Source organism: Pseudorca crassidens, chromosome 2, assembly GCF_039906515.1.
Source record: "Pseudorca crassidens isolate mPseCra1 chromosome 2, mPseCra1.hap1, whole genome shotgun sequence".
NCBI classification, from domain to species: domain Eukaryota; kingdom Metazoa; phylum Chordata; class Mammalia; order Artiodactyla; family Delphinidae; genus Pseudorca; species Pseudorca crassidens.
Window position 1 is genome coordinate 1,232,473 of NC_090297.1, and position 134,044 is coordinate 1,366,516.

General features: G+C 65.4%; 5 protein-coding genes and 1 long non-coding RNA gene across 16 annotated transcripts; 4 read left to right on the top strand and 2 right to left on the bottom strand.

Moving 5' to 3' along the window:
• Positions 1-3,941: 3,941 nt before the first annotated feature.
• On the top strand, positions 3,942-7,129 carry LOC137214128 (uncharacterized). Of its 3 annotated transcripts, none has more exons than XR_010938758.1 (3): positions 3,942-5,904; positions 6,106-6,311; positions 6,546-7,129. It is a non-coding gene; the product is annotated as an uncharacterized lncRNA (long non-coding RNA). The 3 variants fall into 3 exon arrangements; XR_010938752.1 differs by having other exon boundaries at positions 3,945-5,904; positions 6,689-7,127; XR_010938764.1 differs by having other exon boundaries at positions 3,946-5,904; positions 6,704-7,126.
• A 3,931-nt stretch (positions 7,130-11,060) lies between these two features.
• On the top strand, positions 11,061-76,434 carry PLCH2 (phospholipase C eta 2). The gene is made up of 23 exons (XM_067729971.1): positions 11,061-11,204; positions 12,548-12,804; positions 54,124-54,270; positions 56,048-56,290; positions 56,502-56,632; positions 60,260-60,430; positions 61,883-61,976; positions 62,130-62,333; positions 62,614-62,734; positions 64,299-64,470; positions 64,852-64,961; positions 65,500-65,691; positions 65,737-66,151; positions 69,204-69,286; positions 69,655-69,752; positions 69,839-70,021; positions 70,408-70,515; positions 71,177-71,301; positions 71,381-71,465; positions 71,788-71,934; positions 72,349-72,428; positions 74,562-76,106; positions 76,297-76,434. Exons 1-22 carry the CDS (start codon positions 11,086-11,088, stop codon positions 75,669-75,671), a joined length of 4,395 nt encoding a protein of 1,464 aa, XP_067586072.1. The 5' UTR covers positions 11,061-11,085; the 3' UTR covers positions 75,672-76,106; positions 76,297-76,434.
• Positions 75,848-80,562, top strand: LOC137220217 (1-phosphatidylinositol 4,5-bisphosphate phosphodiesterase eta-2-like). The gene is given in 7 exon segments (XM_067729972.1): positions 75,848-75,947; positions 76,297-77,131; positions 77,133-77,330; positions 77,686-77,870; positions 78,155-78,267; positions 78,911-78,978; positions 80,400-80,562. Coding segments are annotated over 7 exon segments (1,662 nt in total).
• A 292-nt stretch (positions 80,563-80,854) lies between these two features.
• On the bottom strand, positions 80,855-96,807 carry PANK4 (pantothenate kinase 4 (inactive)). Of its 4 annotated transcripts, none has more exons than XM_067717741.1 (19): positions 96,663-96,807; positions 92,988-93,070; positions 92,480-92,694; positions 91,860-92,043; positions 91,414-91,506; positions 90,891-91,044; positions 90,626-90,807; positions 89,901-89,982; positions 89,116-89,216; positions 86,679-86,834; positions 85,657-85,769; positions 85,290-85,377; positions 84,242-84,393; positions 83,374-83,429; positions 83,170-83,219; positions 82,689-82,793; positions 82,229-82,329; positions 82,073-82,141; positions 80,855-81,386 (listed from the first exon to the last, which is right to left on the bottom strand). In XM_067717741.1, the coding sequence occupies exons 1-19, from the start codon at positions 96,784-96,786 to the stop codon at positions 81,173-81,175; spliced, it is 2,322 nt and encodes a 773-aa protein (XP_067573842.1). In that variant the 5' UTR covers positions 96,787-96,807; the 3' UTR covers positions 80,855-81,172. The 4 variants fall into 4 exon arrangements, 3 of the variants coding, with proteins under 3 accessions (XP_067573842.1, XP_067573840.1, XP_067573841.1); XM_067717739.1 differs by having other exon boundaries at positions 92,480-92,910; XM_067717740.1 differs by lacking the exon at positions 83,170-83,219 and having other exon boundaries at positions 82,689-82,759; positions 92,480-92,910.
• Positions 96,808-98,791: 1,984 nt separating this feature from the next.
• HES5 (hes family bHLH transcription factor 5) lies at positions 98,792-100,291 on the bottom strand. 3 transcript variants are annotated; one of them, XM_067717758.1, is made up of 3 exons: positions 100,126-100,291; positions 99,885-100,050; positions 98,792-99,767 (listed from the first exon to the last, which is right to left on the bottom strand). In XM_067717758.1, the coding sequence occupies exons 1-3, from the start codon at positions 100,177-100,179 to the stop codon at positions 99,490-99,492; spliced, it is 498 nt and encodes a 165-aa protein (XP_067573859.1). In that variant the 5' UTR covers positions 100,180-100,291; the 3' UTR covers positions 98,792-99,489. The 3 variants fall into 3 exon arrangements, with proteins under 3 accessions (XP_067573859.1, XP_067573856.1, XP_067573857.1); XM_067717755.1 differs by having other exon boundaries at positions 98,792-100,050; XM_067717756.1 differs by having other exon boundaries at positions 99,885-100,291.
• Positions 100,292-129,624: 29,333 nt separating this feature from the next.
• On the top strand, positions 129,625-133,263 carry PRXL2B (peroxiredoxin like 2B). 4 transcript variants are annotated; one of them, XM_067717759.1, is made up of 7 exons: positions 129,625-129,778; positions 130,013-130,217; positions 131,402-131,453; positions 131,962-132,025; positions 132,109-132,184; positions 132,478-132,596; positions 133,093-133,263. In XM_067717759.1, exons 1-7 carry the CDS (start codon positions 129,716-129,718, stop codon positions 133,114-133,116), a joined length of 603 nt encoding a protein of 200 aa, XP_067573860.1. In that variant the 5' UTR covers positions 129,625-129,715; the 3' UTR covers positions 133,117-133,263. The 4 variants fall into 4 exon arrangements, with proteins under 4 accessions (XP_067573860.1, XP_067573861.1, XP_067573862.1 ...); XM_067717760.1 differs by having other exon boundaries at positions 132,478-132,572; XM_067717761.1 differs by lacking the exon at positions 131,962-132,025.
• Positions 133,264-134,044: the final 781 nt, after the last annotated feature.

The following is a 134,044-nucleotide window of genomic DNA, read 5'->3' on the forward strand; positions in this document are numbered from 1 at the left end:
CCGGGGGAGGGGCCTGGGGGGAGAGCAGTGGGAGGAGGCAGTGGGGGTGCCCTGAGGGCTCTGGGTCTGGAGCAGGTCATGGCATCTGTATGTGTGCCCCAGTGGAGGGGGTGCAGGGATACCCCAGACAGACCAGAGGGCCCTGTCCTGTGGGCACTAAGGGGAGCTGTGGGCCCAGCAGGAGAGAAAGAAGGCAAGTGGGCTGAGGGGGCGGGGGAGCCACGGGGCCCCCCTGACTTCGGCCCGGAGGGCGTGTGTTGAGACAGGCTGTAGCCCTTGGCCTCACTTCTCCCATACCTGGGCGTCAGCTGTGGGCACGTGCACAGGCTGGCACAGCTCAGCGACACAGAACCAGGCCTTGGGGACAGGCTCAGAGCTCGTTGGGCCTCCACCAGGGGCAGGCAGGCACCTTTTAGAGGGAAGGGGCAGGACCTGCGTGGTCCCGCAGTGCCTCCTGCTACCGAAGCCCCCGTGTCGCTTTGGAGCGGTGCCCCTGTCTGTGTACGCAGTTTCCTAGTCGCAGAGGCCACCTGTTGCTTTGGTTTGCAGCCAGGGGTGCGCCCTCGGGCGGGGGCCAGGTGGAGACCCTGAGGCCTCACAAGTTCCTGCCTAACTAACAGGCTGGCCCCTGAGACCCCCTGGCCTATGGGCTTGCACAGATGGACGCAGTGTCCACCGGCACCGAGTCAGATCTGGAAGAGGTCTTGTCCCCTTCCTCAGGGTCACCGGCTGGCTCCTTAGGGAAGCCTGAGGGGTGGGGCCTGCCCAGGGCACCTCCCCCACTGGCTGGTCCCGGCTCCCTGCCCAGAACTGCACCTTCCCAGTCTTGTAACCAGCACAGCCGTACTGGGCAGGGCAAGGCCAGAAACAGTGTTACCGAGCGTCTGTCCTTGGGGATGTGCGGCCTGGGGTCCAGCTGGGTTCAGATCTCCCCGGTGTCCTCACTTGCCTCGGGGCTGGTTGTTTGGGGTTGCCGCTGGTGCCCCAGGGCCCCTACTGTGACTTGAGTTTGGGGTCAGAGCCCAGAATGGCCAGCAGATGGTGCCGTGGGCCCATCTGCTCCACCACGTTAGCGGGTAGAATTATGGATTGGGGAGTGAATTTCACCCCAAAGAGTGAATCTGGATCAGAACCAAGGGAGAACAGAGTGATGACTCGCCGGGTGCAGAGATGGCCACACGGCCAGGGGGGGGAGACGAGGTGGTTTCAGAGGGAAGGCGGGTGGGAGGGACAGACAGGAGTCTCTGCCTCATCAGAAGTCAGCTCTCCGGGTCCCCTGGCAGCCAGGCAAGCCCGAGCCCTGTGCGCTGCCCGCTGTGTTCTCGGGCTCTGGGATTCCAGATGGGCTGGAGGGACGAGGGCTCTTACTGGAGGCCTCACCGTGTGACTTCTGTCCTGGCTCCTGGGACAGGAAGGGGAAGAGCCGTGTGGACTTCGGGGAAGCGGCCACCCGCGCCGGGCAGAGGTATCTGACCGGGGTCCAGCCCCAGCGTGGGGCCCTGATGGCCACTGCTGTGTACAAACCGAGCGTGCTGAGCCAGGAAGCTGCTGTGACCTCGGCCGTGTGACCTCACCCACTGGGACCTCTCACACGCACTGTCTGACCTCCGGGCCTCAGTTTTCTGGTCTCCGGAATGGAGATGCCGATATTAAGCGTATACTCTGCGCGCATCAGCAGACGCAGGCTGAGTCTAAGCTCGTACCGCTCGCCACACAACAGGCCGATAATAGAGAGGTGAGTTGTTGGGACAAGGCGTAATGACTTTATCTGGAAAGCCAGCAGACCGAGAAGATGGTGGGCCCGTGCTCCAAAGAACCACTGTGCCTGAGTTAGAATTCAGGTTCCTTTTGTACTAAAAGGGGAGGGAGTAAAGTCAAACATTTCCTGGTTCCCGTCAGCCCGGAGGCGGTGTGTGAATTTCTTCCTCCCTGCAGTCATTCACACGTGGGCCTGGTCAGGATGTTTCCTGTGAGCTAAACAAAGGTATTTTAGCTTAATGCTCACTACCTGGGAAGCAGGGTTCACAGAGATGGGCCATTATGCAGAATTTACACTTACAGGCAACATCCCTGTAGTGATTAACTTATAGTAGAATACAAATGTTCTTCCCGATTACATCACCACCAAATTCATTCACTTCCTCCCATTGTCAGATTGGTCCCTCCTCCGGGACGTTCATTGAGCCTGGCCTGGAGGGTGGGCATGGCCCTGTTGCTCCCCTCACTCTCCCAGCTCCCCCACTCATCTCCCACCCTCCCACAGCCCCACCCAGCTGACTGGTGGGCAAGCCAGTGGCCAGCTGGTCTGTGTCCCTTTCCTGGGAGGCCGGCTTCACCCAACACGGGCTTCTTGCTTGGGTGGCTGCTGTGCCGTCGAGCCTGGCTCAGGAACACCTGTTGGAAGAAGGAAGGAGGGGCAAGGAGGGCCAGCTCGAGGCCCCTGATTCTAGCCAAGGCAGTCTCACTGTGTGACCCCTCCCGCCCAATCCCAGGGCTCAGGGTCATCCGAGGCCGGCCGGACACCGGGCTGGGTGCACCCCTGCCCTGGGACTGTGGGGTGGGGTACTCCCAGGCAGAGCCTTCGCTGGACCCCTGTGTATCCCCATCCTATAAGGAGGAGCGGGTGTTTCTCGCTGTTGGAGAATGGCAGAGGGGTCACCGAGGCTGAGATGCCCACCCAGTGGTGGGGGTGGAGAGACACGGGTTGCTGGGCACCAGCCTTGCTGCGGGCCTGCGTCCATGACTGGGCAGGCGCCTTCGGGGTGTGGAGCAGAGGTGGGTGCTGCTGCCCTCTGTGGGGCATAGGGGGTGGGCAGCTGCAGTTCCAGCCCCAGGCCTGGGGCCGGACTAGCCTGTTTCTCCCCTTCCCTGCAGCCAGCGCCTGGGGGGTGGAGGGACTGGGGAAGAGCCTGCTGCTCCCCACTGACCTTTAGGGCGCAGCACTCCTTCGGGACAAACCTGGAGAACAGGCTCCTCCAGCTGGCAGTGGTGGCTGGCTGGGAGGTCTGGGAACACACCTCACCCCAGCAGGCAGCTGTGGAGCTGGCCCTGAGGTGCGTGGGGCGGGGGTGCAGTGGGCACAGGGTGGGCTCGGGCTGCCTGGGGTGGGAGGGGTCGTGGGCATAGGTGGGCGGCCCCCCAGAACCGAGCTGGGACTCCCACCAGCCCCTTGGGCAGAGGCCTCACCCAGTGCAGGGGTGGGAAGGCCCTGCTGCGGGACCCAGAGCAGTGCCCTGCCAGGGGCTTGTTAGGTGGGGCAGGACAGGGGCTGCCTGGGGCTTGGGCTGGTCTTGGAAGTAATGTCAAGCAATTTCAGGACACAGGGGCTGGCCAGGGACTCTGCCGGTGGCCAGGACCTGTTGTCCCTGTGCTGGCCTGGGACAGGCAGGCACGATTCCTGGCCCAGCGGTGTGCTGGGACTCCGGGGCGGTGGGCCACTGTCGGCGCTTCAAGGGGGCGGGACAGGAATCTGGAGCCTGAGGGGCCAAGGAGGGAAGGGCCACCATCCATGTGGCAGAGCTAAGAGTCAGAGCTCGGAGAGGCCCTGCCTGGTCCACAGCAGGTGCAGGGTGAATCCTAGGTCTGTCTGGTCCCACGTCTGGATCCCAGCGTCTTTGCCTGATGCCAGGGTGGGTGGGGGTGGCGTGAGTGCAATCATCATCTGGGGCTGAGCTGGTTGGTAACTAAGGCCTGGACACTAAGGGCCCAAGGAAGAGGTGATCTGGGAGGACTTCCTGGAGGAGGAGGCTTTGCACTGACAGGAGAGGGAGGGCTCCGTCCAGACCAGAGGCCATCCTCCCCGCCTCCCCTGGGGCTGGAGGGAGGGGGGCGAAGCCAGGACCCTGTGGGGTGGGGCACCCAGAAGAGTGAGGATTTATGGGCACCAGGCAAAGCCAGGGCGGCCTGAGAGAGGCCGCTGGCTGTGCAGGGGTGTTGAGAGTGGCTGGCGCAGGTCACCCACACGCTCGCCTCACTCCAGCCCAAGGAAGGGCATCCATTCGGGGCTCCGCATGTGGACGAGCACAGGGAGGTCAGGCCTGCTTGAGGGCTCTTCGTGGAGGGGGCTGTGCTGGACGCTCCCTGGAGACGCCCTCCCCCCATGTCACTGTCCCCATGCCGGCATCCTCCTAATGGGGGTGGCCACGGGGGCTGCCACCTCTGTGCTGGTCCTCACCTGCCAAATGGAGGATAGAGAGTCTTACATCCTGGGCCGGGGAGCCCCCGGGACCCACGCGTGTGTGGCGTGGACGGCGTGGGCCAGCCCGAGGCTCGCTGTGGCTCCTCTCACGGGTGGGCCCCGGGGGCTGAGCTGCTCGGGGTTTGCTAGGAGGTGGCGTGGGGGCCATGGGTGGTAGGACCTCAGAGGTTTGCAAGCATCTCAGCAGCAGCAGTGCTTGGTCTGTGGACTCGGGTGACGGTGACGAGAGTCCCCGAGGGCGTCTCCTGTCTGGCTCCCTTGTCTGTTCCCAGCGGGCGCCTGGCGTGCGGCAGCGCTCAGGGTGTCTGTGTGGACCGAGCTCCGAGGCCAGAGCGAGTGGACAGGCCACAGTGCTCGCCGGGAACCCGAGGCCACGGCCTGCCTTGCCGGCGCCCTGCCGGCCAGGGCTGGAAGGAACCACCGTGCGCTGGCTTCCACCTCTGCGTCCACGTGGTTCTGACTTTGGTTTTGGGGGGTTTGTCCTGATTTACAACTGGTAGCTGCCAACGGCCAGTGGCTCTCACGGCCCCTCTGCCACCTCGGGGTGTTTACTTTCAAAGAAGAAGAGCCGATGCTATTGAAAGCCCACAGCCTCCTCACTTCAGACGTGAGAGTCGGGAAGCAACCAGGGCCTGGGGGCTGCAAGCATGCGGCACGGGGGCTCCCCGAGGCAGAAGCGCAGGAGCCTGGCTCGTGTGGCCCAGCGTGGCTTGGCGTGACCCAGCGTGTGGCACGGCGTGGCCCGGCGTGGCCTGGGGCTTCTCCCGCAAGGCGCTGTGTGGAGACAGTGGCTCCCGGTCTGTTGGAGGCCAGGGGTCGGGGTCCCCAGCAGGAGGCTCCGGATCCCCCGCCCGCCCCCTGCCCCGTCCCCAGAGGCCAGAGCTGAGTGGGGGCCCCAGGGCGCATCTTTAGTTTTCTCCCCCTGGGTGTGGCAGCTCTGGCCGGTACCCTCACCGGGTGCCAAGTATGACCTCAGCATCCCCTGTGCTCCTCCTTCATCCAAACACCAGTCCCCCTCCCCGCCCCCCGCCACCGCTGCCCCTCCAGACACAAAACTTCTCAGAGGGGATGCTCCCTGTGGGTCCCCCTCCACTCTCCCCACCATGGGATCCGCTCCTGTTGGGGGTCCCAGCAGCCCCCGTGCCAGGCCCCCAGGGGGGGTCCTCGCCTTCCTCCGAGAAGGCATCTGCAGCGGCCACCCCAGCTCGGGGCTGTTCCGGGGGTCTGTCCTCTCTGCCCGGCCATGAGTTTCCCGCTGAATTTCAAGAGACAACAGACGTCCAGGGGAAAACGGAGGGGCGAGCAGGTACCGGCCTCTGCATGAGAGCGGTGGACACGGCTGGAGGCCGGCAGAGGGAGGGGCTGATGCCCACCCGGCAGTGGGGCGTGGGGTCACAGCTGGCCTCCCCTGGGGGCGTGAGGACGGTGGGGGAGGAACGGGGTCGGGGGCCTGGCCGTGGAGATGGCAGAGCCGGGAGGAGCCCAGAAATGCTTCCCTCAGCTCCCTTGGGGGAGGGAGGGGGCTTCTGTCTGAGGAAGCTGGACTGGGACTGGGGACTCCAAGCCAGCCCTGGGCCCCAGGGGCCAGACGGGCCCTTCCGGCTGCAGGGCCTTTGCACTTGCTGCCCCTTCTGCCTGAGGCGCCCCCCCCGCAGATGGCTCTCCTCTAAGCCCCTTCGGACCCTCCCCGACACTGGACCTCTGTGGTGAGCGAGACCTTCCTCCCTGCCAGTCTGGGTACTACTGTGGGGTGAGGGTGGGTGCAGGGCCCCTCCAGCTGCCCCTGGGGCTCTGGTCAGGAGCTCTGTGTCCTTGGGTTAAGGACGCAGGGACGCAGGGACATGCCCTGTGCCTCCCTCCTCCTGGCCGCCTACCCCAAGCCTTGACTTACCTCTTGCACTCAACAGACACCACCCCGCCCAAAGACTCAGGATTCCATTCGGGGCCACGGGGAGCTGGCTTCTGATGGAGGTGGTCCAGGCAGGACCTCTGCTGTCCCTTTTGGGGCCCTTCCTCTGGCCCCGGGGGGCAGTTTGACCCATTTAGCACCCTCCCACACTGTGACGTGGAGACTGACCTCGCCACACTTTGCAGATTCTCGCGGAGCACGGAGGTTGGCAGTGATGCTCTCATGGAGAGGGTGGGGCTGAGGCAGGACAGAGGGGCTGGAGCTGCCGGGAGGATCGGGGAGGGGCTCCCAGGGCCCATCTCTGTTCATGGGGTGGACCCCAGTGATTGCAGCCCGGCTCCTGTGGGGTGTGCTCCTGGCGCAGGGGTGGGGAAAGCGCCCCCAAGGGCAAGGGTCCCAGAGCGTGAAGACACGGAAGGGTCTGTGCCCACCTGCCAGGCTGGCTCCTGCCGTCTCCTGTTGGGGAAGGGCTCTCTGCACCTGCTCTATGGGCCAGGAAACCAGAGCTCAGGGAGAATTTCTTGGCTACGAAGAGGCAGGCTTCAAACCGAGCTCTGACCTGGAGACGCCCACTTCTACAGCAATCTCTTCTGCAGGCCTCGGGCACAGAGGGCTCTGGGGACCCTCCTCTTCTCATCCCGGCCCTGCTCGTGACCGACTGTGCGTGGTTGACTGATCGTGTTCACCCCATCCCGCCCCCTCTTGGGATGCGCTCTGATGGGTGCTCAGTGCGCACCTTTTGTTTTAGTTACTTTTCAGAATGCATACTGTGTTTTGTTGCACTTACCGTAAAAGTTTTTTAATACAATTTTAAAGGTTGTACTCCATTTACAGTCATTACAAGATACTGACTCTACTCCCCGTGTTGTGCACTATATCCTTGTAGTCAATCTTACCCCCAATAGTTTGTACCTCCCAATCCCCCATCCCCACATTACCTCTCCCCCCACTGGTAACCGCCAGTTTGTTCTCTATATCTGTGTGTCTGCTTCTTTTTTCTTATATTCACCAGTTTGTTGTATTTTGTTAGATTCCACATACAAGTGATATCATAGAGTATTTGTCTTTCTCTCTCTGACTTACTTCACTCAGTATGACAATCTCTATGTCCGTCCATGTTGCTGCAAATGGCATTACTTCATTCTTTGTTATGGCTGAGTAATTTTTATCTGTTCATCTGTTATGGACATGATGGACACTCAGGTTGCTTCCACATTTTGTGTTGCAATTATTTTTGATCTATATCAATGTTAGCGGTGCAAAGGTTTTGGTCTCTGGACCCCTTTCCACTCTGAACAATTGTTGGGGACCCCGAAGAGCTTTGTGTCCAGTGGAGAGAGAGCTGGCGAGAGCCGGCTGTGAGATCTCCAGTAATTCTGGGAGCTGGTTGTTAAACATAGCCATTATTAAAATCAAATTTTATGTAAACCATATAAGTTATATAAAAGCACAGGCAATCAACACTCAGAACTTAGCACTTCCTAATTATTCACATCTTACTATATTATCCATGTTCTTGTCTAGATAGGGTTTGCGTCTGTTCCATCTGAGGACTGGAAATCCCAGGGGATGGAATGTCGCCCATTTCTTCCCAACTCCACGCTCAGTAATCTCACGGGCATAGCTTGCAATTGGCTGCGGTGGGTGTGCTTCCACCACGGGCATCAGCAAACACCATCCTCAGGGCTTTCCTCCCCCGAGAGGTGGTTGGTCAGTCTCGCCCAGCACACCCCTGGTTATGATCACCTGACAGGTAGATCATATGATCTACCTGACAGGTAGACAGGTAGATCACCACAGTAGAACGTAAAAGTGATCATTAAAAAAAAGTTACGGATGAGGCCTTACTAAAAATAACAATCAACTAACAATCAACTAATTACACATTAAGAGAAATAACAGTTTATAACTGGTTTTTTCCAAACAAAAAATTCAGTGAGAAGAGTGACATTTTTTTACATTGTTGCAAATCTCTGTCGTGTTTGGGTAGAGAACACGGCGTTCCATCTGTCCCAGCGCGTTGTGGTGAAGACTACGGGGAAATGTGCCGACTCAGGTAACGGTGCTCCGCCAAAGCTGAACCAACGAGGGCTTCTTGAAGGGAGCTGAGATGTGAGAGTTGCATCCCTAGCAACGCCATCAGGGGCTCTGTTACACTAACACCCACTGGTCTGGTTTTCGCTTGGACAGGATCTTCACCTGTGAGTGATTTTGGATTATCCTGTCTCGGTCATCTGGGAAATACTGGTGTGCTGAGTTCGGTGGATTTTCCAAATGTTGACACGTTTCCTTAGAGCACATGAACACCACCGCTCTCATGAGAAAAAGCCTTCACTGCTCGGAAGCTGTCAGACTCACAGTGGTGGATTCAAGTTCTTCCAAATGCCGACGTTCCCTTAAGCTGTGGCTTTGACCGTTGGAGACAGATCCGGTCATTTTATTTATTTTCTTTTGAAGTGGCGTGCTTACTTCACTTGTTTTTGAGGAAACTTCTGCCGGATGTCTGCACACCCATACGGCATAGCCAGTTTGCCAGCTGTTCTTTCGGGTAAAAAATGGTGTCTGTGGGCTGTGTCCGCGACCAGTTCGGGGGCGGCAGCTCTGTGTGTCCTCGGGAGCCCTTCCCCGCGGTCTCGAACACGATACTAGAAAGATTCGAACCCAGAGGTGGGGTTTAATCAAATTTGTCACTCTTACTGCTCTGTCGAGGGCGGGCTCGGGGACACGGCGTTTTCTTTGTTCAATCCTGAGCGCGCAGTGACGCAGGAGGTGATGCGGCTGTGGTCCCTCCGCCTTGATCTGTGCAGAGTGTTACCCACTGTTGTGCAAACGTCAGCACGGGGAAGGAGAGTGGAATCATGAAAATAGTTCAGAACTCGTGGACCCCCAAAGCTTTTGGGGACCCCTGGGGTTCCATGGGCCATACCTCGGGAAGCAGTGCTCTGTGGTGTGGTCTTGGTCGTCTGCCCCCTTCTGATCTCTGCTTTCTTTGCTCGGCACTGTGCTCTCAAGACGCGTCTCTCTCCCGCGAGACACTCTTTCTTCCTCCTTCTAGTGCTGTGTTGTTCCAAGTGTGTGTCCCCAACCCTGGGGCCTCCAGCTCCCCGACCTGACAGGGCCGCCCTGGATATCCGCCCCCCCCAATCCCTTGGGGCCTGGAGCAGAGCGGCTGGGTCCCAGGCTGCATACATGTGCCCTGGCTGAGTGATCCCTGCTCTCACCCAGGACTTGCCCTCAACCAAAGCCCTTCCCTCCTGTCCCCGGGCAAGGGTCCTGCTCCACGAAGCCCCCGGACCCAGACGTGTGGCTGCGTCACCCAGTCACTCCCGCCCGGCCTCGCGGTCAGGGCTGCTGCCATGTGCGGCCTGGCGGGCCCTGGGTGACAGCCTCTGTGCTGAGCTCTGGCTGGCTTGACCCACTCGAGGGGGGAGGCCGGGCTTGTCGGGGTCCAGCCTCCATCCTCTGCGTCCTCATCTGCTAGGTCCAGGGTGTGGCACCTGGACCTCCTAGGGGAGGCTCTGGCAGCAGGTGGCTCCTGGTAGAGGGTCCAGCTCCAGACTCGCAGGCCACGGGGGAGCCCTGACCTGTTGCCCCGTCATCAGGGCTCCTCCACCTTGGACCCCACTCTCAGCCTGGAGGCTGTGCTGGGGTGGCAGGGATGCGGGAATAAGCAGGCTCTGTGTGGTAGGGGGCTTCGGGGGAGGCTTTGGGCAGTGAGGGTCCCACCTGGGGAGGAGACTCCGCAGGCAGCTTTGGGGGAGCGGGGAGGGGGATGGGCAAGGCTGGGGTGGGGGCCCTGGGCAGCAGACGGGCCAGCCTTTTGATTCCGTGCTGTGTCAGCCCTCGGGGGCCTCGGGCCAGGTGTCCAGCCCGGGGTGGACACCAGGGGGCACCTGGGCAGAGGATCTAGAGAGGCTGGATGTTAGAGGCCAGGCCCGGTGCAGCCACACCCGCTGGGCTGGGGTTGGGGGGCTGGGATTCTTCTCATGCCAGCGCTGCCAGTGGAGGATGTGGCAGCCCCACGTCCAGGGCGCTGACACAGAAGGCGGGAGGCAACAGGGAGAGGGTGGCCGGAGGGGGGCTCGCGGTGGCCCCGTGGCACTCTCACTGCGAGCCCGCTGCTCTGTGGAACATGGTGAGGGGGCACCGCAGGGTTGGGCTGGAAGCTGTAGCCAGTGTCCAGGCCGGGAGGCCGGGCCTGAGGGACACCTAGGCCCCCGCAGCGGGCGACGGCAGGGCGGGTGGGCGCTGTGGACTCACCAGGAACTGCTCGATGGCAGCCACTCCATCCCGGGGCCTCGAGGCTGGGCACTGGCCATTCTATGGAGGCAGGCCTGCCCGTCTGGCTGTGGGCGGAGCCCCCTGGGCGCTGGGCTCGGCTGGGCCACCCTCCGGCCTATCCGGGCCTGTGCCGAGGGCCCTGATTAAACGGTCGGCCTCTGAGGGGCAGGAGTCCCGTGAACCTTTCGGCCCTGTCCCCCGCCGACCCGGCCTGGCTCTGAGTGATGTCACCGTGACTGCTCACCCGTGGGCAGTAGCCAGTTCCCGGGCCTGACACTGGCATCTGGGCCAGGGTCTGAGCAGAGGCTGGAGGCCTGAGAGGGGCGGTGCCCCTCCTTAGCCCGGGGGTCAGCCTGTGAGAGGAGGAGGGGCCGAGCTGGGGACGGCCGGGCAGCCCCTCTGACCCTCAGCCCCTCCCCACGGGGCCAGCGTGGCTGGAAGTGAGGAGTGCCGTCAGGGGCCCCGGCGTGGCTGGGGGGGGGGCCGGGCGGCGCGGGGCTCACGGGCGCCGGTGCTGCCGGGGCCTCAGCTCGCCAACCGCTGCCCTCATGGCCCTCCGTGGCCTCGCCTCTGCTCCTGGTGGGCGCTGTGGCCTACTTAGGCCCGACTGTGCCAGCCCAGCCCGAGCCCCGCGCCCGGCCCCGCTCTGGCAAACATGTCCGGGCACAGCTCCTGGGCTCCCGCTGCTGCAGGAAGCATGCGGCCTGCTTGGAAGCCTGGCAGTAGCTGGCTCAGCGGCCAGAGCTGGCGCCGGCCTCTTGGGCTGTGTAACCAAGGGGCCGTGGTGGTCCAGCCACCTCGGGGGAGCCACCGCAGGTGAGCCCGGGAACCGGGCGGCGGCCAGGGGGCGCCCAGGAGGGGAGTGGGCCTGTGGAGGGCTGTGCGGGCCCAGCCGGGCTTGGGTGGGCAAGCGGGGGATGCGTGGCATTGCCTCTGTGCCCGTGGGACGTGCAGGACCCCAGGGAACTCCTGGGGGAGCAGGGAGGGGGATGGGCAAGGCTGGGACGGGGCCCCGGCTGTCGGGCCCTGGTGGGTAGCCGGTTCCGCGTCTGCTGCTGGTCTTGGGGGGCTGGGCCAGGTGGAGGGCTTGGAGGCTGAAGCCTGCCAGGGTGGAGGAAGGGCAGACCGCCACGGCGCCCTCCTTCCCGGGTGGCTGGAGAAGGGCCACGAGGTAGGGCGGCTCTGAGGGGCCCTTGGGGAGGGGTGTTGCCCCCACCCCCGCGGTTTTTCCCACCTGGGCAGAGTGTGGCTCCGGTGTCCCGACGTGCACCCGAGGGCCGGGCCGCAGAAGCTCCATCCTGGGCACGTCAGACGTGCTCCAGAGCCCAGCGGCCAAGGCCCCCCATGCTGGGCCCAGGGAGGAGGCCCAGAGGAGGGAGTGGGCACAGAGGAAGTCTCTGGAAGGAGCTGGCCTGGGGGAGCGAGGAGGGCGTTGGTGGGGGAGGAGCTGCAAAGGTGCAGCAGGGGGTCCTGCGCAGAGGCCAGGGTGGGACTGAGCCTCTGTGGAGGCCACGTGGAGGCCGGATGGGGCCTGGGCCCACTGGGGGGTGGTGGGAGCCCAGCCAGACAGCCCCGGGGCCGATGGCTGCCTGGGAGGCCAGCGTGGCCTCCACCCACTGCCCAGACCGAGTGGTGGCTGGAAGGGCCTGAGACTGCAGACCTGGGGGTGACAGTGCACTGGGACCTGAGGGCTGGAGAAAGGGCTGAGGGACCCACCTGAGCCTTGGGCTCCTCCTGTGGTCCGTGGGGCCCCAGGGTGGCCCAGGGCTGGCCAGTGCATCCAGCACCGTCACAGCAGAGGGGGGCTGCCGTTCTCTGCAAAGTGACTCCTGTGTTGCCTTTGAAATTTATCAAGCTATGGAACCAGTCCCGGCACAGAGAAACAGTCAACACTTCGGTGATGCAGCCATTGATAAGCTCCCCCGCCCTCTGGCTGCACCGGCTCCTCCCCCCAAGCCTCAGGGTCCCGGGTGGGGTCGCCCTCCTGCCAGACTCCCTGCCAGGCTGCCCGGCACCCCACCTTGAAGGGCTGCTTGTCGGGGGACGGGGTGGATAGTGGAGCTGGGCTGCAGTACAGCCTCCTCTTGCACTCCGGCCCAGCACTAACCTGGATGCTGGACAGGCCTCACTCACCAGCCCCGCTGCCCCTGCCTCTCTAGGAGTGATGAGCGGAGACCCAGCCTCCATCCCGGCAGGGGACGCTGGGGCCCTCGGGGCAGAGGGACCTCAGAGCAGCCTCTCCCTGCCTCCCTCGGATGGCCGGCCCCAGCTGGTAATGCAGGCCAGTCCCACCTCTCACCTGCCGCCCCAGTGCCGAGAGCCCTCGGTCCCTCCACGATGGTGCCCTCGCCCGAGGACCCAGGCCCCGATCTGGAGTGCAGACGGCCTTTCCTGAGAACGAACATTCTGCCTGTGGGTGAGTGAGGCCGCCGGGTAGGCGGCAATGCCCTTCTGGGCTCAGTTCCCCAGCGGGCGTGACGTCCTGGTCCCACCTGGGGTACAGGGGGCCCCGCCTGCTCCTCCAGGATGGGGGGCCGCCACGGCCTGCCAGGAGTGGGAGTCTCCCGGCACAAGGGGAGAGGCACAAGCAGACTTATTGGGAAGGCAGCTTGGAGGCTGCCAGCTCCCCCTGCGGCTCCGCCCGGCCTGGTCAGACCTGTGCGAGCCCTGTGCTGGCTCGGGGCCTCAGCCGGTCTCCAGGCCTCGGTGTCCTGTGGCCTGTTGGCGGGGACACTTGTGGCCTCTGGAAACGGGCTGTGTGGGTTGGGGAGCCCGCTCTCTCTCTGTCAACTTTAAAAACCATGGGACTATGGTATCCAGACTGGAAAGCGCACAGACCTCAGGGGTGCAGCTGGGTGAGGTCACGCGCTCCACTCTCCAGATCGGGGAGGGGGACGTCCCGCCTGCCCTGGGGCTGCGCCCCCGCCCCCAGCAGCCCCCGGCTCACCGTGCTTCTCACGTCCAACACCCAACGTTTGTTTGCTGCATCTCGACTCCCAACTTCTGGAATCACACAGGTGCGCAGGTGGGCCTGGCCAGGTGCGAGAGGCCCTGCCTGAGGGGAGGGGAGGTGCCTGGCGGTGCCCTGGTCCTCCCCGGGCAGCCCAGGCTCCACGTCCAGCCAGAGAGACCATGCCCACACCGCGTGGCAGACTTCCATACCAGGCTGGGCCTGGGCCTGCGGGAGGTGGGGGGCTTATCCCCTCCCCGCCCAGGGCACCTGGCTACTCTCTGCCCCGAGAGTCTAGCGTGTTGGGCTGAGTTGGAGTTGAGGCCGCCGCAGTGTGTGCCTACCCCGTACCAGCCCTGGGCCTGCCAGCCCTGACTCAGAAGCTGCAGGACGAGGGGGGAGCTCAGTGCACCTGGGAGAGGGGATGGGTTGAGCCGGGGGGCAGCCCAGCACATTGGTGGGCACAGACCTGTCTCTGGCATCTCGGCAGTGTTTCCTTCTCAGGTGTGTGGTTGGGCCGGGTGCCTGGGGATGGTCAGAAGGGGTCTGGGATCTCGCCCACCTGGAGTGGGAGACCCCGGGGGGTGCGAATTTCTGGCTGGTTTGCTGGGCCCTCTGCTGAGCGGCAGGTCCACCTCTGGCTGGGGGGCGGGGCGGGGCGGGCAGGGGGTTCCTTGTGGCACCTCCTTGGCGGACACAGCCGCTCGTGGGACCCTGACTCAGCTCTTCTGGGACGGTCCCGGGTGAGGGTCTGCATGGTGGCCAGCCAGCACCAGGCTTGTGGGCATGATGACAGGTCTGCACCTCAGTGGGGTGTGTGTGTGCATGTGTGTGCGTGTGTGTGTGTGTGTGCGCGCGCGCGCACGTGCTCACGCACAGGAGGCCTGCTCTTCCTGGGCGGCCGAGGCCCCAGGAATGCGCGGTGATGGCGAGAGCGTGTGCACGCCTGTGGGCATTCGTGCTCCCGCCCCCGTGGGCCCCGAGCCGCAGGGACTTGCTCCTCCTACATTCCCCAAACGCACCGGGACGGGGCAGGTCTCTTCTGCCTGGGTGGTGGGGGGGGTGTCTGTTCAGAGGCGCTTAGTCCCCTGCCTGGGTTCGGGGCCCTGCTTTTCAGCTCAGTCTGGAATGGACGCCAGAGGAAGGGATAGTTGGAACAGGGGAGCGTCGGGGAAGGGAGGCTACTGGGCCGCTCCTCTGGGGAGCGGGACGGATGGAGCCTGTAGTTCTGGGCGTGCGGAGGGGCTATGATGTCGAGGAAAGGAGGCTCCACCCTCAAACTACCGACCCCTTCCCCTGCTGCCCCCCCTCCCCGAGCTCCCTGTCCCCCCCATGCCTGGCTTGCTGATGCTGACGTCAGGCTAGGTCCTCTCCTGGGTGCGGGGCTGAGGGCAGGGCTGGGGCTGCCTGATCTGGCCCTGGAGTCCTTCCAGAAGGCTCCTGAGGCAGCCCCTGTGAGCAAGGGCGGTGTCCCAGCCACGAGGGCAGGGGAGGCCCTTGGGCCGGTGTGTGCTGGAGGCCGCCTGGGGACAGTTGGTCTCCTTGTGGCCAGGAGGCTGCTCCTTGCGTTGGACTGAAGCATGTCCGGGCTCCTCTGCGCCTCAGTGCCTGCCCTCGCTGAAGCCAGCTCTGTCCCCAAGCGGCAGACCGGGCGGGGAGTGGGGGGGCCGCGGGTCAGAGCGGTGCCCAAGAGGCGTGGGCCCGGGGGCCGCTCTGGAGCCCTGGCTACATGGGCTCTGGGGCCGGGTGCAGGTGGCACCAGTGACGTTACTTGGGGCCACTTGCGTCCACGGCGCCCACGATGGGGGCAAGCCCTGCTCCAGCCTAGGCAGTGAGTGTGGCTGGTGTTCCCGTGGCGCTGTGGCTCTCATCTCGGCCTTGGGCCCTTGGCCCAGAGCAGAGCGTGTGCACTCTGGAGAGAAGCCAGCTCCCGCTGGGCCTGGGTGGGTGGACAGTGTGGGGACTGGGTGGACAGTGTGGGGTCCAGGTGCACGGCTGGGGCAGCAGGACGGCCACACCCCCACTGTGCCGTCTTCTCACCCCGTTCTCCTGCGTCCCTGGTAACCGGGTTCATTTAGAGCTACTTAATCCCATTCAACAGGCCGAAGGATGGGAGAATGCAAATGAGCTGCCCTGAGGCTATGGATTTGGGGGTGACGTGGGAGGTGCCCGGGGCCTGGGTCTGGCCCCTCACCACACTGGGTCTTACAGCGCTGGGGCGCTGGACCGTGTGTCTGAGTCTGACTGAGTCCTTATTGGCCTGAGGCTGGAGCAGCTGGGCGGCTGTAGCCTCTGGGCCGTGAGGCTAGGGGAGGGGACTCGTGTAAGTCCCCACGGCAGGAGTGCCAGCTCTGGGGCCTTCACAGTGTGTTCGGATCCGCTGCTTTCCCTGGGGCTTCAGTCGGCTCTATGTTGGCCTTGCCTGTATTTCTTTCTTCCTGGCTGTGGAAGCAGGACTTGCTCCGAGGAGATGCTTTGGAAAGTACAGAACACAGCACCTTCCTTGAGCCCTTGTGTGCGTGGGTTTCTAACTGCTCCAGGTTACCAGCTGCGTCTCTCTGTCCCCGCCCCCACTCCCTCCACAAGCCCACAAGCCTGGCCCTGGGGGCTTAGACCTGCTCGGCCCCCCTCTAACCTTGGCGTCTTCTTCTGGAGCCTGCATTTTAATGGCCTCCTCACTGGTGGCCGCGGCCCTTGGGCACTGCCGAGCATCCAGGAGCATCAGCAGCGCCGGCTGCCGTGAACCACGTGGTGGGGAAGACGTGTGCTCGCGCCGTGCTCTGTGCCTCTGGCTGTGTCCTGGGAAGCGTGGCAGCCTTGGCATTTGATGTTCACCGAAGCTCTCTGAAGCTCCCGCCTTCATCTTCCTGGGCAGCCTTGGTGTCTGGGGCACTCGAGCCGGCCGCCCCCGCTGCTCTTCCAGAATCAGCCCCACCTGCTGAGAGGTCAGAGGCCTTTCCGGAGGAGGCAGGACACGTGGACTCAGCTTCAGGGCAATCTGCGCCTGGGAAAAAGCGATCACGGCTGCCTGGACGACAGCAGCTTTGGGCTCCTTCACTCTCTGGACGCCCCTGGGGGCCTCTGGGCAGGGACGCGCTCCCCTTGCGCAGAGGGTCCTAATCCTCACGAATACAGAATGCCGTCTGGTTCGGAAAAGCAAAACCAAACCCTGCCTCTGAGTAGATAAAGTACAAGTTACTAAGTGCAAGTACTGTGAGCTCATCTGCTTCCCTCGGGTGCTCTCTCATGGCCTATTAACTCTCAGTTTATGCACAGTTCTAACAGGCAGCCCAAAGGGTCAGCTGGCCAATTTGACTCTCCAGTCTTGGAGAGTGTGGTGAGGGTCTTTCTTCCAGGAAACACCCCACCCAAGCAAGCAGAGAAGCGCTTGACTGCGGGGTTTCCTAGCCAAGGGGACGGGGGACAGAACCTTTCTGGTCCTGTCCCCTCTCTGGGATCCAGCGGGCCCCTGTCCCTGGTGCCACATGCACTGATGTTCCTTGTCATCATGAATCCTGGGCAGGTTGTGTGGATGAAGCCGCGAGTTGTTTTTGTCCTCGAGCACCTACCCTGGGCCTGGGCGCACAGGGATGCCCGAGCCTCCGCACACGGGGTGGCGTGGGGGGTTCCCGCGTGCCCAGGGCCTGCTGCACAGGGGAGATTTCTTCTGAGAAGTGGGGGGCTTGCAGCTCCTAACTATCCGGCGTGCGTTAGAGCTGGGCTGGGCCCTGGGACAGAGACCTGGCTTCGATGGCAGACGGCAGGAGGCCCCAGACCATCCTGCCCGTCTGCAGGGGAGCAGGCAGCCCAGGGCAGCCTGGGGAGGGGTGACGGACCGCTGGGCTCCACATCAGGGTGCAGGGAAGGGGCTGCTGCAGCTAGAAGCAGGGGATGGAGCTGGGGGCTGGTCCTTAGGATGGGTGGGGCCAGTGGACAGCGAAGCTGCAGCTGGGGGCCTGCGTGCTGCTTCCCGCAGGAGGAAACCTGGGCCTGGGCCAGGGGAGCAGGGGGCCCAATGCACTGGACCTGGGACTCCTCTGAGCTGACCAGTGCTGGAGGCTGGGCCTCCAACCGCCCTACCCAGCCAGCCTGGCCAGAGGAAGCCAGCTGGGCCAGCAGCGAGCTTAGCAGAAGCTGCTTTGGGTTTGTAAAGTGGGGGATGTTAGGGGTGGCGGGGCGGGGGGGCGCTCTGCAGGGACTGGGGAAGGGGCCCAGGCCCCGACAGGGGTCCCTGGGTGGCAGAACCTCCTGGTGCATGGAGCCTGGGCAGGGCAGCGCTGGGAACAGCCGCTCACCGATGGGGCTTGTGTGGGAGGTGACCCTGCACTGGCGCTGCTGTGATTTGACAGGGGAGCCTGGGTTTCTGGAGTCTTTGGGGGTCAGGCCCGCTGCTACAGGAGGCCTAGCCCGGGCCTGGTGGGGCCCAACCTTGGGGGCTCCTGCCGTGCCCGGCATGGGGCACTGGGAGTCTCCTTCTTTGGCCTGGAGAAAGCGAGGGCCCCTCTCTGCCGTCTCGCCTTGGGGGCAGCAGCTCCCTGAGCTGAGCCACCAGGGCGCCTGCAGGCCCTGTCGCTGGGGAGAGCTGGGGGTGGGGTGGCCGTGCAGGGTGGGCTGGCTGGCTATTCCCAGTGCCCTGCTGCTCCAACCCTGCGGACTGGGGCCCGGGGAACGCAGGGCTGCCCAGGGCACGGTCTCTCCTGAGTCTTGCTGGATGAGGAAGGCTTGGGGCCAGGAAGGACACCCCTTGGGTGGGGAGTGGGCGAGGGGGGCACGAAGTCCTGCTCGGCCCCTCCCAGGGTTCTGCGCCAGGACTCACGCCGGAGCCCAGAGCCTCTGCCCTCCCTCTGGGCTGGGCAGCCCCGTGGACTGGGGACAGGCAGCCCTCAGCGTGTGCCGGCACAGGGTGCTGGACCGAGCAGGCCCTGCATGAGGGGCTTCGGGTTCTGCTTTCTTTCAAGCCAGACACGAGGGGTGCACTTGGGCAGCAGCCGGGCATCCCTTGGCCCAGTTCGGGCCCCCTCCTCTCTGAGCATGGTCGCCCGCCCCAGAGACTCGAGGTCCACCAGGGCCCACCCCGCTCGCGGTGCCCGGGCCCCGCTCCTGGCCGGGAGCACCTGGGACCTCCCGAGGCCAGCTGGATGGTTCTGCCTGAACCTCAAGGTCAGCAGCGTGAGAAGTGGCCATCAGAGCTCCGCAGCTCTCCAGCCTGAGCGAGCACCTGCCCCCGGAGCCCAGGCCCGCTCCTCGGTGTCCGGTCCCCGCACTTCTCTCCACCTCTGCGGCCCTGCCCCTCTGCGCCGCCGGGGTGTCCCGGCCCCGCTGAGGAAGGCCTGCAGCCAGACCGCCTGCTTCCCACAGCCGCCCATCTCCCCCTCTCCTCGCCCTGCCCCCAGCCATCTGTCCTAATGACCTTCTGGACCAACCCGAGAACACCTCATCACTTTCGTCTCTAAGACCCTCTGTGATCCGACCCCTGAATCCCTTTCCTGCCTCACCGCCGCTCAGCCCTCTGCTCAGTCCCTCCCATCCGAGGACCCCTCCTGCTGTGCCAGGAAGCTCCTAGTGTCAGCTGTGACAGTTTTCTTAAACTGGCGAGTTGGTCGAGGCCTCCAGGGTAGGGCTCTTGGGATGGGGGCCCACTGAATTCCTAGCCACCCGCCGGGCACCCTGGGGACTCACAGAGAGTGTGTGTCAGTGGTTGCAGGAATGAAAGAACAAAAAGGTGAATGAATGAATGAATGAATGAACGAACGAACGGAGCCGTCACCCAGCAGATGGGCTGGCTGCTGCGTGAGAGCCATCGTTGGTTTATAACGGTGGTGGGTGCAGTAGGCCAGGGGTTTGGGCGTGGGGTGAGAAGAGGGGGCAGAGCCCAGCATCCCCTGGGCCACCCCCTCCCTCTTGCTCCCTCCCACTCTCCAAGTCACGCTCCCCTCCCCCATGCACATCCCTCCCCGTCACCCAGGTCCTTCCCTGCTCCCCCCAGGCCAGTGGCCCCCAGCTAGGGGAGAAGGTAGTGGTGGGCACTGAGTGTTGGGGTGGCCGCAGGGAGGATGGGCAGGCAGCTGTGCTTCTCCATCCTGTCCCGCCCCCGCCCAGGGCCAGGAGCCACCTCCAGCCACCCCCGGTCTGGGCAGGTCAAGGACTCTGCCCGCCTCCCCACCCCCCCACCGCAGCCCCAGGCGCCCCCTCCCTCGCCTGCTGGCCTCCACATCCACGTTGGCCGTGAGCTGCCGACTCTCTTCTCCCCAGCTGGCCTTGGCTCTCGCGCTGGGAACAGCCCTCCACACTCCCACCTGCCTGCCCTCCAGCCTCCCACCCTCCCCGTCCACAGGCACCTCCCCTGCAGGTCCCAGGAGTGAGGGCCCCCGGGGGGTTGCTCACATGGTCTACCTCTTGCACTCAGATGTGGCTGCACTGCCTGACCCAGGGGTCCAGGCTGGCCTGGGAGAGCCGAGGATCTGGCCCTGTGGATGGCCGTGTTAGACATGGCCTTGACCAGGCCCCCTCAGTCCTGACCCAGCTCAGGGGCCCCGTCCTTGTCCTGCCAGACCCAGATGGAAACGCCCACCCCTGCCAAAGAAAGAGGTCCTTTGGGGGCAGGATATCTGGTCTCAGGGGGCCTGGGGCAGGTACCTTCCTCTCTCTGCACCTCAGCTTCCCCCTCAAAGGAAAAGTGGGGTCAGGAATGAATGATTCCTAAGGGCTGGCAGTGCCCACAAAGACCTCTGGCCCATCATACATGCCCCCAATCGGCACCACCTTGGTGCAGCAAAGTGCCCTGGGGGCTTGGGGCAGGTGGGCCAGCCCTCCTCCTGTGCCATGGAGATGCCTGGCGGCCACCAGGCTGACACTAGCCTGGCCAGGGCTGCCCCGGGCTCCGTGTGTAGAGGCAGCAGGAGGCGGGAGAGCTGGATCTGGTCCTGCAGGTTGTCCTGAGTTCTGGTTGAGGACTAGACGGCTTAAGACCAGCTGCTGGTGAAAACTGAAACCCACTTCCTGAAGTCGGCGGGTGAGAATTGCACATCACCCGAGTAAGCTTATGGACCTGGCGAGCGTGCCCTCGTTCTGCCCATGGCACTCGCTGTGCCTCTTGCTGCCTCTCTGTTTGTGTCTCTGGGCCCTGTGTGCTCGCTGGTGACCTCCAGCTGCAGAAAGGTTTCTGAGCCGGGCTCTCGCTGGGGCCACCTGTTACACCCAGAGCCGGGCAACGCTGCCCACGGGGATGGTCTCTGGGTACACGGGGCAGCAGGTCAGTCTGGCAAGCAGACATGCCCGAGGCTAGCTGCCAGGCTAGCTGGTGTGTTTGGGGATCATCTTGCTGGAGACAGACTCGAAACAAGGGCAAGGCCCCTGTGACATATCAAGGGAAGTTCTGTGACGCAATCTCAGAGGGGGCGTGGCATGTGGAATGAGGGAACCAGGGAAGGCTTCCTGGAGGAGGGGGCCTCACTCCAGGCCTTGGGAGCCAAGTGGGAGGGGCAGAGGCCAGTGGGGGGGGGCCCCCTGGGTACCAGGCCGAGGGATCTGTGTCGAGTGACAGGAGAGCAGAGTCCCTGAGGGTTTCGAACCGGAGTAGCACTCTCAGGCCTGTGTAGGAGCAGCACGGGTAGGGTGCCTCAGAGGGAGGTCCAGAGGCCAGAGGCGGTGAAGGGGAGGCCTGGATAGCAGCCCGTCTGGGAGGCACAGGTAAGGAAGGGTGGCCGGGGTGGCTCTCAGCGGGGGCGATGCTGGGCGGGGCGGGGGGCAGGCTGTCTGCCCTGCTGCTGAAGCTGCCCCGGGAGGACCTGGTGGGCGCGGTAGGCACGTCCACACACCACACCGCGCGCAGCCTCCTTGTCTGGAGGCCCCGAGCCCCGCCTGCCCAGAGGTCCTGTGGCCTCCTTCCAAGCATTCTTGGAGTCTCTGGCGCAGAATGGAGATTTCTTTCGAGGTTTCTGATTTGCATTTCAGTTTTGGTTTCGTGCAGGAGCAAGCCCGGGGTCACTGTCTGGTCGTTGCCCTTGGTTTCCGCGTCCCTGTCTCTGGGTGCGAGTGTCTGTGTGTCTCTCTGTCCCTGGCTCTCGGGCTCTCAGCCGTGTCCCCTGGGCACAGAGGGCACATCCCTGTGGGCTGCTGGAACCTCCCTGTGCCCAGGACCGGCAACTCTGTCCCCGTGAAATGAGCCACCCCTCCCCACAACAGGGCCCCATGCTGCCTGAGAAAGGTGTGCAGGTGTGCAGGTAGGAGGTGCTGCCCACTCGGGGTGCCCGGGAATTTTCCACACCTGCCCGCACCCAGCCCAGCTGTCACTCAGGAAAGCCTTGGAAGGCTGGGGATGGGCAGAGGGCAGAAGGAAGCCCTCAGCCCTGCTCGCCAGGCCCCTGCTGTGAGCACCCACTGATGTGGATGTCGTGGGGCCTCCCGGCAGGAGTCCCGTCCTGGCCGGGCTTGGCTGCCGAGGACCTGCGGGGGCTCCTTCGCTCTTACCCTGCCTTCGCTCTCGCCCCACTGAGCCCCCTGCACGTTTCTGGGTGTCTCCATACTCCACCTTCTCAGCCATCTCGGGTCCTGGGCCCTGTCCAGGTGGGGCTGGGGAGGAGGGAGAGGAGTGGGCGGCCCTGGCCCGGCCTGGGCATCAGGCCCTGCCCTGGGGGTGGGCAGAGAAGCCGCTGGAGATGGTATTCCAGGACAGGAAGCAGCCCGGAGCTGCTGTGGTGGTCCTGAAGGTGGAGGGATGCCCTAATTGCTGCCTCTGCAGCTCTGGGTGCATTGCTCTGACAGCCCCTCACGGAAATGTTGACGGGGTCTTTGCCTCCAGTTCACAGCCCGGTGGGAGCGCCTGATGCCTCCCTGAGCGGGGGCTGCCAGAGCCAGGTCAGCCTCAGCGCAGCGAAGCACCCCCAAACACACAGCTGGGCACAGTTTCCAATGCAGGTGTGCAGGGCTGCGCCGGGAGCTGGAGCCCAGCCGTTGTCCAGTGTAGCTGGAAAGCAGGAAGCCTCGGGAGTTCAGCTGGTCCTGGCAGATGCCAAGATGCTGTCTCTCGTGCGTCAGCTTTGGCCCTGAGAGGGATCTCTGCCCACCCTGGGGTCTGTGGCACAGTCAAGGAATCTGCCGTGTGGCTTGGGGAAAGTCAGGAACCTCTCTGGGCTGCAGCAATCTGGAAAGAACCTTAGAAACCAGCAGGTCTTATACCTGGGGAAACTGAGGCCCAGAGAGGGGAGAGGTTTAGCTGAGGCTACTCGTGGGTCCGCGGGGAGCTGGGACACGAGCTTGCATCTTGTCTCCTGTTGTCAGGCCCAGCGGGTGGGATCTCGGCCTCTCTGGACACGGGTGCTTGGCCGGACCTGTTCTCCTGACCTGTCTCTCCTGCCCCTCCTCCACTGCAGCAGAAGGGGAAGAAAGGCAGGCTGTACGGGGCTCCCAGAAGCCTGATCTGGCCGGGAGGTCCCACAAACGAGGGTCCCCAGGGTCCAGACCTCGGCTCTGTCGCTGCTTGGAGGACCCTCCAGGACCTGGAGCAGTGAGAGGGCGAGTGTGCTGGGGCTGGCGCTGCCGTCGGGCAGGGGGCCCGTGTGGGGAGACAAGGGGGTGGGCAGCTCTCACTACTGCTTCTGGTCTCCACGCTCTCTCCAGACTCGGGGGTCACAAGTTTCCGAGACAGCAGCGCAAAGCGTCCCTCCCCCAACCCAGGGTCGTCTGCCCCCTGGTGTGAGCTGAGCTGTGCCTGGTTCCCGAAGATGAGCCGCTCCGGGGCTGGGCTGCCACCCCTCCCCCACCAGCTCCAGACACTGGTGCAGGTTTCTGCACGTGCCACCTTACATCTTGGGGGAGGGGTGGCCCAGGCCCCTCGCTTCAAGCACCAGGGTGGCGGTGGGTTGGGAGCGTGGAGGGCAGTGCCTGGCAAACACCCGTCTCAAGGAGCTGAGCCGCCCGCTGTGCAAGTGCCCAGCCTCTGGAGGGCGAAGCGGTTCTCGGCCCCGCCCCCTTCAGAGTCCAGCGGCCTGGCCGACCGGAGAGGGGATTGGAGGGGGAGGTGGGGGGCGCAGGAAGGCTACGGGCGCATCTCTGCGGGGCAAGTACTTTGGCCGCGGGCGCGGGAGGGGGGGGGCGGCTGGCACCAGTGTACGCCCGGGCTCCCGCACTCTGCGCCTGGGCTCCGCGTCCCACGCCCGCGGCTCTGCGCCGGCCGCGAGCCCGCGCCCCCGTCCCCCTCCCCGCGCGGGGCGGGCAGGGGGTGTGGTGCGGGCGGCACGAGTGACAGCGCTCTCCGCGCGCGGCGCCTCCACGGGGCGCAGTGTCAGCGCGCCGAGCCCGCTGCGCGCACAGCCCGCCGCGGGCTTCCGATCCGGCGGGGCGATGCCGCCCGAGCCCGAGCCCCGGCCCCAGCCCGGGCCCTGGGCCGGCCGCTGACGGCGCCCCTACCCCGGCCGACCCCGCTCCCGCCCCCGCCGCCGCCGCCGCCGCCGCCGCCACCGCCGCGGAGACAATGGACGCGGGAGCCGCCCCGCGGAAGCACAGTAGGTGCCGCGCCGCTCCTGTTGCTGCGCCTGGGGCTCGGTGGACGCGCGGGGGCGCCGCTGCCCTGGGCGGCGGGCCCGGCCGGCGCGGGGAGGGGGCGCGCGCTGCTCCCCTCGTGCCGGCCGCCACGGCCGCCTGGTCGGCCGAGATGCTTCTGAGGTCCAGACCCCGGAGGGGGGGCCCCCCGATGTTGGAGGGGTCTGGCCGGGGTGTGGGTGTCGGATGGCGCGGGGCAGGTGAGGGGTCCGGGCTCTTTCGGAGGCCTCCCGGGCGGGCTGAGGGATCTGGGGGACGCCCCCTGCGAACTTTCCTGCCCTGGTTGAGGATGGATGTCTCACCGGGGCCCCTGAGGAGACTGAGCCCTGCTGAGCCCAGGCCAGGGCACCCCGCCCTCTCACTGGTTGTAGGTGGAGCACTGCCATTTGGGTCTGCGGCGAGGGGCTGGGGGGACACTGCGCAGAGAGAGGCCTGGCACATCTCCCTGGGCGGCAGGTGCCGCTCCTGGCCTTGGGCCAGCCTCTCCCAGCACTGGCAGGCAGGCGTGCGTGCGGGTGCGCGGGCACTGCCGGTTCAGGCAGGACCCAGCCAGGCTCCGGGGCAGCTCTGCCCAGGTTGTCAGCAGGTGCTTGTGGGGTGGGGGAAGCAGGCCCTCCTGGGGCTCTGTGCCTGCGAGCGGAGCTGTGGGGCAGGCGTCCTTTAGGGGACGTGGACACTTCCGGAACTGGCAGAGGGAAGATGCCAGGGAAGCAGGAGACCTCCCCAGCCCCCATCCTGCCCGGCCACCGTTGAGGTGGACAGAGTGAGCACGGATGCCCTGCTGAGGCTGGCCTTTCCCCCTGGCCTTCTCCACCCCTCACCCATGCAAATGTGCCAGGCTGTGTCTTCTCTGTCCCTCTGTGCCTGACCTCTGAGAGGGGACACTCGGCTCCCCGGCACCTGGTGCCCAAATGCTTCTGTCATGGGGACCCCGTCTGTGCTCTGCCAGGGTCCTCTGAGCCCACAGCTCAGTCAAAGAGCGGCAGCCCCAGAGGGCAGTGCTGGCAGGTCAGAGGTCGTCATCTCCTCTCCTGGGTGGTGGGGGCAGGAGCCAGCCTGCCTGTCTCCCCCAGGACCCTGGGATAATGGGAGAAATTGGCTCTGAAGACCCCCAGCAGCCCCCCGACCCTGTCATGTTTCCTCTGTAATTAACCCATAGCCACATCCTCTGTGTGACCCTGTGGGGAGGGTCTGGGGGTTCCAGAAAGGGTGGGGAGGCAGGAGGAGCATGTGCCGTTGGCCGTGTCTGAAGGGTCCCCACGGCCCCCTTTCCAGAGGCCCGACTGCTCGGTGGCCCCGCCTGGCCTGCACCTGACCAGAGGCTGCGCCCTGTGCCCGGGGTGTGAGAGGGCTGACCCTTTGTCAGGCCAGGCAGTGTGTGCCGCGCCTGGGGCTTCCCAGAATGGGCGGGGGGGGGGGGGGGTTCCGGTGGCCTTGATGTCTTGGACGTGGTACACCCAGGGTGCGCAGTGAGCCCGAGGCTGGGCCGGGGTGTCCAGGGGTCACGCCTGACACCCAGCCACGAATGCTGCTTTTGAGGGGCATCTGGGGGCACTGGATGTCCAGCAGGCTGGCAGCGGCCCCTCCTGTGGGTGACCAGCCAGGGACCCCCTCAGCCGGTGCTTGGACCAGGTCTGTGGGGTCCCATAGGTGCCAGAGGGAATTGTGGGTGGAGAGACCCCTGCAGACCCTCTTGGGGGTTCCCCGAGGCCCTCACCCTGTGTAGCTGAGAGCTCAGCTTACATAATCCCCCCGCCTGGCACACGGGCTGCCGTAAGCAGCGGCAGCCAGGTTTGACGATACGAGTCGTAATTGGATTTTAATGTTTAATGTCTGCAGTAGATGGAGAGATATGGGCCAATTTGTATAGACTCTGTTACCCTGCGCCTAATAGGCCTACTTCGTTAGCTGCTAACTATCGTGCCCGCCCCGCTCCCCGCTCCCCGCTCCCCGGAAGGGAGTCTGCTTTGGAGACCCACGGGTTGCCTGCCACCTGCTCCACTGCTGTCACTGCTGGGCCAGCCGTCCCCTCCCCTGTCCCGCACCCATGTCCACTGTAGCCCCCAGGCCCTGTGTGCTGGGGTCACTGGGAAGGGACAGCCATCAGGGGCCACTGAAAATGCAGCTTCCTTGTGGACTAGCTGGGGCTTTTGACCCCAAGGGCCACACGGCACAGATGGGTCTTCTGGGGTTCTGCCTGCCACTCCCAACAGCCAGGCCGGTCCCTGGGAGCCAGGGGTGGGGGCAGGAGTCAGGACTCTGCAGTCTGGTCTCCCGGGTGCTAGGGGTGCCCCCGCGACCTCCAGACAGAGCCAGGCCCCAGGCCCCAGGCAGAAGCAGGGCCTACCTGCCCGGCCCCACGGCCCAGCATAGCCTGAGGGGTCCCAGGAGGCTGGACGGCCTTCCCCCCTGCGCTGCCCGCCCCCCGGATTATTCTTAGGTCTGTTGTGTAACAGCCCGCTCCACGGCTTGGGTAGGAAGGGCTCCTGGGAGGCGCCTCCAGCGCAGCCGCCCGCCCGCCGAGCAGAGCTTTTGTCCGTTCTGCTGTGGGGCACAAAGGGACAGGAGGCTGCCTGGCCGCCCAGCCCAGCCCAGGTGTGGAGAGGGGCCCAGGGCCGGTGGGCGCTCGCTTCCTGGGGCTGATCTAGCTTGGGTCTCCTCCAGCCTCCGGCCCCTGCAGCCGTCTGTGTGTCTGTGTGTGTGTCCCTCTGGGGCAGAGTGGCCTGGGGGGGCCCCACCCCGCTCCTGTTCTGCCCCCCCACCCCGGCTCTTCTTCCTGCCTCCTTCCCCACTCTCTGCTCCCAGCAGCCTCTGGGGCGTTGATCTCAGGGTCTCCACCCCCATGGATTGGAGCAGACGCTTCCCACCTGTTTTCACAGCTGCTGCTCCACTCAGACGGGGTGGGCTGGGGGCTCCAGGAGGCTCAGGCTCAATGGCAAGCAAGCTGGGCCCGGGGAGGCCCAGGGTCGGGCCGTCCACTCACAGCCCAGAACGCGTGTGTGGGAAGGCTCCGAAATGTTCCCCTCGCCTGCATCCCGTGGGGTCAGCAGCCACGTCATCGCCTCCTTCCCCGTGGGGCCCTCGGAGACGTGCAGACCCCGGCTCTCGTGCACACACGCTCACTCCCAGGACCCCCGGGGACGAGGGTGAGTGGCCGGCACGTTGGGGCTCCCACTTTCCACCTGTACGCAGAGGGGGCCCCGTCCCACTGGCTAATGGGACCCAGCAGCTGGGTTGGTGTGGGGAGCAGGGAGAGACATGGGCCGGCACTACAGGTGTGATGCAGCGATCAGGGGCGGGGGCTTTACCTGGGGCTTCACTTATGACTGAACCCCCGACCCCAGGAGCCGGGAGGGCAGGGAGGTGGGGGGCAGGGTGCAGTCTCTGAAATGTCCCTGCCCCGTCCCGCAGGGAGCCTCTGACCTGAGCGAGGAGCCCGGTTCCCCGCCTCGCCTCCCCTCGTCCCCTCACTGCTGCGGGACCCTGGGTCTGTTACCGAGGTGCCTGCCCTCCTCCAGGGAGTTATGAGCGAGTGCTTCTTTAATGGAGCTGCCTGCCAGCACGGGGCGGCTCCTGGGCCTGAGGCCTCTGTGGTCCTCGTCCCGGTGGCCTCCTGGGCAGCCAGACGCGAGCAGAGATGCCCACCTCAGCAGGAAGGCATCCTGCTTCCTGAGCCCACGTGCCCTGCGGCCAACTCGAGAGGGCGGCATGAGTGTCCTGGGGCTTCCGGAACAAATGACCACACACTAGAGGGCTTAACACTACAGACATTTATTCTCTCACGTCTGGAGGCTGGAAGTCTGAGCTCAGGGTGTCGGCAGGGCCGCACTCTCTCTGAAACCCGCAGGGGAGGGTCCTTCCTGCCTCGTCCAGCTCCTGGCGGCCCCAGGCTTCCTCGGCTGCAGCCTCTGTCTCCGTCTTCACATGGGCTGGTCCCCCGTGTGTCCTGTCCCCCCTCTTCTTGTGAGGACACTCGTCCAGGATGGCCTCATCTCAAGGTCCTTAGCTTGACTACATCTACAAAGACCTTTTTCCACATAAGTTCTGGGATGTGGCCGCGTCTTTGGGGGCCACCGTTCAGCCCACGACAATGGTTGTGTTGCCTGCCCGCCGCGCCCACCGGTGGACGCCTGTGAGCCAGAGGCAGGGCCCGTATCTCACCCCTCCGGGCCCCATGGGCTGAGGATGGGCTGACATGGAATTCCCCGACAGCGCGAGCAGAGGTGCCCAGGGTGGAGCCCTGCCCGCTGCTTCCTGGGTTCCCACCACCGCAGTCTCTCCTTGGGCTGGACACTGGCTCCAGAGGCTCCTGGGGGGAGGAGGGAAGGGGGCCCTGGAGGTCCTGGCCTCCTGGGGGACGTGGCAGCCAGGTGGGTCCCGGGCAGGGGCCTCACCCTCTCCCAGTGAATGGTTGTCCCAGATCCCGCAGGCCCCGCCATCTCTGGGTGGGGGCTGGGAGGCGGCCCTGCCCCGGCTCCTAACTGCGGGTCTGGAGCCTAGAGCTGTGTGTGCTCGGTGGTGCTGCCTCATCCCACAGTTATTGGGGGAGCGTCGCCAAGGGTTGCAACCTGCAGCGACAGGCCAGGAGCTGCCACCCAGAGAGTGGCTGATGAAGATGGATTCAGGGGTGATGCCGGCTGCTGGGAAGCCCAGTGAACTCCTGCCTCCCCGGAGGCCCCTCCCCCTGCCCGGTAGCCTCTCTCCAGCCGCGGGAACTGGCTCCTCGGGCCACAGCTCACCCCCAGAGCTGCTACCCCTACACCCCCTCGTGAGAAGGGCCGTGGGCAGTCCTGCGGTTCTGTGGTATGGACGGCCACAGCCCCTCACCCCGTGCAAGGGCTGCCCAGAGAGGGTCCCCTGCACTTGGGAGCAGAGTGCCCCTGTGACCGTGGATCGGACCCCTCCCCAAGGGGCTGGGCCAGCATCGCGGGGCGCAGGCGGGTGGCCCCACGGGGTGGGCCTCTGCCTCCTGCATCCATGGGCTCTGGGCCCCCAGCCCCGCCCCACCGCTGTGCACCAGGGCTGCTGGGAGGTGTCGATTCAGGCCTGAGCTGTGGGGAGGCTCTGGCATCCGGCACACCGTGCACAAGCATCTGTTCAGACAGAACACGGGTTCGGAGCCCCGGGACCTTCGTCACCCTCCACGGATGCCAAACCCGTGCTGTGGGGCTTGTGTTCCCAGCGGCCTATGGAGGGCGGGCTGAGCAGAGCCCCCCCCCCCCCCCCGGCAGCACAGGTACAGCACAGCTCCCCTGCCGGGGGCCTGTGTCACTGTCTCCTCACGGGCACCGTGTCCGCCCTGGTTTACAAAAGGAGAGGTGAGCCCAGGGGATGGCTGGGCCTGGGTGCTGGACCGGACCCTTCAGGGAGCAAACCGGGGCTTCCCGGAGCAGTGCCTGGGCCGGGATCCCCAGCTGCCCATGCGACCCACCCTGCGCACGGGAGATCAGCCTGGGGGGAGGATTTCATCTCAGCTCAGAGGCAGCAGCGCCGACCTACAGTGAGCCCCGGGGACAGGGCTGGCCAAGGCGGGCCGTGGTACTGCCCCCGCCCTCCCCTCCTGCCCCTGCCCTCCCCTCGCTGCCCAGGAGACAGCAGGTAGGGCTGGGGAGGTGCCTAGATAATTGCCAGTGGGGGAGGCTTGGCCCGGCCTCCCCAACCAGAAGCAGGAACAGGCCTCCCTTCCTGGGGGCCTCGCCCATCGGCCTGGGTCTTGGGAGACCCCCTCGTGCATCTTATTCCCAGGCCTAGAAGCCTTGGTCCTGCTGCCGCCCCGCTTACGTGGAGGCTGGGTGGGGTGACCTGCCGTGGGCCTGGGGCGGCAGGCGAGGGGTGGGCGAGACCCGCGGCGTCGGGTCAGCTAGGGCTGTGTGTGCATACAGCAGGCGCTCACGGGGTGCTGGTTCCGCCTCCCTTCATGGACGGGGTCGTGGGGCCGGGCATGCTGGCTGCGGTGCGGGGGTCAGGGCCACTCCTCCTGGCACGGACAGGACCCTCCACCCTCTGCACCGCCCTTCCGTCCACTCCCCAAGCTCTGTCTTCCCCTCTGAGGAAAGCCGTGCCCAAGGGTCCAGGTCCCACTGCCCTTCTGGGGTCCTCGTGCCTGTGCACACTGCCCCCGGGATGCTATCGCCCCACTCTCGCCAACCCCAGCAGTGGGCACCCCCCCGGGTGTGGCCCCCCCGAGCTGGCGTGGGCTGCTGCAGCTCCCAGTGTCCCCAGGACTGTGGCCCACAATGGGGCAGGGGTTGCTGGGAAAGCCCTTCCTGCATTTCTCAAGTGGGGAGGGGTAGCGAGGGGAGCTCCCATCCCTGGGTGGGCAGGAGTTCTGGGGCTGCCCGGGCCTGCTCCCCCAGGGACGCAGGGAGGGGACCATTGGGGAGCCCCTCCCCAGGTCCAGGCGGGTGGGCGCACGCTGGGGAAGGGGCTCCGGGCCCGGGCACCTCTGCTGCGTGCAGCTCCCTGCAGGCCACCTGCCGCAGAGGCAGATCCCGTGACCATGGAGCGTTTCCCAGCAACCGCTTTCCAGGCCAGGCCGTGGCCCACTTCTCAGGCTGCGGCGGGGTTGGCAAAGCGGAATTCCACAGCAGCAGGTGGCTGTCCGCTCCAGCCAGCGGGCGGCGAGGGCCAGGGCTCCAGCGGAGCTCTGTTTGTCTTGGTGGCCTTGGGGGTGGAGGGGTGGGCAGGGGGTCTGCGTCCCCAGAACAAAGCCAGCCTGTGCCCCTCTGGGTGGAGCTGCGTCCCGAGGGACTGAGCAAATGGATGTCACTGTGGCCTGTCCTCGTTGCCCTCACCTGTCCAGCCTGGTGTGGCCTGTGTTGCTGTCCCCGGGGGTGGCTGCAATGAGGGGTTATTCTGTGCAGGCTGTGGGTGTCCAAGTCCTGGCCCCGTCATTCTGTAGGGGCTGGACCATCAGTGCCCTGTGTGGGCTGGACCCCTTTACTGGCAGGGCGTGGCCTGATGGCCGGCCCCAGCCTTCCTGGGGGATCCTGGGGTCGGGATCCTGGGGTGTGGGGCTCAGTAGGGCCCTTGGAGCTCCCCTCTCAGAAAAAGCCCCGAGGTGGGGAGGGTAGGATTTGGGCGCCGGTGGGCTTCTCCAGCCATTCATGGAGTCCGATTGGCCTCTGCAGCGTCTGGGCCCTGCAGGATTCTCAGTGGCTGGACAAGAGCCTCTGGACCTGATGTCTCAGGTACAGCCCCTGGTGCCGTGGGCTGCAGGGAGCCGGCCCGTCCCAGGACCCTCTGGCGAGGGAGCCAAGGCCAGTGGGCACCTGGAACTGGGTGCCAGCCGCTCTGGGTCTGGAACTGCCAGAGGCGCCTCCTGCACCTGCCCTGGACAGATGTGAACCTGGCCCGCAAGAGGCCCCCCACCCCCTCAGCGGAGCCGGAGGACGGCCGCCTGACAGGCCCACCTGTGCCTCCCTCGGGTGTGGCGGGCACTGGCTGCTCCTCGGGTTGGTGGGGGGAGCACAGGAGAGCGGAGAGGGGCGGAGGGCCCAAGAGGGGGCCGGGGCGGGTGGGGGTGGGTGGCCTGGGTAGCCCCACCTTCTGGAAGAGGAGAGCTCGTCCAGCACCACCCCCCATGCTGGGGGAGCATGTCGCAGGAGGTGTTGGGGGCAGGGTTGGGGAGGGCTGGGGGTGGGAGAGCACTTTCGGGGCGCCCCGTCTGCCCCTCCGCCTGCACCGCTGCCTGGGGCCTTCTGTCGGCCGCTGGGGTGGGGGGACAGGGTCCCCTCCCGCCTATGCCCTCACCTTCACTGCCTACCTGCAGTGGGCGGGGCAGGCATCCTCGGAGCGGGTGTGTGCGTGTGTTTGCGAGTGCGTGTACGTGTTTAGGGTATTTTTGAAGCAGCTCTGCAGCTGCGCTCAGCCCAGCCTCACTCTCCGGTGGGAGCTCGGCACGTGGCTCGTTGCGGGGTTATTTTGGGCTTGGCGTTATTGGGAGTTACATTCTGTGTCTGTAAGGAAGCGGCGTCGTTGCAGGCTGAGTCGGGGGGTACTTGATGCACCTTGGGAAGCGGGGCCCAGAGTGAGGTGGGGCCCTTGGGGGTTGTCGGAGTGGCGAGGTGGCCATCTCCCAGGGGCTGCCCCCTTCCGCCCGCCCACGGGTTCTGGTGGCCTTGCCTGGGGAGTCCTTCCCCGGCCCCGCTCGCAGGGGCTGCTCTGCAGAGAGCTGCCACCTTGAGCTGGACGGCCGAGGGGCGGTGTCTGATCCCGGGGGGCCTTTCACAGGACAGCAGACTGTCGGGCAGATGGACAGGGACAGACGAAGGCCCAGGGAGAGTCAGCACGGCCACGTGGGGACGTGGGGCACAGGGAGCCCACGCCCCTCGGGTCTGTAGTTGCAGTTGGGGTCACCAAGCCGCCAGGACCAGATGGCCCATCAGACCACAGCTCCAGACCCCTACTGGCCTTTGATCTCCTCCGCCAGCTGCCCGGGACAGGAGGACGGGAGTGGGATGGGGGCTGCCAGGCCATCCGTCCTAGGAAGACCTTCAAAGGGCCACAGCCCGTCTCTAGGACACGACACCCGCAGTCGTGCAGCGAGGCCCCCCGGCCCTGCCGGGCCAGCGAAAGCATCACGCACCCTGCCTCCGGGACACCTGCTCCTGTCCCGCGGAGGCCCCAGCTGTAGCTGCGGCCCCCGTGCCTGCAGGATCTGGGAGGCATCCCGTGGGGGGCACGTGGCTGTGTGCTCAGCCCTGACCTCGTGTTCTCTGCCACGTGCTCTCACGTCTCCTAAAAAAGACCTAAATTGCCCCCTGCACTCAGCTGTGCCTTAAAAAGCCGCGGCGGTGACTCAGCCACCACCATCGGGCCCTGCTCCTGGGGACACGTGAGGCCGCCGGAGCCGCTCGGCCTCACCGAAACCCCCAGGCAGCTCCCCGGCAGCTGGCCTCCCGTGGAGCCCAGACTGTTCACGACCGTCCCCTGGCCCCAGAGGGCGGGAGGGAAGATGGCAGGACAGGACGCTGGCCCGCGTAGGGGACCCAGGCTGGACACTGCCACCACCTCAGGTGCCTCCCCTCCTGGGACTCGGGAGCTCGGCCTTCCTCTGACCTTGGCTTGTCCAGGGGTCTTGGTGGGAGGAGTGCCTCGGGCTTGTAGCCCACCCCGTCCTCAGGGGACCAGCCCTCAGCTGGGGTAGGACCCCTCCCACCCATTCCAGGGCCACGCAGGCTCCCAGAAGGGAAGGGACCTCGGGGTTTTCTCCCACTATTGGGACACCACGGGGGTGGTTGACACCTTCCCTGGGCCTCTGCTTCGGGTCCTCTGGCTAGCCTGGGCCCCGGGCCGCCGTCGTTTCCTAAGGAGTAGGGAGCCGTCCCCCAAACCCCCGGGCTGGCCTCTCCTGGCCTCAGGCACCCACGTGTGGCTGCAGGGGCTCTCAGTCCTGCCCTGATGGTCATTACACTGGCGAGCCCTTACTCAGGGTGGCCTGGGGTTGGGGCACTCATGGCTCTCTCGTGGTGAGCTGCATAGGGACGGCCACTCTTGGAGGAAAGCCTGGACTGACCGGCTGGTGACTCCATCCATCAGGGACCGGAATGCGGTCTGGCCCTGGAGGCCTGTCTGGGTCAGCCTGCCCCCGATTTGCTGGGACTCCTGCCTGCCTGCCCACTCCGGGGTTGGGGGCATGTCCGGCGGCGGGGTGGGGGCTGTGAGGGACCAAGGGTTTGGGAGGCCTGTGCACCTCTGCAGCCCCGTGGGCTGTGATACAGCGTCCCTGTCCCCTCTGCTTCCATTTCCAGCTGCCAGCGGCTTCTCTCCAGGTCGCCCGAATGAATGAGGCTCCCAGGGGAACCGAGGTCTGCTGAGATGGGTGGGGGGTGAGCCTGCAGGATGGGCTTCTGCTCCTGAAGGGCACGGAGGAACTGCAGGTGGTCAGTGAGGACTCCCTGGAGGAGGCGGCTTTCCTCGAAGTGACTGCCCAGAGGCTGACCAGCGCTCACCCCATGTCAAGGCGGCACCGGCACCCGCAGGGGTGGGTGTGGTGGGGCAGTTTCCGTCCTGCCCACAGGGTGCTGGGCGCTGCTCCCCGCCCTTTGCTGGACACCCCAGTGACTCACCCGCCCCATAGGCCAACCCTTGTGCTGCTTTTCTTCCCTCGCCCTAAAGAGAAGATAAACATTGGCATAGGTAGCGCCTGATGGCTGCTGGGTCCTCTCATCCGCGGGGGAGCTGGGGGTGCAGAGGATGCAGGGGAGGGCAGGTGGCCGAGGGCATGGTGCCTGGGCTCCCAGTGCTGTGTCCTCCAGGGCTTGACTCCCCCCAGGCTGCGGGTGAAAGTGCGTGTCGAGGGGACCCGTGTGGCAGTCACCATGGGGCAGGGGATGTGACCGGTCACCACCCAAGGCCTGTCATCTTCGGGAGCCTGAGAGTGAAGGAAAGGCGACGGGCTGGGGTTGGGGCCTCGGGGAAGCTGGGCAGGAGGCTTATGGACACGGGTGCCCAGACCGACCGCTTGTGGCTGGAGCCTCTGCCTGGGGCTGCCGGACGGACCCCTCCACATCCCACCAGGCACTGAACCCACGGCTGTCCGGTGGGTGGGCCCCCTGGTCGAGTAGGATCTTGGGGTCTCTGTCTTGTCTTGAGGGAAAATGTTTTCCAGGTGCCCTGGCCCCGAGCTCTGTATTCACCCCCCCACCCTGAATTGTGTATTCACACCCTCCCCTCCCTGAGCTCTGTGTTCACACCCCCCAGCTGTGCGTTCACACCCCCCCACCTCCCTGAGTTGTGCATTCACACCCCCCACCTCCCGGAGCTCTGTGCTCACACACCACCCCCCCCAACACACTGCGTCCCTGTTGCTAAGTGCTCAGGGCAAAGGAGCAAGGTCAGGATTAGAGCCCCAGTGACTCCAGGGCGGGGGGAGGGGTGGAGGGATAGTGGCTCTGAACTGGGCGCCCGCGACACCTCCTGGCAGACCTGCGCTCTCAGAAGCTGGTACGGGGTTACCCCCCGACCCCCCACAGACCGTCTCCACAGGATGGTCTCGAGGCCGAGCTTCATCCCCCTCGTCCACCTCTTGTGTCCCCAGTCTCACTGGCTTTGAACATCTGTGGGGAGGCAACCATCGTCCCACTGGTGTAAAGGAGATTAAAGCTGGGGTGTCGCGGTGTGGGCAGCCGGCTCCTTGCACTGGGGCTCCCTCTCCCAGTGACCGGGGCAGCCCGTGGCCACTGGTCAGGATGACCTGACCCTCCAGAGAGTTCTCGCCCCTGTGCTGCCCATGGCCTTGTAGGGACCCGGCCCCTCTTTGTAAAGACCCAGCCCTGAAGCCCCTCCCGGTCCACGTCTGGGGCTGGAGCTCAGGATGCGCTGAGGGACCGGTTGGGAATCCGGCAGGTGCCGCGGGTTGGCAAGGCTCTCTCCACGCGCCAGGAGCCCCGGGGCTGAACCATGAGCCGTTCCCTCCGTGGCCTCGTCCCAGGCGGCCTCGCCTTCCCCGTGTAGGTCATCATGACAAATTCAACCCTCACTGTGAGCCCTCTCCAACTTGTTTGTTGGGTTTTGTGGTTGGAGACGCGTGTGCTAGCACCCGGGATATTTGAATGGTTTCCATTCTACCAGTGAACACCAAGTAAGCCGTTGTCTGGATGTAGTGATGCAGTAAAGTTGGAAATAATTTGTACATAAAATTGCACTGCCGGGAAGACCCGGGGCAGGCAGGCTTTGGAGGATGGTTTCAGGCCAGCACCCTGTCACAGGGCCGTACATCCTCGGCACGGTGAGGGGCTGGGAGCTGATGGCCAAGGAGGGGTCTAGTACCGCCCCCCCGACTCCCCCTCCTCGGCCCCTTTGTGCCCTGAGCTGGGTCCCGGGCCGAGAGCTCTTCTCGCTGTGGTGAGCCTGGCCCGGCCGACACCTCTGCCCCTGACCCGGCGCTCCCTGACGGTGGAGGCTGCTTCTGCTTTGCTCGTTACTCCCCGGCCCCAAGCGCAGTGCCTGGCACACAGCAGGTGCTTAATAAACGCTGGCTGTCGGCTGGGGGGTGGGCAGTGGAATAGGTGTAGGGGAAGGGCAAGGGAAGATGGCCCAGGGGCACACAGGTGGCCGAACCTGGCCTGGGATGGTGGGTGCACGCCGCCTGCGCCCCTCTGGCCTGGGAACACGCGCAAGGCCTGCGAGCCTGGCGGCCAAAAGCAGGGCTTTGCACGCACGTGCTTCTAATTTCAAGGGTGTTTGTAATCGATGCAAGTTGCCAAGCGGCTTCCCGCCCCCATGCCTGCGTGGCACACGGGCGCCAAGATGGTGCGGCACAGGCTGGCGAGGCTGAAGGGGACGCCCAGGTGCTGGGGGCCTGGCCTGGCCTGCCACGGGGCAAGTGGTGGGCAGCTCCACACAGACCCTGCTGGGGGTGTTGGGTGTTGTCCTGGGTGGACTGGGCCAGCGACTGTGTGGCCGCATTTGGCCTGGCATCCGGCCCCTGTCTTGGTGCCAGGCTGGCCGTGGCTCTGCCCGGCATGCATGTGGGCACGGAATCTAGGTCAAGCTGGTGCAGGGGGGCCGGGAGGCGAGGGCAGTGCTGGCTCCCACGGGCTCTGTCCAGTGACTGGGCTGCGGCAGCCTGGGGCCGGGCGCTGACCCAGTGACCCGGCCTGGCCCCCGGCTGATCAGGGCTTGAGGTTATCCTGACGGGGCGCGGAGGGAGGCGCATGGATGTGCTGTGGCTTCAGGTACCATTGTCCGAGTGCGGACCGGGCCCCTGGGCAGCTGGGGGCCTGGGCACAGGGGTGTGGCCTCGGCCATTCAGGCAGAGCCTCTGGAAGCTCTCCTCCCTCCCTGCCAGCCCATCGTCGCCCTGGATCGCCCCATTCTTCTTGCGTCCTCCCACGGGTTCGTCTGCTGCCCCAGGGCTCTGGCCTGGTGAGGGCCTAGGCTCCCCTCCTGCCCCAGCAGCCCTTGAGGAGGCTGTGGGGGTGGGGACATCCCTGGCCAGCAGGAGTCCACCGCCCTGGTGCACCCTGAATCCAACCATTCCGGGCTGCCATTTCCACTTTGGCTCGTTCTCCTGCCTGGGAGTGTGGCGAAGACGGTCCTTTCGAAGTGTCTGCTGGCTCCAGCAGGCTTGGGGGACCGGGAGACAGGTTCATGCCCGTGTTGGAGGCTGGCACGGGGGTGCCGGGGGCAGTGGGGGTGCCAGGCCCAGAGCAGCACCCTTCCCACCCGGTGCCCCTGCGTTGGGGGTTTCCTGGGCTGTACACCCTGCACCCCAGGTTTCTGGGTTCCTCGGGTCCCATGTTCTCAGGGCATCTTCTCAGATGCCGCTCCCCTGGTTTGCGCAGGCTGCACACCTCACTGCTGCTTTACACTCCAGCCGGCCCCCTCCATCTCCCCCAGTGGCCTGTGGTCACTCGATCTGGGCAGCTGTGGGCAGGCCGGCTCCCCTGGGTCTGTGACCACAGCCTCAGGCCCGAGCACTGGACTCAGCTCATCACAGAGGTGACCCCATGGGCATACCCTAACCCTAACCCTAACCCTAACCCCAACCCCTAACCCTAACCCTAACCCTAACCCTAACCCCAACCCCAACCCCAACCCCAACCCCAACCCTAACCCCAACCCCAACCCCAACCCCAACCCTAACCCTAACCCTAACCCTAACCCCAACCATAACCATAACACTAACCCGTACCCTAACCCTAACCCTAACCCCAACCCCTAACCCTAACCCTAACCCCAACCCCAACCCCAACCCCAACCCCAACCCCAACCCTAACCCTAACCCCTAACCCTAACCCCAACCATAACCATAACACTAACCCGTACCCTAACCCTAACCAGTCGCCATACCCTAACCTGTACCCTAAACGGTACCTGTACCCTAACCCTAACCCTAACCCTAACCCGTACCCTAACCCTAACCCGTACCCTAACCCTAACCCTAACCATAACCCTAACCCTAACCATAACCATAACACTAACCCGTACCCTAACCCTAACCCTAACCATAACCATAACACTAACCTGTACCCTAACCCTAACCAGTCGCCATACCCTAACCTGTGCCCTAACCTGTACCCTAACCCTAACCCTAACCTTAACCTGTACCCTAATCCTAACCCGTACCCTAATCCGGGCCTGGGGGGGCAGGGACTCTTCATAGGGGGGACGTCGCGGGGCCCAGACAGAGGGGCCGTCCCCTGCCTGGTCCCCGTGTGCCACTTGCTCCTCCCTCCCCAGCTGCTTCCCAAGGCAGGTCGTCGCTCAGCCCGTACTGGTGTGTTGAGGGTGTGTCTCAGGTGGTGGGGTGGGTCCGGCCACCCACGAGGGCCTCCCGAGCGGCTCAGTCCCTTAACAGAAGCCTTACCATTTACAGAGCTCTTAAATCAACCAAGAAAGTGACGCTAAATTGGCTTCAGTGTTGAATAATTAATAAAACTTGCCCTGCGTGGCTGCCGGGCCCTGTGTCTCTCCCAACAACGGGGCCGTCAGTACTGTGTCGTCACCCAAGCGGCCGCCTTTCCATCTTCCAACAAGCACTCGACCCTTTGGAGAGGTGGCTGAGATGTGCCGGGTGCTGGCTGGGGTGGGCCGCGGTGCCCACACCTGAGGTGGCAGGAGGGGCCAGTGTGACCTTTGGGATGACCCAGCTGGAAGGGGAGCTGCCTGGGGTCAGGGCCTGGGTCCTGGTCTCGGCTCTGCCTCTGCCTGGCTGTGAACCCCGGGCAAGACCCCTCTGTTCAGTTTTCCTTTTGGAAGAGCAGAGAGGTTGGACCTGGTGGCCTCTGGGGCCCCTTCTAACTGGGACATTCTGAAGAGCAGCCTTGGAGAAGCAGAATCAGGGACCCGCCGGGGCCCCTCTGCTGTGCACGGGGTCCCTGCTGCTGGTGGGCCCTCCGCAGAGCCCTGCCTGCACCTGGGCTGCAGCCTCAAACCGGTTTCTCGAGCGGGTCGTGCAGAAGTGTTTCCTTGGAGGTTTATGTAGGACGGAAGTCGGAAGCCGACATCGAGGTGCCCCGTGGAGGTTTCTGAGGGTGTACGTCTGCTTTTTCTCCACTGGTGGGAAGGCGATCGCTCACAGCCTCTTGCTCCTGGGATCTGTCAGGCTCAGTGGCTGCTGCCGCCCAGGCACAGGTCAGGGCTGCGCTCTTCGCGTAGCGGCCCCCCCCCCCAAAGCGGGCATTGCCTTTGGACCTTCGGCGCAAGATGGCCTGGCCCCGCCGGTACCCCACCAGGTGCCCACTGCTCCACACTGCCCTCCAGACCTTCTTCCGTGGCCTCGGGCGGGGCTCCAGGCTGGCCACCCCCTCAGAGCTGCCGGACCTTCCTCAGTGACAGACACGGACGCTGAGGGCAGAGGTCGGTGAATTCCACGTGTCATGTGGAGGCTGACCCAGGCTGTGCACGGAGGCACCCCTGCGAGCCTCTGGGCACACACACGTGCACACACACAGGCCCTTGCGGCCCCCCCAAGACAGGAGAGGCCCTGGCCTGGTCATGGCCCACGTCTCCAGCCTCGCCCTGGGACAGGGGCTGCCTAATGGTTTTTTTGGGAGATCAGAGGTGTAGGAGTGTTTCCTGCAGGACCACAGAGAGGGGCTGCGTTATACCCTTCAAGTAAATCGTGAAACTCTAAGTGGAAAGTGGGTTTCAGGCTGTGGCGGGGCACTGGTGGGCCATGGAAGTCGGGGACCCAGGTTCTGCCCCCTGAGACCCTGGGCTGCCCCTGCCCTTCTTGGGCACGTGTGGGGAGCATCAGGGCCACGTCTGGGTGGGGCAGCCCAGGGCCGGGGGCGGGGGAGGGCTCGGCAGGGTCCCTATGCGGCCCTGGTTGTTGGGCGCAGACAGCGAGGGGCTGCCCCCCTTTGCAGGGCCTGGCCCCGGGAGCACGTGTGCAGTGTTCCCATCATTCAGGCAGGGAAACCGAGGTGACACGTGAGGTTTGTCCACTTACAGGCCTGGCCGGGAACCCAGGGCTCTGGGTCCAAGGTCCAGGCTGGCCTCCACGGCTTAGGGCACAGCCTCCTCCCGGCAATGCTTGGGTGGACCCAGCTGGAGCTCATGGCCAGGTCCAGCCTCAGACTGGCCCCTGTCTGGACACAGCGCTTCAGACCTGGAACGCAGGAACCCCAGCCCAGAGAGGCAGTAGAGGGCCGACTGCTCTAGGCTCAATCCTCCTCCGCTGTTTCAACCTGGGAGGCCACACCCACTGCCCCTGCCCTGGGTGTCTGGGCCCGGGCTCTGTCCCCAGGGCTGGGGAAGGCCCTCTGCCCCCCGAGTCAGGCAGGTTTATGCAGCGGGGCCTGACCCCGAAGCAGGGGTGCTGCGCACAGGAGCAGGGTGGTGGGCGGGAGGCAGCTCAGGCCATAGACGGGCAGTGCACCCGGCCGGGGACAGAAGTGGAGCTCAAGGGCACAAGGTGCGCACCCCAGCGAGAGGGGCTCAGGCAGGGGCCCCGCGCCCACTTCCCATCACCTGACTGTGTATTCCGGTCCCCTGCCTCAGACAAGAAGGAAATTAAACTCCTGGGGGCCGGCAGGCCCTTCCTCCCACCCACTGCTAGCCAGGCCAAAGGCTCTCAAAGGCGGAATTTTGCTTAAATGCCCAGAAAGGAGATTTAGGAGATCAGAACCTTAAGCAAATTAACACGTGCAGCAGGCGGCTTTTAATCACCGCCCTTGTGACTCGCAGGCCCAGGTAACGGAGCGCGGTGGGCGGGGCTGGCGACACCGATCGATTATTCATTAGAACCTGAACCTGGTTCATCCGACTTCTTCGCAGGGTGGGGCTCAGGGACCTTTGGTCCAATCCAGGGAGACGAGGCTGGGCCGGCCAGAGCCCCCTCCCCCGGGGACCCTGTGGTCCGCACGCCCTCCCCTCCCGCACGTTCTCACTCTCTCGGGTCTGGCTTTGGTTTTGCCTCTCATCTCCTCTCCCTTGGTTCCCTCTCTCCCTGCCTCGGTTTCTCCCCTTCTGAGAGTTTGGGGCTGCTGGGCCTTTCCCAGAGGCGACCGGACTTACCAAGCCCAGGTGTGGGCTGCTGGGCCGCCCCTCCCGCTGTGCTCCCCGCCCCTGGCCGGCTCTTGCACGTTTGCACTCAGTGCCGCTGCTTGGACTGACTGGACCCCCGTCCTCGGCTTCAGCTCTAGGACCCCCTCCTACTGCCACCAGCGGGAACTTCGGTCAGACTTGGTGCCGGAGGGAGGGTGCTGCCCCTCCCTTCCATGGTCTCTGCCAGCCCTGCGGACCCTGGCTGTGCTGAGCAAACCCATGACCAGCGTGGACACGGGAGGGTCACGGTGTCAGGTCACGAGGGCAGGTCCCCAGAGCCCAGGCGCTGGCCAGTCTGGCCCAAGGGCCAGGTCTCCGGGAGGGGCAGCCAAGGGGGGACGGCTGCCCCTCTAAGGGAGCTGGGCAGTGGGCCTGGGCCTGCCCTGGGTGGGATCCAGGCGGTGGTGGTGACGGCTGACGTGCTGCCCTCCCGTCGGCACCTGGGCGCCTTGCCTGGCAAGAGGCAGTCACCCCTTGGAAGGCGGCAGCTCAGCAAGCCCTGAGGAGCTCCAGGCCCTCCCGCTCAGGCCTGACGCCCGCCGGGCTCCGCGTTCCCGTAACCCTCCCCAGGCCGCCCCCTGGGCTGTGGGTCAGCCCTGACGGACGGGGCGTCGGGCAGAAGCGGCAGCTTTCCAAACAGCCCCCGGGGGACAGAAATCTCTTCTGTTGACGTGGGAAATGTAATTTCTCTCAGATGCGGGCTGCCGCAGGTCAAACCAGAGCACGGCGGGGGAGGCAGGCTTTGCTGGGGGTCGGGCCAGGTGGGGGCTGCTTGGCGCTTGCCCTCCTGAAACTCTGCCCCCGGCTTCGCTTCCAGCAGGACCCCTCCAGGCGGCGTGCAGGGCGGGCGTGGGGGGCTATTCTCCGGTACCCCCAGCAGCCCCGCCACCTCCCAGCCCCCACAGGCCTCTGCAGGACCCTCACTGGGGGATGCATGGAAGGCAGGGAGGGAGCACAGGAGGGGTTTGGATGCCGAGGAGGCTGGGCTGTCACCAGGGGCCCTGGGACCCCCACTGTCGTCATCCTGCACACCCCCCACCAGGACAGCCAGTGAAATGTCACCCTAGCCACCTCTGAAGCGCCGAGCCTTCGTGGGGGCCCCTTGTGGGGTGGGGTGACTTGTCCTGGGAGGAGGCCCTGTGCAGTGACGTGGGGGGATGCCAGCTGGGGGACATTTGGCTCCTGGGGGGATGCAAGCGTCTACCCGCTCTGGTAGGGGGGCCAACCTGGAGGGTGGGAGGGAGGCCAGGAACAGCCAGGGGTGGTGGGCAGAGCCCCAGCTGGAGGAGCGCCCAGCACCACCCCCATCACATGCTTCTGCCTCTGCCCGTGCCCCCTGCCCCCAACTCCCACCCCTACACGTGCCCCGCGTGCACCATTCCTCCCTCTGTGGTTCCCAGCCTGTCAGTGGCAGTGGCAGCGAAGGGTTAAGGCAGGCGGGGAGCCCGCGGGAGGGGCGGTCCCGGCAGCAGCGGCAGCCGGGCGCGGGCAGCGCGTTGCTCGGGCATGGGCACGCGAGGGGTGCCCGGCTTGGACACGGGGACACACGGGCCAGCACGCTGCCTGGGGACACCTCAGGCTGTGCCGGTGGCAGCCGGGGTGGAGCCTGCGGGCCATGGCAGTGCCCGGGGACCCTGGCGGGCTCAGCCGGGACCAAGGTAAGGGGGACAGGAGGGGCTCAAGGAAGAAGGCTGTGATCGGCCCTGTGGGGAGCCCAGGACCAGGTGCTGAGCTGCCCATCGGTGACCCACCGACCCCACGTGGGCAGTGCCTGACGCCCCCGACCAGGGGCCTCTCCGACAACCCCATTCGCACCAACACCCGCTCACGTCTCCCCACCCCCGGCCTCCGGCCCCCACATCATCCCTACCTGTGCCGGCATCCACTCTGAAGGGTGGTGACAATCCCGGTGGGCAGCAGGAGGCGGTGCCCTGTCAGAGCCGACACAGTCCCTTGACCGCCACCCCGCCCCCAACGGACTTCAGCCTTGTTGGGGGTCAGATCTGGGTGTCCTGACCTGTGGGACCCAGGGGCCAAGCCTGTTCACACCGTCCCCGTCCAGGGCCGTGCAGGCAGCCCCAAGCCTCTGTCAGCACCATGGACAGGGCAGCGGCAGCCTCCACCTGAGGGACCTGCCCTTGTTTGCTGAGCCCTGGCCCCTGTGCGGGCAAATTCTTGCTCAGATCTGTCGTGCTGTCTTGATCTGGGGCCAGGGTGCTGCTCCGGGCAGACAGCACAGATCCGCTGGGCTGGCAGGAGCTCTCTGAGGCTGCCCGGAGCTGCCCGGCGCCGAGGAGCTTGGATGGAGGGGGCCGGGTGCTTGGCGTCGGGGCCCGTCCTGCAGGGACAGGATGGGGCAGAGCTTCTCCAAAGAGGGTCTCTGTCTGTCCCCAATGCAGCACTTGCTCCGGACCAGGGGTGGGAGTGGCAGGGAGGGAAGGGGGACCAGCGCCACGGCTGCAACAGGAGTGACTTGGGCCAGACAGCAGAAGAACTTTCTGATTAAGGGCTGGGATTCCAAGGACGGTAGGAGCTGCCTTCTGGCGACTTGTCTGGATCCTGGTTGTTCTGGGCCCGATTTGTTCTGCCCTCTGGTTGGCATGGACACGGGGGAGGGCCTGGGGACCTTGGAAAGCGTGTGTAGCAGGCAGGGGCATTACTGCTAGGCGGACTGAGGATGGGTCCCCGCCGGCGCCTTTGATGAGCTGTGTGACCTCAAGCAAGGCGCTGACCCTCTCTGAGCCTCTCATGGAGGAGAGGGACAGCGTGGGGCTGCCTTCATAGCGTGGCCTTAAGAAGTGTGCGCCTGGCCCGTGTAGGTGCTCCAGGAATGCCTGTCCCCTCCTGCCTCCCAAGATGACTTGCCCTTTATGAAGGAGGACAGTGTGGTGTGTGTAGACGGGGCTGGTGGTGCAGACGTTCCCAGCTTGGCCGGGTGCTCAGGCCACCCCTGGTGCACCCACTCCCTGACCGCAGCCCCCAGCGCAGGGCAGGGTTCCCATGGGTGGGTGGTCCCTGGAGAGGGCCTGGCCCAGCACATTCCTGCCAATCTGGCCTGCAGAGAGCTCTGTGGAATCAACAGTCCTGGGCCGGCCCGGCCTCGTTCAGAACCGCTGGGTGCAGGATGCCTGCTTGAAGACGGTGCAGGAACGGCTGCTGCCATGTGGCCCCAGGGCCCCAAGGTCCAGGTCGCCCCGACGTAGCCAGTGTCTTCAGCCAGGGCTTGGGAGCGGGGTGGCAGCCGCGCCGCCGTGAGCCCACCTCGTGCCCTGTCCTCTGGGCTGAGGGCTCGGCCAGCCTCGAGGGTGGGGATGTGCGGCGTGGCCCTTATCTTCTGGGTCGATCGTGCTGGGCCCCCCTCCCAGGGAGGGAGCAGTCTCAAACGTGCAGCTGAGGATGGAGCAGATGGCTGGAGTCTTGGGTTCGGCTTCCAGCTGCACAGCTGATGAGCCGACGGCCGAGGTTTCGGCTCTCCTGTCACCTGTCTCCTGAACAGCCAGTGGTCCGGCCCCCACCGGGAAGCAGGGGCAGGGTGCGGGTGAGGGGCACGCGGGGCCCCATCCTGTGCCGGGCCGGGCCGGCTCCACGTTGTCTGAGAGCTGTCGGTGGGAGGGGGGTTGAGGTGGGGCATGAGTAATCGGAAATGTCTGTTTCTTCCTGGGACTTTGCTTCCAGCTCGTGGGCTCCCGCGGACTGGACGGACGTCCTGTGTGGGAAAGGCTGGTGGGCGTGGGCCTCCAGGTGGGGCAGCGGATGCCCGCCCCAGGACAGGACGTTTCCGTGGCTCCTGCGAGCTGTGGGGAGAGGAAGTCCCCCACCCGGGCAGCCCTCGACCAGGGTTTCCACACCCGCCGGGGCTGCGTGTGCGGAAGGTCCCAGGCTGGGGCCTCGTGTGCCAGCCGGTCAGCTGAGGGGACCGAGCTGCTAGGAGTCTGCCTGCTCGAGCAGCGCCAGAGCCCGTGGACCCCCAAGCTCAGTGTCCTGAGGGTGGGGAATGCAGGCGTGGCGGCCCAGGAAGGCTCCGTCCGCAGGCGGGTCCTCGGGAGCCATGATGAAGCCACTGCTCAGGGACAGAGGGCCACCCTGTCCTGGAGGTCCCCTCAGCCTGCCCAGGTCTGGGGACCCACAGACAAGCCTCCGGGTGACTCAGGGCGGTCCCGATTTCACACTGAACGGGACCTGGCCTGGCCCGTGCCTCGGGCCCTGCCTCAGCGGAGCTGCTGCTTCCTTTGGAAGCTCTCCCTGGCGGTCAGGCCCCCGCGGTGGAGCTGACTGTGGGCCGGGTGCAGGCGGCTCTTCCTGGGCATCCTTCCCGGTCAGCAGTGTGCATCTGGGGGCTTCATGGAGGGGGGTCAGTGTGTGGCCCAGGCAGGTCCACCGGGCCCCCGGGGCGGGAGCAGGGGCCGGCAGCTGGCCCAGCCCCCAAGTGGGGTGGGAGGGGCGTCCTGCACGAGATGTGGGACACTAGTCAGACTTGGAGGACGTGCCCGGTTCTGGAACGTCCCCTCTGTGCTGAGGCCCCAGGGCTCTCTCCGCAGCTGCCTTGGAGGTGGCTGGCCACCCTGGCTGGGAGGCGTGGCCGGGCTGGGGGAAGGGCTCAGCCTTCTTCTGTTTCTTGTCTCCCCCTGTGGCTCTGCCTGGCGGCCGTCCAGCCCCACCGGCTGCTGCCCCGGACTCCCCGCACGGGCCTGGGCGGGTGAGGGCTGGGGCGGGGCCGGCTGGCCAGTACCGCGAGGACGCCTCCCCTGGAGCTGTCCCCCAGCCCTGCAGGAGTTTCCTCTCCTCCCCACAGGCGGACCAGGTTCCATCTGGTGACTTTTCAGGGAAGTACCCCCCCATCCCCGGTGCCGTGTGAGCCTCTCTCTCCCTCTGCAGCCATCCCTGGGGCTCCCTGGGCCCCTCCCGATGTGGGCCGGCACCAGCCTCGGCCCCCCACCGCCTGCCCGCCCTCGCAGCCTCACCCAAGTGATGCCAGGGCAGGAGCCCCCAGAACACAGGCACCAGGGCAGCTTTGAGGGCAGGAGGCCGTGGACGGCTGCTAGCGGAGTCCTCTCCCGAAGGTCTGTCGGATGTGATTAATGCCGCCGCTGTAGCTCAGCGGGGGACCGCCAGGGCTGGGCCTGTCCCTGGCCAGTGCGAGGAGGCCCCGGCTCTGCTGGGTGGGCAGAGGAAGGCCAAATGTTGGGACCCCGCTGTGCTGGAGACCCCCCGGCCCCCCGTGGTGCTCAGACGGCTCCATGGCAGCGTGGGGGCCCACTGCGGGGGAGGGGCTTGTCCAGGGAGCAGGTGTCCACCAGTGCCCACTGCCACAGGAGGCCGGAACAGCTGAGGACAGCTGTGACCATCACGAACGCTTCTGCTCCGTCACTCTCTGTGGGGTGGTAGACAGAGAGCTCCCGCTGGCCACCCAGGGCTGATCCTGGAAGGAGCTCAGGCCGCGGCCGGAGGGGAAGGGGGCAGGCTGCTGCCATCCCCACCCAGAACAGGAGCAGCAGGGGCCTCTGTGGGCAGGTGGAAGGTGCAGGCCCAGCCCGGCTGGTCGGTCGGCCTGCTGGATGGAGCGTGGCTGGCCACCAGTCTGTCCCCACCCTCTAGGACACGCTCTGTGCCCGACTCCCTGAGGAGTACAGGCCCAGAGAGGGCAGCCCAAGGGGGCAGAGCAGAGCCTGGCCCACTCGCGCCCCGTCCCCCTCTGGCCCTCCTCACGGCCCAGCTGGACGATACAGGGGGGCCAGGCCCCCGCCCACCGAACGCTCATCTCCCCCGCTGCGTGCCCTGTGGGGTGGGGGGGGGCCCTACAGGAGGAAAAGGGCACATCCTGGTGACAGGGTGTCTCCCTCCCTGGCTGCTGCCCTGCCCCCCGGACCCTCAGCTCTCCCCCAGGCTTGTCTGGGGCCAGGCCCAGGCCTTGCTGACCCGGCCAAAGGACCCTCCGGCTCCACTGCCGTGGTGCGGACCCCTCGGGCCAGCCAGGGCTCCTGTGTCCCCCGGCCCGGAGCACAGCCACCTTGAGGTCTTGCCTGGGAGGGTGGGCCCGAAGGAGGCAGCTCACACTGCCTGATAAAATAAAATAGTTGCGGAGGAGACACCCAGACGCGCGGGGCGCGCCGCTTCTCAGACTAGACGTTTAAATCATCTCCAGCATACGCGAGTGGGCCCGTCCCTCCCTCCTGGAGGCCCCGGCCTCCTTCCCCTTCTCCACCTGAGCACTGTCTGAGCGCCTACTGCACGCTGAGCTGGGCCCCCCGTGCAGTGTTGGGGAGGCTGGGGGGGGCTGAGGACCCTGTGTGTCCTGCTGTTACTGACCATTCTGAGTAAAGTGGACACGGGGAGGGTCCACTGGAAGGTCCTTCAAGAAGGCAAAGAAGCTTCGGAGGCGGAAAGGGCTGGAAGCAGACAAACGGGGAGGGCAGATGCTGGTTTGCCCACGAAGGGCAAGCGAACATGGTGTGTGTCCCTTCTGGGCGGGCCTGCGGCTCCGCAGGAGTCCATGCGGGCACACGTGCGTGTGTGCGTGTGTGTGTGTGCGCACGCGTGTGTACGTGTGCGTGTTTGTGTGTGTGTGCGCTCGTGCTGGGAAGGCTGTGGGTGTAATTTGTGGATTTTATTGGAAGATTAAATTGATTTCCCAGCCTTCCCTGGGGGAGAGATGGAGATGCCGCTGTCACTGCTCCCTTGTTGCTGCCGTGTTAGGACAAGATCAACCTCGGCCATAAAAACAAAATGAAGCCAGAGCTCCCCGGCTTCTGACCATAAGGGCGCTCCTTCCTTGGAGCCATGGCCGCCAGTGTCCCGCGGCCGGCCGCCGTCCTCCGTGGGGCTTGGGGCAGGAAGGAGCCAGGGGCTGGGGGCCGCCTTCCGACAGCTGGGGGCCTGAGGCAGGGGGCCGGGCGAGGCCCATCTGAGGCCTCCGTTTCCTGGCGCTGCTGGGCCAGGCGTCCTGGGCGGCGGTTCCGCCGCAGGGCAGCGGCCGAGGCGAGGAGGGCCCCGGGCGCCTCTCCCCTGGGGGTCGTGTGGGGCCGAGGGTGCTGTGCTCTCTCCTCGCCTCAGGAGCTGGCCCTGCCCGTCCCGTCTGCTGGGCGCGTCTGCACGCCAGGCTCTGCGGCTGGAGGTGTCGGTGCTGCCTGGTAAGGCTGAGCCCTGGAAGGCTGGACGGCCAGGCCAGACGCCGGCTCCGTGTCACCTCCTGGAGCTGGCTTGGTGGCCCGGGCCCTGTGCCCACCCCCACTCGAGCGCCTGGTCCCAGCTGGTGCAGGGGCAGAGCCGGACAGGCCCGGACGTCCCCTCCCTGGAGCACACAGTGTGCAGGCGAATACGCGTGGTCCTGTCAGCAGCCACGGGGCAGCGTGAGGAGCCTTGAAGGAATCCCCCAGGGTCACGGGACAGGACCTGGAGAGGGGAGCACAGGGGAGGGCCCCTCTGGGTGCAGGGTGGGCGTGAGGATGGAGGGGCCTGGGGACCCCCTCTGCGACGGAGCCCTCCTGCCCCTTCCTGACCTGGGTAGCTGGCCCCCAGCTGTCCTGGCCTGGGGGTGCAGGGGGTCCCAGTGCAGGGCAGGCCTCCCGGGTGGGCCTGTCATTCAGGGTGGGACAGGTACGAGGGCCTGGAGGCCAGGTGTGCTGCTTCCTCCCACCTGAGCCCCTCAGGGCTGGGCCAGGGTGGCGGACTGGGCACCTGCAGCAGGTGTCCAGGCTCGAGCAGGGAGGCCCCTGACCGAGGGCGTCGACCACAGTTGGGGTCTGGGGCCTTGTGAGGAATGGCAGCCCCCCACCCCGGGGAGGGGTGTGTGGGTCCCAGGCAATGGGGGGAGCACACCAGGTTACCTGCCTTTGTGGGGGTGGGGTGAACCTGGCCCAGGTGTGAAGGGTGCTCCAGGGCCCCATCTGTGGCCCCCGTTATGGGGCCAGGTGGGGCGCTAGGCCCTGCTCCCTCCAGGGGTCACCCAAGTCTGCTCTCAGGCAGCCCCCTGGGGGGCTGTTTCTCAGGCCTTGGGACCTGGGCCCCGAGTGTGACTCTGAGGGAGTGGGGGTCCCAGCTGGTGTTGCTGGCCTGGCACCTTTGGGGGGCTGCTGGGGGTGCGAGGCAGGGGTCCCACACCTCCTGGTTTGGGGGCTGAGCCATGTGGGCTTGGGGCCCGTAGGGGGTCGCCTCCGGCTTGGCGATTACCGGGGGTGTGGCCTCTGCACCCAGGGTGCTCAGCGGCACCGTGCGGGTGACACAGCCACCCCTGGGAGGGGTGCTCCCCGCCGGCGTCCTGCAGCCCTGGGGCATCCCCGTCTCGCACAGCAGCTGTGGTTCTGCGCCCCCCTGACTCCTGGAGCATCAGAGGAGGAGTGGGGGTCCCCTGGGCAGCGGCCTCGCCAGCAGAGCCCGCTGAGGCAGATTAGCCGGACCTCATCTGCCTGGTCAGTGGAGGATTATGGCCTGGGGCAGCCGTGGAGACTCAGGGAGCCTGGGATGCAGGGGCCGGGCCCCCTCCCAGAGCCCCTGCCCAGGAGGATGGGGGCACCGAAGCCCCCCGGGGTGGCGGCGGGAGACCCTTGATCAACCAGTGGCTGAGAGCCCAAGGGCGTGGCCTGGGGGGAGAGCTTGGGATGGGGGAGCTTTGCGGGGGGGAGGCGAGGGCACCTCCAGACTGGAGCCAGCTCTGGGGAGGGGAGAGGAGGAGGGACAGGTGTGAGCTGGGTTCGAGGAGACGCAGGCTCTGGGGCGGGAGTGTGTGGTCCAGGGCCACGGAGGGGATGAGGGCGGTGACCACAAGCAGGGTCAGCAGGAAGGAGGGGTGGGTATCACACGGGGCCCAGGGCACCGAGCGTGTGGGTCACTGGGCCTCTGCCGGGGCTACCCCGGCCTTGCTCTGGCCTGATGCTCCCGGGGCTTTCTGGTTCCCCTTCCCCCCCGCCCGTCACAGGGGCTCCGGCAGCCTGTGTCTTCCTGAGGACGCCCAGGACGGAGTCCCCTTTCCAGTTCCGCGCAGAGCCACCTCCTGCAGGGACGGAGCCGGTGCCTCCTGGGCAAAGTTCCTAACTGGGTTTGGGTACTTGATTCTGAGTTGATGACGGGACCCTGGTTCTTGTGCTCAGCCCAGGTGACCCGTCCTGTCTCCCCAGAGCCTGCGCCACCTACCCTCCCTGACCCTGGACCCAAGGGAGTGTCCCGGGCTGCCCGGTCTCTGGTGCCCTCTGGCCCTGGCTCTGTGGCCTGGCCCGGGCTCCGCCCCTCTGGCTGGGGAGGGAAGGCGGACGGGCCCCGGCACAGCCCAGGAGCAGTGGGGTTTAGGGCAGTGAGGACTGAGGGGTGCAGACCCAGCACTGCCACAGGCGACCTGGGACACGGGTTCATGCTGTCCCTGCGGGGCCTGGGCAGGGGGCACAGGGTGGGCTGGGGGTTCGCGGGCCCAGCGGCAGGAGGAACGTGAGGTCTTCGGGGCAAGACCCCAGTCCTCCCCGCTGCCGTGACTGGGGTGGGGTTCTGCCCCCCGGCCTGTGCCCCCTTGTCTACCAGGCTGGCCTGCCCTGGGAGCCTCCGACGCCCGGCAGCCCCTGGCCCAGAAGAGGAGGGGGTGCCGCCCACTCTGCCTCTGCTGGTTGCCCCTCGTCTGGGCCTTAGCTGGGTGGCCTTGATTGGGCCTTGTGTCCGGTCAGCAGGCAGCAGGCGAGTCTTCCCTAGGCCCGGCCCTCCTCCCCCAGGACAGGTCGGTCATGAGCAGGGCAGCTGGCCCAGGCCAGCCCAGCCTCTGGGGGCAGAATGCTGTGAGGAATGTGCCCCCTCCGCTGGGAAAGGTCAGTCTTGAGGGCTGGTCCTCGGGGACTGCAGCTGCACGCCAGGGGCCTGGAGCTGGGTGACGGAGGCAAGGAGGGCTAGACCCAGGCTTGGGGACCTGCATCCTTCAGCCAGTGCTGGGAGTCGCAGCACAAAGGGACCCAGTAGGCCCCGGGTCGCCCGTGGGCCAAACAGGCCCGGCCAGGCAGTCCCACCCGGCTTGGCTGTAGGGCGCCAGCCCGCAGGGAGCTGGGTGCCGGGGGGCAGGGTACTACTGCTTCCGTCCCACCTCCAGGCCCACTGGGACCTCAGGAATCCACTCGGAGTTCCCCTAGAGTACGAGAGCTGTGGGGTGGGATCAGGGCCTCCTCCTGGGGCCCAGGCTGGGATGGAGCAGAGCATCCAGCCTGCGGAGGGGGGTAGGGAGACCTCCCGGTAGGGCCTGAGAGTGCGCCCCAGTGGGGGTCCCGTGAGGACCACCCCAGGCCTTACAGCTGTGGTCTTCAGGTCCCCAGGGAGACCACCTGTCTCTCCTGCCTGTCGTTACTCAGCTGGGGCGTGGGGGCTGGTGGCCTGGGGCCTTGGCCGACACTGCCACCTGCCTGGTCCCCTCCCGGTCCCCGGCCGGGAGTTCCCTTGGCCTAAATCCTCTGCCAGCTGGGCTGGATCCAGGCGTGGATTAGCGCGGGGATTGGGCAGAGGGTGGGTGGGGCGGGCAGAGGCCCTGCAGCTTCCCCACCTCAGGCCCTGGGGCGTTGCTTCTCCTGGGACCCCTTTGTGGCCCTGGTGGCGGGTGGGCTGGCTCGGGGGCCATCGGGGACAGCAGGTGAGAGGCCAATGCCAGAGGCGCCTGGGAGCAGCCCTGCGGGGGGCCTCGGTGGGCAGTGAGGGGGAGGAAGAAGCCGAGGAGAGAAGGGGGCCCCGTGGAACCCCCGGGCTGCCTGCACCGCCTGACCTGCCGCTGAGGTGGGGCTGGGGGCTGGCCCTCTCTGGCCTCCGTGAGCCCACCCCTGGTCATCATCGGGACATGTCTGTCCCCTGGCCATTTAACCCCAGCCGGACCGAGGGAATGGTGGCCTGCCGGGCGGAGGCTCTCCTCTGGGTGGGCGGCAGCGTGGCTGTGTCCTCGCAGTGGCAGCTTGGCCCACTAGGTAAGGGAGCAGCCCTGTCTGGTCATCTGGGGCGGGGCCGGCCTGCTCCTCCCTGGCTAGAGCCCTGCCCAGCCCCCGGGGTCACTGGGCTCAGGAGATTGGGGGGGGCTGCTCCCACCCCACCTCCATGCAAACCTGTAGCCTTCTGACCCCTTGGGTCTCCCTCTGGGGGTCACGGGGCTCCGGCAGTGTCCCCCGGTGCGCCTCTCTGACCCCCCGCTCAGGGCCTGGAGGCTGAACCCCAGGTGGGCAGTGGGGAAGGAAGGGCTGGGGGAGTCAGGGGTAAAGGAGGGGCCAGGGCCACGGTCCTGGTGGATGTGCGCCTGGACACTCCCCGAGGGGGTCCCTGTTACTGTGGGGGGCAGTGGCACCTTCCGCCCAGGTGTGGTGAGGCCAGCATGCTGGTGCCAGACGTGTCGGCCCTTAGAGGCCGGCAGAGTGCCCGACACCGCGGTGAGACTCTGGAGGGCAGAGTGTCTGTCTTGGCGGGGCCCCTCCGGCTCCTGTTCCAACTGGCAGATGGGGCCTGGCCCAGGTACCGCCTTCCAGAACCTGGTTCTAGGCCTCGGGGGCCCGCCCCGACCCCATCCCCGGCCTCCCCCCTCCCACCTGCTACCTGCGTCCTGGCAGCCATACCGTGTCTTTACCTCCCGATGTCTCCCCTGGAGCCCAGCCTCCCTGTGCACGGCTCCCCTCTGTGCCCCCCACCCAATGCCTGCAGTTCAAGGTCAGAGGCTGGCTTCCTCTGAGAAGTCCTCACTGCCTGTTCCCTCGGGCTGACACTGCCCACGGGCCTCCACACCACCGCCTGAGGCTCCTCATCGGGGCCGGGGGGGGGGGGGGGGGGGCCTCGTGGGCTAATTACTTCATGCTTCACCAGGGGCAGGAGAGGGGGAGGAGGAGGAGGGAGGGGAAGGGGAGGGGAGGAGAGGGGAGGGGGAGGAGGGGAGGGGAGGGGAGGAGGGGAGGGGAGGAGGGGAGGGGAGGGGAGGGGAGGGAGGGGAGGGGAGGGAGGGGAGGAGGAGGGAGGGGAAGGGGAGGGGAGGGGAGGGGAGGGGAGGAGGGGAGGGGAGGGGAGGGGGAGGAGGAGGAGGAGGAAGGGGAGGGGAGGGGGAGGACGGGAGGGAGGGGAGGAGGAGGGAGGGGAAGGGGAGGGGAGGGGAGGGGAGGAGGGGAGGGGAGGGGAGGGGGAGGAGGAGGAGGAGGGAGGGGAAGGGGAGGGGAGGGGAGGGGGAGGAGGGGAGGGGAGGGGGAGGAGGAGGAGGAGAGAGGGGAAGGGGAGGGGAGGAGAGGGGAGGGGGAGGAGGGGAGGAGGGGAGGGGAGGAGGAGGGGAAGAGGGGAGGGGAGGGGGAGGAGGGGAAGGGGAGAGGGGAGGGGAGGAGAGGGGAGGGGAGGGGGAGGAGGGGAGGGGAGGGGAGGGGGAGGAGGGGAGGGGAGGGGAGGGGGGAGGGGAGGGGAGGGGAGGGGAGGGTAGGGGAGGAGGGGAGGAGGGGAGGGGAGGAGAGGGGAGGGGAGGGGAGGAGAGGGGAGGGGAGGGGAGGAGGAAGAAAGGGGAAGGGAGGGGAGGGGAGGGGAGGGGAGAGGCAGTGGGGCCCCCTGGGGGAAGGTGTGGGCTCTGCACCTTCCCAGACCTGTGTGGGGCCTTGGCCTCGTGGCGCCTCCTCTGTGGCCTCTGGGTGGATGTGCGTGCGTGTGAGGAGGGCGGCTTTCCTGAAGATGCCACGGGAAGGGGATGCAGGCTCTCAGGAGCGCCTGTGGCCGGGCCAGTGAGCCAGGCTGGGCATCGTGGGGGGCTGCCTGCATGCCGCCCACCTGGGTCCACCCTGTGCCTGGCCCGGGACCTCGTTGCCTAGCAGCTCCTGACAGCGGGCTCGGCCACCATCCCTGTGTCCTCTCGTGTGTCATAGCCTTTGGGGCAGGTCATGGTGGTGGGAGGGGGTGGGTGGGAGGCCGCTGAAGCAGGGCAGAGCTGGGGGGTGGGAAGGGTCCCGTCTGGGACCTCGCCTGGCCCTTGGGCCGCAGGACCATTGGGGAGGCCAACAGGAGCCCGGCTGGGCAGAATCGGTCCAATTCTCTGTGTGGACTCTGGCCTCTCATCAGGGTCCCAGATTGGATCTGTGACCTGGGCCAGCACCTGGGGCCTCAGGCAGGCCTGGGGTCTGAGTTCGGTGCCCTGGTGGGTGGGTGGTCTCTGCACCCCCTTGAGCACGTGGGGGGTGGGGCTGAGGCTGCAGTGAGCACAGAGGGGCCGCTGCAGCGCTCACCGGCACCCGTCTGTGTCTGTCTGTGTCTGTCTGCGTCGGTCCGTCTGTGTGCCGCGTCGGCGGCCGCCAGTGGAGCGATGTATGAGTGCCATGCAGGCGGGGACGCAGATGGTGAAGCTCCGTGGCGGCTCCAAGGGCCTGGCCCGCTTCTACTTCCTGGACGAACATCGCTCCTGCATCCGCTGGCGGCCCTCACGCAAGAACGAGAAGGCCAAGAGTGAGTGGGGTGGCCCTGCGTGGGGGAGCGGTGGGCAGGGCAGAGCCCCCAGACCAGCACCCAGGGGGCCAGAGGACCCTCCCAGAGCAGCCACTGGGCAGCTGAAGGGGCAGCAAGACCTGAGCCCTGGAAGTCCCAGGCCTGGCCCATGGGCTCAGCTGGCCTTGGAGATCCTCGGTGACATCTGGACGCGGTGGGGTGAGGGCCCTGGCCCTGCTGCCCACCTAGCAGAGCCCTTGGGACTCAGTGGAGACTGAGTAGCCCCAGTGCCCAGCCCTGCACCGGATGCTGAGATGCGCTGAGAGGCAAAAGTCCTTCAGTCTAGCCGGGGAGATAAGACGCTCGTGAGCAGAGAGAGACCCTGCTGGGCACCCTGAGGGTGCGACCCCGGTGCCTGCCGAATGCTGGCCCAGGCAGCCTGGGGTGTGAGCAGCTGACAGGCGTGTGGAGGCTGCAGAGCTGTCTGGATGGATGGTGGCGGGTAATGAGCTGTGAGGATTTGGGCAGGGACCAGGCTGGGGGTCCTGGGGGTCAGGAAGAGACACGTGAGTCCTTACAGACGAGAGAGGGGACTTTATGGCCCCTCCTCTGGCTTTGGCGACTGGAGCGACGCAGGTGTGCCGGGGCAGGGCCTCAGCCCCATGGTTGCTAAGGGCACTGCTGCCACCATGGGGCCCAGGAGAGAGCCACGCTGTGGAGCCCCCTGGGAGGGTGTCTTGGAGGAGGGGGCTGGGACTGCCCTGTGGGCCCCGGGGAGGTGGAACCGCCACTGGCTGCTCAGGCAGGAGCCCCTGTGCTCCATCCGGAGAGCCTGCTCTGTGCCAGGCACTGTTCCCAGCACTGGGCATCCTTTGGGAACTGAGCCGCCATGAAGCTGGTCTTTTGAGTGCGAGGTGGGTGACACCACCTAACGGTAGGATAACTTCACGGCATGCTGAGTGACGAGAACACAGGATGGCAAATAGAGGGGAGCAGGTGGGTGGGGGTCGTGGAGGCCCCTCTGGGGAAGGGGTGACAGGGCAGAGACCAGCAGGCTAGGACGGGGGGAGACCAGCTGACTCTGGCCATGGAGGGGTCCCCAGGAGGGAGGAACAATGTGGGGGCAGCTGTCTCTTGACTGTCAGCGCCCCCTAATCTGGGGGCCCAGAACCCCCACCCCCACCACGAACATGCGTGCACACAGGGAGCTGGGGAGGCGGGAGCTCCCGGGGAGGGGGTAGTGGGGGCAGAAGACAGAAGAACTCGCGCACCCTTCACTGTGCGAGTGGGGAAGACCCATCGTTACTGCACGGGACACGATAACGTCCAGGGTGGTGCCGAGCCTGCCGCTGGGGGCAGGAGCCGGGCAGGGGGTGCAGTGCTGGAGTCCCTGGCTGTGCCGAGCCCAGGGTGCTTGCTCCCAGTGGGGATGCTGCCCACCTGTGCCCCGACTGCCTGAGAAGGGGCCCTGCCTCAGGCACGGGAACAGGCCCTACAAACGCCCTTCTCAGCTCATCTCCTCGCGGTGACTCAGCTTCTGAACGGAGGCCCCACGGAGCTGCAGGCGCTGCAGCCAGTGCTGAAATTCCCGATGACGCCTGAGCTGGCGCGCGCCGAGCCGGGCCCCGCTGCCCCCGGCCTCAACCTGGTGCCAGCCTTTATTACCGAGGCGGCCCCAGGCTCAGACGGGGCGGGAAACCCAAAGGGCCCCAGCTGTTGCTGAAAGCGCCTTGGGGCCTGTGGGTGGAGGACGCCTGGCCCCGGGGAGGGCCGTGACCGTGCCCCCCGCCCCCTGCAGTCTCCATCGACTCCATCCAGGAGGTGAGCGAGGGGCGGCAGTCAGAGGTCTTCCAGCGCTTCCCCGACAGCAGCTTCGACCCCAGCTGCTGCTTCAGCATCTACCACGGCAGCCACCGAGAGTCGCTGGACCTGGTCTCGCCCAGCGGCGACGAGGCGCGCACCTGGGTCACCGGCCTGCGCTACCTCATGGCTGGCATCCGTGACGAGGACAGCCTGGCCCGCCGCCAGCGCACCCGGGACCAATATCCTCACGGACGGCGGGAGGGCCCCGGGGACCACCCCTCACTGTCCACCGTGGGGGGCAGGTGAGCCCCAGCTGGCTCACATATTTCGGGAAGGGGAACTTGGGCGGGGTCCTCCACGCCTTCCTGCCCGGGGAGGGGAGGGGAGGGGAGGGGAGGGAGGCGCAGCTGGCCTTGCTGCACCTCCGTTGGCCCCTAACTTGGCCCCAAAGTGGCTGAAGCAGACGTTTGACGAGGCCGACAAGAACGGCGACGGCAGCCTGAGCATCGGGGAGGTCCTGCAGCTGCTGCACAAGCTGAACGTGAACCTGCCGCGGCAGAGGGTGAAGCAGATGTTCAAGGTGAGGCCACGGGGCCGCCAGGGTCCTGGGGACAGGCATGTGTCCGGCAGCAGGCCGGCCCTGTCCAAGCTGCAGGAGGTCCCGGGCAGTGCCATCCAGGCTGCAGGAAATGGCAGGGAAGCAGCCGTCCTGCACCTGTCCGGGGCGGTCAGTCAGACGCCCCAAGCTGCCCCCTGTTCGCAGCTGTGCCGGCACCACTGCAGCAGCTCCCGGGGCCTCCCCAGGCCGGCGGACCGGACATGTGGGCAGGCGCCGGGTCAGCGAGGGGAACCACCTGCAGGACCTGCACCCCACGTCCCACACTGCCCCGCGATTCCCCAGACTTAGTGGGGTGCACGGGCCCTGCCTTTTGGGCAGCAGCTCTGGTTACCCACTGCGCAGCCTGTGGTCCCCAGCCACCCCGGTGTTAGCAGTTATGAAAATGCATCCTCAGCTGAGCGGCGGCCTTTATTGTCTGTAATTAGTTTCTCTCTTTGCGGAACCGCTGCTGGGCCGGGGGAGGAAGGCGGTGTCAGCAGGTCCTGGATCCGGGTGGGGACGGGCAAGCAAACTCCACCTCACTCAGGCCTCACTGTCTTGCTGCCACCTGGGAAGAGGGTTCTACGAGCTTGAACCAGGCCCTGTGCCCCAACAAACACACACACACACACACACACACACACACACACAGACACACACACACACAGACACACACACACACAGACACACACACACACACAGACACACACAGACATACACACACAGACACACACAGACACACACACACACACAGACACACACACACACACAGACACACACAGACATACACACACACACACAGAGACACACACACAGACACACACACACAGACACACACACACAGACACACACACACACACAGACACACACACACACAGACACACACACACACAGACACACACAGACATACACACACACACAGACACACACACACACAGACACACACAGACACACACACACATACACACACACACAGACACACACACACAGACACACACACAGACACACACACACACACACACACAGCCAACCGCTCCAGAGGCTCGGCGCCCGGCTGCCCCCTTCTGGGCTCTCGCAAGGGACGGGAGGTTGTGCTTGGCTGGAGCGAGGGGAGCTGGCCGGCCCGGAGCGCGTGGGTCCGTGCGTGAATGGCGGGGGCGGGGTGGTGTGAGCAGAGTGCTCTCGGACTGCTGGGTGAGTACTGGGGGGCTCACAGGGCCCCTCCTGAAGGCCCCAGCGGGGACAGAGCCGGCCTGGGCAGTGAGGGGCCGGCAGATAGCTCAGGCCCGCAGAGCAGCCCCACCGTTCCCTGCCTGCCCTGCTTCTAGGGGCAGCTCGGGGGTCAGCAGTGCCTTCCAGAACGGTGAGGGTGTCAGGGGCTCAGATTGGCCTCAGAGGCAGGACGAGAGACGAGTGACCCCCACGGAATGGGTGCGAGTGGGCACAGGCTTCTGGGGCCTGAAGGTCCGCCACCAAGACCTTCCTTGAAAATGCCCCCCCGCTGGAGCTCCGGAGAGCCCACGCCCCCCGCACCTCCTGTAAGGAGCTCCCCACAAAGGGGCACAAAAGGGGCTCCCCACATAGCCCTCTGACCAGCCCCAGGACTAGTGGTGTCCGGGCGCTGTCCAGACCGCTTCAAGGAGGACCTGCCAGGGGGGCTCTGGAGAAAGGCCAGCAGGGGGCTGTGGGCCAGAGCTGCTGACCCCAGACCCTGGGCAGCTCAGCCCCAAGTGGGCGCTGTCCACGGTGGTCCCTGAGCACCTGGGCCTCCCTGCCCATCTGCACGGGGCCCTCTGTGGGCACTCGGGAGCCCAGGGAAGGAGGGCTGACCTCCAGCCGGGCAGAGCGGCTCTGATAATTAGTAACGATTTTATGGTCGAGAAATCTCAATATTGTTTCCACTGCCTGGAACTGCCCTAATCAAAGGGGAGATCTGTATGGTGGGTAACGAGTGGCTTGAGCGTAATTTCATTAAGCCTAAAATAACCGTGGAACACAGGCCAGGCCGCACCCTGGGCGGCTCTGAGGCCTGGCCCAGCAGCACAGCTCCGGCCGGCGTGTGCTTTTAGCCGCCGCCGTTTCCCTTTGTGGAGAGGAGAGCGGCTGCGTGACCACATAGAGAGGCGTTTCTGGGGCCGAGGGCTCAGAGCCGCCTTTTGGGCCCCTGAGGGCCTCGTCGTCACAGAGCATTTTCAGCCACCACCTCGGCATGCGGCCCAGCCCGGAGCCCGCGGAGAGGCCAGATCACCCTGCATCTCTGCCCAGCTGCAGCCACGGCCCCTGGGAGGGCTACCAGCCCGACTCCGTCCCAGAGGGGCCCTTTGACCTGCAGCGAGTGCCCTGCCCGGGTCCGTCCCACCAGCTCTAGACACAGGGCTGCCCCCAAACCTGGCACAGACACAGGGTGGCATCTGCTGGCCCCGTGCAAGTGGCCCTGGGCTGGGCCCCTCATACCAAGCTGGCCCTGTCCTGGCCTTGGTGTGAGCACCCGGCATGGGCACCCGGGTCCTGGAGGGAGACGCTCGGGCTGTGCTGGGCGCCCACCTAGGGGCCAAGCCGGGGCAGGCAGGGCAGCCTTCCCAGGAGCCCTACTCTCTCCGGGGCCAGGGACATGGGGGTGGCTGTAGCCTGCACCTGGCTCGCTGGTGATGCTTCTGGTTCAGAGGGGGGCCTCATTCCCATCTCCAGCCACCCCAGATTGTGTGGCCATAGGAGAAAAGAATGCAGACGCCCCGAGAGGCTGGCGTGCGCTGCTCTCCATGGTGCTGAACCTGGGGTCTCTTTTTGCCGGGCAGTCGCACCCACCCCCACCCCCCACCCCCCCACCCTGCTCACCAGGCTAAGGACCTAACCTCGGCACTCAGGGTCTTGAGTACCTTCCACATGGTCCTTCTGGCCCAGCTCCAGGGACCCCCATGACTTCCTAAGGGCAGCCTGGCCTCCAGCACTGGGTGCCCTTGCCCTCTGGGTCTGTCCCTGGCCTGGGCTCTTGGTGTCCCCAGGGTCTGACACCTCAGCAGGTACTCCCTGAGTGAGTGGATTCATGAAGGAGTCTGTGGTCTCATTAGCAGCCTGGTGGGTTTGCCTGGGGGGTTCCTGTGGGTATTGCGTGAGCTGCTCTCTGGTCTCAGCCACGGTCCTCGCATCTCTGCTGTGGCAGCCAGAGTCTGGGATTCCTGCATGCCCGGGGGCCCTGTGCTTCTCCAGTCAATGGACGGCCAACCCTAGTTACAGATCACAGCCCAGCGTAGGCATTAGCTCCTGGGGGGGTGTTGTTGGCTGCAGGGTGGGGTGTTTCTCCAGGGTGGGGTGACTTTGCTGGGTTCAGTTGCAGGTTGACCTGGGAAGGCTCGGAAAGGGGGAGGTGGGGTGAGAGCTGTGTTAACGGGTCACTCGGTGGCTTCTTGGCGGGAGAGGCGAGGGGGAGCCCAGTGAGGACGCCGCTGCTAGGCTTGGGGAGCAATCGTGAGCCCGTGGCGTGGGCAGTGGTGCTGGAAGCGGGAGGGGTGATTCGACTCAGGCTTGACTGAGGGATGGGGAGCTTGGAGGTACCCTCGCGGCTGAGGCCCTGGGTGGGATGTGAGGGGACCCGGAGGCCTTGCGTTACAGGAAGCAGACACAGACGACCACCAGGGGACACTGGGCTTCGAGGAGTTCTGTGCCTTCTACAAGATGATGTCCACCCGCCGGGACCTCTACCTGCTCATGCTGGCCTACAGCGAGCACAAAGACCACCTGGACGCCGCCGACCTGCAGCGCTTTCTAGAGGTGGAGCAGAAGGTGAGCGTCCCCGGCAGGAGCCGGGCTCCTGGCGGCTGCGGCCTCACCACGGCCTCCCGGGGCATTTGAGCCCGTCCACAGTGTGGCTGAGAGCTTGGGGAAGTGTGGGCACCAGTCTGGCATTTGAGGCCCCCTTACTGCACCTGCCTCGGTTCCTGGCTCGGGCCACAGCCTCCAAGCCGGTGGGGAGGGAGAGGGGCTCAGCCCTGACCGTGGCCCCCCCGGAGCTCCCAGAGGGGAGCCCGTGCTTGACCCCGGCCCCGACATTGGCGTCGAGCATCTTCTGGCCTAGGTCCCTTGGCCTAGCCTTCAGGCCTGGTCCAGCCTCGTGGGTCTGGCCGGCTCCCACCCCCAGGGCTCTGGGCCCACTGCCAACTCACTCCAACATTTGTCCAGCAGACGTGCAGGTGCTTCTGGGTGCCAGCAGGGTGTGCCTGCCTCTACTGTCCCCGGCCCCAGGCGCCCCATCCGTCCTGAGAGGCCGAGTGCTCCCCGCCTGGCTCAGGGGTCTGGACCCCTCCTCCCAGGCCCGGGTTGGGGGGGGGGAAGGCCACCCCCTGAGGGGACAGCGCTGCCACAGGGGGGCTCGGACCGCAGACGGCGTGGGTGCGGCTACCGTGGGCAGCGCCCGAGTGAGGCTGAGGGGCCGCTGTTCCGACAGGGGTGGAGGGAGGGAACGCGGCCCGGGCTGGGATGGGTAGAACTGACCCGTTGCTCCCTGACCTTCGCCCTAAGCTCTCCAGAGCTCTTCTTACCGTCTGCGGCCCAAACTATCCACCGGCTGGGGGGTTTGAGCCCTGGCCCCTGACTCTGGGCCTCCTGGGTCCACAGCTGCTCCAAGCTCTGACCCCATTTGCCCCCTCCCCCTACTACACACCCATCCCCACATTCCTGGGGACGTCCAGGTAGCCCTGCTGGTGGGCCTGCCTCTGGGAGTGGGAGGCTCCCGGGGGCTGCAGTGTGGGGCCCTGGGAAATCACTCAGCCTCTGACACACGGGTCCACCAATGGGCAAGGCCACCTTGGGCTCGGCTGCCACGCACAGCTTTCTTGCGAGGGACTTGGGGAGGCGACAGGAGGGGCCAGGTGAGCTCCCTGGGCTCCTCCAAGGTGGGACGTGGTCCTTCTCACAGCAGGCCTCGTTCCCTGCCAGCCCGCCCTGGTCCACAGCCCTCGAGACCCCTAACACAGCAGCGGTGGCGGGTGGCCCGGCTGATGATGCCAAGGGTCCTTGGTCAGCGCCAGCTCCTCCAAACCCAGGGGACCCTCTGGAGTCTGCTGGTCCCTGAGTCCCAAGTCTCATGCCACTGGGGGTGGCCAGTGAGTCCCCAATCGGGGGAGCAGCCGCAGGGACCAGGGCCTCAGCCTCGCGTGGTCAGCGCCCGTGCGGGAGGCGGCCCGCGGTGGGGCCGGAGATGGGCCAGCCTGGCCTCAAGCCCCTGCTCTGGCCTAGATGACGGGCGTGACCCTCGAGAGCTGCCGTGACATCATCGAGCAGTTTGAGCCCTGCCCGGAGAACAAGAGTAAGGGGACCATGGGCATTGACGGTGAGTGGGCGCCACGCCGGCCCAGCTGCGCTGCCGGATCAGCGGGGTGCGGAGGGGTCCACGCGGCACGGGGGCGGGCGGTCCCGAGATGAGCCCACGGCGGGGCTGGCACACGGGGCTGAGCCCCTTGCCCCCACCACGCCCCCCCAGCAGGTTTCACCAACTACACTCGGAGCCCCGCTGGCGACATCTTCAACCCGGAGCACCACCGCGTACACCAGGACATGACGTGGCCGCTGAGCCACTATTTCATCACCTCGTCTCACAACACCTACCTCGTGGGCGACCAGCTCATGTCCCAGTCGAGGGTGGACATGTACGCCTGGGTCCTGCAGTCCGGCTGCCGCTGCGTGGAGGGTGAGTGCTGGGGCTCTGGGACCCAGCACGCCCCTCGGCCCCAGGGGCCGGGCCTAGGCCGTGGGCTGATGTCTCCTGTGGGAGGGCGGGGTGGCCCCGAGGAGCCCTCTGGAGTCCCTGGGCACGGTTCGTGCCCTCTGCCTGGCCGGGGCCGGGATACGTCTCTCCTGGTGTTAACTGCGGCGCAGGAGGACCGCCTCCGGTTAGCGTCCATGGGCTGGGGGTCTCTGGGCAGTGGTGGTCCGGGCCCTGGCACCCACTCATGCTCGTGTGCCTGCAGTGGACTGCTGGGATGGGCCTGACGGGGAGCCCATTGTGCACCATGGCTACACTCTGACCTCCAAGATCCTCTTCAAAGACGTCATTGAAACCATCAACAAATACGCCTTTGTCAAGAGCGAGTGAGTGGCTGGGATGGGGGGGGGGGGGGGCTGGCCCGGGGGGGGGGAGGGGCTCAAGGGCCTCATCCTGCCCCTCCAGTACATCCTTTCTGCGGAGCAGTGCAGCCTTTTGGCGGCTGGTTTCTTGTTGAGGGTGGGGGCAGGGCAGGGGCAGAGGAGAGGGAAGGCGGTGGACGCAGGAGCAGCCGCTGGGCCAGGCAGGGCGTGTGTGTCAGCGGCTCCGGGCCACAGACACCTGGTGTCAGAGGCCTTCCACAGTGGTGGCACTAATTGCTCTTAAGAAGTTACTCTGTGTCCAGACTCAACTTGCATCACTCAGAACGGCTAGAGACACTGTTGAACAAAATCCAGTTTAGTTTCTGGGAATAGAAGACGGCCTCCCCACACTGCTACCCTCGAGTCTCAGCTCAGTGAGGCTCGCGGGTGAGAGTGAAGGAGGGGGCAGGGGAAGCGAGACTGATTTAAGAAGTAGAAACAGAGTTGCCCCCCTGGGAGGACCTGGCACAGGCTGTGTCTTGGAAGGGAGTGGGAGGGAGGGATCTCTGCAGGGCCTTCTGGCCTCTGGAATTGCAGGTGAGGGGGCGTCTCAGGGCAGGGGGGCTGGGACACACAGGTCTCCTGCTGGGGTCTCAGGACGGGGCTTGCATCTCCCATGCCAGCATAATCTCTGTGGGCACAAGGTCCTCCCCCAGGCCTCGGCGCCCTGACTGGGAGATGGGGCGGGGCGGACCTTTGCCCCAGGCCGTGCCTCTCGCGGCGCAGGACTCGCCCCCCTCCTGCTCTAGTTTCTGACCTCTAGGTCTGGGTCATTTACATTTTCTAAAGGGATTATGTTGCCTTTTGGCAAAAATCCAAGTAAATGTGCACGTGACTAAAGAAATTAACAACTGAAGAACTTACCATGAAAGTCCGCCCGCTGCACTCCCCACTCTGCACTCCCCACTCTGCACCACGTAGGTAATAATGACGTTCCCCCGATGGTGTGTACCAGGCTATGTCTCCCTCCTTATTGGGCCCCAGGGCCACGCACAGGACAGCGTCTGCAGTATCTCGGTGAATGGGATTATCTCTCTCACAGTCTATCCATTGCACCTCGGTGTAGTCCACACCATTTTTTTTTGGCCGTGCTCTGTGGCTTGTGGGATCTTCGTTCCCCCACCAGAGGGGGACTAACCCTAACCCTGGGCTCCCTGCAGTGCAAGGGCAGAGCCCTAACCCTGGACCACCAGGGAGGTCCCCCACGTCATTTTCAAACCATGACTTGCTTGAACGTTTCCTTTTGTTTTTCCTGGAGTTTCTGTTCGCCTTTGTTATTTTCTTATTGGGAGAAGAAGTACATGCCTCCGTTACCCATCCCTAAGGTCTCCCAGCTCCTTTCCCCCACACTCTCTTGCTTTTGAAAGCCATTGGTGGGCCCCTTCCCAGAGTGGCTGGCAGCCCCGTCTATCCTGGGCTCCTGTGAAGATTCCTCCTCATCCAGTGGTGCAGGTGACCTGCAGTCCTACATAGGTGAGACCTAGCCTTCCCCTGGCCTTATTCTGCTCCTTCCCTCTCGGGGCCACAGGTATCCAGTGATTCTGTCCATCGAGAACCACTGCAGTGTCGTCCAGCAGAAGAAGATGGCCCAGTATCTGACCGACATCCTTGGGGACAAACTGGACTTGTCATCAGTTAGCAGCGAGGATGCCACCACGCTACCCTCTCCACAGATGCTCAAGGGCAAGATCCTGGTGAAGGTGAGCCCTGCCTACCCCCCTGGGGCCAGCGTCCTGCTGAGCCTCCGACCTCCGACCTCTAACCTGCAGTCAGGTCAAGGGCAAGGCCCTGCTGGGGTTCCGCGCCATCTGCGCTAGATTTGAGGGGCCACAGGGCAAGCCCTGCCCCTGACCTGGCCTCCTTCTCCCCGTGGCTGTCAATCAACTTGGGGCCTTTGGCATCACACCCGGGCATGTCCCTCCCACGCCGCTGCCGCAAGGATGGGTGGGCTGGCCCTGCCCCCGGCCTGAGAGCCACAAGCAAGCTTGGGAAAGGCTCCTACGCTTTGCTGCTGCTCCTGTGGGTGCCGGCCCCCCAGCACTTCCCACAGGGCCCCTGCCGAGGTCCACCTCCTCCCCCAGGGCAAGAAGCTCCCAGCCAACATCAGCGAGGACGCTGAGGAGGGCGAGGTGTCTGATGAGGACAGTGCAGACGAGATCGATGAGGACTGCAAGCTCCTCAACGGGATGTGAGTGGGGGTGGGGGGCTTTGGGGGGCGGGGGAGCTGCAGACCTGAACAGCCAGCTCAAGCCTCGTAGAAGGGAGGTGGCAGGGAAAGAGGGGCAGGGGGCAGATTCTGAGGGTGATTTGCAAAGCTGCCAGGCTGCTGGGCACCCCCCTGCCCAGCCCTCCACACAGGGCACGAACCCCGAGTTCCCAGCTAGCGGCTGTCACCTCTTCTCAGAGAGTCGCTGGGACCAGGGGCAATGCTGGGAGGCTGAGGAGTCCACAAGGGCTTTGAGCAGCCGAGGGGCAGGCGGGGGCGGGGGTGGGGACTCTCTAATTAGCCTCTTCCCTCTTCTGGGTACCGCCAAGGTATTATTTGTCCCTGAGGGGCCATCGGATGGGAAAATAATTGTGCGGCTGGCTAATTGTTTTAGAAAGCCCTGAGGCAGTGGATTCCTGCCGCTCTGGGTGGGTTTGCAGGTTTCCCTGGAGCAGGTTTCCCTGCCTGGCCAGGGGTGATAGTAAGCCCTCGGTCTGTGGTGGCCACCTTGCACCCACTCCAGCCTGGCTGGGCATGCGGGTGCCCAGATGCCCAAGGCCCAGGCCCTGCCTGGAGGGTTCCAGTTGGTCAGGGCCACGCTGGGGTCTGTCCCCACCCCATCCATCTCCTTGAGGTGCACGGTGGCTGGTGGTGGGTTCCCAGATCCTGAGCTGCTGAGCGGCTCTCAGAGCCCAGAGCGGCCGCCGGGTGCCCGGTGAGCGGTCCACTTGGTCCGGCGGGCAGCATCGTGCACCTGAAGGAGACAGGTGTTAGAATCAGATGGGCCTGGGCTCAGGGCCTGCTCGGCACTGTCTGAGGCCCCGGGACAAATCACATGCCGGGGCGCACAGCAAGGTGATGTGGGAGCGAGCCTGGAGCCAGCTCCAGGCGTGAGCTGGAGCTCACGTGGGGTGAGCGTGAAGTGGTGCTGGCCCTGCCCGAGACCGGACGCTGTCCCCGCTGCTGCCCGCAAGCTGGGGACTGAGGCCAAGGGGCTGGCCGTCCGCCTCTTGCAGGCCTCCACCAATCTGAAGCGTGTGGAAAACATTGCCAAGAGGAAACTGGATTCCCTAATGAAGGAGGCGAAGATTCGGGACTGCGAAGACCCCAGTGACTTCACCGCGTCCACACTGCCCCCGCCTGGCAAACTCGGGCACACGGCAGAGGCCAAAAAGGTGGGAGCCCCGAGGCAGGCGGGGTCGGCCTGCAGCTGGGAGAGGGCCCGGAGCGTGAGGTTTCTGCATAGCTGTGCACACACACCTGCACACACACACACCTGGCCCCCCCAACCTGGCCACACACACATACCTGCACACACACACACACCTGCACGCACACACACCTGCCCCCCCAAACCTGGCCACACACACATACAGCTGCACACACCTGCACACACACACCTGCACACACACACACCTGCCCCCCCCACCTGGCCACAGACACATACCTGCACACACACACACACCTGCACACACACACCTGCACACACACATACCTGCACGCACACACACCTGACCCCCCCCACCTGGCTACACACACACACACCTGCACACACCTGCACACACACATACCTGCACGCACACACACACCTGCACGCACACACACCTGACCCCCCAAACCTGGCCACACACACACACCTGCACACACCTGCACACACACACACCTGCATGCACACACACCTGTCCCTCCAAACCTGGCCACACACACACACCTGCACACACCTTCACACACACACACACCTGCACACACACACACACCTGCACGCATACACACACACTGCCCCTGGTGCACATCTCCACCCCGGGTCCTCCAGGAGCTCACACTTGGCTGTTCCAGTTCTCACCACGAGGGACCCCCAGCTGTCACCCTGTCACAGGCAGATGGCCAGGGAGGGGCTGCCCTGTGTGTGGCTGACAGCCTGTCCCCTGGAGGCCTGCGGACAGCTCCTCTAGCCCACACCCTCCCTGCCTGTGGGCAGGAGTGGGCTGGCAGCCCCCGGGCACCTGCAGCTCCTTGCCGAAGAGGACCTGGGTGTGGCCTGGGGGGTCTGGTGGTGACAGGGAGGGGCTCCAGGCTCTCAGAGCCGAGTGATCCTGGGCAGCTGTGCAGCCCCCCACCCGGAGGCCCTCCAGCCGCACAGGGAAGGGCCACCGAGCTCTGGGAGGTTCCTCTGTGGGAGAACAGTGTGGGGGCCGTCAGGGCGGACGTGAAGCATATGGGGGCCGGGCCAGTGCGGCTGAGCAGTTGTGGGGCCGTCTGGAGGGGCCGGCAAACGCTGGAGATGTGGCGCCATGAGCTGAGTGGCCCGAAAGCCGGCGCCCTGAGCGGGCTGTGATGGGCGGGGCAGCTGGCCTCGGGGCCAGGAGGGTGCCCGTGGGCCCCGCAGACCCCATTTTGCGAGCACGAGGCCCGTCAGGCGCTGTGTCCTGGTGGGAGGGGCTTCCCACACCCCCCGAGGACGGCACGCGGGTGCCGCCTCCCCTGCTGAGCTTGGGGTGCGCGCGGTGGGAGTGGGTGACAGCAGATCCTGGCTGTGGCCGCAGCACTTCTCCAGGATCTGGGCCAGCAGGCGCCTCTCCGCACTTGTGGCCAGGTTCAGGGGTGCTCGTGTGCTGGGTGACCACGGGGTGTAAAGAGCCAAGGGGTGGGTCAACCCCGCCGGCTCCTGACACACCGTGAACGCCGCTTCCCGACCTCTGCCAGCTCGCGGGTTTTCTGAGCGCCTCCGTTGCTGCGCCTTGGGCTCTGGACCAGCGCCCCTCCGGGCAGCCAGCCGGCGGGTGGGAGACAGTACTCCCCAGGGGGCGGAGGAGGGGGTGGGGGGTGGCCCCGTGGTTGTCCCTACCCCTCTGCCCTCCTTGGCCGGGCCTGGGGGGGCCTCGCAGCTCGCCCTTGAGCTCCATGCTCCCTGCTCGGCGGTTCTGCTCATTTCCTGGGTGAGGCCAGCGAGCCAGGCAGGGGCATGGCCGAGGGAGGCGTGTGTGTGCAGGGGCGCCCACAGGGGGGGTGCGCACAAGCTCGCGTGGGTGCACGCAGGGTGCGTGTGCAGATACGTGCAGATGTGTGTGCCCCTGGCTGAAGCCCCTCCTTGACAGGGAACCTCGGCTGCGAAGCCGGCTCCCGCCCTGGTGGGCATGTCCTGAGCAAAGTTGGGAGAGTTCGGGGGCGGGGGCGGGGCATCTGTGGAAGGGGCTGGGGGGCGGCTGGTGACGGCTGTGACGAGGGACCTCGGGGACACTGGCACAGACTCCCAGCCGCTCCAGAGGTGTGACTGAGCTTCAGGATGGATGAGAGCTTTGTGCCTCGGCCCCAGAGGGGGGAGGGACAGGCCCGGGGGCCCCTCGGGTGGGGGCAGGAGGGGAGCCGCCAACGCGCATGTTCTGTAAACAGCAGCGAAGAAGCTGGTCCTGCAGCCGCAGGAGGCTCCCCGTAGCCCCGAGTGCAAACGGTAACGGTAAGGGCCACAGCCCAGGGGGTTGTCTAAGTAGGTAATAGCTTTGCCGCTGCAAGAAGCAGGCGGGGACTCCTGAGCTGCGGGACCCCCGTATGAGGATTACCTAAGCGGGCACGCCGAGGAATGTTCCGGACACACAAGCGGCAGTTATTAGGCCGTCACCATCCATGGGAAGAAATCAAGACTAGGCACTGGAGGAGTGTCAAACGGCACATCGTGGGGAGCTGATACGGGCACGCGAGCAAGCGCTGTTCTCAGGCCTCCGCTCCCCGCACACTTCCTCCACGCCCCTCCCATCTCCCTCCCTTCCAGGAAGGCGGCCTGGGGCCTCTGGGGGGAGCTGCCCATCCCAACCCAGCCCCCCTGCCTGTCTCTCCTCCCAGGCCGAGGAGGCCGGAACCAGCAGACAGAACAGCCGGCTCCTCGCGCGCAGCTTCTCGAAGCGCAAGGTCTGCCGGGCTCCCCACGTGCGCCAGCCAGAGCTGGGGGGTCTCCTCCAGGACCGAGGGCCTCTGGGATTCCTGAGGCCCTGGTCGGTGCTGGATGGAGCAGGTGCCTCGATGGCCCTCCCCCGGTCCATGGTCGACGCCCGGAGTGCAGGTCACCCAGGGCCCGGGCCAAGCAGGGCACTGCAGAGGGGGCAGGCCCGGCTGCAGGGTGGGCGCCGGGACCCCAGGGCTGCAGGCCCTTCCCTCGCAGTGTCCTGGTCTCTGCAGACAGCCCGGCTGGGCCTGGCGCTCCAGCAGTCCTGACTCTGCCCTGGTTCTGCACAGAAAAAGAGCAGCAAGCTGAAGAAGGCGGCCAGCGTGGAGGAGGGGGACGAGGGCCCGGACGCCCAGGGCAGCCAGAGCCGAGGGTCAGTGCCTGCCTCCATGCCGGGCCCCCGAAGAGGCAGCGCGGCGGCACGCGCTGGGACCCTTGTCCTGGCGACGGTCAGCGTCACATGCGCAGGCTCAGGGACCCGCACGGTGGGGAGCGGCCGTGGGGGCCCAGGGCAGGGACCCCGGGGTGCAGGACCAGACTGGCCAGCGCGGGTCCCCGTGCTCGTTTCTGTAGCAGCTGTCGCGGTCGGCCACCTGCCCCCTCCCCCAGTGTCACCTCTCAGCACGTCCGCCGCATGTCCTGACACCTGGAACACGGGGCATAGTGGACGCCTGAGGGACGCTCCCCGGAGCCTGAACAGGGAGGCGTGCGACCCAGGTCCTGACCCCACCCCTCCCGCAGGGCCACCCGGCAGAAGAAGACCGTGAAGCTGTCCCGGGCCCTCTCAGACCTGGTCAAATACACCAAGTCCGTGGGCATCCACGACGTGGAGATGGAGGGTGAGGGGCCCCTGGGGGGTGGGGGAATCGGGGCCCTGGGGGGGTGGCTGACCCGGTGCCCTGACGCCGCCCGTCTCACCCGGCAGTGGCGTCCAGCTGGCAGGTGTCTTCCTTCAGTGAGACCAAGGCCCAGCAGATCCTGCAGCAGAAGCCGGCTCAGTACCTGCGCTTCAACCAGCACCAGCTCTCTCGCATCTACCCCTCCTCCTACCGAGTGGATTCCAGCAACTACAACCCGCAGCCCTTCTGGAACACCGGCTGCCAGATGGGTGGGCGCCGGGGCCTGGGGCGGCCGGGCTGGCGAGGGGGTGCAGCTGGGTTCTCCGCGGCCTCTCCGCTTGCCCTTGGCTCTGGAGAACCTTCGCGGCATCCAGCCAACTTCACCAGGATGGCGCCGGGGTGGGGGCTGCTGGGGCGGGGGCCTTAGGACCCCAGGGCAAGGCAGGAAAGACACAGGTGCGCGTCCAGGCTCCTCAGGTGCGCGGGGCCGCTGTGCCGGCTCTGCGGGAAGTCCTGCCGGGACGCACGGCCCTGGTCGTGCCCGACGTGAGCCCCAGGGCCCCTGCTCACGTAGTGGACGCGGGCTCACAGGAAGCGGCGGGGCGGGACACACGGGCTGGGTGCTGAGCCAGCCACCTCACATCCTTCCCCACAGTCGCCCTGAACTACCAGTCGGAGGGGCGGATGCTCCAGCTGAACCGGGCCAAGTTCAGCGCCAACGGCAGCTGTGGCTACGTGCTCAAGCCCCAGTGCATGTGCCAGGGTGAGGCTGTGGCCCCAGGACGGGGACACGGGGGTGGCAGGGGGCGGCCACGGCGAGGCCAGCTGGCGGGTCAGGCTGGGGCACAGGGAAGCGCCGCCACCCTGCCGGGCATCTGCGGCCCTCCCCGTGCTGCCCCGCGAGGCCCCGGGCGAGGCGCCCTGGGTGAGGTCCACCCGGCGCTTCCCCCCCTTCTTGGTCGCCTCAGTTTTCTCCCCGATGTGCCGAAAACGACCTGTGGGTTTCTTCCCGTCGTAACCCCGACCCGTCCTCCCACGGGCCTCTCGGCTTGCGCTGTGCAGCGTTTATCTGCAGTGGCCTCTTCGAGTTATCGACGTGCGCAGCCCCAGGGCCCCCCACCCTGGACCCTGTCCCCGGGCACCCGGCCCCCCCACCCAGAGGCGGTGTGGCCTCGCACTGAGCCCCCGTGGTCCACCTGTGGGAGGAGCGAGCTGGGCCCACATCACGGGGAGGCCGCAGAGGCGACCGGCCTACGGCCCCCCGCGCCCACCCCTGCCCTGGAAGGCTGCCTCCCCTCCCCCTCCCGCACCCGGGGCTCCCATCCAGTGGATGGGGTGGAGGAGGGAGTGGACACACTGGGGCTGCCCCGGGAGCCGGTGGTGGGTTTGCCCTGCCTGCTCAGCCTCACCCTGGCCCCCCTCAGGCGTCTTCAACCCCAACTCCGAGGACCCTTTGCCCGGTCAGCTCAAGAAGCAGCTGGTGCTTCGGATCATCAGTGGACAGCAGCTCCCCAAGCCGCGGGACTCCATGCTGGGGGACCGAGGGGAGGTAGGAGGGAGGGCCTGGGGGGCCGGGGAGGGCCGGGCCGTTGGCCTGGGCCCCGGTGCCACCCTGCACTCTGCGCCAGATCATCGACCCCTTCGTGGAGGTGGAGGTCATTGGGCTCCCCGTGGACTGCAGCAAGGAGCAGACGCGCGTGGTGGACGACAACGGTGAGGACGCGGGAGGGCCGGGGGCGCCCGGAGACCCCGTCACAGCTCCTGTGCTGCTGACACCAGTCTGACCGGGAAGGGAAGGGTGAGGGCCACCGCCTGTGACCCACGTAACTGTCCAGGATGCCCCCTCGGCTGGACGCCCAGTGACAGCCGCCTGGCCTTCCGGTGTTGCTTCTTTCAGCCGGTGGCCAGCCTAGGAGGAGGTGCTGGGAAAGGGCGTGTGGCCTCCAGGCTGGAGCTGTGGTGCGGATGGGACTGGCCTGTCTGAGAGGTGGGGGTGGGGCAAAGGTGACAGACACCTCCTCCTGGTGGCCTCCAGGATTCAACCCCATGTGGGAGGAGACCCTGGTGTTCACGGTGCACATGCCTGAGATAGCGCTGGTGCGCTTCCTCGTCTGGGACCATGACCCCATTGGGCGTGACTTCATAGGCCAAAGGACGCTGGCTTTCAGCAGCATGATGCCAGGTGGGCAGGGGGCCAGTGGGGGTGGGGGAGGGCAGAGCCCTGGGCCAGTGCCCCCCGTAGCGCGTCCCCCACAGGCCAGCAGAGGACGCCAGGACAGGGTGGGGCTCAGCTTCCTCCTGCGAGTTGCCTTCTGCCACGGGTGGGCCTGGGGATACCGAGGGAGCTGAGGAGGAGGGTTCAAGGCCACAGCACTTTGTGGTCAGGGTGGGGGATGGTAGCACCAGCTGCGGAGCCCCTTAGCCCCCAGAAGATGGTTGCTCTGCAGGCGAGAGCAATCCTGGTAGGCTTTCTGGAGGAGGTAGCGGCCCCAGGACCAGGCTCACAGGTTGTATTCAGGGCTTTGGGACCTTTAAGTAGAGTGTGGGGGACGTGGGTGGGTAGGAGCCATGGTGAGCATGACCCCGGCTGTTTCAGGCTATCGGCACGTGTACCTGGAGGGGATGGAAGAGGCCTCCATCTTTGTCCACGTGGCCGTCAGTGACATCAGTGGTAAGGTGAGTGTCACCTGCAAGGTCACTTGCTGTTGGGAAGGGGTGCCCCAGCCCCAGCCCCAGCCCCAGCCCCAGCCCATCCGTGTCCCTGGGGCCATGAGGCCTAGTGCTTACCTTGACGGGCCTGTGTCTCCATCCACGAAATGAGTGGCGGGGCCCCCGGGCGCGCCTCTGTGTCCCGGGGCCAGTGTGGCCACCAGCACATGGAAGCCCTGGCCCTTCCTGGGCAGCCCCGGCCCCTCGCGTCTCTCCTGAGCCTCCCCTTCTACTGCTCGGGGTGCCCTGGTTCTCTGTCCCTCCTCAAAGGCGTCTGCCTGGCTTTGCCCCGTCCCCCACCTGCTCCCAGTACATTTGCCCCAGGACGGGGTCTCCCTCCGACTTCCGCAGTCTGCAGAGCCCAGGGGTCCCTGGTTCTAAGCTTGGGGCCTAGCAAGGCTGCACGTGGTGGTCGTCCACGTGGCTTCCGGCACTAACCGTCTCTCTCCTGCCGTGCTCCTCGGCCCTGGGTGCTGCCGACGGAGGCCCCGCAGGCCTCCCAGCTCCGTCGTGCGTCCGTGGTCACCCTGTCGGTCCTGTGTCTCCGTCTCCGTGCTCCACGCCCGCTGTTCGTGTCTCACGGCCTCACTCTGTCTCTTTGGTCTTGCAGTGGGCTTCTGTATGTCCAAAGTCTACTTTTAGAAGCACGGCCCTGTTAGGAGCTCAAAGGTACCCCAGCGCGGGGGCGGCGTGGCCTGCCCGCCCCCCACCTGCATGCTCAGGCCACCCCGTTAGCATCCGTGAATTCCTGGTAGCATTTTGGAGACTGTCAGCTCATGGGACATGGGTCGGGACGTGGTTCCGGGTCCCCTGGGCCATCCTCAGGCACAGAGCAGCATTTACGAGGCAGGTCCAGGACCTCAGCCAGGCCTCCTGTGTGTCCGCCCCGAGGTCTGGCCCATCTCCTCCTACCCTTGGCCTTTCCGACTCCTGCACCTCCCCCACCCCCCGCCCTGCCCTGCGCCTCCCTGTGTCCAGTCCTCTAGCTGCCGGCCCTCCCAGTACCCGTGCCCTCTCCCTCTCCCCCACCTCCCTCTGCGCTCTGCCTGCCTGTGTGCCCCTCTGATCTGTCTGTGCTTCCACGCCCAGTGCTGGAGGGGGAGGGCGGGCGGGTGGGGGCGGGGTAGACCCCAGGGACCAGGAGCTCCGAGCTTGAATTCTGGACCTTCTTCTAAATGACCTTCTAGCCAACTTTGACCAAATTGCTCTGGATTTGGGATCTTGAATCAGAGAACTGATTCAAGTGCTGGCCGCTAACGCCTCTGCCCAGATGTGCCCCCGTGTCGCGGGGACCGTGGCTGTCTCCAGGGTCTCTGCATGTGAGGACCCTGCCGGCCTCTCCGGTGTTGACCCAGGCACGTGCCAGCCGGTCCTGGGGACCCTGGCTGCCGTCCTCAGGCCGGGAGGCTGGAGGGAGAGGCCTTGTAGGGGCCTCCCGGGCCCGGCCGTCTGGGAAGGACTGCCTGGCAGGCAACTGGAAAGGCTTCCCGGAAGAGGCAGCACTCCAGGGGAGAGGGCCGGGCAGGAGCACGGGTGAGCCGACCGTGGGGCTGCACCTGGCTGTGCCTGCTTCCTTGGCCGCGGTGCCTGGGGGCGGGCGGGACCGGTGCTCTGTCTGGTTCACACCCCGTCTTGCTCTCCACACCAGGCCCACCCTGGGGGCCCCGTGCCAGCCTGCCCTGCCAGCCTGCCCTGCTGGAGCTGGGGCCCCAGGGGCTGGAGGGGTGAAGAGTGCGGTGGGCACAGGGCTGGGGGCCAGGTCTCTGTTCGGGAGACCCTGGGGGGGCCTCCCCGCTCCAGCACTCCCTGGCCACCTGCCCTGAGAGCCACAGACCCTCCGCCAGCGCCCATTCCCTCCACCCTGGTGCAGGCAGGCGCCGTCCACGCTGTGCTGAGGCCACAGCCTCCGCCGCCCCTGGTAGAGCCTCCCTGGAGACCGTCCTCCTTACACACAGCCCTGAGTGGTGCCCCAAGCACGCAGGCCCGTGGGGCCGCAGCAGGCTCTCCCGGGCCACGGCCTCCGGAGCACAGCTGGACGGGGCTGGGCAGCCTCCGGCCCCTGGTGCCCAGCTGCCGGCTATGTGTCTCCTTCTCTTGCAGGTCAAGCAGGCTCTGGGCCTAAAAGGCCTGTTCCTCCGAGGCCCAAAGCCCGGCTCCCTGGACAGTCATGCTGCTGGGCGGCCCCCGCCCCGGCCCTCTGTTAGCCAGCGGCTCCTGCGGCGCACGGCCAGCGCCCCAACCAAGAGTCAGAAGCCAGGCCGCAAGGCCTTCCCAGAGCTGGTCCTGGGCCCACAGGACCTGGGCTCTGAGGGGGAGGCCAGCGACGCGGCACCTTCCAGCCCCGGCCCCGCTCCCGAGGCCCCGGCCCTGGAGGAGCTGGGCAGCCGCAGCCCTCGAGGTAAGGCACCGGTGGAGAGGAGCCCGGTGCAGGTGCGGCCCCCGCGGGCCCCCGAGGGCCCTGGGCCTGCCAGGATGGCCACCACCTGCATGAAGTGTGTGGTGGGCTCCTGCACCGGTGAGGACGCCGAGGGCCTGCGGAGGGGGCAGCTGCCCAGCCCGGGGCCCGAGCGCAGGCACGCGGCCATCAGCCAGCAGCCCCGCGCCTGGGCGGGCTCGCGGGGGGCGCCCCACACTGCCTCCGGGAGAAGCAGAGGGGCCCCCAAGGGCCCTGGGTCCCAGCAGCCGGGGCCGGGCGGCCGCGGCTTCGTGTCCTTGGACTCCAGCAGCCCGGGCAGCCCCGAGGGGACCCCCTGCTGTCCCGAGGGCGCCCGCAGGCAGGCGGGGGCCCTGCAGAGGGAGATGAACGCCCTGTTCATTCAAAAGCTGGAGGAGATTAGGAGTAAGTCCCCCGTGCTCTCCACCGGTAAGCCCAGACGCTCCTCTGCAGTGTCCCCGTGGTGGCTCCCACGCTGCCCCCGCATGGCCTGGCTGGCGTCCCCGCTGTGCTTCCGTGTCCAGAACTGTGGCCTCCGTGTGTTCACTGGCCTTCGTTTCCTTGTTCCACCGGCTGGTCCCATGGGCCCCTCAGCCCCCAGACCCCCGTCTGACCATGATTTGCCCCGCAGGCCCCCAATGCTCCCCAGGGGCTGGGAAAGTGATTGCAGCTCTGGCCGCAGCCGTCCTCACCCCGGGCTGGGGACTGGGGAGTCTGAGCCGGGTCCACTTGCTGAGGCCTGCAGCCCAAAGGGTGGCCTCTGGAGCCCAGCCTGACTGCCAGGGCCCGGGGGCAGCTTCCAGGCCCTCCTCCTGCCTCCCCCTGGCCGGCACCGCAGTCCTCTGGGGAGTCTGGCCTGGGTTCCTGGCTGGGGCTCAGAGTCTCGACGTAGAGGCCTCTGTTTGCAGTGTGAGGGGAGCAGCTTGGCCGTGGCCCTTGGCCCTGGGGACGCATGTATGAGCAGCTCTGCTCCGGAGCCCCCACCCGGCCCCAGGGCTGGTCGTGGCAGATCTGCCTGTGGCCCCTGGTCACAATCCGAGCCTCGGGAGGGCGTGCTGGAAGCTGGGCCACCCTCCCGCTCCCCCTCCGTACCCACCCAGCCTTGCGTCCGTCTGTCCACGGCCAGCCCCACCCCGGCGCTGACCACCCTCTTCTCCTTTCTGTCCCCACGCTGCCTTCCTAGTCAGGGATTGAGAGCGGCTGAGTGCCAGGTAACGGGGCCCGGCCGCGCGTGGGCCCTGAGCTGCGCCGGCCCCAGGAGGGCCCTGCCTGTGCGCCCAGGCCCATCTCTTCCCCCAGCAGCAGCGGAGCGGGGGGGCAGGGTGGGGGCAGCTGTGAGCACGTGGAGGGGCCTGGAGCCCCGCGGGCACCCCTGACATCTGCCTCTCCCTCTCCCCGCAGACGCCCACCCCTTCTCCTCCCTGTGCAGCCTGGAAACCATTGCCGAGGAGCCAGCCTGGGGTCCTGGCCCCCCACCGCCGGGGGCCGTCTCCCCCAGCCACGCCCCTGGAGGGCCCCAGTGCTCTGCGGGGCCCAGCACCAGCTCGGCGAGCCCCCCAAGGGTGGCTCTGGGAGCTTCCGGGCCCCTCCAGCTCGGGACCGGGAGCCAAGGGAACGCTGAACCAGCCCCTGAAAGCAGGCAGTCGGCGTGCCACGGCGGGGGCCCTGCTGGGGCCTGCAAGGGCGCCCCCGGTAGCCAGACGGACGGCAGGGGCCACCCCCGGGCTCTGGGCCACGTGCTCAGAAGGGCCAGGAGCGAGGGGCAGGTCCCCTCGGAGTCCCTGGGTGGACGGTGGCCCCTGGCCAGGCCCCGCCCCGTCGTGTCCTTGGATGCCACTGGCGGTGACCAGCTATGGCAGGCGCTGGAGCCAGGCAGCCACTGTGGCAGTGTGTCCCCGTCCTCCAGCCTGTCGTCTGGTGACACGGCCATCGACCTCTCCCTGCAGGGCCTGGGCTTGGGACTTGACAGCCTCCCGGGGGCCCCGGCGGGACGCCTGCCCCTGTGGCCCTGCTTGGCCTCGGCCGCCTGCCTGGACCTGCCCGCTGTGACCAAGAGCAAATCCAACCCCAACCTGCAGGCTGCTGGCCAGCTGCCTGTGGGGCCTGATGAGCTGCAGCCCCGCCCCCTGGCCCCATGGCCACCCTGGGCCCACCACCCCCTGGTGGGCCTCCCGGACTGCACTGTGGCTGCCAAGTCCAAGAACCTTGGGGACCTGACCGTGGACGACGTTGCCCCCCCGCGTGGAGAGCCCGGGCCGTGGCCTGGGCCTGGCCGGGGAGAGGCCGGCAGGGCGGGGGGCGCGGCTGGACGCCCTGACGGAGCAGCTGCGCAGGCTCACGGGGTTCCAGCAGGCTGGGGGCATCACGTTGCCCACCAGCGGGGGCCCGGCTGGGGAGGGGGCAGCGGGGTCCCGGCTGGGGAGGGGGCAGCGGGGGCCAGGCTAGGGAGGGGGCAGCGGGGGTCCCGGCTGGGGAGAGGGCAGCGGGGGTCCTGGCTGGGGAGGGGGCATCGGGGTCCCGGCTGGGGAGGGGGCAGCGGGGGTCCCGGCTGGGGAGGGCGCAGCGGGGATCCCGGCTGGGGAGGGCGCAGCGGGGTCCCGGCTGGGGAGGGCGCAGCGGGGTCCCGGCTGGGGAGGGGGCAGCGGGGGTCCCGGCTGGGGAGGGGGCAGCGGGGGTCCCGGCTGGGGAGGGGGCAGCGGGGGTCCCGGCTGGGGAGGGCGCAGCGGGGGTCCCGGCTGGGGAGGGGGCAGCGGGGGCCCCGGGCTTCCTGCGGCGTTCCTCCTCCCGCAGCCAGAACCGTGTGCGCGCCATCACCAGCCGGGCCCACCGGGCCCGGGAGCGGCAGCAGCGGCTGCAGGGCCCGAGGGGCTCCCCAGAGAAGGAGCGGGGCACCCCTGAGGGCGCCTGCTGCGTGGGCCAAGAGGGCTGTGGGGATGTGCCGGCCCCCGCCAAGGGCGCCACCAACCAGCTGTCAGGTGCTGCCGCCACTGGCCTCCTGCTGCAGCCCAGGGCTGGGCGGGGCCCGCGTTTGCTCAGGGTGCGGAGCTGCTGCCCCCGAGGCTGCCGCCTGTCCGGTGTGGCTGTGCCCCTCGGCCCTGCCCCTCCTCCTGGGAGGAAGGAGCCCACCCTGGGGCAGGGCAGAGTTTTCACGATCTTTTAAGATCCACGTACACATAGAAAGATACTTAAATTTTTAGAGGCAAAGCTTCTGCAATAAGAAAATGGTGCCGCGTCCTTTTCCACTTTCCCCTGGTTTCAGCTGCGGGGCGTGTGCGGGCGCGCGTCTGCCGGGCCCTGCCATGCGAGGCGCCCAGTGACCTGGAGCGTGGCTTCCCCGGCCCGACTGCTGGCTTGCTCTGCACACACTGCTCTGTACGGGACATTGTAGACTCTTGTAAACTCCTGAACACAGCTCCAATAAACACGCTTGCGCTTGCTCCGAGTGGGCTCCCTCTGTGGCCGCGTACCCGGTGTCGCGGGGCCGGAACCCAGATGATGCCCCCCACCCTCTGCCCGCGGATGGCTTGGCTGGACCGCGCCCAGGGTCAGGGCCACAAGCCCCGAACACACCCCTGTTCTTTCCCTCCCCCTCTCCCGCCCCACTTATCGGGGGCAGACATTGGCCCTGGCAGGGCCCCAGGCCAGAGGGTCCCCAGCTGTGGGGCTGCTGCTCCTGGAGTCTCTGCGCACAGAGGACCGTCAGGGCCGCCCCCTCCCTCGAGAAGCTGGGGGGCTGACTGCCCTCCCCACCCGGGCACCTGGCCTGCACAGAAGCCAGCTGAGGTGTCAGAGGCCCCCCCAAGGGTGGACTCACTTGGTACAACAAGCAGGGGCTGGGGGCAGCCCACCCATGGCTCAGCTCGGGGAGGCCTCGGGCCCCACACCAGGATCAGCCCTACTGTCCAGGGTCGGAGGCCCTGGGGACGGTGGGCGCCGGGCAAGGCGTCTGAAAGGCTGGGTGTTGGTGGGCGCCAGGCGCTCTGTGGCGGGCTGTCTCTTGCTGTGTCCCTCGTAGGCCCCAGGGACCCACGCCAGCCACTTGCCCAAACTCAGCAAAGGCCTGGGGGATGGGCAGTTGTGCCAGTGCCACTTTCCTCCCAGGACCAGTCAGGCCCCTCCGAACCGGGAAGGCCCTCCTCCTTCCTCTGGTTGGGGGAGCTCAGCCTGGGGGAGCTGTGGCCCAACCCCGGAAGGGAGGGGTCCCCAAGGCACTGCGTCTGGGCTACTAGAATCTTGGGAGAAGTGAAGGGGAGGCGGGGGGCAGGGAAGGACACAGCCTGGGGCAATCTGCCAGCGCTCACAAGATATGGCGGGGGGTGCCAGCCCTTCTCCAGCCCCGGGTGGGCGCTGCCTCTTGTTCCATTACCTGCCAGGGGCTGCTCTCAGCTGCTGGGAGGCCCAGACCCTTCCTGTCCCAGCTGAGAGAGGGACAGGGCATCGCAAGAGGGGTACCTGAGGGCAGGGCAGGTGCTCAGAGCCCTGGTGCCCTACTCACTGTGGGGCCACCGCAGGCTCCCCCCGCCTGTCCAGCGACCCTCAGGGGAGCACCAGGGCCTGACAGGAGGGAGGCCCAGCGAGGCATCATGACACAGGCCGAGCTGGGCTCTGACTGGACCTCTGGAGTCCCCCTGGGTGTCTGGGCAGGGCACGCCCTGCGCAGGGAGCCCCAGACCAGCTGGGATGATGCTGCTGCGACACCAGGGACGGGAGGACAGAGGGTGGCCTGGGCAGAAGAGGGCGCAGGCCAGGCCTCACAGAGGCGACCACAGGAAGCTGAGCCGTGCGTAGGTGCAGGCCGGGGGGTGGCGAGGGGCTGTGTTGGGGTCAAGGTGGGTGAGCCTTTGCGGAAAGGGGATCCATGGACCACCCACTGGACAGGCCTAGCCTGTGCCCTCTGGATGGCCGTGCCCCCTGCTCCCCCTGGCGGCTGCTCACAGGAAGGCCAGGGCCCTCTCCATCCAGGGTCCATCCATCCAGGAGTGGAGTGCAGCACATGGGTCACCCAGGGGGGCTGCTGTGGTGCAGGACAGGTCGAGCACCCCTTGAGGTTCAGTGCAGGTCCCAGACCGCTGAGCTCAGGCTCCCGGAAGGGGGTGCAGGGCCCCGGTTTCCCTGGCCCAGCAGGGCAAGTGCGAGGGGATCTTGGGCAAAGAGGGTGGGGCTCAGGTCCCTGCAGGGGCAGCCCCGACGGCCTTCCTCATCCCGCCCGTCCTCACGTTGCTGGGTGCTCCAGCAGTGAGGGACCTGGGTGCTGGGCAGTGGGGCTTCCTCAGTGCACAGGGCCCGGGGCCACGGCAGCAGGGCCCCCGCGCAGCTCTTCGTTCCTGAGACCAATGGCACGCACAGGCGGCCTCGCAGCTCCGTGGCCAGTTCTCCTGCCGCGATGTGGCGTCTGAGGCTCAGGTCTGCACCCCGAGGGACGGGTCCAGTGGGGGAGGAGCCCCTGCCATCTCACAGCACCTCCATCACCGGGCCCAGTGAACCCCCCACCCGCCTGCCGTCAGGCAGGGCTCTGGGCATGGGCGCAAGGCCGTGGCGACAGAACCCACGTGGTCTGAGGGCTCCGAGCAGGAGGACTGGACCAGCCACCAAGTCCCTGAAAGTCCTCGAGGGCCCTCGAAGCCCGCGGCCTCCTCTCAGCAGCCTGTCTGTCCTTCCCGTGCGTAGCGGGGCCAGGCGGGGCAGGGGTGCGGGGGAGGCCTTCTCCAGATAGACACGCCGGGGAGCGATGCTGGAGGCCACGTGACAGGGCAGCGGCCATGGCCCACGGGCCAAGGTGGGCCTAAGAGTTCTAGAGATCACCTAGGGAGAGACCCCACTGCTGTGCTCCCTGGGGGAGGCGTGGGCAGGGCCCCCGGGGGGGGGCTGCCCACCCTCACACCAACGAGCCAAGGCAGAAACGCTCTGTTCTCACTCTGGAAGCTATTTGCCGTGCCCTGACCTCAGCGTCCTGTCAGAGGCGTATACGTATATATTTATATTTTTATATATATATATATATATATGTATATATGTATATATATATAAAAGATTATTTAACAGTTAAATATATTCCAATAAGAACGTCTCACGGGACAAAAGTCGTGTCTCCCCACCACGAACACGTCAGCACTGAAGAAACACCGAGCCCGAGGCCACGAGCGCTGAGCCCACACCTGGGTGCAGCCGGTCTCTCACAGAAGCACAATATAAATACTCTGATTTGAACGCGGGTCCCTGTTGCCGTCGAGATACGTTCCTGAGGCGACGGGCGGAGCAGCCCGGCGGCAGTGGCGCCTCACTCGGCCGGGACCTCGTACTTGAAGATGACGCTGAAGAGCCGGCCCCCCAGCCGCTCGGCCAGCCACGCGTTCTTGATGACGGCCAGCTTGAGGCTCTCGCAGCGCAGGGCCGCGTGGTAGTTGGTGTGGACGGCGCGGCCCATGCCCTCGATGACCACCAGGTCGGCGCCGCGCTCCCGCACCAGCACGGCCAGCCCCTTGTCCAGGCGGCTTCGGGGAGGAAGGGGGCAGTGAGGAGGGTGCAGGCGGGGGGCCTGGCACCCTGCACTGAGCTGCACCCGGGGCAGACGCCACACCCTGCCTCCAGCCAAGGGCGGCGACTGGCGGGAACGCCGGAGACCCCCGACCCTCGGCCCCCCCAACTACGTGGGCCTTGGGTCCAGCCTGATCCCCGGACAGCCAGCCCGGCAGCTGCCCTCCCGGGGCCCGGGGCCCAGGGTCTTGGGGACCCCTGGCAGCTGCGCTCCCGTTGCTACAAGGAAGCCGGTTCTGAAAACTGGGCCTTAACGATACTTTTGTATTTTGAACTTTAAAGAATCTGAGTCCTTTCTATAGCTTTTTATTGTCCCTCCTTGTTGGTTAATAGTGGACCTGGAAGGGGATTAAGTCAATACTGGAGAATCAGCACTGGAACAGACTGAGAGGCTAACAGTCCAGAGCCCAGATGTGCCCTCCTTTACACGGGCCGCTCCAGGTTCTAGAAGCCCCGGGGTGGAAAGCACTGTGGTGACGAACTGATTATCCAAGGACAATTATCCAAGGTGGGGACACGCCCCCCTTGCTTCTTCCTCCCAGGGTCCCGAGGGAAGAGGTGCTGGACCCTGCCCGGGGCTGTGGCTGGCACAGCTGGCTTCCGCAGGGGACCGGGGGACCCGGGGGCAGAGGGGCCACGTTACCTGAGGTCGAGACACGGGGAGCTGGAGCCAGTCTGCATGAGCAGCAGCCTCCCTTCTCCGAGCGCCGAGCTGTCGAGCACAGCACCCGTGAGGTCACCCGTGAGGCGGCGCCCCCGGAAGCTGCCCCGCCGCGCCCCAGCCCCCCGCCCAGCTTACCGGACGACGGGGTCCATGGCCGCGATGCGCTCAGCCACAATGAGGGACTCGCTGTAGGTCACGTCGTTCAAGGCGGGTCCCGAGTTGCACGCCAAGATGACCTGCGGCAGGATGCCCGGGCTCCTTAGGGACCTTGGCCACCGGCAGTACTGAGCCAGCCTGGGCTCACCCGCCTGCCCGCCCGCCACCCACCCACCCACCTGGGGCTGTCAGCGGAGGAGCACGGCCTCTGGTGACCTCTCACGGCTGGGCCGGCTCTTGGGGCAGGATGGAGACGGCCCCAGGGCCCCACGGTCAGGCTGACCTAAGCCCCAGGACGTGACCGGCCAGGTCTCCTCTGCTCCTGCCGTGCCACTGCCTACCCGGCACCTACCTGCACACGGAGGGGCCCAGGGCGATGCCAACCCCACCGAGCACAGGAGCTGGGCAAGGGACCCGCCATGCGGCCCTCCACACTCACCTCCGTCCCTCTAGAGAGAAGCTCCCTGACAAAGGGGAAGACTCCCAAAATGACGTCTACTCCACTGTTATCTGCGAAAATTAAGGCACATTTGTGAGGGGGCCCCTGTAAGACAAAACCAGGACGTTCAGTTGGGAACAGGCGCGTCCAAGCGTTCCAGACACCTCCACACTCCACTCCCCACGGCCGGGCGAGGGCTGCTGGGTCCTGCAGGCACTGGGGGCACAGGGGCAGCCCCGGCCTCTTCCAGAACTGCTAGCCTGAAGGACCTCTGACCTGAGGCCAGTGACCTCATCGCTGTCCCGCCGAAGTCAGGCTTGGAGCAGGGACGCCAGCTCATGCTTGTAGCTCGGGGCGGGGGGCTGAGGGGGACACTCCGGGGGGCCCTCGGTGCACCGCGCGGGCCCGCGCCACCTCCCCACCCATGAACCCTGCCCGGGCCCCTAGGGCACAGGACAGAGGCGGGGACAGCTCCATGTACCTTCAGTCTCTGAAGCCACTTGCTGTAGGAGTCCACGAGCCAGGGCCGCTCTGCGGGACACAGGGACGCGGTCACCCGCCCGCCGGCCTCTCCGGGGAGCCGGTCCTCGCCTCCCCCCGGCTCAGCGGGCACGCGCGGCCGCCTCGCTGCTTCCCCCCACCGGCCCGAGTCCTGGCACTGGAGGAGAGCCCTGGGCGCCCCTACCTTGCAGCTTCCTCTTTGCCTCCTCAAACCCAAACTGGGGGTCAGATTCAAGGACGCTGCACAGGGGAGGAGAAGACAAAGTCACCAAAGCCCCGGACCTTGGCCTCCGTCGCTCCCGTGGGCCACGAAGCCCCTCCCGAGCTGGACGAGCGTGCTGTCCCCCGTCACTGCTGCCGCGTCGGCTCGAGGACGGGGGAGGTGGCACGGGGAAGCCTCCGTGCTTGCAGCCACAGGCCAGGCCCCTGGGGAGCACCGGCCACCAGCCTCGCCCCAACGTGCCGCCCAAGGGGCAGCCAGTGCTGAGGGCAGGGAGGGGGCGATGGCTGTCCCGGGTGCCCGGGTCCGAAAGCGCACGTTGGGTGACCCAGCAAGTCCCCTGCACGGGAGCCCCGGGGAAGGCACCAGACAGCAGGCCCCAGGACAGGACCCTTGGGGGGACGGGGAGACGCGTGCCCACCGCTGAACTTCACGAGGCACCTATTCACTCCAAACACCCAACAGCGTCTAAGCCCACCCCACACGGTCACTGTGACGCGGAGTTTCACACTGACAACACCCACACCCGCAGCCCTCTACGCGCCTGCTCTTGTGTGCGGGCAGGGACGCTGGGTCCCAGCACCTGTCCCATCCGTTCCCGAGGCCACACGTGCCCAGCAAGCCCCCAGCAGTACCCCATCCCCCGAGAACCCCCGGTGCCCCCTCTGCCACCTCCTCGAGGGCCAAGCTGGGCCGGCCGAGGCTGGGACTGCCGGAGCCACGTATGGCCCAGGCGTCAGTTCGGGCCCAGGGGCTGTGGCTCTAAGGCCGAGCCGGAAGGAGGAGGGGAGGGGATGGGCCTGCAGGGGCTGTGAGGACAGCGGGCACCTACTCAGAGACGGCTTTCGCTCCCCAGTCGAAGACGTTGCCAGCCAGGAGCCCTTTCACCAGGGCCAGCTGCCTCTCCTCCCAGCCCAGGGCATCCAGAGAGTGGATCACCCTCTGGAAACACTTTAATGCCACGCCATTGTCCTTCTGCTTCACCTGTGGGGAGATGCGAATGAAGACGTGGTCTGGCCTCCCCCAGGCCCCCGGCAGAGCAGGGAGAGGAGAGCACCGCGCCGGGAGAGCACCAACAGCGAGCCCGTTCTAGGGGACAGAAGACTCCCATGTGACGTCACTGCGGGAGGCTAGACAAACCCAGATCGCGTCAGGTTAAAAGCAGCGCTGACTCGGAGCAGCGCGGGCTGAGGGCAAGCATGGGGGGCACGCTGGTATCGGTGCAGGTTTGAAGCGTGCACTGAGGACAGAGGCTCAGGTGTGACGGTGCCGTGGCCGAGCACGGAGGACCCACACCCCGTGGGTGCCCGCTTCCCTGACCGTGAGACCCTCGGCACCCTGACCCACTGTCCCCAGACACCCCGTGCGAGGGCAGGGAGGAGGCGGCAGGGAGCTGAGGTCGGTGGGCTCCGGACCCCGCCCGCGGCTCCAGGGCACGCGGCTTCCTGGTCAAAGAGCCCAGGGAGGCACCTCCAGGCCACCAGCCAGGCCCTGGAAGGCTCGTGGCCAGGACGGACATCCTCAGGCACCAACCCTTGAGTTTCCAGGCTGAGTTCAGGAGGCCAGGAAGAGGCGAGGGGGCCTCAGTGCCACATGCCCGCCACCCTCACCGGCTGCGGGTTAGAACCCCCAGGACACGCTGCTGACGAGGTCACAGTGGCGCCGGCATCGGTCCACAGCTGGTGCTGCCGACCGAGGGGCTGCGGCCCAGAGCTCCTGGGAGATGGACCCTCACCAGGGCGGCTCCAGGATGCAGCCTGTCGCCAGTGCCGGGGGTCAGGGCTGCCAGCACACCCGCTCGCTGGACAGGACGGGACTGATGCCCCGTTCCCCACGGCCCCCTGCAAGCATGTGCCCACCCACGAGAAGGGGGCGCTCACCTTGGAGTAGGGGTCCGGGAAGTTGAACTCGTTCAAACAGTGCTCCCTCGTGTCCAGGAGGCTGCGCACGGTCAGGGTCCCATAAGCGCTGAAGACAGAGCCGGGCGGAGGGCGGCTGAGTGGGCTGGACGGCCGACTGCACTGCCCATCGCACTCTCCCCACCCAGGGGCGTCCTCGTGGCGTCCAGGCGCCAAAAGGAGAAGCCCAGGAGGCCAGCGGGGTGCTGAGCATCCCCGAGTGTGTGCCGGGGAGGGGCACAGAGCTTCCTGGAGAACTTCGAGGGACTCGGCCCTCGGGTGCGAGCGCGCGTCCCCGTAGAGGCCGCCTCTCGGGGCCCTGGCCAGGGCGAGCAGGTGGGCCACTCACAAGGGCTGCTGCCTCAGCGTCTGCAGCTTGTTCCAGTACTTCTGGCGGAACTTCTCGGCCCTCTCGGCTGCATCCACGGAGCCTGGCTGGCTCGCCACGGCGCGCTTCACGACCTACCAAGGACGGGGCGGCCAGCAGTGCTCAGGGCAGCCCCCAGCCCGTGGACGGCAGGCGTTGGTGGCAGCCACTGGGGGCTTCCCTTGCCAGGTGGGAACGGGGTTGCCGCCAGCCCTGACCCAAAGCTCATGTCCGTGTCCTCTGATACCAGCCCCAGGGCCCACTGGACACCAGCTCCTGCTCTGCTGGAAGAACTGGTGGTTCTGGAGCATCTCCAAGTCTGTGGGACCCCTCGCTCTGAAGACAGACCCCACGGGCCTCTCTGAGGGGCGTCGTGGAGGAATGGGCGTTCCCAGGAGGCTCCCATGGCCTTGACCCCCGAGCCTGGAGCCGGAGGCCAGCCACCGCTGCCCCGAGCCTGGAGCCGGAGGCCAGCCACCGCTGCCCCGAGCTTGGAGCCGGAGGCCAGCCACCGCTGCCCCTGAGCCTGGAGCCGGAGGCCAGCCACCGCTGCCCCGAGCCTGGAGCCGGAGGCCAGCCACCGCTGCCCCTGAGCCTGGAGCCGGAGGCCAGCCACTGCTGCCCCCAAGCCTGGAGCCGGAGGCCAGCCGCCGCTGCCCCTAAGCCCTGGGCAAACTGCTTGCTTTTTAAAGAGACACGGCAGCCGGGAAAGCCACTTGCGAGCTGATGAGGACGCACCTCACTGACACCACGTCCCAACAAACTACTCAGTCAGGCTCCCACCTGGGAACTATGAATTACACCTCAAATAAAAGGCTCCTGGAAACCCCTGTTCTCCCCCATCCTGCCTCTCACTGCCCCTTGGGAACCTGAAACAGTCAGAGGTAGCCAGGACCTCAAAGGCCCACAGCCCAATTCCTGGACGGACGGGTGTCTTCTTCCTGGGGGTGTCCAGCCCCGCCCCCAGCCCTCATCCCAACCTCACCCCCGCCCCAGGCCCTCACCCCGTCCAGGGCCTCCTCAAAGCAGGTGAGCCAGTACTTTCGGGCCAGCGCGTCGTCCGTGAGGTCGACCGTGTCAGGCACGTAGGAGGACGGGTCCAGAAGGAGAGGCAGGTTGACGAGCGGCCTCTCCAGACGGTCCATTTCCAGCAAGTCGAACTGGGAGGACGAGAAGCAGGCGGGCACGTCAGCCGTGTCCTTTCTGAAAGACCAAAAGCCCCTTCTACAGGTCTTGGAACCGGCTTCCCCGCACGAAGGGAGGCTGCCGTGCGCGGCTAATGGAGAGCCCGGCTCCTCCCCGGCCCTGGGCCCGACGCCCCGACCCTGGGTCTGCTCACGCACCCGTCTTCCTGCCGCGCCCCATGCTCTCTGCTCCGCGCTCTGAAGCACGCACACCGACCGCCCTTCTGGTCCAACCGCCCTGCCCACCGGGCTCTGTCCTGCGGCTCCTGCCCGGGGTCAGTTCCCAGGGGGGGACACACCGCCCCGTCCCCCCACGCCCCGCATCCAGACCCACTGCCCCTGCCATGCTCAGCAAGGCCGGGATGCTCGATGCCCACGCCAGGGTCTTTCAAACGAAGGGTCCTGTGCGCCTGGCCCCGTTCTCGGATGAGAACTGTGTCAGGCAGCTGCTCCAGGGACATGACAAGCGAGTGAGCTCAGGGCTCGTCCTCCAGGCACCGCTCCTGCCCCCCACCCTCCAGGGAGCTGCCCACCTGGGACTTGGCCCTGTGTTGCTGACTGGCCCACTAGCAGGGTGAGGCGGCAGGTGTGCTCGGACCAGGGATGGTCTGGATGAGAAGATCCACCCCACGAGGGAGAGATGGGCTTTGGGGACGCGCCACGTGAGCGCACGTTTAGCAGGGAAGGAGCCGGTGTGTCTCCACGGGGGTCAAAGGCAGCAATGGCTGCCTGCTGCCCGGCTGGCCGGCAGGGGCCGCCCTGTCCTCCGATGAGTGGGAGCTCACATCTGAGCTCGGCCTGGCCCCCTGCCCCTGGGGATCCCCACGCCCACTCGCAGGGACACCCCAGCATGACAGGCGCGTGGGGTGCCCAAGCTGTCACGGAGAGGGGCCGCGTTGCACATCAGCGTTGGCTGAAAGGTTTCTGGCCCGCCCACCCATTTCATTTTGCCGTCCGTGTGGCCGGCATCCACGTCGTCCTTCGACAAAGTCAGAGACGTTAACGCCTTTCTCTGTACACCCGTCACGGCGGGCCTGGGCCTTGCCAACCCTGCCCCTGGTGCCTGCCTTTGGGAAGGGCCCAGCTACCCCCGCACAGCCGGCTGCAAAGGATGCGGTGTGGAGCTGTGGGAACTGGGGGTGCCACACGTGGGGGGGACTCTCCCCAGGAAGTGAGAGGCGGATGAGGCACATTCTTGCCATGTTTACACTGATTTACAAGAGAATCTGCATCTACAACTGAAAACCAACTTTCCCTCCAAACTGGCTAGCAACCTGTCCTGAAGGTAGCATCCCGACCTGTGTGCCCAGGCCAGGCCAGGCCAGGCCAGGCAGCTGCAGGTCTCGGCCTGTCCTCCAGCCCCACGTGCGATTCTGATAAACCACTTCCTGGGTTATCAGGGACGTGATGTCAATAAGACGGTAACGGGCTTCCCTGGTGGCGCAGTGGTTAAGAGTCCGCCTGCCGATGCAGGGGACACGGGTTTGTGTCCTGGTCCGGGAAGATCCCACATGCTGTGGAGCGGCTGGGCCCGTGAGCCATGGCCGCTGGGCCTGCACGTCCGGAGCCTGTGCTCCGCAACGGGAGAGGCCACAACGGTGAGAGGCCCGCGTACCGCCAAAAAAAAAAAAAAAAAAAAAAAAAAGATGGCAACAGCTCATCCAACGATGATCTGGGCCAGGACGGGGCCACGGCAGTACCATCCCGTCCCAGCTGGGAGACCCTCTCCACACCGGCTCGGCTGGCGGGGGGAGCTCCCATCCAGACATGATGGGCCTCACCCCAAGGGGCGACTGAGGAAAAGGTGGAATCGCCTGAGGAAATTCGCAGACTCTGCAGGCTCGGTACCGCCTTGAAACCATCACGCAGAGAACGTGTTCTAAGAGAAGGGGCCCAGGCTGGTGCCCGCGACCCACAGTTTTACCCCGATTCTGCTGTGAACGGTCCCAGAGCCCTAGGAAAGACCCCCTGTGGTCCCGAAACTTTATATTCTCCCTGCAAGCCCGGCAGGGACCGCGTGGCCCTGAGGGCTCCGGCTGAACACCCGAAGAATGTGAGACACTACGGGAGGAATGAGAACAGCCAGCTGCAGGCTGCAAACGTCTCTCTTCGGCCCCAGAGTCTGTGGTTCACGACCGGCCTGCACCAGGAGGAGGCGCCTTCAAGCCCGGCCACGGCGGCTCTCCTCGGGGACCACCAGGAGGCCACAGAGGAGGCGGCGCACGTGGGACCCAGGGCCACCCACGCCCGTACTCACGGTGCCGCTCCTCGGCCGCTGTGTTGGGCAGAGCTCGGGCGAGGAGCTCATGAGCCCGGAGCTGCCGGCGTAGTTCTCTTCCCAACTGTACTGGTTTGGGTCTGTGGGACAAGAGACCCGGCGTCAACCGAGGGGCGAGCGGCTCGGCAAACCTTGGGCGGCGGGACTGCCTCTGGGAGGACCGGCTGCCGAAGGCCTCCCTGGCGCCGGGCGGGCCGGGGGCGTTGTTCTGTTGTGTTATTCCTTACTGGCACAGAAACCTCTCAAGCTGAGCGGCAGCTTCCAAAAGGTACCCGTGGTTTATCTCAAGTGAGAAGCTGGACTTAGGGACGCAGTGAAGGTCTGCCTGGGCTGCTCTGACTGGCGCTGACCCCCACGCAGTCTGCCCTGTGCTTCCTCGCGCAGAATCACGCCTGCGATTCCTTCACGTGTCCTTCAAAGAGGACAGACCGGATGCGCATCTGAAGCGACAGCTGGGCAGACGGCCGGGAGGAGCCGGCGGGCCGAGGCCTTCGGAGGCGAGGCTGTGCGCGCAGCCCCTGCACGGAGCCCCGTCACTTAAGGACCCATGGGTTGATTACGTGGCACCCACGCGAGTCGGTTTCCACCGGCCCCTCAGGAGAATCACAGCAAAGGCTCCTGCCACTGCTGGGGAGAGCCCACGAAGACACCATGTCCACCCACAGCCCTTGATCGTCGCTTAACACGAGCAGCCATTCCAGTCGCTCCCCAAGGCCTCCCCGCCTCCCGATGCCACTGCCCAACATAGGCCGCGCTGTACTCACTGTCCTGCTCGGCTCCTTTAAGAAACGCTCCTATGGCGCCCAGGTAGCCTTCGTGCCTCAAGAACAGCGCCTGGACCTCCCCCTGCCACGGAGACGCCCCTGAAGCGCCACTCAGCCCAAGGCTGCAAGTCCACCCGACACAGGTGGCCTCCCTCCCGACTCGGCGCTTGTCCACGGGGCTGTACGCACACGCGGAATTCAAGGGCCCACCGTTTAGAGCAGCGGTCCCCGGCCTTTTTGGCACCAGAGACCGGTTTCATGGAAGACCACTTTTCCATGGACGGGGGTGGCGTCGGGGGAGGGCGGGGGGCATGATGGTTCGGGTGGTAACGCGCGCGATGGGGAGCAGCCCGGGGCGTGGGGAGCCCCGGTTCAGAGGGTAACTTCTTCCACAAAACGGATACCCACCCAGTTCCCCATGCTTGCTGGGGGCCACACCCCCCCACGCCGTGACCAACACCTAGAAGCTCACCTGGAGCTCGCGGACAGTGGGAGGCGGTCTCTAGACCCCACCCCCGGCAACGTGCCAAACTCAGGGATGGCCACGGCGCCCCAAGCGCAGGATGCCCGGAGCTAGTGGGTGGGAAGGGGCTGCGGGCAGGGGCTTGGGGGTGCTCAGCTGGGTCCCGCCTTGCTCCCGTCCCCTCTCAGGCCTGAGAGTTTGGAGACACGGGGGCCCGGGCCAGGGGCGGGCAGAGCAGAGGAAGGACGCGGTGGCCCGTTACCTTGGAGAAGAAGTTGATGCTGTAGGTGATGGTGCGCATGGTGACAGGGTGGCCGCGGATGAAGAAGCCCCCGAAGTACACCCGGTCCAAGCAGTGGAGCCTGGCGTACAGGCAGGCGAGCTGCCCGATGTCGTTGCTGATCATGTGCAGCAGGCTCTTGGCCATGTCCTCCTTGGAGAACTCTGGGGGCGGAAGTGGCACGCTGGGCAAGCGGCCAGGTGGGCGCCACGCGCCTCCGACAGCCAGAGCGGGCGAGAGGCCGTACCTGTGTCCGCGGTGGCCGACTTCCCGAAGCTGCTCGCGATGAGGTTGCCGCTCAGCCCCAGGGTCTGGTGGGCCCCTCCGTAGATGTCCTGCACCAGCATGTCCACGTTCGTGTGCTGGCCTCTGGAAGCCAGATGCAGCAGCTCGTCAAACTTCTGTGGGGAGAGAGCAGACGGGAGCACCTGAGGAGCCGCAAGCTGGGAGAACCCCACGGCCCTGGACGAGCCCACGGAAGGAGGCCAGCCGCCGCGCTGGGTAGGGAAGGCCCTCTCCTGTTATGGCCCAGAGGTGGGGGGAGACGGGCAGCCTCTGTGCACCACCCAGCTGGGCGACACTCTGGCCACCTGGACGCCCATCCTTCAGAGACTCGGGACGCAGGATGAGGTACAGGGAAGAGCCACTTTCACAACAACCCCAGCCAAACACAAGCCTCCGACCCCACAGCCGCCAACCCTCTCCTGAGGGGACCAGGAAACAGGCTGCTCCGTGGAGCCAGGAGCGTCCTCCCAGAGCTGCCCAAATACCTTCGTTTTGGTGAGCAGAGCCCCAAGCCCCCAGAAGGTGCCACCCCCGATGGAGCTGCCGCCGATCCACTCGAACCTGTCCTCTGTCTCCACCTGGAGCGAAACGAGGGCAGGTGCGTTAGCAAGGGGGCCCCCAGCCACTGCCCAGCAAGTCCCGGGGACGCGGCGGCTCAGGGGTATCCCCTGCCCTGCGTGGCGGCGCCCTTGAAGGCCGAGTCCGGTGGGCTCGGCAGGTGCTCGTGCTGGAAGCAGAGGGCCCACCTCCCCGCAGACCGCCCGCGCCAGGCACTCCGCGTGCGGCCTCGCGCCGTGAGCGCCAGAGGCAGGCCTGGGTCTGTGTCCGCCTCCCTGTGCCCGCGTGCCTGTGCCCGGCATGGCTCCGACATGCAGCCAGTGCTCAACAAAGCGCTGCAGAGGCCCGTCGTCTCCCACGAGCCAGGCCCCACCTTCACGATAGAGACCCCAGAGCCGATGCTGACTAGGAGGTACGGGAAAACGCTGGGGTGGTTGGTCTGAAACCGGAACTCGGGGTTGGAGCCCTTCTGGTACACGAAGGCCTCGTGCGGGATGTTCTTCAGCACGAAGTTGCAGCCCTTGATCAGGCAGGTCATCACGTCCTCCTTGTCAACCCTGCCAGGGAGCAGCCCAGCCACTGGCACCGGCACGGGCCACGGCACGAATGGCCCCTGCCTCCCTGCCCCCCGGCAGGGCCGTGGCCCCGGGACCCTCCGTCCCGCGGGAGCGGGCCCGACTCGGTCTCGGGGCTCCGTTCCCTTCCTTTCAGCCCTTGCCTCTCCCCACCCACCATCTTCAGTCCCCCGAGCCTTCCTGAGTTTCGGCCACCTGAATCCCACTGCAGCCGGCCCAGAGCTTGGCCTCAGGCCCGCGGCCACCCACCAGCCACCCGGAGCCTCACTGGGTCCTGAGGTCTTAGGCACCCCCAGAGCCGGGCGAACGGGCTGGTGCAGGAGAGGGGCCACTGCGGCCGCCAAGTCAGGGCCCGACCCCGTGAGCGGAGGCCAACCGGCCCCCACGCTCCCCTCCCCGCCCCGAGGTCCCCACTCACTTCAGCTGCAGCTTCTCTTCGATGAGGTCTTTGAACTTGTACGCCCCGCCCCCGGTCGCCTGGATGACCTTGGTCTCGGTGTTGACCAGGTGGTCTTTGATGAAGTCCAGGCAGGCTTCTATGTAGGTGTTCTCGAACTTGACGAAGTGCAGCCTGGCGGTAACCTCCTCCTGGACGGAGATCTCATAGGGCGGCTCGTGGTCCTGCTCTGTGTCCTGGGGGTGAGGGTGGGGAACCCGCGTGTGTGCACTGCCTCGGGGAGGGGACGACGCTGACACACAGCCCCTGGGCACCCTCAGCAGCGGCGACGATTTCTGCCTACCCTGAAGTCCGTGGGAGTCCTGATGGCGACGCAGGTGGGAGATTCGGGGGGGAGGCACGAGCAGGCGGGAGGCGGGGGTGCTCTTGCCAGGGCTGGGATGGAAGGGGAACTAAGCGGGGAGCGTGAGGGAGGGGCATCGGCACTAGAAGCTTCCAGGGCCTGCCCGGGGTCCTCCAGGAGGCTCACCTTGTCTGAGTGGTCGAAGGACCGCACTCTGGCCACTTTGTGCTGCACGGTGGAGTAGTAGGCCAGCTTGGTCAGCGAGCCGCCTACAGGGGAGACAGATGCCGCGGGTTCAGAGGTGGCTGGAAGGGACCCGAGGCTGCCCTTCCACAGGCCGCCTCTGCCAGCCCTGGGTCCTGCCCTCAAGGAGTCTGGTGCTACCTGAACGTGAAAACCCTGCAGGGCACCAAACAGAGGAAAGGAATGAACTGGGAGACCTAAACACACTCTGCCTTCCTTGAAAAGCTCTGTTCCTCCTCCGGGCCCAGACTGAAATGGAGATCGTCCGTTTCTCCACCAGCACTGAGTCCTTGACGAGCACGGGACCTGCTGTTTCTGGGTGGCTCGGCGACCCTCAGTGGTTTAGGAAAATTCTGTTTCAGACTCTGATCTTGAGGATGAACCAAAGGAAAACGCTGACAAATGCACTGTTTTCACTGAAAAGCATACAACTGACGGTCCGCGGAAGGAGGTGGAGAAGGCAATGCAGGCGAGGGAGGGGCTGTTTTCACCAGGAATGTGCAAGGAAGGGGCCGGAGAGCAGCAGCTGAGGCCCGGACTCACCAAGGAGGCCCTGCAGAGGGCGGCGGGGACTTGTTAATGCCCCTGGGAAGCCTGGATGCCCCTGGCCTGTGACGAGGGACAGAATATCAGGAAGCAGATAAGGCCTTTGGGCAAGTTAAAAAGATCCCCAGAGCAGTCCTCCTGGAGGAGGAGTTCTGGCGAGCCCCACTCCTGAGTCAGAGAGGAGGCGTCGGAGGCTATAGGTGATTCACGGCTGTGAAAGCCACGAACGGCGGAGCAGAGAGAGGCAGCAGGCTCAGCTCTGCAAAGTGACCTTGGAACCAACTGTGCTTCCTAGGAGGCCCGACAAAAATAAGGGGGAAACCCCTTGTCTGGAGAAGGCGGCTAAAACTATTAACAACTGTTGTTTTGCGGCAAAACACTAAGGGAGTATTCCACAAACACTCAAGTCAGAAACACAGATTCCGAAACACGGTATCCGAACGCCAAAGCTCTTCCAGGTAAGAAAAACCAAAGCCCAGCTTCCGAGACCCGTCACACCTGTCCCATCGGAGCCACCTGTCTGGCAGTGTGGACAGGGCCTCCCGGGACGTCCTGCGACCTGGCCTCGCGGGGCCACGTTTGGTCACTGAACCCCGTCGTCCTGGGCTTGCTCTCATCCCCAGACCGTCAGCTTAAGACACAGAACCTGGCCTTAAGCCTCCTTATCCCTCCTCCCTGCCCCCAATCCCGGCCTGGCACGGAGCATCTTCCACTGAAATGCTTGTTGCCCGATGCACCTCTGTGAATAAATCGTTTCCTAAAAAGACAGGCAACGCAAAGGGATGAAGACATGTTTTGAGAAGCTCATCATAAGTTACCCAGGTCACAGAAATCCAATTCCAGACGGTGTGCTCTTCAAGTCAGCTATAAATCACAACCCAAATACACAGTGTTGGGGTTTGCGGGGGGCCGTGGCGAGTGAGCTGGGTTCTGTGCACTGCACACCGTGCACCCCGAGTGGGGCAAAGCCCGGCACTGCCCAGACTTGTCTCCCACCCGAGCCAGGAGACAGCGGATGGGGCACGGGGCTGCGAGCAGAGCAGTGCGGTCAGTCTGAGCCAGGGTGAGTTCACAGAGCAGCACAGGGGGCGCCTGTGGGAGCCTACCTGCTCTCAGGGTCCCTTGCAATTAGAGTGAATGCCAACTCGGGCCGGGGCCGCACACGTCACACCTGACGAGGGCAGTGACCAGGCGGCCAGCACAGTCCCGCGCTCTCTGGTGGACGCCACGGGCTCTCCGGGCCGCCCCACCCCATGCTCCACCCTGGGGCCCACAGCATCCCCGACTGATGGGAGGGACCTGAGCCAAGACCCGCCAGTTCATCCAGAACCCCGGGGCATGGTGCGGGGCTGTCCTTCCACTCCAGGCACCTCCGTGCACATCCCTGCCCTGTGGCCCCTTCTGCTTCACCCAAGGGACCCTCCCTCTGCCCAGCAGAAACCTGGAGTTAAGTCAGCTTCAGGTATGTGTTGACGCAAAGCATCCCTGAGGCTTTTGAAGCAGGGACTCCACCCGCGGAGAGGGGCGCCCCGTCAGAGCTGGACTGAGGGCTTGGGGAGGGGAGAGGAAACTGGAAACCTGCTTGTGAACCACTGACAGCACTCTGGCTTTGTGGATTCCTGGGTGGAGGACCCCTGCCCTGAGCCCCGTGACCCCCCATCAGCTACACTAACAAAAGTCTGTCCTTATGAATTCCCTGGCGGTCCAGTGGTTAGGACTCTGCGCTCTCACTGCTGAGGGTCCAGGTTCAATCCCTGGGCGGAGAACGAAGACCCCACAAACCTCGCAGGGTGGCCAAACCCCGCCCCCCCCCCAAATAAACCCACAAATGTCTGTCCTTAGTAGCAATGAACGTGTCTTTTAAAGAACCAGACAGAGGACTCAGAGCCGGGGGAAAATTTCAGAGAGGAAATAAACATGGACACTGAAACTATGCCTTTGAGCGTCTTTCTGCTAAGGAACCCTGACCGGGCTCGGCCCTGGAGGACAGGCAGGCACTCCCCCTTCCGCGCCACAAGGTAGGGCCACGCAGAACGACCCAGGTAAGCCCTGTGGCCAGCCAATTTTCGGGGGCGCTTCAGAAACGTTAGGGGCCGACCCGTTGGAGCAGAGCCCCCAGGGTCAGGGCAGCAGCATCAAGTGCGGAAGCTCCGAGCACACGGCCACTGGACTGCCATCACATCCGGAGTGCACAGGGCTCCGAGGACAGCGGCAGGGCCCCGAGGGGCTGACTTGAGCCCCCAGGCGGTTCCTCGCGCTCACCGTCTCTGGCCCAACGTCCAGCCGGGCACCGTTCTGGCGGGTCCCCTTCGGGGGGCCGACCTCAGGCTCACAGCTGCCCTCGCCCGCCCTCTGCCTGGCTCCGCCCGGCCTCTGGCTTTGCAGGTGGGGGCTCAGGACGCTCCCCACTTCCCTGGACACCGCCCCCCCCCCAAGGACAGGGGAGCGGGGCGGCCCAACCCCTCCGGGGAGAAGCGCACGGTCTGTCCCTGCACTCACTGAGCGGCCACGGCGGGCCAGGCGCGCGGGGGTCCCGGGCCGGAGGTCATGGACCGGCCCCGAACCGCCCGGGTATCCGCGCCTCAGCGTCCACATCTGAGAAAGCGGTCGGCGGGAGGCGTCAACGCGTCGGAGAGGGAAGGAGGGCCCTGCGGGGGGCGGGGCTCGGGGGTGCTTCCGACCTGAGGTCTGCGCCCAGGTCCTCCAAAGCCCCGGCCCCAGACACCCGACCCCCGATCTCCGGCAGGCGGGGAGCTGCGCCGCCCGGCGGCCGACCCCCACCCCCGCTCCCGAGGCGGGATGCCAGAGGGGCAGCCAGGCCGCCTCTCCCGCGGGACTACGAGCCCCTGCATGCCCCGCTCCGGCCGCGCGGCGCCTGCCGGGAGCTGTAGTCCGGCTGCCGCAGAGAGCGGGCGCCGCCGGCTGCCCGCGGACTACAAGGCCCGACAGGCCGTGCGCGCCGACGGCCCGCGCCCCGCCCTTCGTCCTTGCCACCGCCCCGGCCCGCCGGCCTCGCTGCCCGCGCCCGCGCCCGCCCCCGCCGCCCCGCTCCCCGCGCCCGCCCGCGGCGACCTATGTCTATGGCGAAGCGCTTGGCGTTCTCCAGGTTGCGGAAGATCTCGTCGGGGGGCAGTGTGATGCTCTTGTCCAGGCTGTCCCCGCTGCTCCCGCTGCCGCTCGCTCCACACTCCGCCATTTTGAATGTGCTTGGCCAGCCTCATCAGCCATGGAGATATATGCGCATATATTTGGCTGCTAAACGCCTCCCGCGCATAGATTATGCTAATGAGCGTTCGGGCCGGCCCTCGCCCCTCCCGCCGCCGCGGCGGTGGCGGCTGGAGGGCCGACTCAGGCAGGCGGGCGCGGGTCCCCCAGACCGGACCGCGAGGCAGCTCAACACAAAACCTCTGGGCTGTCGTCGTCTTTGTTGTTCCTTCACTGAGTTGGCCGGATGCTGACCTCCAATGATATGAGCTAGTGCAGAGGGGGCACCTGGGGTTTGGAGACCACCAGGGTAATCGGTTTCTTTAGTGACTGCTGTTGTGAGCCTGGCACCTGCACGTGAAGACGCTTGGGACCCACCAGCTTGGTTCCCTAGGAGTGCAGGACCGTGGGTGTTAAAAAACCCTATGCAAACAGGGGGAGTTGCGGACCCCGCCCTCTAGAAGCCTTTCTCACCCCGCCCGGAGTAGGAGCTACCCTTGCAGCTGGGCGAGATGTGTGAATGATGGTGAGATCCTCAGAAATTGCAGGGGAAAGCCGAGCAGCCTTCCTGGAGGAGGCCGTTTTCTGGCAAAAGAGGGAGTCTGTGGGAGTTTGCAGGGAACAAGCTGAGAAAGCTTCCATGTGGTGTTGGGGACAGACTTTCAGGGCTAGTCTCTGGGAAGGCGTGGGGGCTCTTCTTAAGAGGCGTGTACCCCTCAAAGGCAGTGAGCACTTTGCAAAAGAGCCCAGTGTTGGAAGCATGCCGAGGGCCCGCGGTGGCTTTGGCACCTGCCTCCTAGGTGACCCTGGGCCAGTTACTTGGAGTCTCTGGACCTCAGCCTCGGTCTGAGCATGCCACCAGCTGCCTGACCAGGTCAGCCTGACCAGGAGGTACACCCACGAGAACAGCGATTGCCCCCGCTAAGTTCAATGGTGTGCCTGCCGCACAAGCAATAAACGTGAGGGGTGTGAGAGGGGCTTCCCATCCCTTGCTCACCACTCCCAGGGCTCAGCAGGGACCCCAGAGGCCACTAGCAGTACTGGCCTGGAAGGGGTGCTACGGACCTCCGCTGCAGAGTGGACAGAAAGGGATGGAAGGCAGAGCAAGGAGAGGTGCCAAACAGAAACGAGGGAGGGCAAGTCTGGGTACCTCTGGGTCCCTGCAGACTCAACCAACACCCCGGGCCTGCCTAAAAATAGGTGCCCTTTCTGAGACCAGGGCCTGCCCTTGGCAGGCTCATTGCCAGCACTGCCTGTTTCAGCCTTGGTGAGCGGTCCACCTGCAGGAAGGCAGGGCAGCTGGCCATCTGTGGGCCGGCCGAGAAAGTTACCCCAGGAGCTTGTCCCAGGACAGGGCCGCCGGGCAGGGAGGACCGTGGCGGGGCAAACACCTTCTGTGTGTTTGGCCCAGCTACCCCCTTTTTGCTGCAGCAAGAGGTCTGCTGCAGGCTGTGGCTTTTGGGCTGCTCTCAGCTGGACGGAGCTGGACATTCCTGTCACTTTGCCACCACCCCCACCTGCAGGGAGCTATAGTGAGAGGTCTAGGGCGGGAACCCAGGTTCCCCGCCATGTCCCCTCCTACTGCACACGGGGGACCTGATGTGTTCCGTGAGGCCCTCTTCCTTCTGGCCTGCCTCTCCCCTGCTTCCCTGCCTCTCACTCACTTTCTCCCCGAAAGCCCGTTTCTCCCTGGCCTCCTGACCTGACCCCTCACCCGTCATTTCCACCTTCTGCTCCGCCCCCTCCCTCCCTCCCTGCCTGTCACCTCTGCTTCCTCCCTCCGGGCTTCTCCTCTGCCTGCCCTCCTCCCTCCCCCCTCCCTTCAGCAGGAGCCCAGCCCTTCTTCTTGTGTCCAGGGGGTCGCTGGCAAGGACACTGCCCACCCGTGGCTGCAGACCATGATAGTCCCCACTCCCCGTCATCCCTGCAGACCCGCCTGCCCGGTGGCCACCGAGGACACGTGTGAGGCACAAGAGACAGACAGTGGAGGGGGCTGAACTCGTCGGATTTTATTAGAAGTCTTTAGAGCAGTCCCGTGGCTCCCACGTGACTGAGAGTTCAAATTCTGAGTACAGAGTTGTGCCCACGCGCACCCACCCACACGGGAATCCTTTAAGGATCGTGGTGGAGACCCCCAGCCGCCCCACACAGCCCCGGTGTGAGCCCCCACCAGACAGCAAAGCATCCCCAGGGGCTTTGCGCCCACGGCTCTGCCCTGTCCTTCCACGCCCATCCAGGCTGACACTGTCGTTCCTACGAGGATACACCTTGAGTTCCGCCTTCACAAAAGGCAAATGTGCCCACGGCACGGCCTGCGCCAGGCCCACTGGCCTGGCAGCACCGGATCTGAAGAAAGCCCTCTACGCATGGGGCGCCGGCTGGCCGAGCCCCGCCGCCTACAAATATCATAGAACCCCGGCAGTGGGGACTTCCCAGAAGTCACTTGCTGAAATGCAAACACAGAGCAACCCCATGGGGTCAGACATTTGGCAGAAGATGGGCCCTAAATGACAAGGACACTGCACGCACATTCTCTGAGAATGACCCTCCTGCTGGCCCGCCAGCCTGGAGAGAGAGCCTTCCGGAGAAGGGGCCAGTCCAAGCCAGGGGCGGCACGGACGATGGGGAGGCCCTTCCCTCTGCCAGAGGAACGCGCTGGCCCTCTGGTCCTCCGGGCAGGGCTGCCGCCCGCGGGTCACCACGGCCGCCAGAGGCCGCAGGCGGGCTGGCGCGCAGAAGCGGCGGCGGCGGCCTTGGCCGGGGCGGGCGCGGGCGCGGAGCCAGGCGCCTTGGGCTCCTTGGCGGGCGCGGCCGGCGCGGCCGGCGGGCGCTGGAAGTGGTAGAGCAGCTTCATCTGCGTGTCGCTGGCCGCGTGCAGCGTCAGGAACTGCACGGCCTCCTGCAGGCACCACGAGTAGCCCTCGCTGTAGTCCTGGTGCAGGCTCTTGGGGCCGGCGGCGGCGGCGGCGAAGGCTGCGGGGAGTCGGGGCGGCGGTGAGCGGGGCCGGGGAGCCCGGGGCGCGGGGCGGCGGGGAGCGGGGCGGGGCGGGGGTCGCGCGGGCCGGGGCTCCAGGGCGCCGGGCGGCTCACCTTTGCTGTGTTTCAGGTAGCTGACGGCCATCTCCAGGATGTCGGCTTTCTCCAGCTTGGAGTTGGGCTGGTGGCGCGCGAACTCCTGCTCTAGCAGCAGCTTCAGCTGCTCGATGCTGCTGTTGATGCGGTCGCGGCGCATCTTCTCCACCACCGGCTTCCGCAGCTGCGGGCGGGAGGAGGGGGCGTCAGCGCGGCCGCGCCAGCGCGGGGGCCGCAGGGGCCGCGGCCGCGCACTTACTCGGTTTTTCTCTTTGGGGCTGAGCAGCTCCACGGCCACGGTGCTGGGGGCCATGCCTGGCGCGGGGAGAGGCGAGGAGGCGAGGAAGCAGGGAGCGGAGCGGGCGCGTCCCGTGCTGGCGCGGGCCCCGGCCCCTATATAGGCGCGGGCGGCGGGCTGGCGCCTGGGGCCCGGGCGCCGCGGCCGTTCCCACACTCCGCGGCCAATGGCGGCGCGGGCCGCACAAAGGCGCCGGCCCATTAGCGCACGCTAAATTGCCTGTGAATTGGCGCGGGCACAATGGGCGCTCCCCGAGGAGCAGGTGGGCCGCGCGGCACAATGTCCGGGCTGTGGGAACGCGCTCGCCCTCATTAGCATCCCGGGGCCTGATGCTGGGAGCCCCGCGCCTCAATATGCTGCCTTTTCCCAGGCCGCGGGGACAAGGGTGGGGGCAGGAAGGAGCTGCGCCCCTCCCCTCCCCTTCCCTCCCTCCCCTCCCCTTCCCTCCCTCCCCCTCTTCTCTCCCGTCCCCCGCCCTCCCCAGCGACTCCCCGCTGCTGGCTGGTAGAGGCCGGGAGCCCAGATAAGGGGAAGCTTTAGAATGCACAAGTGCGGGCGGCTTCCAGGAGGGTGGGCACCGTCCCTGACAGGCGAGGGGGACGGAGGAAGCCGCCCTTTTCCTGAACAGACACAGTCACCTCCCTCTGCACAGGTGGAAGAGGGGCCCAGGCTCTCAGGATCAGACCTACTGGCACATGTGGCAAGTCTCCCCAGGCTGTCACCTGGGACACGTGACTTCAGAGCTAGAAAATGGGCTGCCACGCCTCCCTGGCTGGGCTCTGGGTAGCTTCAGGGAGCCAGAGTACCCGAAACGCCCAGCATGGAGCCCGGCACCTAGGCGGTCCCCCCAGGAGCTGCACTCCCTCCTCCCTGGAGCAGTTCAGCAGACTGTGGCAACTGGGGTGCTCTGAATCAGCAGGTGGCCTCCAGGGTCCCACCCCACCCCCATCTGGATGGGAGTCTGACCGTGGCTGTCCACGGAGCACGGGAGGGCGCGTGGCTGCGGGCGTGCTCTGTACAGCTGTGTGGTCACTGCTCCTGCGTGGCTCGGGGGAAGCCTTGGCCGCATGCTCCGCTCTGCACTGCCTGAGGGGCACTTGGAGGGCTTGCTGTCCCTAGGCATTTTGCCAGTGCTGAGGAAGGGGGTGCCAGGTGGCAGACATGAGGCTCCTGCCTGGAGCCCACACGAACGCTGTACCTACTCAGACGCCCTGGAGGAACCGCTGATCCCGGTACTTGGTCAGCCCAGCTGAGGGCCAGCCGCTGCTTGGGGGACCACCAACCCCACCCTGGGTCCCTAGGGGAGGGCTTGTTGGGAGCACCCCTCCACCCAAAACAATCACTTTACTTGGATTCTCTGCAGCCAGGAATCCAGTTCTGCGGGGACTGCGGGAGGGGGTGGGGCTGGGAGTACCTTCTAGGGGCAAGGCGGGACCCAGCAAGGTCCAAAGAGGAGGCAGGGCTTCAGCCCGGGGAGCCAGCGGCTGGCATCATGGTGCGTGAGCCGGAGTCGAAACCCAGGAGCACAGTTCCCTGGACGGCAGCCACGTCCGAGCGCAGCTGGGAATTGCAGGGCCTTAACGAGGGTCTTGGCAGTGACTCACAGCTATGAGTGGCCTGCTTGGTGGACCTGCTCAAGAGGTCCGCAGCACAAGAGCCTTTGGGGACCTGGAGATGGGCCCATCCGGGAAGCAGGAGGATGGTGTCAGGACGGCCAGGGCAGCCCCAAGAGCCTGCTGGTCACCCACTGGGATGGATTAGGCTGGGGGGCTCCCGGGGGGGAACCTATAGGTGACTTTGGAAGGGAGTGGAGGGCAGCCCCATTCACCCCTTGGCACCTGCTCTACCCCCAGAGCACCTCTCTTGAAGGGGAAACAGGCCCCAGGCTGGCTTTGGGAGGTGGGTGACCCTGAGCCCTGGGCTCCTCTCGAGCAGGTGGACCCTCTACCACAGATATCCGGCCCGATCAGGTTTGATGCAAAAGGGCAGAGGGCACCCAGGCAAACTGGGATGGGCGTGCTGGAGACATGTGCTCTGTCCTCTGCTCCACAGCCCTGGCTGGCACTGTCAGCATGGGCTCGCATATCCCACAGGCTGCAAGGGGCACCCGGTGACGCTCAGTGGAGCCATTTTTGCACCAAAAGTGGGGCTTGCGCTGGGCGACCAGCACGTTTTGGTGGGTCCCTCGCCTGCCTATGGACTCCCTGGGGGTGGACTGTCGGGGGGAGGGCATGGCTTAGTTGCCTGTGTGCCCGTTGCCCACACCCTGCCAGCCCGGCACCTGGCGCCAAGGAGGAGCTTGGCCAAGGAAGAGGGAATGCAGGGACGAGGGGCGTGTGCTCGACTGCCTCGCTGCGGGCAGCGGGGGCCCCAGGGCTCTGCCCGGAACTGAGGGCAGCACGCGGGCCGGGCCCGTCCCCCTGTCCCCCACCCCGCCAGCTTCAGAGGGGCAGTTGGCCACCTCCCCCAAGCCAGCTCTCGGCCCAAGGGAGACACGTGCCAGAGACGTGGTCCAGGCCCTACCCCACCCACCCCAGCTGCACGCCCACCCGCAGTGGGCCAGGGTGGAGGTGAGGGTGGCGGGTGGGCTGTGGGAGGCTGACTCCTCCCGCCTTCCTCCCCCCCCCTCCGCCTGGACGGTAGCAGCTTTGATCCAATTTTGAGTTGTGGGAAATATGAAATGAATGGTGTTAAGTCTCAGCCCGGCCGATGAAAGGCTTGACCCCGCGCCGAGTGCGGGCCAGATGGCAGCGCGGCCTCCGAGGCACACGCCTGGCCTTTGTGGGCCGTTTAACACTGTGAATGGGGCCAAAGTGTGGGAAAGTCGCTGGGCTCCTGGCTCACACGTCCGTCCGAGGTGAGTGGCCCAGCAGCCTGGGGGGGCTGCGGAGGAGGGAGGAGGCGGGAAGAGCCCAGGGCCTCTCCTGGCTGGCAGGCTTAGCGCGGAAGCATCCCAGAGCGTGGAGGGGGCTCGGACCCTCCGTTTTGGCTGCCCCCAGCAGCTGGGGGGAGGGCGGGGAGAGTTCGTCCTGCCCCCACCCTGGAGAGCTCGGTAAGTCTAGGGTGGGGTGAGGTGTCTAGAAACAGCCGCTGAGGCAAGGTGCCTGCTGTGGATGTGGGGCTCCAGGCCAAACCCACGAGCTGGGTATGATTATGCTAGAATTCAGGGATCTAGGACCACAACCCGTTTCTTTTTTCTTTTAAAAATTATTTATTTATTTATCTTTGGCTGCGTTGGGTCTTCATTGCTGCACGCAGGCTTTCTCTAGTTGCGGCAAGCGGGGGCTACTCTTCGTTGCGGTGCGCGGGCTTCTCATTGCGATGGTTTCTCTTGTTGCGGAGCACGGGCTCTAGGTGCGTGGGCTCAGTAGTTGTGGTTCGCGGGCTCTAGAGCGCAGGCTCAGTCGTTGTGGCGCAGGGGCTTTGTTGCTCCGCGGCATGTGGGATCTTCCCGGACCAGGGCTCGAACCCGTGTCCCCTGCACTGGCAGGCGGATTCCTAACCCCTGCACCACCAGGGAAGCCCCATAACCTATTTCTAAATAACCCACACCCCAATTCCACCCCTCCCAGGCTGACTGCAAAGCAAAGGGCACCATGATGGGGGCGGTGATCCAGGGGCATTTGCTCCCCATGACAAGGGAGGTCTTCTCATAGGGATGGTGCAGCTGCTGTGGTAAACAGTGTGGTCGTTCCTCCAAAATTTAACGTAGAATTACCATGTGACATGGCAATTCCACCTGTGCTCTGTACCCAAGAGAATTGAAAGCGGGGTCTCAAAGAGACCCTCGCATATCCATGTTCACAGAAGCATTATTCACAATCACCAAGAGGTAAAAACAACATGTGTCCATCAACAGGTGAATGGATAAGTGAAATGTGGTCCATCCCTATGACAGAATGTTATTCAGCGTTAGAAAGGAAGGTGATTCTGACACCTGCTCCAACGTGGATGGACCCTGAGGACACTGTGCTGAGCGAGATGAGCCAGCCAGAAAGGACACATCCTACATGATCCTGCTTCTGTGACGTCCCTGGAGGAGTCACACTCACAGAGACAGAAAGGAGGAGGGTGGGGCCGGGGGCTGGGGGCGGGGGTGGGCAGTGAGTGTCTCATGGGGGCAGAGTGCCAGTTTGGGAAGATGAGAAAGTTCTGGAGATGATGGTGGTGATGTTTGCACAACAGCACGCCTGTGCTTAATGCACTGAGTTGTGCACTTATAAATAATTAAGGTTGTTTTATGTTATGTGTATTTTACCACAATTAAAAAAAAATTAAAAAAGGAGGACTCCTTGGAGAAGAGCCACACGCTCCCTCCCACCCACCCCCCATCCAGCCCCAAGTGACCCTGCCCTGGACCTCCCAGGGCCCTGCAGGCTGGACTGGTGTGGAAGGGACACTGCTGTACCCACTGGCCTCTGCCGCCTCCACCTCAGCCTGGGGCCAGGTTCCCTGGAGCAGGTCGTGCCATCCACAGGGTTCTGTGAAGCCCCAGGCTGTCCACAACCTGGGTGTTTCTGGCCCCAGGAGGGTTTCCTTCTTGGGCTGTGGGGAGTGGGCAGGCTGGCCTTCTGGGAGAAAAGAGACAGTGACAACCCACTGTGACACTGCCATGTGCCACCACAAGGACCCCAGGCTGCGCACAGACCAGAGACTGGTGCCCCCTGGGGTGGTTCTGTGCCATGGCTCTCGCCCTGGGCCCATCCAAACTCAGTGCTGTGCCCCTCTCCTGCCCTCCAGTGGCTCCCAGCGGGGCCCCCGGCCAGCCCTCCGTCACCAGCCGGTCCACCTGCGGTGGCCACTGAAAGAGCACCCAGGACAGCAGGAAGGCGCCCGGCTCGGGTCCCCAGGTGTGAAGGGGCAAGGCTGGACTGGGTGCCACTCCCAGTTGCCCCCAGCCAGGCAGGCCCCTGGGAGCACTGGAGAGGCGGTGGCTATAGGTTGCTGAGTTTGTCTGGAGGTGGGGAGGGGGTTTGGGGTCTCTCCTTGGGGATTCGGGCGGGAGCTGGATTGGGGTAAGATTCCCGGTTTCTGAGAATCTACTAGGCACCAGGCAGGGAACAGGAATCTGCCTTCTTAGAACTGCCCTGTGGGGGGAGTGTCCCTGCCCCACTTCACAGATAGGAACCAGAGGGTTTTTGAGCATTTATTATTATTATTACGTACTAGGCAGGGCTAACAGCTCTGGTATATTTCCCAGGCTAGACCTGCCTGGGGACCAGGCAGTATTATTACTTCCTTTTTCCAAGAGCCCCCAGGCACCGAGAGGTTGCTGAGGCCACTTGGAGGGTGAGGGTGGGAGCTGGGACTTGGACCCGCGGAGATGGGATGGGGGAGGGGAAGGGGCGCAGCGCCTGGGCTGTGGGCCTGGGGCGCTGGCGTGAGTGGAGCCTGCCGCGGAGAGTGAAGCGGGGAGGGGTGGCATGCGTCTCCCCCGTGGCACGCAGGAGCAGCCTCATTGATCCCTCCATCCCCAGTCGGACTCTTGCTCCAGATGGCGGGTGGCCAGGACCGTGGACAAAGGGCGGCCGCTCCCAGGCGGCCTGCGAGCCCCGCAGGCGGAGGGTCCAGAGTGTGGGAACCTCCGGCTGCGTGGCCGCTCTGGGGGAGGGGTGCTCTGGGGGGTGGGAGGAAACCCCGCTCTCCACTCCCCAGCCCCCTTCTGCCCTAGCTCCCCGCGCCCCCCAGAACCAGACCAAAGAAGTGGATGCGAGAGGGGGCTCTTTCCTCCCTCCCAGCTGCGGGACTCTTCCCTTCCCTTCCCTTCCCTGGGGCAGCGGACACCTGGGCACACCTGGGCTGAGAAGGGACTGAGGCCTGGACCTTGCCCTGGGGGGTGGACGGGGGCTGAACTTGGGGCTGGGGAGACCTTGCACGTAGGAGGTCACTTTGGGGGTGTAGTTAGCCCACCATGGAGTTACATCGAAGACCGAGCGTCCACCTGACATTGGCAGAGAGATGGAGGGAACCTCCCGAATGCTGACATTTTGGGGACCAGAAGCTTGGTTAGTTTTTCTTATGTCTGCTTTCTCCAGATTTTCTGGAAGGAGTGTCTACTGTTTGTATAATTTTTAAAAAGGCACGTTTAGGCTCCCACAGGGGCCCCAGGGAACAAGGGGGCGTCTTGGGGAAGGCTTGAGACACTGACGTTTTTCAGAAGAGCCCTGGATGTAGGGCGATGAAGGGAAAGGCAGGGTTGCCAAGGGAGGGCTTCCTGGAGGAGGTGATGCCCGAGGAGGTCCTTGAAGGGAGCCTGGGTGTGTCCAGGTGAGGAATTCTGGGAAGCTTTATCCAGGAAAAGAGAATGGTGGGACACGGACCTGGGGGTGAGCAGAAGCAGGCACCAGAAGTGTCCAAGAATGGCTGGAAGGGGCTCCCCTGCGTGCGTGCCTGTGAATACACACCCGTGCCTGGGCTCTGGAGGTAAAGGGCCTGGCACTGCCCCCCGGCCCCTCAGCTTGGCCCGCTTTCCTTGGCGGGTCAACGCGTGGACACACCTCAGGCGTCCTCTCCTCCCTGCCCACTGCCCAGCATTAGAGGCCCCGACGGGAGGGGCGCCTGAGTTGGGCGGAGCGCTGCTCTGGGCATCCCTCCTGGAGTAGGTGGACCCTGGGCCCCGGGTGGGTGTGAGGAAGACCCTGTCTGTCAGCAGCCCCTCTCCTGCACTGTCTAGGGGTCAGTGCCCTGCCCAGTGCGGCACCATGGCTCATCCAGGCCTCCAGCAATGTTCAGAGGCAGGAAGGATTACCCCTGTTTCATGGGGGAAACCGAGGAAGCTGAGGTGTTGAGGGTGCAATAGCCTGCCCAAAGGCCTGTGGCCGTGGACTGCCACCACCCTACCTGGGAGTGGGCTGTGGTCCTGGGCCACATGGTGGGTCAGTCAGCCCCAGAGCCCAGAAGCGGGCTGGGGGTTCAGGGTGGCCGGGGAGGGGCCTTCCCTCCAGCACGGCCCTCCGTGCTCAGGACCAGCCCCTCCTCCTCAGGGTTATGCTGGACCCAAGAGGGAGACTTGGAGTCCAGTGATGGTGGGTGGGGGGATGCTTACACACAGCGGGAACCTGAGGCCCCGAGGAAGGGGGGCAGGGGCCAGATGCCTTCTCCTGCCCCTCGGCCTGGAGCCCCCATAGGGGAGCCGGGCTGCAGAGGGGTGGCCCCCAGACCTCTCCCCAGGGCAGCTGGGGCTGCAGACAGCTTCGCAGCTGAGTCTGGGTGCTGCCGGGTGGGGGGTTCCTGGTGGCAGAGCCCATTCAGCCCCAGGACAGAGAGCAGGCTGCAGGGGGTGATTGGGGGAGGGGGGGTGTCTGCCATCCTGTCTCCACATCTCCTCTGTCAGGGGTTGGGCATCTTATCATCCTATTGGTGGATACCAGTCAGCCCTCGAGGCGGGGCTGCCCCCAGCTCACAGGGCACTAACGTAAAGCTGACATTTACTGAGCGCCTGCTGCACGCCGAGCCCCAGAGGAGGGGCTTTGTATCTGGACAGCAGCTCTGGGACTGAACGATGATCTTTATCCTGTGCATCGCACAGATGAGGAAACTGAAGCTTCGCAAGCGGAGGGGACTGGCCCAAGGCCACAGAGTGAGCCGGGCAGCTGGGGCCCTGCAGCTCTTCTAGCCCAGGGGTCAGAGGAGGGGATGCTCCAGGGGCAGAGGCAGGGGCGGGCAGCCTTGTCTTCTGCGCTCACCTCCTCTCTACCCCCCCCCCTTAGCTCCTGCCTAGAGTTTTCCTCTCGTGCCCTAAGGCCCCAGAGCCCCTGCCTGGGCCCGCCCCTGGGGGTCAGACCCTCAGCCTCTGTCTCGCAGCAGCTGCCCCAGCTCCGAGTTTTCCAGGCTGGGCCCCATCCAAAGCGGGGTGGTTTCCAGGTCGCCAGTGGGAGCCAACCAGGGCCCGTGGTGGCGCCTCACCCCGGGTGCTGAGTGGGACCAAGAAGCCCTTCCCGTGGTTGGTCGACTCCGCAGCTGGCTCCCAGTTTCTGGGGTCTGTGCTGCCCCCCCTGTGTAGACACAGATCGTCCTCGCTGAAGAAAGTCTCCCTCCCTCCGACATTTCAGTGCTGCGCTGCCTGGAGCTGGGTCTCAGGGGAGGAGGGACTGGGCAGGATGGGCACAGGGGGTGTCCAGGTTGAGGCTGGGCTCTGCCCTTGGCTTTCTGTGGCCTCAGTTTACCTGTGTAGCATGGGCTTTCCCTGCTAAGGCCACCTGAGGGAGGGACTGGCTCCAGGTTGCTGGAGATGACCGAGGATGGCCAAAGCGGGGCTGGGGCATTGCTGGGCGCCCCGGCCCAGAAGGAGCCCCCACTGCTGGGGCTGATCACGTGGGCTGCCTGTGGCTCTTGCCTGCAGTATGGCCAGTGCACCGAGTCAGGGGCGCGGAGTCATGGGACAGGGCCCTCCGTGCCCCAGGCCCACGCAGCAACCTCTCCCTCTGCAGCGGGAGCCGCTGGGGACTCCGAGCCGGAGGGCTGCTCAGGAAGGCTTGTGTGCAGGTGCCCAGGAGGTAGGGCTGGGCTGGGGCTGCGGGTGTCCGTTTCTGCGGCTTGCCTGGCCCGGGTCTGGCCAGCTGGGGGGTCAGGTCACAAACCTGATGACTCAATCAGGTTCTGTGATTCGGGGGGCTTGGACCCTTCCCCCGAAGCTGCCCTTGGATGGCTGCCCAGCTCCCCCCACCCCCTTCTCTCATCTCACCGAGGTCAGGCTCTACCCTGGGACCTGACTGTGGGGTTGGGGCAGGGTGTCTGTAGATCTGAGGGACCCCTGCCCTCCAAGGCGGGGTGGGGGGTGGGGACGGTGGTTAGCCAGTTTCTGCAGTCCTGTCAAGTGTCCAGGCCAGACTTGGGGACCCCCGCTTTTGGGGACCAAATCAGGCCCCAGGTTCCCAAAAGGGCTGCACTCCAAACTTGGCAGACATGGGCATAGACCCCAGGCTCGTTCAAACCCCCGCTTCCCGGGCCTCGGTTTCCCAGGTGTAAAGCAGGGGCCAGGGCGGTGGGCACAGGGACGCGTAGAGGTGGGCGGTGGGAAAGCGCGGGAGCCGCGCGTCTCACGGGCGCCTCCGGATTAGGGGCCGCGCGGGCCCACGTGGCCGCGCCCCGCCCCCTCCCCGCGAGGCCGGGGCAGGGCCGGGTCGCTGTCCCCAGCTGGTTAAAAACCCCGCGGTGTCAGAGAGCAGCTCGTTCCCAACCTCTGAAAGGCAGACAAGCCCTTTATTGCTCTATTATAACGCGGAGCCAGATGGTCTTTTGGGAGTTGCCCCCCCTCGCCCCCCGCGGCCGCCCCCATTCATTCAGAGGCAGACCCCGGCACTAATGCCGCGGGGGGCAGGCACGCTTCCGCGCCCGCCGCGCAGTGTGGGAACCGCCTGGCAGCGCGGACCCACAGCCCGCCGGCCGCGGGAGGGGCGCGGATGGGCGCGCGCGTCGCAGCTCCCGGCGGGGCTGCCCGGCGCCCAGGGGAAGGCTCGCGGGTCGGGGCCTGGGGCGGGAGGAGTCCCGGAGGCCCCTCCCGGGGTGTCTCGGCACCGGATGACTCGGGTAGGCCATGTACCCTACCGGTGCCTCGGTTTTCTTACCTGTAAAACGAGGACGATGCCTGCGCACACCTGCTGGGTTTTGGAGGATCAAACCATTTTAGGGCCGGGCAAGCATCACGCCCGTCACCATTTTTGTGCCTTCCAAGAAGGACTCTGTTACATTTTTAAATCCTTAAAAAAACATCCAAAGGAGAAAAATATTTTGAGGCAAGTGAAAATGAGATGGAATTCAAATTTCAGCACACAGAAATAACATTTTACTGGAACACAGCCAGGCCATTCCCTTACTATGAGGAGTGTTGCTTTCCTGATGCGAGGCAGAGTCGAGTGCGTGAAACAGTCACCTAAACCCTAACGTGTTTACTGTGGGGCAGGTTTGCCCCACCTGCAGGGTGGAATGGCGCCCACCACGCTGTCGCTGCGGTAACTGCTGTCCTTACCACCCACGGGGGGCGGGGGGGCGGGAGGGGGGTTGCCCCACCCATCCCTCTTGCCGCTGGGGCTGGTGTGGGAGCCCCACTCAGGGGTGGCTGCCTTACTGAGGCTGAGGGTCTTCCTGCACATTGTACAGGTGGTGGCTGAGGCCAGACTGGACCCCGGGTTAGGGCAGATGGGGCAGCTCCCCCTCCCCGGAGAAAGCACCAAGGTGGTCACGCAGCCCCCAGGCCCCTCCTTGTGCTTCCTCCACGGCCTGGGGGGAATCTTCCCCTGCACACCCACCGTGCTTCCCCACTTCCCCGAGCACGTGTGCTCTTGCACACCTGGGGAAGATCCGTTTTGTTCTAAAATTATCAAGCTCCCCGTCCCTGGCTAAGGTCACCTTCACCAGCTGCCCCCACTTTCTCATCGGGGGCCCTAGACTGACTCGTCCACTCCTTTCCTCCACCAGCAGTCCCGCTGTGGGCCTGCTGGAGACCAGGCAGCCTGCCCTGGGCCTCATTTTCCCCACTGATGGTTGCGTTGGCCTGGCTGAACTTTAGGGAGCTCCCCTGCCTCCTGGTCAGGTCACTGGGGGCTTGCAACACAAGCACGGGGGTGGGAGTACCCTGCTTTCTTGAGGGGCAGGAAGTACAGGAGGGCAGCGGCTCAGAGGACGAGGGCTTTAGGGGTTGGCAGGAGAGGACAAAGGGCCCCATGGGGGATGGGGGCTGCCTGTTGCTGGTGGGTCCATTATGGGGGCTGGGGTGGGAAGGGGACCTGCAGCTCTGGGGCGCTGGGCTTGGAAGTCCTTTCTCTTTGCCTCACTGGGCTGATCCAGGCCCGCCTCCCCCCATCCTATGACGGCTGAAAGGAGAGAAGAACCCCAGCCCTGCAGGTACCATCCCAGCTGGGACCCTCGGCTCCCAGGTATTATGGGGACCTGAGGGATCACAGTTGTGGGACTCAGCCTCCATGCCCTTCATGGTCATTGCTCCCTGATCCCTGGATGCCCCAGCTCCTCCCCAACCCCCCACAGGACCGCTGCCCTGAAGCCAAACAACAACTTCATCAGCATTCCCTGTGGGTACCTGCTGGGGCTCCCACCTCCTGCAGACCCCGCATTAGACTGGCAGTCAGAGCCAGCTGTCAGGGGCTCTGGGCTTCCAGCCCATTGTGGGGACCCCTCGGTGAGGCTCAGCAGTGGCCCAGGGCACATCTGATGCTCCTACAGCCACTGGGCTGGGGGTCTCCTTGGACCCACTCAGTGGGGCAGGGGACATGGTCCACAGATGAAGGCAAGTGTGGCCAGACTAGCCCTGGGCTCACAGCTGGCTGAAAGCTGAGGGGAGGAGGCCGGAGCAAGGCTGCCCACCCCCAGCTGGGCAGTGATGACCCACTTGAAGTAGCTGCTCTGTGCCAGGCAGAGTGTCCAGAGCCTGGCGCGGGGTAGGGCCGGGGGTACTGGGTAGAGGTGAGGGCTCCGGAATCTGGCCCTCCCTTCTCTGCTTGTCCCTGAGTTGGCAGTGGCCTCATCCTGTCTCCTGTCCCTGCCCTCCAGGACTCAGATGGCGCCTGGTCGCAACCAGAGGCGTCCAGAAGGTCACCACCTGGGCTCGCCCAGTAGGCTCTGGGCCCCATGGGGCAGCCGCCTCCTACCCTGGAGCCCACTCCCATGGGAGAGTGAGGACTGCCACTGTCAGTCCCCCAAGGGCCTCTGGTCCTCTGTCTGCGCAGAGAACTCCAGTGGTCTCGCTGGCCTCACGGAGCCCTGTTTGTCTGATGCCACTGGAGAAGGCCCAGGAGTATGGGGCACGGGGGGGTGCGGGCTGCCCGCCGCTGTGCCACCGGGTCTTGGCTCTGGGGCTCCCCCTCCACCAGCAGCCGCCCCAGAGCCCTGCCCGCCCCCAGTCTTGTGAGAGAATTCGGGCGGGAGGCCGCTCCGGGTGGCTTCCCACACCCCGCCCCCCTGCTGAGGACATTCATCCGGCACAAAAGGCGCGTGCCCGGCGACAAACTCATTTACATGGGCCGCCTGGCTTTGTGTGCAGAGCTGTGGGCCCAGAGGCCATCTGGGGAGCAGTCGTCCCAGCGGGGCGGGGCCCCGGGTTGCCTTTGAAGGTTGGGGAAGCGGCAGCGGCTGGAAGGCCACACATCTGGCCCAGCGTCGCCTTCCTGCCCCACAGCCCCCGGGTGTCCTGTGCACGCCCGGCCTGGCATCGCTAGGCATGACAGCATGACGGCAGGAGGCAGGACGAGGGGACCAGGGGGCCACCTGCCTCCCTGCCCCCAGCCCTTCGGATTGCCTCCCGTTGGATGCGCCGCCAGAGAGCCTCTGGAACCAGCACGGACTTGGGACAGCGCTGTGGGCTCAGGATTCAAATCCAGGTGCTGCCACTTAGTACCTGGGTTCTCTGGACCTCAGTATCTTTATCTGTAAAATGGGCCTAATAAGAGCCCACCGTGGGTATGTGCTGAGGATGGGGGGAGGGGTCAAAAGCAGAGTATTCAGGTGGCCTCGCAGCCGCTTCTGGTATTAACACCAGGGTCACCCTGAGCCTTTGCCTCCGCCCACCCCACTTTGTTCCGTTTCTTGGGTGGGTGATCCCCGCCTACGTCTGCGCCACCTGGAAGCCAGCTGATGGAACAGGAAAAGGCCAGGCACGGTGCCAAGGTGCACCCAGGACAGGGTGACCTCAGCAGGGAGCTGGGCCTGCTCTGTCCCCTGCTCTGTGGAGCAGCAGAGGTCCTGCCTCCCTCTCGGGATTCCAAGCAATTCCAGGGAGAAGGCGCACGTCCCGCTCAGCCTGCATGCAGTAGGTGCTAAATAAGTGTGCCCACCCTCCCCTTCCAGGCCTCCTGACCTCATCCCTGGGCCTGCCCTGAGTCAGCCCAGTGCGGGCACAGCCCCGAGCATGGCCCTCTGCTGACCAGCCCCCCAAAGGGCCAGGGGCCTGGACAATCGGAGGGGAGAGCCCCAGAGGGGCATGGTGGGGGGCACTCTTGTGTGGCACGCGGTTCTGAGCCTGGCAGCTGGACGGCTGGGGGCAGGGTTTCCACCCAGGGGACCCACCCCGGCTAAGGGGCTTGTAGGGCCAGGGCTTGGTGGACGGGACCTCTGGGAGGCGCCCTGCCCCCACCCCTGCTGGGAGGGATGTCCTTGAGAGAGTGTCCTGCAGGCCCCAAGATAATCCCTGCCTTTGAGAGGCTGTGAGAGGCTGGCCCGGGGACTTTCCCACAGCCCCACATAAAGGCCGGGCCGCCAGCTGCTCTCCCACAAAAGGCTCCCAGCCTTTCAGGGCCCGGAGGCGGGCGGGGTGAGCAGAGGCTCCGCTGCAGCCTACCTGGCCACCCCCGAGCAGCGCCTGTGTCCACGGGGCGGTGCCTGCCCGCTGACCACCGAGGGCCCAGTGGTCCCTGGGCTGGGCCCTTGGGAGAGCCTTGTGGGGCCACCCGGGCCAGCCACTCGCCACCCCCACCGTTTGCCCGAGGCTGGCACGGTTCCTGGGCCCCGTCACTCATCCTGGGCCTTCTCTCTCGGACCCTCACATTCCTGCTGCTGTCCCTGCCGCTGCCATCGGGCTGCCCCCCCCCCCCGCCATCCACGCTGGGCCGTCGCCTCGCTAGCACACTGCCTTGCTTCTCCCACCTCCCATTTGCTTTGAAACCCTCACCCACCCCAACCCCGTTCTGCCCCACAGTGCTGGTGACAGGAGGGGGACATGGTGGGGGCAGAGGGCTGGGCAAGGCCTCCTCCCTGACCTTAGCTTCCTCATCTGACGTGCGGGACAGCACTGCCACTTCCCTGGGCTGGTGTAAGAGCCCCCTAAGTTCAGCTGTTTAAAAATAGCAGGTCCTGGAGAAGCGGGGGTGGGGTTGGCAGGGAGGAGAGGCAGGGTACCTGGCCCCAGGAATTAGCTGCCCAGAGCAAATCAGAAGAGAACCAGCCTGGGGGAGGCCAGGGGAGGCCAGGGGAGCTTCCTGGAGGAGGTGGCAGCTGGAGCCTGGCTTCTCAAAAGCAAGGGGAGGGTGGGAACTCCCAGGGGCAGAGGTACTGGCCCAGTCCGGGGGCCCTGACCCCTGGGTGCAGCTCTGCTGGTGGGACCCTTCTCTGATTAGGATGTCTCCATGCTGCTCCCCTATCCTGGGCGGCCCCTGCACCACTTTTGTCACCCAGTGAAAATGAGCAGGTCCAGCATGTTCCCTGGCTGAGAGAGCTCCTGGTCAGGTGTGAGGAACTGGAGAGGTTCATAAGAGGGACCAAGGGTGTCACCGGTGGACAGGCAGTGACCAGAGGGTGGCCAGTGGGGACACTCGTCCTTGGTGTCAGGGAAGGAGCTGCTCCGTATGCTAAGACCCCAGGGAAGGACCCTGCTCCTGGCCCTGCATCCTGGGGCTGCTGCTGGACCGCTGGGGGCCGGTCTGTGGGGCTTTGAGGGCTGGACGCAGGGGCAGGGCATCCAGCTTGCGCCCCACGTGTCCCCGACCGCCCTGCCCACGCCCCCACCTGCTGGGGGCGGAGGCACGTCCTTACCCAGCCCAGCGGCCTCTGGTGTCCCGAGCTTTGTCCAGCTCCAGCCTCCGATTGGCTGCCGAGAGTGGGGAGGTGCAGAAGCCCGATTGCCCTTGGGCCCCCCCACCCCGACCCAGTCCCATAAAGGCACCACCACTACCGCCTTCCTGCCACCCTCCTACGCCAGGCGCTCCAGCCCCTCGCGCCCGGCGGCAGGCGTGGCCCCGTGAGTACCCCCAAAGTGAAGCCCAATCAGGGTCTGGTGTGACAGCAGCACAGGGCGCCCTCGGGGGTCCCGGCAGGGTACTGTGGACGCCACGCCACCGCTCTGCTCTCCCTCCTGCTCGAGACGTTTGCGCCTGCGCTGGGGAAGGGACATCACGGAGAAGGAGGTGGCACCCTCCCTGGTGAGCTCCGCGCCCGGCCTGGGGGGTGGAAGGGGTTGTGACGGGGGTGTCACCCAAACCGGGGGCTCGGCGCCCCGCCAGTCCCCGCTTCCCCTGCGCGGTCACCAGCTGGGCTCACTCTTTGCAGCACCCCAACACTGAGAGTACCACGGATGGATCCAGGGAAGGCACGGTGCGCCGCCTCCGCGAAGCCTTCCTGAACTCTCCCATCACCAGGCGAGGATGGAGACTCAGGTGGAGCTGAAGAGCGACTTGCAGAAGAACCTCCCTCTCCCGCCGCCCCAGAGCAGCACGCCCGCGCAGCCCCCTCCCACAGGGTCCGGGTGAGGCCCTGGTGGGGACTTTGCCAGGCCCCTTGGGCCCAAAGGAGAGGGGGCCCGGGCTGGCTAGGCGCAGCGCTTCTTCTAAAGAAAGGAATGTGGTTCCCATCCTTTTCCTGCCTGCGCCAGGGCCGACGTTGAGCAGCCAGCCTGCCACTGGCGGGGCCGTCAGCTGCAGGCAGTGCCTGGGTCTTAACCTTGAAGGAGGGGTCCTGGGGACAAGGGTTTTGTGTGTTACAAAGGCTGTAACTAACTGGTCAAGATCGTCCGTGGCAGGGAAGTAGGGAGGGGCCTGGGGGAGGGTAGGTGTGCTTGGTCATCCCAGCCAGGCCCTGCAGTTGGACCTCTGCTTCTTCCAGGCCAGGAAAGGGCTGGATGCTTTACGTTAGAGAGGGAGTGGGCTGGGGGCATGCTGTGCACTTGAAGGGCGTGGCCACCTGCCCGACACCAGTGGGGGCGAGGGGCACGTGAGATCCCCGTGGGATGCAGGTGTATGCATTGCGGATGCTTGCAGGGTAAATACCGTGTATGTCTCAGAGCTGGATAACGTGGGGCTTGAATCAAAGTTGTGGTCTGCAGACTCCCCCTGGGTCTCTGCCCCACCCCCAAGCTCACCACCACCCCTGAGATTCAGGGCCCCCGCCCAGCGCACGGGGAGGGAACTGGGCCTGCTGGGTGGGGCACTGTGCCGGGGTATCCTGGGCTAGACCCCTGCCCTGCTGGCCTCTTCTCTGGAACCGTGGTCGATGCCCAGCCCACTCCCCCGGCCCCTAATGACAAAGAAGACCCTCAGGGTGCTCTGAGGCAGCCACTGCTCCTTCCCCCCCCAGGCCTCCTGGGGGGAGCCTCCGTTTGTGTGAGCCCCGCTTGGTGCCCAAGTCGTGGGTTCCAAGGCAGCAACGTCATTGTCGCAGCAGAGCATTCCGAGACCTTGCTGACTCAGGGACCCTGCCACGTACACACCAGGAGCCGGGGGTGGGCTGGTACCCCTCAGCAGTGGGGGCTCGCCCTGACCTCCTTCGCCCCCTCCCTGCCCCTGCTGTGGCCGCCCAGCATGACGGAGCAGAGCAAGGAGTGGAACGCCCCCTGCATACCTCTTCCTGGTCCCCCAAATCTCGCCCCCCGTTTATTCCCCACCTTCTCCCACGTGGCAGCAGGGCTGAGAAGTGTCCTGCACTGAACCCGACAGGAGGGGGCGTGGGGTCACAGTGTTAAAGGGAGTGTGGCCCCAGACCCCTGCCCACCAGCTCCCTGAGCCCGCGGTGGAAGCTAAAGCCGGCCCAGGAGAGACCGGGGCACAGGTGTGGGGTTTGCTGCCCCCTGGCGGCTCGCGGCCTGGCCCTGCCGCCTGGCAGCTCCCGGGAAGGGAAGGGGCGCCGAGGTCTCTGCCGCGGCGGAGGCGGAGGCGTTGGCGTTGGCGTTGGCGGAGGGCTCCTCGGCTCAAGCCTGCGCCAGCCCCGGGTGTGTGCAGGGCACGGTGGGTGGGGACAGACAGCCAGGGACCGCCCCGGCCTGGGCGGGCCTTCAGGCAAGTTCTGGGAAAGGGGTGGGGTTACGCTGAAACCAGAGGGGCGTCACCTTCCGGGAAGCACCGCCCCGTGGGGGGGGGCAGAGGCCGGCCTCACGCGGAGAGGGACCAGAGAGAGGGAGGTCAGCGAGCAGGGGTGTGTGGTGACCACAGCAGCCTGCGGCCGCCTTGTGGATACCGCTGCAGCCTCTGTGCCTGGAGCAGCTCCAGGTCATGGGGTCGTGAGCCGCTCCCGCCCCAATTAAGGTGCCCACCTCTGAGCCCCCTTGTCCGCACTCAGGATTCTAGTTACCCTGTCTACCAGCACATCACTCCTCTGGGGGAGGGGACAGCGCCAATGGGCCATCCCTCTGCCCCATTCCCTGGCATGCAGTAGGTGCTTAATAAATGTGGGCTAAACAGAGCATGGTTTTCTGGAGGCTTGCGGAGCCTGGACTCAGGGTAAGGCCGCGCTGGCTCAGGGCCCTCCAGCTTCCCTAAGGGGGCAGGGGCACAGACCCTCAGCCACGCAGCGGGCGACCACTGCGTGCCTGGGCCGATGCCCCCTCCTCTCCCCGCCAGCCTATCTCAGGGCCTTTGCCCAGGGGCAGGGCTGGGGCCGTGGACACACCCCCTGCTTCTGGGTCACTTGGGCAGTTGGTCAGTGTGGCTGGATGGCGAATCCAGGGATCCGATCTGTCACCTGTCAGATATCTCAGCAGCAGTATGGGGGGATTATTTGGGGGTCGATCGAGGGCTTGTGCGGAGGACCTTCTATGGGACACAGGCACGCAGGTGTGGGACGTACACTGAGTGTGGAGTGGGAGAGCAGCCCGGCCCTGGGTGTCGCAGGCTCTCCATGGATACGCGTCAGCGTGTCCATTTCACAGGTGGGTGGGGGCTCAGGGCTGCCCCACAAATGCTCGAAGGGGCGAGAGAGAATGAGTGGGGGATGGGGAGCCTCTCACCAGGCTGCTGCCACACACGGATCTCCGGCGGCCTCAGCCTGCAGAGGCTTGAAGCAGGATCTCGGTTCCCGGGCCTCAGCAGTGACAGTGCTGAGTCCCAGCCACTAGACCACGGGGGCCAGCGGCCAGTGACAAGACCCTGGCTTGTCTGCTTTGTAGAAATGAAATGAAGTGAAATGAAACAAGTAAAGTGTTTATTAGGAGGAAAAAGGGAGGAAAAGGTACGTGTGGATGGACACACACAGGCGGGCTCAGAGGAAGAGTCGTGCCCTTGGGGTAGAGTTTGAATCGCTTATATGGGGCATTTCTTCTGGTTTCCTCTGGCCAGTCATCTTGGTTTGCCTGGCTCTGGGTCCGTATTTGGTTTATCTCAGGGTCCTCCCCTGTGCGTGTGCTCATCTCTTAGCCAAGATGGATTCTAGCGCAGAGGCCTATGGGTAGATTGGCATCACGTACTATGGGGTGGCACCCCTCCCTCTTGACCCCCAAGGAGGCTTTCTGCGCATGTGTAGTCGGGAAGGTCTCCTTGACCTCGAGAATGAGGACTGTGTGGTCTCTTTATCTGGCAGGGCTCAGCTCCTCCTTGCTTCTGTGATTCTCTTTATCTCGGAGTATCTGTCCACAGCAGACAGATCCCAGCTGCTCAGCCCGGGGCCCATCTATCTCCTGCCTCAGCTCCAACATCCCCTTCATCGTCCCAGGTTTTCTTTGTGAAATTACATCCTGTGACCGTGTTTAAACAAAGGCGACAGGCCAGGGTGAGCTATCTTTTTTATTTCTTGATGACAAACATGATTATGGGGAAAAGCATGTTCAAGGTTCACATTAAAAAGAAAAAGGAAACTATAGCTCTTGAAGATGGAGGACAGGACAGGCACTCCAGGCCCAAGGGGCCTAACCCTCCCAGGTCACCTCCTGGGGGCAGCGTTTCCTGTTTCTGGTCGAGGACCGAAGCTGGCGAAACACCCCAGTTGGCATCTCCGAAGGTGCAGGGTCCACGGCCGGTGAGCTTGGGCACCTGTTGGCCAACTTTTCCTGCACCTCCAGAGCAAACTTCAATTCACAGTGCTTCCCTTTTATTTGTATTCTTTTAGTTGAACGTTTTGTTTGGAGATAATTCACAGGGAATTGTAAGAAACAACACAGGAGGATCCCACGCTCCTTTCACCTGGTTTCCCTGTCAGTAACGTCTCGCAAAACTATAGTACAGGGATGAGAGCAACAGGCACTGATCGGGTCGAGATATAGAACATCCCATCCCTGCAAGGATCACTTCTGCTTTCTTTGGGGAAAAAAAAAAACAAAACTATTGAATCATTGATTTCAGATAGTGATAAAACATACATACATAATATAAAAGTTACCACCGTAGGCATCTGTAAGTGTACAATTCTGTGGCCTTAAGGACATAAACATTGCTGTGCAGCCATTGCCACCATCCGTCTCCAGAACTTTTTTGCCATCTCAGTAGAAACTCTCTCCCCATTAAACACTCACTCCCCCTTTCCCCTCTCCCGGTGGCCCTGGTGGCCCTTCTTCCACCTGCAGTCTCTGCGAGCTTGGCTACTCCAGACACCGCACATGCCTGGAATTAGTCGGTACTTGTCCTTTGGTGATGGCTTATTTCACATAGCATCACGTCCTCAAGGTTCATCCACCCTGCAGCAGACGTCAGAGCTCCATTCCTTCTTCTGGGTGAGTAAACCTCCCTTGTACAGGGGTGCCGCTCTTCTGTGGCTGGATTCCCAGGTGTCTCCCACCTTTTGGTGATGGGGTGACTAACGCTGCTTTGCCACATGGGTGTACCAAGCCCTGGATGTGGCCGGGGAGGGCTGGGCCCGATTCATTTCCGAGCCCCGCAGTCCAGGACTGAGGAGTTGGGGGCCCAGCGTGGAGAGTGGGGAATGGGGGGTGCGGCGGACAGGGAGTGCCTGGCGGGGCTCCCTTCTGGGGACAGCATGGGGCCCCCCGGTGCTGGCCTGGGGACTCGGCCTTGACCAGAAGTGAATGTTAATCTGTGTCCTGATCAGCCTTTTTCTTGTAAAAAGTGAAACTTACGGTTACCAACACTCACACCATGCAGAAGAGGATAGAGGAGAAAGCAGACGTGGTCTGTGGCAGTCCCCTACCCCCCACCCCCACTTCCCCCATCGCCCCCAGCCCGGAAGCACACCTGGCGTTTTTCAGGCTGTGGAGAAGCATACGCACGCAGGAGGGACTTCGGCTGGGCCTCCCTGTCCTTGTGGCTGGGATGTGCGTGCACACACGTGTGTGGATGCTAGCGCACACTTTTGTGTGTGGGTGTCCCAGATCTTTTAGCAAATTGATCCCCCAGTTCTGCCCCAGGGTGGATTGCCACAGGCAAGAGGAAGAGCATCTGTTCATCTTGTTGCTACTTTACCTGAAGAAGCCGGATACTAGCCGGAGCGCTGCAGCCAGGTGCTGGGAGCACGTCCGCGTCCCACAAGGATGCAGTGAGGGTGTCCCGGTGAGGGTGTCAGACAGGAATCTGGGGTGTGGCGCTGTGCAGGGTGATGGGGGGAGGGCTCAAGGAGTACTCTCCATGCTGACGACTCGGCCTCTGTGCACAGGTGCCGAATCAAATCGCAGAGACAGAGTTTGGGGGAAGTAGAAAAGAATAGCTTTATTGCTCTGCCAGGCAAAGGGGCACAGTGGGCTCATGCCCTGAAAATTATGTCCCAGCCTGGGGGGATTTGGTGAGGAGTTTTATAGCCATGGCTCAAGGGTGGGCTTGCTGATAAGGATTGCGGTGCAGGGCCTGCGCTCCTTTAATCTGGCCTCAGGTGGTCTCCTCCCTTGTCTCTGCATCCCCTCCCTTCCCTGATTAGCAACTGCTCAAATCTGCCCTTTGGAACTCAGGGAAGGTCACGGAGGCTGGAGTCTATTCCCTACAAACAAGAAACGGGGGACACAGAAAGGTTTCCGTGCCCAGGATCCCCAAAGGCTCCTGTTCGGTTTCACTGTCAGGGGCCAGGTAAGTCCGTGATGGGGCATCTCAGTACATCTCATCCAGGACGTCGGTGGATGGAGCGGGGCTGGAGCTGTGGGTGTGGAAGGAAGGAGCTGCGGTCACTGCATCAGCCTGGTCACTTTTGTGCGGTGACGGTGTTTGAGTTCAGTCTGAGGTCAGACCTGGTCGGCATGTCCTTGCAGGTGTGACATGGTTCAGTTCACCAGGAGGGCAGTGATGCTGGCTGAAAGCACCGGGTGGCTTTCCTCCACCTCACCGTTGTCCAGCAGATTTGTTCCAAGTGCCCTCTTGTTGCCAGGTGCTGGCGACATAGCACTGAGCGGGGGAGAGAGTTCCCTGCGCTGGGGAACTGGCGTTCTGCTCGGAGACTGTTTGCTCTGAATTCACGTGTTGAAGCGCTGACCCCCAGGGTGGCTGGATCTGGAGACAGGGCTCTCAGGAGGTGGTTCCAGTTAAAGGAGCTCGAAAGGCAGGAGTCCTAATCCCATAAGACTGGTGTCCTTGTACGAAGAGAGACACAGGGATGTGCACAGAGAAAAGGACAGGTGAGGACGGAGCGAGAAGGCAGCCATTGGCGAGCCAAGGAGGGAGGCCTCAGACCAACCCTGTGACACCTCGATCTCAGACTTCCAGCCTCCAGACCCGAGAGAAATAAGTTCTCATTGTTTAAGCCCTCCAGCCCCAGGTACGTTGCCGTGGCAGCCCTTGCCACTAACCCCGGCCCCTTGCAGGCAGGCCCCAGCCCTGGTCCAAGCATCCCTGATCGGCGGTCACTCTAGGTTGTATCTGCCTGCTTCCGAATTTCACGTCCATGCAGTCGTGCAGCCTGGCTCCTTTGGGCCTGGTTCTTCACTCAGCATCGTGACTGTGAGGTTCCTCCGTGATGCTGTGCGTATCAAAATTCATTTTCATATTACCGACTAGTATCCCATCGTATGAATATGCCACACTTCGCATATCCACTCACCTGTGTGTCTGGGTGGTTTCCTGCTCTTGGTTATTACCAGGAAAAGCTGCTCTGGACTTCTATAAACGAGTTCTGTGTGGACACGTGGTCTCATTTCTCTTTGTTATCTACCCAGGAGGGGAATTGCTGGGTCCTATGGTAGGTGTGTATGTGACTTCGTAACGGTTTGCCAGTCCGTTGTCCGAAGTGTCCGTTCCACTTTCCGTTCCCACCGGGAGTGTTGAGAGTCCCAGTGGCTCCAAAGGCTCGTCAGCACTTGGTCAGACTTTTATCTCAGCAGCTCCGACGGTTGTCGTTTGGGTTTCCCCGCTGACCAGTGACGTTGCGCCTCTTTGCGGGTGCCGTCTATGCATCTTCTCTGGTTTGGAGGATCTGTTCAAATCTCTTGCAAATTGGGTTGTTTGTCTTATTGAGTTGGAAGAATTATATCTTTTGGATCCAAGACATACGTGATGTGAATATTTTCTCCTGGCAGGTGGTTTGCCTTAGCTCCGGCCTCCCTACAGGATGGGCCATGGCCGGCGTTGTGTCGCCACCCGCTGCAGGCCTCACCAGGAGTGGGCCCTGCCACGTTGCTCAGCACACATCCTTCCTCAGAGAGCGCCTTTCTCACCTTGTCCCTCCCACCCCCCCCGCAGGGCTCCTATTCATCCTTCAGAGCCCTGCCTGGCATCTGCTGCCTATAAGTGAGCCTTCGCCACATGAGGCTACTCTGGCTTTTAGACTCGGCTTCCTCACTAGACCACGAGCCCCAGGAAGGTGGGCACCAGGCTGCTTTAGCCTATCAGCCCCGTGCCCAGCCTGGGGCTGCCACAGAGCAGGGGAGCTGAGGCTAGCCTGAACACAGAGGACAGGAAGGGAAGCCTCCAGAGTGGGGCTTGGGATGCCCCGTCCTCCCGCCCCCCAGGACTGTGGCTCATCTCCCAATCTCTCTCCACCCTCAAGACCCTGGAAATCTCCCTCTCAAGAAGAGAGGGGAAATGTGATCAGGGGTTTCCAGGAGTCCATCTGGAGGTGTCTTGACAGGGTGGCTGGGGTGTTGGGTGACACAGTGGGAGAGGCAGCCCCTTGGAGGGCACAGTTGGGGCTGTGGGAGGATCTCGAGGGGACAGCGGGTGATGGGGGCTGGAGTTGGGGCTCCTTCAGCTGCAGTAGAACTGGGATGGGGGAGATGCTCAGCCTTGTGTCAGGGTCTGTGATCCCGTCCGGGCACAGCCCTCCCCTGGGCCCTGAGGGTGCGGGGGGGTCTCTGGCACAGGCTCTGGCTCAGTCAGGAGAGGGGAGAGGAGGCCCTGGGTCCCAGCGCCGCAGTCATACAGGGAAGTGGAAGGAGAGGCCCTGGGATGCGGGCTCTGCCTCTATCCCCCCAAGTATAGATTGGGTGCAGGAGCCCCACGGAGCCTCAGACAGACACAGGGCTCTCTGGGGGACACCCTCTGATCCTGCCCTGCCTGCTGATGCTGGGGGCCTGGAGCCGAGGGAGGAGAGGGGACACCCAGCAGATGACAGCTAGAGATGGGGACACATGGTGAGTGGGGAAGGGCCCCGCTCCAACCTCCTCCAAGGATGCAGGGGTACCCCTTCCCCTTTACTGGAACCCCCAGGTGGCCTGCAGGCAGTGGAGAGGTGAATAGCAGGACAGGCCCTCCCAGGGGGACGGGAGCCTGTGCTGGTGGACGTCTCACAGGGGCTCCCAAGCCGCTGGGTCACACTTGTCGTCCACCCTGCCTCAGACTCCTGGAGTCTGTGGGGCTGGGCTGGCTGCACTGGGGGACAGGGGCCGGTGCTCAGCTCTGCGTCTGAGCTCTGCGAAGCTTTGCAAACAGGATGGTAGTCAACCCCCCCCCCCCAACGCCCATGACTGCACCCCTGCCCTGTCCCTTCCCTGGCACCCAGGCTCTCCTCCCCAGGCTCCCCTGGAAATGGAAGTAGGTGGCGACCGTGAAAACGTGGTGGCCGCTGGCCAGTCCTACTCGTGTAGCTCCTGCCTGGGGAGATCCAGGCAAAGCTGGCTGACCCCACGTGCCTGCAGCCTGGCGACACGCGCACCTGCCGCTGGGGTCCCCACCCTCCCGGCGTCCTGCTCCAGTGTCATGTGAGGTGGGGCTCTTCACACCCTCCTTCTGCAGCCCGGAGGCACAAGAGGGTGGCAGTGGTGGTCCCCCCCCCGCAAGGCCTGCCCCTGTTCACCAGCTCTGAGGGCACTGGTGGAGCTGAGAAGCCTGGGTGGGGAGAGCCCCGAGCCCCACTGGACGGGAAGATCGGGGTTTGGGTCTGAGCACAGTTTGCACGGGGGACTCTGGGCAAGGCCCGTCCCTCTCTGAGCCCCTGTCTCCCCTTCAATGAAATGGAGCAAAATGACCCAGCCCTGCCCCTTTCCAGGGACAGGTGGGGTGTGGACAAGGTGGGGAGGCCCTCTGGCCGTCAAAGATGGCAAAGTGTGCGCTCCCGCATCCCCTCGGACTCCGCAGAGCTGAGCTCAGGAAGGCGCAGGAGGCAGCTGGACTCACAGCCTGGCGGCGGTGGGGACGCGCATGGGACACACTGCATGCGGGCGGGGACTGTCACCTGTGGAGGCTGGGCCAGGTCAAGGGAAGCCAAGCTGGGCCCCCTTTGTGGGCTCAGTGCACTGGGCGGAGCGCACATGACTTTTGGGGGGCCACCCGCTTCTACAGGAACAGAAGTGCGCCTGCTAATGCACAGGGGCGGGGCCAGGAAGCTGGCACTGGCTGGGGCAGGAGGACCTGTGCCCGGAGACTGCACCAGTGGGGGCCCGACCTCCCCGCTTACACGCCCCTCCCCTCGCCCCCCCGCCCGGCCGGCAGCCCGCACCCCCCGCCTGACTCCGGTCTCCCTGCCTCTCCCCTGCACGCAGCCTGCACCCCCGTCTGAGCTGTCGCCGAGAGGGCTTGTTGCCCCAGCAGCTGTGGGCCCAGGGGACCCTGGGGGCTGGAGAGCAAACACTTCCTGCCGCAGGTGACCCCTCCTCCCTGGCTTTCTGGGGGACTGTAGCCAGGGTTTGAATGGTCCTGTGGAGGGACACGGAGCCTCTGCGAGGCGGGGGGCTGCCACCCTGGTGCCCGGTGCCCAAGGCTAATGCTTGGAGCCTGGGGAGACCCCTGAGCTTGTCTGCCTGTCCCACCACCCAGCAGCGTCCCCACTCCTGCCCCCTGGGTGTGCCCCACTGACCCCTCCCTCCCCATCCCGGCCTGGGCCATGTCCCTGTCCTGACCTCACATGGGCCTCTGTCCCCCAGTATCTGGCTCTCCCAGGCCCTGGCACCCTGCCCCCCTGGCCTCAGGAGAGCCAGGCCCACCACCAGCAGAAACTGTCCTCTACAGGCCCCTGCGCCACAGCCCCATTCAGGAGTCTCAGGTGAGCCCCCTGCAGGCGAGGATGCCCCCTGGCCTGGCTGCTCTGGGAGAGCCTGGCTGGGACGTGCCCTTGGGGTGGGGCTCTGCAGCAGGCAGCCGATCTCCACCCACAGCGGGCAGCCCTGTCCTGGGTGATAAGCCCAGATGTTCATGCACCGGGCCAGAGGCCACCTGCTCCCGGCAGTGTGGTCCCCGCCAGTGCAGGCCGTGACTCCTCAGGGAGGGCCCCTGACTGCCGGGTGGAGCCAGCCCTGGGACCAGGGCCCCAGCGTGGCCTCCCCCAGCCCCGGGCCCGGAGCAGCCTGTCTCCCCAACTGGGCAGGCCTGGGGGCCTCCCCTGCTCTGATGCTTCCGGCTCCCCAGGGCTCAGCAGGCCCAGCACAGGCCAGCAGGGAGGCTGGCATGCTGTCCAGACCACAGGGCCTTGGGCTCCCTGAGGGTGGCGTTCCCACACTGCCAGGCAGGGGGTGCCAAGACCTGAGCGGGCTAGTCACACTCAGGCATTCCTGGAGCCTGTCCTGGGTCCACCCGTGGCATCCCTGCAGGGCATGGCCAGAGGCAGGGGCTGCTGCCCCATTTCACAGAGAGAGAGACTGAGGCTCGGTGCCATCTCCCTTAGGTGCTGTACCTCCTGCTCCCAGCGATGACCCTGGGCAAAGAGGAGGCAGCGGCCCGAGTGCAGCCCTGGAGGGACCCTCTCTGTGGGGCTGGTTTGGGGGTCCAGCGCTGTGGGCTGAGGGCAGATCCCCCCGCCCCTTCCCTGTCCAGGAGTCCCTCCCTTCACAGCGCCCACCACCAGGGCTGGCATGAAGCCCCTGGCAGGGGACACAGACGGCAGGAGTGGGCCATGAGCCCTGTAGGGTGGCCCCTGTGACAGAACCAGGCCCAGGTGTCCCAGGAGGGCTCCACGTTCCCCCGGAACGGTCTGACTTCCCCCAGCATGCTCACCAGGGCGTGGGGAAGAGCCCAGGTGCCTTTAGGTCACTGCAGATGGGGTCGTACCTGCCGGGTTGTCCAGTGATGGGGGGCTCCCTCCGGCCCTCCCAGCCCTGAGTGTCCTGGGTCCCTGGGCTGCAGGGCACCGGGTGAGGCTGCCCTGTGGGGAGTTGCTCCCTGCAACCCCAGGGCCTCCATGGTCCACCTCAATGCCTGATCGAGGGTCTGCAGTGCCAAGTCTGTGACCCAGGTAGGAAAGCTGACCCCGGCCCCCAGATCCTGCTACTGCCCCAGCCCCAGCATGTGGAGGACAGGTGCTGCCCCCGGCCCTGCCCCGCCTCCCGGGGATCTTCCCTGCCGGGAGCCTTAGGCCTGTGTCCACACCTGTCTGACCCCCAGTGGAGGCCGGAGCTTCCAAATGAGGAAACGGAGCAGAACACGACTACAATTTAGAGAAATCCCTTCCAAATGTGATGCTCACATAAGGCCACATTCAGGCCCGTCCGGTCCAGTCCCAGCCCCGGGAGGGACGTGCCCACAGGACCGTCCTCCGGATGAGCGCCTGGGGCTCAGAGGGCCGGGGGTTGGGGGTTGGGGCGCCAGGAAGGGCTAGTGGCTGCCTCCTCACGGGGCTGGCTCAGTGCTTGGGCGGCTCAGGAGCGAGGCCTCCTGCAGCTGACGGGGAGGTGTGTGTGAGGGGTCTGCAAAGCCCCCTGAGCAGCGGCCCCTCTCTCTGCTGGGTGGAGTCTGAAGCGAGCTCAGGAGGGGTCCCAGCAGCTCCCCTTGCCTCCACGCTCGGGCCCGGGGGGCTGAAGCTCCCAGCAGGCACGGCCCGAGGTATCTCAGGCGCCTGCGTCCCGGACCCGTTGATCAGCAGGTCGGCCCCTCGCAGTGAACTCAGTTGCAGTGTCCTCCACAGCCTCTGCGGTGACACCCGGCAGGGCCTGCAGAGCCTGGAGAGCCGCATCCACTTCTGCTGGACACGCTCAGCTCCAGCCCGGCTCCAGCCCCCCGGTGTCCCGGGGACCCAGTTTGTATGGGAGGAGTTATGTCTCTCTTCCCAGCTTAGCAGGCAGGGCTGTAGACTAAGGACTCAAGACCATCAGAGGCCTGGGAGCGTCTACCCACCCCCGCAGCATCACCTCCAGCTGCGGGGACAGGTATTAATATCCAGCTGGGGGGACAGGTATTAATACCTGGAGGGAGAATCTCCCTTTGGCGGGTCTTCCTGTGGAACAGAGACACACATGAGGAGGAACCAGACAGAGATGTGGGGCCTCTCCGCAGGAGACTGAGCTTTACAGAGACAGGCCAGGCCAAAGCGGACAGGGCTTCTTGCTGGCCTGACCCCCAGGGGCCCAGGACACACGAAGAGATACGGGGGCAAACCTGCCCACCTCCTCCGTTACCAAACCCTGGTCCCTAACTCCAATTTGACCGCCAGGCACAGACAGGGGGTCAGCACTTCAGAGGGGAGGCTCCCCCCCACCCCTCAAGGAGCAGGTGCCACAGAATTGGGTGAGAAGGGACACTGGCCACTGCCCAGCCGGTCTGCTCAGAGCCTGGAACCCGAGACCTCTCTGCGCCTTGGGGGACTTCGGGTGAGGACACAGCAAGGATTTGCTGACACACCCTGAGATGGTCGCCGACTTCTCTAATTTGCATATCTTTGCTGAGTACCCGCTCCCTTTTGGGTGTGCATAGGGCTTCCCAAAGGCCAGAGCTGGGTCTACACAGGCCGGATGTTGGTGTCCAGCTGGGACCTGGTGCAGACGAGGAGCCCAGAGTAGGGCAGATAAGAGAAGAAGGGAATAAATGAACGAACCAGTAAAGGAATGAAGGACACTTAGGCTCTTGGTGGGGACACGGCCTTGACAACGGGGCTTCTAACCCTTTATCCCAGTGCCTCTCCCAGCTGTTTGCAGCCTGCCCTGTGCCCCCACTGCCCCCTCAGGGAGGATGGGAGCTCAGAGTTCATGGCTGTGTGTGGGCATCAGGGAGGAAGAGGGCTCCCCATCCTGTCCCCCTACCATTGAGAGATCTCATGACACGGTGGCTCTGGCTCTGTGGGAGGTCCACATCCCTAAGGGGCAAGGAATGCTGGAGACACTCTTGGGGTCTGCCTCCTCTAGATTTGAGGGATAGGGCGTGGAGGGTCTCTGGGCTGTCACTCCTCGGGACCTGAGCCCTGACAGGACCACAGGCTTTGCTCACCAGGTAGCCTTCTGGTTTTCATGCATTGCCAGTATATTATGACAAGTCCCACAAGAACGACGGGGATGATAACCACGAGATAAATGCTCCAGGAGGAACAGGTCACGTGATGTTGTGCTGCTGGTCCCAGGCTTTGCCTCCCACTCGAAAGGGTTGCCGCACTTTGGAGACAGGAGAGGCGGGATGTGGAACAGCACACGTGGCACCAGGATGCCTGATGCTCACAGCGATCCCGGAGGTACCTCGGCCTCGGGGGCTGCACGGCTGGGTTTGGGAACTGTGGCATTTTCCCCTTGTTTCTCCGTCCCTACTGGGCAAACGGCCCCCTGCTGCTACTAGTTTCTGCATGGCCTGCCCTTTCTGCCTTCAATACCCAGAAACTGAAGTCCTTCTCTTTTTGGCATAGTAACTTGGTTTTGGAGCCTGGACCTTCAGCCACTCCCAGCCCCGTCATCCTCCCAGGCCCAAGGGCAGGCTAAGGAGGCAGCAGCACCCCCTTGGGTCTCAGTTTTCCCCCTCTCTCTTGGGAGGCCCTGTGGAATACCGTGTGGTATCAAGAGGGGGACGCCCCCCTCCCCAAACCCAGGGCAGGCTGATTGCTGCCCCTTCATTCTCCAGCCTTGTCCAGGGCCTGGAGCCGTCTGTGGGCCCTGGGGAGTGAGGCCGAGTGCCAGGAACCGCAGTCCCTCGGAGCGGGGCGGGCCATGGCCAGGTGGGACCCCGCGGTCCGAGTCGCCTTGCTCCACCCCTCAGCCTCTGTGCCAAGGGCCCTCATCGGTAAGATTGGGTGATACTGAAAGGTGTCAGAGGGCTGTCGCGAGGAAAAAACAAGACAAATCGGCAAGGCACCTAGTACACTGCTGTTATCCCTTTCGGGTCCCTTTCACCCAAAGTTTGGGGGTTAAAGGCAGGTATTACCTGGCATGAAATTGACAGTATTTTATGATTAAAGCCAACACGAACGTGTAACTGAGAAAACGCTGCATTCTCATGGATCTTCAAGATGAAACAAGACCACGGGAAAAGCTAAGCCCTCGGACTCCTCCACCAGATGGGACCCCCGCCGGAACTCCAGGACCCCCACCGCTCCGTCGCTTACCACCCCGCACTCCACGACTGACCCCGCCCCCAGCCGGGCGCTGCACTCTGCGCAGGCGCACCTCCAAGCTCCGCCCACTATCAGCGGCGCCATTGGCTGACGGGCTCATGCATATACAAAACGAGTGCCCGGGAGCCTATTCTGCTTACGGGCAGCTGCGGTAGGCGGGACCGGGGCCGGGGCCGGGGCGGAGGGGGCGGGCTGGGGCGGTGGGGCGTGTCCGGGGCGGAGCCGGGCCGCGCGTAGTACTGAAGGCTGAGCGGACTGCTGGAGAGCGGGCTTGCTGCTGGTGTCCGGGGTGGCAGTCGCCATGAGCACGGTGGACCTTGCCCGCGTGGGCGCGTGTGTCCTGAAGCACGCGGTGACCGGGGAGGTGAGGCTGGACGGGCTCAGGGTGGTGGGTGCGCCCCGGCACCTGGCAGCGGCATCCGAGGCTGGCGCTGGGGCACAGGGCGGAGCTGGGGGCGCAGGCTGGGCGCGCAGGCTGGGCGCGCAGGCTGGGCGTGCGCGGCGTTGGCCGGGGGCACGGGGCGCGGGAGCGGGGCCGGGGGTGAGGACGTGCGCACGGGCGGTGGTCCGACGGCGCCTCTCACCCGCCCCGGCGAAGGCCGTGGAGCTGCGGAGCCTGTGGCAGGAGCAGGCGTGCGTGGTGGCCGGCCTGCGGCGCTTTGGCTGCATGGTGTGTCGCTGGATCGCCCGGGACCTCAGCAGCCTGAAGGGGCTCCTGGACCAGCACAGCGTGCGCCTGGTGGGCGTGGGGCCCGAGGCCCTGGGCCTGCAGGAGTTCCTGGACGGTGGCTACTTCGCAGGAGGTGCCTGCACTCCCCACCCTCCTCCCCCTGCGGCCCCCCCTCAAATGCCCAGCCGGCCCTGAGACCCCTCCTCAAACTCAGGGCATTCACTGCCTCCTTCTTGCACAGCCTAGGCCCTTCTCTCTCCAGGAGCAGCCTTGATAGGCTACTGTGTCCCCTCCCCTCCCCTCCCCTCCCTCCCCTCCCTCCCTTCCTCCCCTCCCTCCCTCCCCTCCCCTCCCCTCCCCTCCCCTCCCTCCCTCCCCTCCCTCCCCTCCCCTCCCCTCCCCTCCCCCTTTTCCTCCCCTCCCCTCCCCTCCCTCCCTCCCCTCCCTCCCCTCCCCTCCCCTCCCCTCCCCCTTTTCCTCCCCTCCCCTCCCCTCCCTCCCTCCCCTCCCTCCCCTCCCCTCCCCTCCCCTCCCCCTTTTCCTCCCCTCCCCTCCCCCTTTCCCTCCCCTTCCCCCTTTCCCTCCCCTCCCCTCCCCCTTTCCCTCCCCTCCCCTCCCCCTTTCCCTCCCCTCCCCTCCCCTTTCCCTCCCCTCCCCTCCCCTTTCCCTCCCCTCCCCTCCCCTTTCCCTCCCCTCCCCTCCCCTTTCCCTCCCCTCCCCTCCCCCTTTCCCTCCCCTCCCCCTTTCCCTCCCCTCCCCTCCCCCTTTCCCTCCCCTCCCCCTTTCCCTCCCCTCCCCTCCCCCTTTCCCTCCCCTCCCCTCCCCTCCCCTCCCCTCCCCTGCCTTCTCCGGCTGTGGCCTCTACCCGCCTGCCCCAGACATGATGTTCTTCCCACTGTGGAGGGCTCAGTGGTGACTCTGGCCTGCAATCCAGGGCAAAGGTCTTTACTGGGTCAGTTGCCAGCTCCTCGCCTCCCCAGGAGCCAGATCCTGAGCTTCTCCAGATGCTTTCCCCAAGGAGTATCTGGGATCAGAGCTCAGGCTCCGCTGCCTCCCGACCCCACCCCGCTGGACCCCTCCCCTCACAGAGCCCTGGGCCCAGTGGCAGAGTCCAGACAAGTCCTGCTTCTCCCTTTCCACCTGTACCTCTGGGCCTCTGCCTCTCCTCTAACAATGGGGACAGTCAGCCCTGCTCTGCCCCTCCTGGTCCTTGGTGGGCGAGCTGGGTACCAAGGGTGGACAGAAGGCCGGATGCAGGAGGGTGGGCCAGGGGGGCAGGTGGGCCTGGGGCACCCACCTGTGGCCTCTACTTTTCAGAGCTCTACCTGGATGAGAGCAAGCAGTTTTACAAGGAGCTGGGCTTCAAGCGGTGAGCTGGGGGCTCGGGGCTTCACCGCTCCCTTCTTCCTCTTCTCCCCTCCCTCTCTCCCTGGCCAAGCTGGCTCTGGGGCCATCCACTGCTCCAGCCAGCCCTGCTGGGCTCTCTTTTGGGTGCCGAGTGTCTATTATGGGCTGTAGGTTAGGCTTCTCACCCAGGGCCTCCCCACAACTGGCTGCAGAGGGCACCTGGGCCTAGTGCCCCAGTCAGGGGCCACCCTAGCCACCTCGGGTGCATCTGTCACCGGCTGGCTGCCTCCTCTGATTGGCAGTGCCAGCTGAGCCGGCACCCCCGGGCTCACCCAGTCCACACTCCCCACACCCTCTGTGGGGCCCCAGGCCTGCCAGCCCACAGGCTGGCTGCCCCGTGCCTCCTGAGCCCCTGGTGAGATGGGGCGGGGCCTGCTTGTGGGAACTGGTCTGTGCAGAGACTGGGGGCAGGCGCTGGGCTGTCTTTGGTGAAGAGGCAGAGCCTGGACAAGCCAGCCGTGTCTCGGCAGGTACAACAACTTGAGCGTCCTGCCGGCCTCCCTGGGGAAGCCTGTTCGTGATGTAGCCGCCAAGGTTTGTGACGGCCAAGGTCGTGTGGGACTCAGGTGCAGGGCCTTCTGTCTGGGACTGACCTGGGCCTGCTCCCCTCCCCCCAGGCCAAGGCTGTCGGCATCCAGGGCAATCTCTCCGGGGACCTGCTGCAGAGCGGAGGGCTGCTGGTGGTCGCCAGAGGTGGGCCAGGGGCGGGGCATCAGGGGCCACCGCAGGGTCACGGGGTCGGGGGTGCAGGGCCACGTACTCAGGTGGGAAGGTCTTGATGAACTCGACCCTGCCCTCACCCTCCCTCCCTCCGGCTTACTGATCTCAGCACAGTTACCCCCTTAGTGGAGTGGCCCAGCTCTGAGTGTCATCCTAACTGGGCGGGGTGTGGCCAGAACAGCTCACTCATCTCAGTAACCAGGTGGGGTAGTGGCCACACAGGGGCACCCTGACGACGCCCCCCCCCCCCCGCCCGCCGGCTGCAGGTGGAGACAAAGTGCTGCTACACTTCGTCCAGAAGTCTCCAGGTGACTACGCCCCCCAGGAGAGCATCTTGCAGGCCCTGGGCATCTCTGCGGAGGTCTGTACCAGTGAGCCGCCCAAGGTGAGCCCAGGTCTGGGGCGGGCGCTGCGCCAAGAATGCTGCCCCCCCCCCCCCCACCTGCACCACCAACCCCTGGGTTGAGCACTTGCTGTGGCCAGGTGCTGAGCCAGACCTTGTTGGCTTTAGGTGGTTCTGGGCTCACAGCAGCCCCAGGGTGTCACTGCCACCCCACTTTGCGGTGACGGGCCAGGGGCAGGGTGGCCAGATGGGCAGGCACAGCAGGGCCCTCTCCAGGGGACAGGGGGCTGGTCAGGGGCTGCAAGGCAGAGGAGGGGCCCGTCCTCTCAGCCTGGGAGGGCTGGGGTTTGTCCCAGGTGACCGTTGCCCACGTTAGTTTAGCATGGTGCTGGTGGTCTACCTCCTGTGCCCCGAATGGAGGGGACTGTCCAGCACACTCCTCCTTCTGCTTGGGCCACAGACCCCTGGAGGGTGGGATCCGCTGCTCTTGGCCCCGGGGAGTGTGGCCAGGCTGACGGGGCCTCTGCTGGCTCCGCAGTGTGATGAGGCGTGCTCAAGGTGAAGGCCCCGGGCCTCCAAGGTTGTGAGCGGCGTCTCCTGCCCTGGGCACACTGGGAGCTGGATGTGAACAAATTCCAGAATCTCTGGGCTGGGGCTCAACTCTGCCTGGTCTGCAGGCAGCGATGAGCATTAAACTGCACTTTCTGGACAGTGTTTCTTCATTGCCTCTGAATCTTGCGTCCTTGGCAGCCCTGGCCACCCCGGCCTTCATCGCTCTTGGCTTCATGCAGGCCAGCAGGGCGGTCATGCCTCCCGAGGCGGCACCTTCCCTGCTAGCAGAGTCGCTTTCCCTGGTGGGTTGTTGTTGGTGGACGCGCCCCTGCAGCCTCCCTGGAGACCTCAGGCCTTTGGCACATGTGGGTCAGGGGTCTGAGAACAGGTCCAGGGTGTGGGAGACGAGGGTGGGATGGGCTCCGTCTGATAGTGAGGAAACTCCCCAAGCTCCAGGCGGGAGCCTGGCCCGGAGGGGTGGGAGCTGACTGGGTTTCCAGGGAGGAGATGGTTTCCATTCCACCCGCTGGAGTCTGGGGGACAGTCGGGGACTTTTAGGGAAAGGGCTGCTCTGCCAGCAGGCCCTTTACTCACGTGAGACTTGTCATGTGCGCCCCGCTGGGGGTGGGGGGTAGCCTGGGGGGGGATGTCCGGTTCCCCCGATGCCCCTGTCACGAGGTGGGGAGGTGACAAGCACCTCAAACCTAACAGGTCTAGAGCAGAACTCCTGTCCTGCCCCGTCAGGAGCTCTCTTGTCTGAGTTCAGATGACTTTCTCAGCACCCTCCATGCCCCTGGTCCAGGCCTGGACAACCACAGTGGCCTTCTAGCTGGCGTCCCAGCGTCCCCAGCCCCCAGCAGAGCCTCTCTGTGGTCATTTAAAAACTCAGGGCAGGTGACAGGGTTTAACCGCTCACTGGCTTCCAGTTACACAAAACC

What these genes read in the sequence shown, in the direction of transcription:
- PLCH2 (XM_067729971.1), top strand. Translation starts at nt 11,086, where the DNA reads ATGCGGCCTGCTTGGAAGCCTGGCAGTAGCTGGCTCAGCGGCCAGAGC. An exon ending in GGGTGAAGCAGATGTTCAAG is followed by an intron (nt 56,633 to 60,259) that starts GTGAGGCCACGG and finishes CTTGCGTTACAG; the next exon opens with GAAGCAGACACAGACGACCA. An exon ending in GCCCCAGTGCATGTGCCAGG is followed by an intron (nt 70,516 to 71,176) that starts GTGAGGCTGTGG and finishes GGCCCCCCTCAG; the next exon opens with GCGTCTTCAACCCCAACTCC.
- PANK4 (XM_067717739.1), bottom strand. Translation starts at nt 96,786, where the DNA reads ATGGCGGAGTGTGGAGCGAGCGGCAGCGGGAGCAGCGGGGACAGCCTG. An exon ending in GAAGAGAAGCTGCAGCTGAA is followed by an intron (nt 92,044 to 92,479) that starts GTGAGTGGGGAC and finishes GCTCCCTGGCAG; the next exon opens with GGTTGACAAGGAGGACGTGA. An exon ending in GGAGCGAAAGCCGTCTCTGA is followed by an intron (nt 83,430 to 84,241) that starts GTAGGTGCCCGC and finishes TCCCCTGTGCAG; the next exon opens with CGTCCTTGAATCTGACCCCC.
- HES5 (XM_067717755.1), bottom strand. Translation starts at nt 100,179, where the DNA reads ATGGCCCCCAGCACCGTGGCCGTGGAGCTGCTCAGCCCCAAAGAGAAA. An exon ending in GCCCCAAAGAGAAAAACCGA is followed by an intron (nt 100,051 to 100,125) that starts GTAAGTGCGCGG and finishes TCCCGCCCGCAG; the next exon opens with CTGCGGAAGCCGGTGGTGGA.
- PRXL2B (XM_067717759.1), top strand. Translation starts at nt 129,716, where the DNA reads ATGAGCACGGTGGACCTTGCCCGCGTGGGCGCGTGTGTCCTGAAGCAC. An exon ending in CGGTGGCTACTTCGCAGGAG is followed by an intron (nt 130,218 to 131,401) that starts GTGCCTGCACTC and finishes TCTACTTTTCAG; the next exon opens with AGCTCTACCTGGATGAGAGC. An exon ending in AAGGAGCTGGGCTTCAAGCG is followed by an intron (nt 131,454 to 131,961) that starts GTGAGCTGGGGG and finishes GTGTCTCGGCAG; the next exon opens with GTACAACAACTTGAGCGTCC.